Genomic DNA, 104,684 nt, shown 5'->3' on the forward strand with positions numbered 1-104,684 from the left:
GGTTGTTGCTATTATTATTGATAAGGTCGTGATCGTTCGGACTGGACCGATAACTCTTGATAGTGTATTCGTAGATATGATTGCTGCTGAATCGGGATGCACCTCGTCCTCCCGATCCCACCCGACCACTACTGGTAAGAGGGTTTCTAACCGAACGTCGCCCTCCACCACCCACATCAGCATCGACAATCGGGGAAACCCCTGCATTCGCCGTGTAATGAATGGTGCCAAACTGCTGCTGAGTATGGGTAGCTGCCCTGAAACATCTTACCGCCGAGCAAATGATCGAGCACCACCGCCAGGAATGGGTAGCATTGCCACCACTCCCGCCACCGCAACCACCCATCGATACCGAGGACACCTTGGTAACGATATGCTGCCGAGCCTTCGGCAACAGCTTCGTTCGATTCGATTTATCGTTGTTGTTCCCATCACTTGCTGATTTATTAATTCGTTCGTCGCTTTCGTCCAAGCTGGCATCACTTCCTGCACCGCTGCTTCCACATCCGCTATCATGCGAAGTGAACGGTCCATTGTAGCCCCCGTCGTTGTTGTTATCGATGGCCACCGCCGGAGTGATGATCAACAGTTGACTGAACTTTTTGCCCGTCGAAACGCGAACCGCCGTGGCTTTGGCCATCGTCGAACGCGTAGTCGAGCGGATTCTCGTGAAACTCGAAGTGTGCACACTGGCAATTGCACTGTTCCCATTGTTACCATTGTTGCTATTGTTGCTGTTGCTGCTACTATTGCTATTGTTGTTGATGCTGTTGTTAGTGTTGCTGCTGTTGTTGCTACCGCTGCTGGTACTGGCAAAAACGATATTGTTGTTCTGACCGATGTTGCTGACTGCGGAGATTGTCCATCATCTCGCTGGCTCCTGGGGGCTAGCGCTGTCGTCCGGTTTCACGATCTGGTAGGTGATCAGATACTCCGGGTAGGCCTGCGAATGTAATAAAAGATGAAGGTTTTATTTCACGTTTGGATTATAAAATCATGGAATTGATGGAAATGTGCCTACAAAATCGTACACATCTCGGTTTTGAATTATTGGGCCGCAAGCCGAGATGCACAGGTACGAACATGAGGTTATCAAAAAGAGGGAGCAGCACTTCTATAAACACTTGAATGATGCTGAGAGCATGGATATTCGACTTCTACTAACATTCCTCCCCTTCCTCGATGAACGCATTTGGGCGTGACCAAAATTGACTTTTGTACTTGAACTCTCGTACTCCATGTTAGGAGCGGCTCACAACAGCGTCTATTCCCCATGTCAGGGGCGGCTGATCATCGTCCGAGTGGCAGAGAAGGACTCTAAGCTAAACTGCGCTCTATTTCCCTCCGAACATTTAGGGGGAATGGTCCTCCGGAAATCTAGGGGGTTGGTTCCAGGCCCTGCAAGCCAAGCCGTAAAAATACACCAGCACAGGAACGTCAACGAGAGAATACGGACCAGAACAATCGGCAAAGACCACAGCGCCGAAAATGGACTAGCGATTGGAAACTCTGCACGTGGAACTGCAAATCTCTCAACTTCATTGGAAGCACACGCATACTCTCCGATGTACTGAAGATCCGCGGTTTCGACATCGTAGCGCTGCAGGAGGTGTGCTGGACAGGTTTGATGGTGCGAACGTTTAGAGGTAATCATACCATCTACCAGAGCTGCGGCAACACACGTGAGTTGGGAACAGCTTTTATAGTGATGGGTGATATGCAGAGGCGCGTGATCGGGTGGTGGCCGATCAACGAAAGAATGTGCAAGTTGAGGCTCAAAGGCCGGTTCTTCAACTTCAGCATCATAAACGTGCATAGCCCTCACTCCGGAAGCACTGATGATGACAAGGACGCATTTTACGCGCAGCTCGAACGCGAGTACGACCGTTGCCCAAGCCACGACGTCAAGATCATCATAGGAGACTTAAACGCTCAGGTTGGCCAGGAGGAGGAGTTCAGACCGACGATTGGAAAGTTCAGCGCCCACCGGCTGACGAACGAAAACGGCCTACGACTGATAGATTTTGCCGCCTCCAAGAACATGGTCATTTGCAGCACCTACTTCCAGCACAGCCTCCCGTATCGATACACCTGGAGATCGCCACTGCAGACAGAATCACAAATCGACCACGTTTTGATCGATGGACGGCACTTCTCCGATATTACCGACGTCAGAACCTATCGTGGCGCTAACATTGAATCTGATCACTATCTAATGATGGTCAAACTGCGCCAAAAACTATCCGTCATCAACAATGTACGGTATCGACGCCCGCCTCGGTATAACCTAGCGCGATTGGCCCAACCGAACGTCGCTGCCGCATACGCGCAGCATCTCGAGGTAGCGTTGCCGGAAGAGGGAGAGCTTGACGAAGCCCCTCTTGAGGATTGCTGGAGCAACATAAAAGCAGCCATCAACAACGCAGCCGAGAGCATCGTCTGGTACGTGGAAAGGAGGACATGTAACGATTGGTTCGACGAAGAATGCAGGCAGGTTTTGGAGGAGAATGATGCAGCGCGAGCTGCAATGCTGCAGCAAGGAACGCGACAAAACGTGGAGCGATATAAAAGAAAACAAAAGCAGCAAACCCGCCTATTCCGGGACAAAAAGCGCCGCCTGGAAGAAGCGAAATGTGAAGAAATGGAACAGCTACATCGTTCACAAGAAACGCCAAAGTTCTACGAGAAGCTTAACGCATCCCGAAAAGGCTTCGTGCCGCGAGCCGAAATGTGTAGGGATAAGGACGGAAGCATCTTAACGGACGGACGTGAGGCGATTGAAAGGTGGAAACAGCACTACGATGAACACCTGTATGGCACGGAGAACACAGGCGCCGAGGGTCACGACAGCGGAAGAAGTGACTACGTCAGCACGGCGGATGAAGGAAACCAACCTGCCCCCACATTGAGGGAAGTTAAGGATGCCATCAACCAGATCAAGAATAACAAGGCCGCTGGTAAGGATGGTATTGGAGCTGAACTCATCAAAATGGGCCCGGAGAGGTTGGCCGCCTGTCTGCACCGGCTGATTGTCAGAATCTGGGACATGGAACAGCTGGTGGAGGAGTGAAAGCAAGGGGTCATATGCCCCATCTACAAGAAGGGCGACAAACTGGAATGTGAAAACTATCGTGCGATTACTATCCTGAATGCCGCTTACAAAGTGCTATCCCAGATTATCTTCCGTCATCTATCACCAATAACAAATGAGTTTATGGGAAGTTATCAAGCTGGTTTCATCAACGGCCGCTCGACAACGGATCAAATCTTCAATGTACGGCAAATCCTCCAGAAATGTCGTGAATACCAAGTCGCAACGCATCACCTAACTTAACTTAAACATATAACGCATTAATCGTGGCAATAGAAGATTGTAACGATTTTTGCCTGAAATTATTGATTATTTTATTTGACATTTGTTCCAATGTTTCAACATTGGATATTCTATGTAACTCATTGGTACTATACCAGGGAGGAAGTCTCAGAATCATTTTCAAAATTTTATTTTGAATTCTCTGCAGAGCTTTCTTCCTGGTATTACGACAGCTAGTCCATATTGGTACAGCATACAACATGGCTGGCCTGAAAATTTGTTTGAATATCGAAAGCTTGTTCTTAAGACAAAGTTTTGATTTTCTATTAATAAGGGGATAGAGACATTTTACATATTTATTACATTTGGCTTGAATGCCCTCAATGTGATTTTTGAAAGTTAAATTCTTATCTAGCATGAGCCCTAGATACTTACCTTCATCTGACCAATTTATTGGAACCCCTCTCATCGTGACAACATGTCTACTTGAAGGTTTCAAATAAAGAGCTTTTGGTTTATGTGGGAATATTATTAGTTGAGTTTTGGAAGCATTAGGAGAAATCTTCCATTTTTGCAAGTATGAAGAAAAAATATCCAAACTTTTTTGCAATCGACTACAGATGACGCGCAAGCTTCGTCCTTTGGCGGAGAGGCCTGTGTCATCCGCAAACAAAGATTTTTGACATCCCTGAGGTAACTCAGGTAAGTCAGATGTGAAAATATTGTATAATATTGGTCCCAAAATGCTGCCTTGAGGAACACCAGCTCTTACAGGAAGTCTTTCAGATCTGGAATTCTGATAATTAACCTGAAGTGTACGATTTGACAGATAACTTTGAATTATTCTAACAATGTATGTTGGAAAATTAAAGTTTTTTTTAATTTTACAATCAAACCTTCATGCCAAACACTGTCGAATGCTTTTTCTATGTCTAGAAGAGCAAGACCAGTAGAATAGCCTTCAGATTTGTTGGAACGGATCAAATTTGTTACACGTAAAAGTTGATGAGTGGTCGAATGTCCATGGCGGAATCCGAACTGTTCATTGGCAAAAATTGAATTTTCGTTGATGTGGGCCATCATTCTGTTCAAAATAGCCGTTTCAAAAAGTTTACTGATGGAGGAAAGCAAACTGATTGGACGATAGCTAGAAGCTTCTGCAGGATTTTTGTCTGGTTTTAAAATTGGAACAACCTTAGCATTTTTCCATTTGTCAGGAAAATATGGTAATTGAAAACATTTGTTAAATATATCAACTTAAAATGATAAGCTACTTTCTGGAAGTTTCTTGATGAGGATGTAGAAAATTCCATCATCGCCAGGAGCTTTCATATTTTTGAATTTTTTAATAATAGTTCTCACTTCTTCCAAATCAGTTTCCCAGACATTTTCGAAAACGTTCTCTTGATTGAGAATATTTTCGAACTCCTGAGTAACTTCATTTTCAATTGGACTAGTAAGTCCTAAATTAAAATTGTGCGCACTTTCAAACTGCATAGCAAGTTTTTGAGCTTTTTCGCAATTAGTTTGTAATAATTTGTTTTCCTCTTTCAATGCCGGTATTGGCTTCTGAGGTTTTTTCAAGATTTTAGATAATTTCCAAAAGGGCTTAGAGCCAGGGTCCAATTGAGAAATTTTATTTTCAAAATTTTTGTTTCTTAATTGAGCAAAACGTTTCTTGATTTCTTTCTGCAAATCCTGCCATATAATTTTCATAGCAGGATCGCGAGTGCGTTGAAATTGCCTTCTCCTCACGTTTTTAAGACGGATCAAGAGTTTAAGATCATCGTCTATAATCACGGATTCAAATTTAACTTCACATTTTGGAATTGCAATGCTCCGGGCTTCAACAATGGAATTTGTTAAAGTTTCAAGAGCATTGTCAATATCAAGTTTAGTTTCTAAAGAAATGTTAACAGCAAGATTAGAGTCAACATACGTTTTATATATATTACAGTCGGCTCGTAAATAATTGAAAGTGGAGCTGATAGGATTGAGAATCGCTTCTTGGGATATTTGAAATGTAACAGGGACATGATCAGAATCAAAATCAGCATGAGTAATCAGTTGGCTACAAAGATGACTAGAGTCGGTTAAGACTAAATCAATCGTAGATGGATTTCTAGAAGAGGAAAAACATGTAGGGCTATCAGGGTATTGAATTGAGAAATATCCTGAAGAGCAGTCATCAAATAAAATTCTGCCGTTGGAATTACTTTGAGAATTATTCCATGACCGATGTTTGGCATTAAAGTCACCAATGACAAAAAAAATTGACTTATTGCGAGTCAATTTTCGCAAGTCAGTTTGGAGCAAATTCACTTGCTGTCCAGAGCATTGAAAAGGCAAATAGGCAGCTATGAAAGTATATTTACCAAACTGTGTTTCAACAGAAACACCTAAAGTTTCAAAAACTTTAGTTTCAAATGACGAACACAGTTGATGTTTTATACGCCTATGAATGATGATTGCAACTCCCCCACATGCCCCATCAAGTCGATCGTTACGATAAACAAAAAAGTTAGGATCTCTTTTGAGTTTAGATCCAGGTTTTAAATACGTTTCGGTAATAACTGCTATATGCATGTTATTAACCGTAAGAAAATTAAACAGCTCGTCCTCTTTACCATTCAGAGAACGAGCATTCCAATTTAAAATATTTCAATTATTATTTGGATTCAATAGAAAAAAGTAATCCAATAACAATTTGATTTGTAAATTTTACACCAACTTGGACTGCTTCAGTCATAGTGGTGACTTTGAACATTGCATCAAACATTAGATTCAATTGTTCAGTTAGAAAATTAAAATCTGAGGCAGACATATCACTTGAAGTGGGTCCATTTGATGATTTCCCATTAGAATTTTCGGTAGACGAAGAAGCTAAGTAAGAGTTGTGGCGGTAGGGTTTTTTCCATTTGATTTGAAACAAGTAGAATGGGTACTCATAGTACGAACAGGGGAGGAGTTCAAATTTCCTGCTATGATATCGGCAAAGGATTTACCGTGGGTAGATACATTCGAAATTGAAAGATTCGAACGGCTACCCGACGGATTAAAATTAGTTTGTGAATGAGCATGATTATGATCTTCCTAATGGGTATGATTCATGATCAAGCGATCGTTAACTGAAAAATGAGCATTGTTCGATACTCTACCAGGAAAATTCCGGAAACGACCGTTATCGTAACGGATATTATCTTTCATCTGCCTGGCACGAGCCTCAATGACCCTTTTGCGTGAAGGGCAATTCCAAAAATTGGACTTATGGTTAGCCCCGCAATTAGAGCATATGAACTTGGTGGTATCTTCCTTTACTGGACAGACGTCTTTGGCGTGAGAAGAACCTCCGCAAATCATGCATTTAGCATCCATGCGACAATTTTTTGTACGATGACCCCACTTTTGGCACCGACGGCACTGAGTGGGGTTCTGGTAATTTCCTCCAGGTTTCTGGAAATGTTCCCATGTCACACGGACATCAAACAAAAGTTTTGCTTTTTCTAAAGCTTTAATATTATTTAGTTCTTTTTTGTTAAAGTGAACTAAATAAAATTCTTGAGAAAGCCCTTTCCGAACAATGCCAGATTGGGTTCTCTTTTTCATAATGATTACTTGGACTGGGGAAAATCCAAGTAAATCATTTATTTTAGGTGATTTATAGTCACTTGAGAGACCTTTCAAGACAACTTTGAACAAACGTTCAGTTTTGTCGTCATAAGTAAAAAATTTGTGCTTCTTCTCTTCAAGATATTTGAGAAGAAGTTCGCGATCTTTAAGAGTTTCCGGCAAAACGCGACAGTCTCCTTTCTTTGCGATTTGGAAGGAAACCTTGATTCCCCTAATGGAGTTCAAGATCTCCTGCCTAAATCCCCCAAATTCGGAACAACTGACCACGATAGGCGGCACTATTTGCTTCCTCACTTGAATCAAAGAGCCTGGGCTAGAGGCTGCTTCGATTTGGTGTTCGGAAAATTTGTCTAGAGCATCGAACTGATTGCTCATTTCGATACAATTATTCATTTCACCCTTGGAAGAAAGTTCGCATTCCGGGGAAACGTCCTTTCTTCCATTCTTGCCACGTGTAGTGACAGTTTTAAAACCCACTTTTTTGGAAGGAAGTAGTGAATTCAGAGATTCACCCTTCCTTTTGTTTGTTTTTGATACCATGTTTAATTAATAAACGAAAAAAGGCGTGACCTTCGAGAGGTTTTTTCCCGAGACGGTGTCCAAGAAGGATTACCACCGCTAGCTTTCGCCAACGGGTCCAACGAAAAATTGAAGGCACGGGTCCAAACAAGGATCGTAAAGGGATCAATAGTATAAAATAGTACTGAAAAGTACTGTTTTAGTAGCACTGAAAAGTACCGTTTTTAATTTTAGCACTGAAAAGTACTGTTTTATTGCTTTAGGTAGTTTTTAAGAAAACTTCCAAGAGCGGAGAGAATTCGTGTACGCACAGCACGAAGGTACGATGCGCACTGGGCAACGCATCACCTGTTCATCGATTTCAAAGCGGCTTATGATAGCAAGAGCCATGGAAAATCATGGACGATTACAGCTTTTCCGGGAAGCTCACAAGACTAATAAGAGCAACGATGGACGGTATGCAGAATAGTGTGAAGATTTCGGGCGAACATTCCCGTTCGTTCGAATCCCGCCGGGGACTTCGACAGGGTGATGGACTTTCGTACCTGCTGTTCAACATCGCGCTAGAAGGAGTAATGCGGAGAGCCGGGTTCAATAACCGAGGTACGATTTTCACAAGATCCAGCCAATTTGTTTGCTTCGCGGATGATCTGAATATTGTCGGCAGAACATTTAGAACGGTGGCAGACCTGAAACGTGAAGCGACAAAAGTCGGCCTGATGGTGAATGCGTCAAAAACAAAGTACATGCTGATAGGCGGAACCGAGCGCGACAGAGCCCGTCTGGGAAGCAGTGTTACGATAGACGGGGATACTTTTGAGGTGGTTGATGATTTCGTCTACCTCGGATCCTTGTTAACGGCTGATAACAACGTTAGTCGTGAAATACGGAGACGCATCATCAGTGGAAGTCGGAAGAAGCTGCGGTCGAGAATGATCCACCCCCGCACCAAATGTACCATGTACAAAACGCTTATAAGACCGGTGGTCCTTTATGGACATGAAGCATTGACCATGCTGGAAGAGGACCTGCAAGCACTTGAGGTGTTCGAACGAAGGGTGCTTAGGACGATCTTTGGCGGAGTGCAGGAGAACGGTGTGTGGCGACGGAGAATGAACCACGAGCTCGCTAGGCTCTACGACGAACCCAGTATCCAGAAGGTTGCGAAAGCCGGAAGGTGCGCTGAGCAGGGCGGGGAGCACAGCACAGCGAGCGAGGTGGCTTGATCAAGTGCAACAAGATCTTGAGAACGTGGACCAAAATCGAAGTTGGAGAGACACAGCCATGGACCGAGTAAATTGGCGTAACATCGTTAACGAGGTTTTATCAAATTAATTGATGTAACACCAACTAAATAAATAGAATAATAACTTTGAACTTTCGATTTGTGAACTTTGATAATGGTTAGCTAATCCCAAGACCCATTCATTAAATCTCTGTGCAACATTGATTGTTCTGGTCAATGACGGAGTGCAACTACGAAGTGGTCATCCATGCTCATGCTCATAGTGAAGGATGCCATTCATCATCTCAAGAACAATACATCTGCAGTTAGATATTATTGCGCCATTTTCTATATTTTTTTCGGAAATTATCAAGAAAATCCTGGAGTTCATCCAGTGATTCTTCGATCAATTTCGCAAGGATTTCGTCCGTGTCCATTTTCTCCAGAGATATCACCACCGATTTTTTAGGATTCTTGCAGAATGTTCTACAGATATCAACCTAGAATTTCTCTAAGCACAATTTTAGAAGTTACTCCAAAAATTCCTCTTATGATTTATCCTTCAGAAGTCCAGCAGAAAATCTTTGCGAAATTCTCCAATAAAGTTCTTAAAGAAATTACCCAGATTTTTTCCAGGGAATTGTCAAGCACATGTTTTAAGACATTATCCCGGAAAGAATCCTGACAGTATCGCTATAATGCATCCTATAGTAATCTCTGATGAAACTTCTGTAGAAATTATCGATGAACTTTTGCGAGAATCTCTGAAAAACTCCCTAACTTCTGAGAAAGATATTATAAATGAATTTGTAAGATAATGATTGAAACATTTCTGGATAAAATCCTGTAGGATTTTCTTGGGGCATTCCTTGAAAAACATTAAACAGCATCCCTGAATAAAATTTGTATAAAAATGGTCGCAATAATTGCTGCAGTATTTGTCAGTGTAAAACTAAAAATAAAGTATTGAAGAATCTATGGAGATTTTACTTGGTAAACTTCTCGAGAATTTTATGGAAGAATTGCTGCAAAAAGAGTAACTCGTGGATGAATTGTTGGAAGAAATTTCTAGATAAATTTCTGGAGGAACGTAATGATGATCTTATTGGGTTCTTCAATAAAGAAGATTTCTGAATACATTTCCTGGAATAATCGGTGGAAGAATTTTAGAGCAGTTCCTGAATCGGCGTAGGAACTACTTGGTAGGTACTTGAGTGATTCTTGTAGGGGTTTCTAAAAAAAATAATGGGTTCTTTCAAAAACCCTTCCTAGGAAAAACTCATTTAGGAATCTTTGAAACATTTGCTTAAGTTGCTACTGGAAAATATTGGAAAATACTGGTGAAAAACTGGAATTGGTGGAAAAATCTCAAGAGAAATTGGAAATAAGTCATTTGGCATAACAGTTCTTTGCCATTATGGTTCGGGACCGTAAGGTACGTCATAAAATTTCATATGCCTTCTTTTTCAGATGTCATGTCATATCTTAGCATTTTCAATAAAAATTTGGTTGTTAAAAATGTGTCATGGCTCCGGAAGTTATATATGGTGCAATTCATTGGCCAAAAAAGCTTTGCAAATAAAGATTAGAAGTATATACTATTAATAACTAACAATGTAATATGTCCAATTGCGAGTCGTTTTTCGGCACCCTTTTGCTTACTGGAAAGAATCAGATCAAATACAACGTTTTCCAGAATTATGCCAAATGGCTTTACGCCATTTGGAAATATGTCAAACGGAGTAGACCCCAGGAATAGCACATGAGGGATTCCACGGAGGCATGCAAGTCGATTCTGATCGACCATTTCAAAAATATCTGAAACTTTGCACAGTTTTTCAGTTCCATCTAAATCGTCATTTTCCGATATCAAATCTTCAAGTTGAGTCACGACTAACTTTTCAAAAGGGTGTATGTGAAAATGGTTCAAAAATATTCAAAAAGCTGCACAGCAAAAACGGTTCGTTCGATTGTTAGACAACTAAAGAAACAAAGTTAGACAACTAAATAAAGATTCCAAAAAAAATACACACAGTAATTTTTTTTTTTTGCATTAAAAAACATCATTTTTGTCACAAAAAGCTATCTACCATAAAAATTTGGTGATGGTAAGCCAATAAACAAAAAAGTTATGACATTTCAAATATTTCACAAATTTGACACTTAGTGAAAAAAAAAAATTTTTTTTTCATTGTTAATTTTTTTTAGGACCGCAGTTTGTTGCTGAATTTTTTGTTAAGGGTACCACATGAGGTTAACAAGTTGTTTTCATGATATTTTATTTAATTATTCATAACTATTATAGCATCTATAGGAAAGTTAGACGCGATCCAGTGTTGTGATCTAAAGTCTTGATAGTGTCATATTTTTTATTGTACGTAACTGAAGAAAAATTCTCTCAATAGTGTTGAAACCTTTTGATAAAAGAAACCTATAAGAAATCTAATATTGAAGACAAAAGCTACAAAAAAAGTTTTCTATACAGGTATACGACTAGTTTACCTGCAAAAAGTTTACCTCGTAGAGACTAGGCGGGTCTATACCCAGGTGATCTAGTATACGTAAAGCAGGTCGGTTTTCTCGGCGCTGGTTTTCTCCACAAAGTTAAAATCTGATTACACCTGGGTATAGACCCGCCTTGGTAGAGAATAGACTTTGTTAATCATATTTGGGAGAAAGCGAGTAACTTCAATGACCATGAACATACTCACGAAAAAGATAAAAATATACTACCACTATGGTTATAAAAGATTTAATTGTAAAATTTTTCTTCAGTCAAGCAAACGACACCAAACTAGTCAGTAAAAACTTAAAAGTGATTTTGTTTATTAAAATCTAACGAGCAACATGAGTAGTCGCTTTCTCAACTGTTGCAGGCCGTTTGCAGAAAAAAAGTGTTCGAAAGAGCTACGAAATCTCACCGAAAGCACCATAGATAAACTGAAAGCGGCTGGTTATGCTCCAATGTCTACATTGAATACAAATTTACGCATTTGTACGTCCTGCCGTTTAAACGTTGACAAACGGGCAATCTGTACATCATCGGTGGATCAGGTTGCAGGAAGTTCGAAAACAACAACAACTGAGGAATTACTAGATGCACCGACAACAACTGAGGAGTTACCAGAAGTACCAAGTGCAGATAGTCTTGCCACGGTACCATCAGCGACATCTGTTTCAACAAATCAATCAGAAGATGAGTGCATCCAGAAGGTCAACATCGAACGCTTCAACGAAGGCATAGCTGGAATAAAAGTGACTCCGATTAAATGGACGAAGATGGGTTACGTCAATTATCCCGAGAAAAAATACCGTGAAATCAACGAAGCTGTACGAAGAAACCTCTTCAAATTAGGACCTGAGGATGTGGAAAATACAGACTACGATGAGGTAATTATGAATATGAAGGAAAGGTTCTCGAATCTAGCCACGACAAGGAAAGAAAAATTATTGATTTTGTCGATGCTGCCAAGCTCGTGGTCTATTCAAGACGCCATTGATGAGTTCAAAACCAATAGAAATACAGCAAAAGAGGCAAAACAATTCAAAAATAACTGTCTTGCAACCAAAAATGCTAGGTCGAGTACTTCATTAACAGATGAGACAAAAGAAAAAATAATTCAATATTTTGAAGACGATGAAGTAAGTAGAGCTATGCCTGGCCAAAAAGATTATGTATCTGCAAAAAAAGATGGAAAGCGTCAAGCAATCCAAAAACGATTAATGATGACTACTTTGAAAGAAGCGTATACACGCTTCAAGGAAATTAACGAAAATATTAAGGTAGGTTTTTCCTCATTTGCAAGCCTTCGTCCAAGGCAATGCAAGCTTCTATCCAATTCAGGAACACATAATGTTTGTGTGTGCACAACACACGAAAATATTAACCTAATCTTACATAGTTTGAAAAGAATCAATTTATCAAAGGATATTAAAATGTTAACTGGTAGTCTTTTGTGTGAAAATACAACATCAAATTGCTATCTACGATCTTGTTCGGATTGTCCAGATTCTTCATCATTGGAAAATACTTTATTCGCTGAGTTTGAAGAAAATTATATTGATCAGTTATCATTTGAGCAATGGGTGACCACGGATAGGTGTGACCTAGAAACTATTGTAAAACCTGTAGATGAGTTTGTGTCATTTTTTTTTGCTTGAAATTAGAAAGTTTAATTCCTTACGACTTTATTAAAACAGAGCAATCCCGCTTTTTAAAAAATACGAAAAATACATTACAAGATGGTGAATTTTTAGTCATTTGTGATTTTTCTGAAAACTATAGCTTTGTATTGCAAGATGAAGTGCAGTCCCATCACTGGAACGTACAACAAGCTACAATTGATCCATTCGTTATTTATTTCAATGGAAGTACGCAAATTGAACATTTTAGTTTTATTGTAATTTCCGAAGATTTAAGACACGACTCAGTACACCCGATTCTGTTTTTGCACGGATTTTTTTTACACGGCCGTGCAAAAAAAGTTTCCATACATTTTTTTCGGTCAAAACCTTATTTTTGCATGAAACGTTGAGAAATTGTCTTACTTTTTTTACACGGTTTTTGAAATTTTGAACTGAAAACTTTTTTTGCACGGTACGCATCCCCCGTGCAAAAACAGAATCGGGTGTATCTGTAAATTTGTTCATTGCCAAAATGATTAACTTTTTACGCGTTGATAAGGATAAAGAAATCAGAAAGATATATTTCATGTCTGATGGAGCAGCATCGCAGTACAAAAACCGTAAGAATTTTTCGAGCCTATGTCAATTTAAATCAAAGTACGGAATTGATGCAGAATGGCATTTCTTTGCTACGTCACATGGCAAAGGTCCTTGTGATGCTATTGGAGGAACCATAAAGCGCATGGCCACAAGAGCAAGTTTAGCCAAAGAACGTGAGCATCCAATTAAAACTGCAAAAGAACTATTTGATTGGGCGAATCGCAGAAAAGAAGAAGATTTAACAAAATTATCATTTTGTTTTACTACTACTGAAGAGTACGAATTAACGGCATCAGAGCTCAGCGAGCAATATAATAACGCGAAAACGATCCAAAGAACCCAAAAATTTCACTGTTTCATTCCATTGTCAGAAAATAAAATTAAAGCAAAACTATACTCGAACTGTACTGATAATGATGCAAAAGTGTTCGATATTGTAAAAAAATTGAATAACAATAAATAAATAAATAAGTATTAATAAAATGTTTTCATGATCTCATAACGCATACCCAAATCCAAAACTTTTAAAGTTTATATATAACATTTAGAAACTCATCGATCATACTCTAAAAAAAAATATCCTGGTAAAAAAAATTATTTTCGTGTAATCTGTTAATTCATTTTAATTTAACATATATACATATACATATAATATTTATACATATACATAATATTTATACATATAATATACATAATACTAATGAATACATGAAAACGACTTGTTTAATTCACGCAAGGCCCTTAACAATAAAATCAGCAACAAACTGCGGTTCCCGTAATAATTTACACCGAAAAAAAAATTTTTTTTCTACTAAATGTGAAAATTGTGACATGATTGAAATGTCATAACTTTTTTGTTTATTGGTTTACCATCACCAAATTTTTATGGTAGATAGCTAATATAATGGACCGTTTTCCCTCAAAAAATTACGTTGGTATTCAGATAGGGTTTTGAGATATTTGAGTTTTTGTGTCAAAAATTATGTTTTTTAATGCAAAAAAAAAATTTTTTTACTGTGTGTATTTTTTTTGGAATCTTTATTTAGTTGTCTAACTTTGTTTCTTTAGTTGTCTAACAATCGAACGAACCGTTTTTGCTGTGCAGCTTTTTGAATATTTTTGAACCATTTTCACATACACCCTTTTGAAAAGTTAGTCGTGACTCAACTTGAAGATTTGATATCGGAAAATGACGATTTAGATGGAACTGGAAAACTGTGCAAAGTTTCAGCTCAATAGAAAAAAATGAATTAAAAAATTTACCAAATTTTGGTGCTGTTGCTTGGAATTACTCACATTGGAAATTTGTCAAGTGGTTCCTGTGGAAATTCCTGGTTAGGTATTTCAAATCAGATTTTACTGCAAGGAGAATGTAGATTTCAGAGCAGTAACGAACACCGAAGACGTTGGTTCAGGCGGTTTTGCACTCTCCTTGTACTCTGTTCTTGGGTTCAAACCAAAACGCTCGAACCTTAACCTAAACCCCTCCTGTTTGTGGTTCACATCGAATTGAACCAATGTTGGCTGAGCAGTCTTCAGGGAATTAAAAACGCTAATTTTTTTATTTTTTCCGACGTTTCGGTCCGTTTGGGACCTTTTTCAAGGGTTCTAAAATTTTAATGTTATAATCAATTTTAAAGTTTTTCATGTAATTTTAAGTCAAACATAATTACCAATCACTACGGTTTTCTAGTCAAGATGGCTTTGCTAAACGCTAAAATGTCATGCGGAAATATCGGTCTGAATTGGAAGAACTTAAGTTAACATTCATTTGTTATGTTTTTTCCGTCCTACACTGTACTCACATCGATTGAGTCCGACCGGTTCTGAACCATCGTGGGGCGGACAATCTCCTACCTAGCGAGCGGTCTGGAATTCGGTGTCCTATATTTAGATCTTCCACCATTACTTTTCGCATGATATCTGTTTCATCTGTGTGTGTGTCATTTCTCTAGTCTAGTGTGTGTCTTAACTATCTAACCGTAAGTGATTTCTATCGCCTGTCTAGTTTGATTTGATCGTCATCTTCTATTTGTTTTTTCATTTTTCAGTAAGTGTAGTAGTCCTGCGTAAGCTACATGGAGATTGTCTGTGTCGGTACGTTTGTTTACAGTGTCGTTGGTAGTGTATATGTGACAACTTTCAAGGATGTGTAGATTATTTGTTTTTAACGTTCTATCTATGATTTTTGATTCGTCAATCTTAAGGGGAGACCGTGTTATTTTCCCTATCTTTCGTCTCACTCTAACAATAATCATCAAAACTTTGTGGAAGCAAATCGAGTTTTAGTGAACCGATGAAGCTGAAAATTTATCGGGTTGTGCACTAGATATTTAGAATCATAGTGATACATTTTCGCATCGATATATAGAGTGGTTCTTGAGATTTGCTTCTTGAAATGGATAGGGTGATTATGATGACGTCCCGTGCGGCCTTAAAGTTATGGTCCATTGTTGCTGCATGGTTTACAAGCGCCGTTTTTTCCCGTACCCAGCTGACCTCCGTATCTGCATTTGTGTATCCCTTGTCTAGTAGTGTTTTCAATTTTTTCATGTTTGATCTGTGTCCGGATAGTCGTTGTTTCAATTTCATGGTAGTCATTCATATGTAGCATGCCTTACAATTTTCCCAGTCTATTTTATAAACAACATTGCTCTGTTCCATATCGGGTGTTTTGTCCTTTACCGACGGTAGGAGAGAGCCAATAGTTTTGTGTTGTCTGTATGCTATTTTTATCGATGGGTAGTCCCTCTTTAGTGTTTTTGTTATTTGTTGCGATAGTCCGTCGATGTTAGTGAGCGAGTAGAATTTTGTTTCTGGTTGGAGGTTTTCTGTATCTGTTTCTGTTCTACACTCAAAATAATCCAAACGTCATTGTTACGTGAAAACATACGTGATTTTTTTCCATCGCACTTTTCACGTAGCTCTTACGTAAATCATAGGTAGCCCAGAATGAACACATGAACTTTGGAAGTTCGTCCATTCCACCGTCGCTAAACGTAAGAGCTACGTGGATTTTCCGGTAGCCTTTACGAAGCGTTTCAATAGGACCTAAATGGTTTTGCTTTAAATTTAACTGTAATAAAGACCAATCTTATTTCTAATAGGCTTTGGAAGAAAACTAACTCCCAATTGGAATATGTAAACAAACTTAAAAGATTGTGATATATTTATTGTCAATCTGAGCATTTTGAATCCTGTTTCGCCAATTTTGTGAGTTTGGTCTGTCTTGTTGTAGCCTTCGCGTGCTATAATTGATAGAGGTTATAAATCAGGTATAAAATATTAAGTAATGCAGGGATTCTTCGGTATTCAAAGCATATTTACCTTGAAATCAATCTTACACAGTGTTTAAAGCAGCAGCAGCTTCTGAAGTTCTTCAAAAATCAAGCGGGCGCCAGGATTAGGATTTGAGCTCAACACTGAAAGTACGTACACTATGCAGATGTCAAAATGAACTTAGGCACCTACGTGAATTCCACGTAAGTGCGATAGGTAACCTCAGTAAACATTACCGAGTCACTATTTGGTGGTTATGAATGGTTTAGTGATCTTTATCTTAGTCAGGTGAAGTGGCGGTAAAATGAATTTGGAATGATCTACGTGACTTTTCACGTAGCAATGACGTTTGGATTTTTTTGAGTGTACTCACGTCCATAGCTGTGTTGTTGTTGATCGTTTGATGTTTTGTGCGGTTGATTATTCTGTTGATGAGGCATTTCGGATAGTCGTTGGCTTTCAGGTGGCGATGTATGACTGCGCTTTTTCCTTTTAGGTCCAGGTTCGTCGCAAAAACATTACTCTTTTGGCGAAGTTTTGCGCGACGTTCAGTTTTTGGTGAATTGGATGACCAGAATGGTAATTCAGGAAACGACCCGACGCGATGCTTTTGCAGTACCATTCAGTTTTCACCGTATTATTCTCCTGGCGGATGACCAATATATCCAGGAAAGGCAACCGGTTTTCTTCCTCTTCTTCCAAGGTGAACTGAATGTTCGTGTTAACTTGGTTGAAGGTGTTTACTACATCTTGTACTTTGTCGGGTGGCAGTACAAGAAATAGATCATCCACATACTTTTTTATGAATGGGATGACACAGCTTGCATTTGGAATAGCCTCGTCCAAAATATCTTCCATAACGAGGTCTGCGATAATTGGTGAGAGCGGGTTGCCCATTGCGGTGCCAAATTTTTGTATGTAGTAGGTTCCTTCAAACGTGAAGTAGCTACAATCGATACAAAATTCGGTGATTTCCCAGAACAGGTCTAGGCATATCGATGTGTGGTTTTCAATATCGTTCGAGCGACGGAAGATACTTCGCTTCATCAATTCTTTCGGAATAGAGGTGAAAAGCGATACTACATCGAAAGAGACGAGAATGTGTCCCTCTGGAAGGATGGTGTTATTGATGAATTGGCAGAACTCGAACGAATTTTTGATGTTATATTTGCCGGTGAGTGACTTTCGAAGAATTAGCCCAATAAACTTTGAAAGTTCATAAGACGGAGCCGTCATACATGGTACTATAGGGCGGAGGGGTAAGCCTGGTTTGTGCGCTTTGAGCTGACCGTAGATTTTTGGACAAACAGCTTTATAAGTCTTCAGCTTTGCTGCTGTACGTGCGTCAATTAGTTGAAGGTCTTGCAGGCGTTTTACGATGTTATTATTTTTAGTCTGAAAGGATGATGTTGGATCCTTTTCGACTATCACGTAGGTTTGGTCACTTGTTAGCAGCTGTTTCATCTTATTTGCGTATTCGTTCTTGTTCATGAGCACCGTTTTGTTGCCTTTATCCGCTTTGGCGACTACTATGTCGGGATGCGTCTTCAAGAACTGTCTGGTATCCTTTAAATTTTAGAACCCTTGAAAAAGGTCCCAAAACGGACCGAAACGTCGGGAAAAATAAAAAATTAGCGTTTTTAATTCCCTGAAGACTGCTCAGCCAACATTGGTTCAATAACATAACCTCAGTCGAAGCTCATCCAAAAATGTGGTTCACATCGATGATAATGGCTATGCAATAGCATATATAAGAATGAATGGTAGCATATTTCACCAAATTGTGAAATTATCATAATTTGTTGAAGCACATAATTTGTTGAAATCGGGCCTACTATAAGCTATAGAATATGTTTCAATCGTAAGCCCTTAACATTCGAAACACTCTCAATCCCCTTTACACTTCTCGACTTTTCTTTCATTGAATCTCATTACGCTTTCGAACCACTCTCGACTTGCTGTGAATTTACCTTTGATTTAGAATATCAAACTGTGTTTAGTTCAACTTACCTGTTCACCCCGATAGACGACGTATTCCGGAAAATGCAACCCGCCAGCCGAGGGCCTCCCAATGACGGAGTGATGTCCAGGCGGGGCGTGAGCCATCTTCATTGCACTAAATTGCAGGAACGATTTCCCTAGAGCTACTCGACAAAGTAGTAATTGCCTGTCGGTAAACACAAGAACGATTGGATTACTATTTCGATCGAAACTCTACTAGGTACTTTCAACTCACCTATGACACTGATAGCAGGATTTGTCCTTGTGCGCCGGACATCCGATGCCGCCGCCGATCCCGTACACGTACTGGTTCGATTTGGAGCTGTGCTCCGCGAAGTAGATCCCCGCGCCGAACATCCCGCCGATGTAGGCGTGCCGCTCGTCGAACCCCTTCTGCACGATGGCATTGATGAAGGGCGACCCGTGGAAGAGCATCCGTTCGCTCGCCTGGTGTCCATTCTCCTCGGATATTTCCTTCCGCCGGTGAACGTACCGTTCCCACAGTTTGCGGTTCTGGACCTTTTGCACCTGGATTTGGACGAGTTCAAGTTAAAAACATGGTGTTACAGGATTAGGTTCGGTAGAGGTCACTTACCCTGACGATGTTGTATCGAGTGAAGTAACCGCCGGAGTGGCCATTGTCCCGGTGCTCTCTTATCGTGGCTTGCATTTCTTCTTCGACGGCAAGAAACTCTTTGTCGTCGGGAAGCAAATCAACCAGAAGTGTGCCCGGGTTCGGTGTTAGTCCTAGACCTGGAATTTATTCAATGTTAAATACCGTAATCCGGGGGCAAATTGATCACTGTGGTGCATTTGGCCAGCTCGGAACCGAATTACCTGTTTATATGAAAAATGGAAAGCTATTGGGTCAGTGCGAAGTAGCAACCTCCATAGTAAGTGTACCAGGCACAAGACTCTGATAACACCGGTAGTCCTCTACGAGCATAAGACGTGAACAATACTCGAAGAGGATCTGCAAACGATCTTTGCCGGAGTATGTGAAAACGGCGTATGGAGGAGAAGAACGAACCACGAGCTTGCGTAGCTCTAGGGTGAATCCAATATCCAGAAAGTCGCCAAAGCTGATAACGTACGATGGGCTGGGCATGTTGTGAGAATGCCGGACAACAATCCTGCAAAAATAGTGTTTACCTCGAATCTGGCCGGTACAAGGCAAAGAGCGGCGCAACGAGCTAGGTAAGTTGATCGAGGGGAGCAGGATTTTGGAAATGTGTAGGACGATCAAGAAATTGGAGGCAAGCGAGGTAGCGCAGGTCATATCTTGGAGGGCCATCAAAAGTAAGCAAACTAAGGTTCGTTCATAACGTCGGATAACAGCTGCAGCAGAGAAATTCGTGGACGTATCATTGTCGGAAGTCATGTTTGCTACGGATTCCACAAGACCAGTCTTCTAAGATCATCCTTCTGCTCCAAGATTCAAACAAGCATGCTTTGAATTCAGCTCAATGAGCGGGATAGTTTTGAATCCTGATTTTTCAAATCTCAGCGTGCGGGATTTGTGCCAGGATTCGATCTCAGGAATGAATCATTGAAGTGAACTAGAGATCAATTGAATAGATATAAGAATACGGCATGCTCCCCGAATAAAATACATAGTACAAAATATTCCTCGGGTCCAATATGAATATTGGACGTTACAATGGGGATTGGAAAGAACCAAACCTATGGAACGAGAAGCGCAGCAGTAAGGAAAGCACCACGAGCTTGCGTAACTCTACGGTGAACCTAGTATGTAGAAAGTCGTAAAAGCCGGAAAGGGGGGGGGGGTCATGTTGTGAGAATGCCGGTCAACAATCCCGTAAAAATGGTCTTCACCTCGAATCCGGCCTGTAAAAGACGAAGAGGGGTGCAACGAGCTAGGTGGTTTGACCAAGTAAAGCAGGGTCTTGGAAGTGTGGGACGATCGTGAAACAGGAGGCAAGCAACCATGGACCGAGTTTGATGGCGTAACGTTGTAGCTCAGGGACCCAAATTTAGTAGATAAGGAAATTCATAATTCTCAGGCATGTTTTGCTATATAGTGATAAATTTTACCCCAAAAAGTCTGATTTTTAGGTTATAGCGAAGTACTGATTCGGCCGAAATGAGTTTGACAATATTTGAAATCTTAAGGAAAAATAACAGAAAGTTTCAAAATACCGATCAATTTGCCCCAATTTACGGTACTCATACTGACCTGTGGTGGCCCGGAGGGTGGCGATGCCTTTCAGGATTTTGTGCCGGAACCCGTACGCCGAAACGCCGACCTGTTTCAGATCTTCGTGTCCCATCTCGGCCAGGATGTCCATGGTGATCTGTTCGCGCTCGAGCAGCTCGATCAGATGCTCCAGCTGTAGACTAGTGAGGAATGCGGATACCGACGATTCGATAGCTACCACCTGCGACATCTTGTCGTCGTCCAGGACGACGCCGTCGACGTTCGTTTCGGCTCCCTGCGCCGGACTGAGGCAGCTACGTATCGGAAGCTGTCGATTGGGAGTTAGATATTATCGTAATGGTGCTTTCAATGAGTTCAAATCACACTCACCTGTGGAACTGGAACCGATAGGGTCATGGAGGCGCCCGTTGGCAGTGTAACCGTTTCAGTCGTTGGTGAACACGTGGTTGCCATCAGGGAGCTGTTGGCCATGGATGTGCCGCTGCCGCCGTTGGCCGTGGTAGATGCCTGAGATGCGACCATGGCGTCCTGCAGGAGGCACTTCACGTCCTCTGCCGTCGCCAGGTCCAGACTCGTTTGGCCTTCCTGATTCTTCATGAACGGATCGGCTCCGTGTGCGAGCTGGTTACATTGGACAGAAGTGAAATAGTATCGAAAATGCACCTACGAAATGGAGAATACTCACGAGTAGTGAACAGAGTTGGGTGCGTCCCTTCTGCGCCGCTTCGTGCAGTGGAGTGTAGCCCCATTTGTCCGTGGCGTTGACCACGGTGTTGTGCTTGATCAGCAAAGCCGCAATGTCCAGATGCCCATAGGAGGATGCATTATGTAATGGAATCAGTCCACCCTTATCCTGTGCGTTCACGTCGGCACCATGCTCCAGCAGGTATTCCGCGACTTCCAAATTGTTGTAGCCGGCTGGAAAATGAGATGGAAGACACACCTCAGTACTTTACCCAGAAGACTAAAAGACTAAGACTAAGACTAAAATTTCTGACGTATTTAAATTTCCGGATGCATTCCTGAAGGAATCCCCGGAGGTATTTCTGGAGGAATCTGCGGAAGTATTTCTGGAGGAATCTGCGGAAGTATTCTTGGAGGAAACCCCGGAGGTATTGCTGGAAGAAATTCCGGAGATATTTTTGGATAAATTTCTGAAGATATTCCCGGAGAAATCCCCAGAGGTATACCTGGAGGAATCCCCAGGGGAATTCTTGGAGGTATCCCGGGAGGTAAGGTACCGTGGGGTAAGTGGATACAGAAAAATCAATAATTAACTTCATTGTTATGTACAGCTAACGTGAATAATGCAATTCAAACTTTTTTCTGTGGATAACAAATGAGGGACTATTATACTTCAAATCGTCATTTATTTTTATTTTTTTTGATTGTTATGTATTGAGTATGAGAGACTTAAAAATTTGCGCCAAATGATCCACTTGTCCCACCATGGTGGGGTAAGTGGATCACCAATTAAAAAAATCTGTTCTCGAAACAAATGTGGTGTGATTATGTATAATAAAAATGATATTACTCTCGTTCTTGTTATATGTGCTAGTAATGTTACATTATAATACTTTAAAATTAAAAAATGTTCCTTTATTAAATCAAAATATAATAAAAAGTATGTATATATTGGTTCATACTAAATCTAACAAAAAAAAAAAAACATTGACTCTAGAAAAATTTGGAGAAAATTCATCCATTTATACGCATAAGTTATACAGAAGTATTGTTGGGTTATTCCTAACGATATTTTCGAAAAACACTCTTAGTTTAAAAATATTAGTTACTTTTACTTTGGAATAACAAACTGAAATACTTCTATTTTATTTATGAACATATGTGTATCATCTGTCTAGAACAATTTCTATGGTCAAATAAGGTACGATACTAAGCGTTCAATTGGAAAATTAGTATATTTTGCTCTTTTACAACTCAACTTAGATAAAACACGAAACGTTTCGTGTACATTTTGAAATTATTATTCTTTTAATTTTTTTTTATGCCAGAAAGGTTAAAAAAAACTTTTAGGTGAATTAATTCAAATTTTCTATGGTCAATTTGACAAATTCAAGCTGGGAATGGAAGAAAATAAAGGAAAACAACATTTGCGGATATTAAAGCTTAATAAAATTCTCGTAAGCAGTCTGCCAATAAATGATAATAATTCTTGATCCACTTACCCCACCCCATTAAAAAGTAGGGGTAAGTGTACCATGTCCAATTCATTTGTATTTATTTATAAAAATCACATATTTTTCATTGTGATTCATTCAATTAGAACTGAAGTGCTCACCATGTGTCGAAAAAAATAATAGAATTCGATTTAAGACAGAGATACAATGGATTTTTGATTGATGGAAAACAATTTTGAAATTAATTACTTTTTGCAGCTAACAAATTTGCTTGTGTTAGTGTACGTGTAGTACCAGTTTTGCAATAGTATCAGTGTGGGCATAAGAATATAACCTAAAACGAAGCAATGGTGCGAAAACATTCAACATATTCAAGCATTTATGCTTTATATTGACAAATGATCCACTTGCCCCACTGATACACTTCCCCCACTGTACCTTATATCTGGGGGAATCCCCGGAGATATTGCTGAAAGAACCCCCGGAGATATTCCTGGAGGAAACACCGGGGGTATTCATGGAGGAATCCCCGGAGTTATTCCTGAAGGAATCGCTGAAGGTATTTCTGTAGGAAAGTCCGAAATTATTTCTGAAAGCTTCTCCAAAAGTATTCCTGGAGAAATCTCCAAAGGTATCCCGGAAATTATCGCTAAGGGTTTCGAATTTTTGCTGAAGGTGTCGAATTTTCAAAGGTATTCCGGAAGAAATCTCTGAAGGCATTTTCTGGATACTCCTGGAGGAATCTCCGTAAGTATTCCAGAAGGAATCTCTGTAAATATTCCTGAAGGAATCACCGGAGACATTCTTTTAGGAATCACAAAAGGTATTCTTGGAGGAATCCCATAAAGTATTCCATGTGGAGTTCCAGAAGGCATTCCTGAAGGAATCCCCACAGATATTGCTGTAGATGTTCATGGAGGTATCCCTGGAGATATTCCTGAAATAATCGCTGAAGGTATTACTGTAGGAAACTCCGAAATTATTTCTGGAGGATTCTCCGAAAGTATTCCTGGAGGAATCTCCAAAGGTATCCCGGTTATTATCGCCGAAGGTATCGAATTTTCGAAGGTATTCTTGAAGGAATCTTTGAAGATTTTCATGAAGGAATCTCCGAAGATATTCCTGGAGGAATCGCCGAAGGTATTCCTGTAGGAATCTCCGAAATTATTTCTGAAGGAATCTCCTGGATATTCCTGGAGAAATCCTCGTAAGTATTCCTTGAGGAATCTACGGAAGTATTTTTGGAGGAATGGAAACTCTGTAAGTTTTCCTGAAGGAATATCCGGATGTATTCTTTGGGGAATCACAGAAGGTATTCTTGGAGGTATTCCCAGAGGAATCCCAGAAGGCATTCCTGATGGAATGCCAGAAGATATTCCTGAAGGAATTCCCGAAGGTATTCCTGGAGCAATTGCCTAATCCTGAAACGTATTCCTGGAGGAATCGTTGGAGATATTTCTGAAGGAATCCCTGAAGGTAATCCTGAAGGATTCCCTGGAAGTATTAATGATGAAATGTCCAGATGTGTTTCTGGAGGAATCTCCATAGAAATTTTTGAAATAATCCCCGTAAATATTCCTGGAAGAATCTCCGCAAGTAGACCGGAGGGCATTCCCAGATATTTTCTTCGTAACTATTTCTGTAGGAATTTAAGACGGTATTCCTTAATGAATCTCTGGATAATAGGGTCTCAAAGCCCTGTCCCAATTTTAGTGCCAAACGCTTAAGTTTAGGCCAAGAACCCATGTTTACTCAATTTTTTAATGTTTTCCGGTAGTTTAAGTACAAAAAACATTTTCTATGTTTATTTTAGATTTTGTCACACACCTTGTCTTTAACTCAAATTTTGGGTGTATTTTGTTTTCCGTGTCCCTTCCGAAATGTCAGACAGGAACAACCCCAGTGTTAAAACTAAAACCCCTGTGGTGTTTTTGTCGACTAAGCGAACGTCAAACATGACCTTAAGTGTCAAGGTTCATTTATGGACCCAATCTTTAAATTAAAGTTTAAACATGATATAGCCGTTATTTGGACGGGAAAAATTGCTAAAGTAGTTGCAGTAAGGTGCTCTTTTGTGTTATTGAATAAAAACAAGATTTCATTAAAAATTTTAGGACCCAATTGACAACAATAAGGATCAATGACCATATAAATACCAGCAACTTACCAGCTAAATGCAAAGGCGTTGAGTTCCTGCCCTGGGCGTCCCGGCAGTTGATGTTGTCCGGTGTGACCAGTCTCTGCACGCGTGCCAGATTACCCTTCTTGGCGGCATCCAGCAGGGCCGCATTACCCCGAAGCAGATCCGCCACATCCTGATCGCCTTCTCGAACCAGATCCAGCGGCGTTGCACCATCGCGGTTCTTCTTCGTTACGTCTGCTCCGTGCTACAATGAGATATTGTACGTTACTTCTCCATATTTATCAGAAGGAAATCTAGAATCTTACCTTTATAAGCAGCTTTACAATCTCGTACTTTCCCTTGGCGGCAGCTTCGTGCAGCGGCGTAAACTTCCACAAATCTGCAACATTCACATTGGCTCCGTGCTTAACCAGAAGCTCGGTCACTTCATAATGGCCATACGAGCAGGCATTATGCAAGGGAACCAATCCGCCCTTATCGGAAGCATGCACCTCGGCACCGTGTTCCAGTAGAAACTCCACCACCGGAACGCGATTATATCCGGCGGCAAAATGCAACGGCGTCGAGTGACGACCGTCCAGATCACGACAGTTGACGGTCATTGGATTGGACAGGACAATCCGACGTACCGTGTCCAAATCACCAGCCTTAGCCGCCTCCAACAGTTGGCACTCTAGGTCCACCGTGTCCGATGGTGGATCCTGTAGGATTTTCAGTACATTCTCAGTCGCTAGCTGTGCAGCCGTGTATCCTTGAAGCGATACGATACTGGTGTCGATGTTGTAGGACAGCAGAAGCCGACAGGCCTGGATGTTGTCCTCCCGAGCGCACCGGTGAAGCGCAGTCTGGCCCAGTCCATCCAGCGAGTCTACTTTGGCACCGTGACGCAACAGCACATCCATGATCTCGTAGTGGGAGTTGTCCGCAGCGATGTGCAAAGGCGTCAGGAAGTCTTTGTTCTTTTCGTTTAGTAGAGCACCCTTCCGGATTAGGACCTCGAGGACTTGCTTTCGCTTCGGATAGACGGATTGCGCTACGGCGTGCAGAGGCGTGTCTCCGCTGTACGGATGGATAAAGTTCACAGTCTCAGTGGTGAGGTTCTTCTTCAGACGCTGCATGTCAGCCTGGCGGCACGCGTCCAGCACGCAATGACCCTTGTATTCATCTGGAAGCAATAGGCAGAACAAATGGAAGAATTAGTAACTCAGTGCGCATCGTACCTTCGTGCTGTGCGTTCACGATTTCTCTCTGCTCTTGGAAGTTTTCTTAAAAACTACCTTAAGCAATAAATCAGTACTTTTCAGTGCTACATAAACAGTACTTTTCAGTGCTAAAATTAAAACCGGTACTTTTCAGTGCTACTAAAACAGTACTTTTCAGTACTATTTTTTTCTACTATTGATCCCTTTACGATCCTTGTTTGGACCCGTGCCTTCGATTTTTCGTTGGACCCGTTGGCGAAGTTAAGTTTCCTTAACTCAGTTAAATTTCCTTAACCTCAGCCAGTACAGTTGCTGGCTAGTGTTGTGTGCTATTTCATTACCTAAAAAATAATGCGCTCTCGGGCTAGGCACTGGATATAAATAGAAAGCGTTGTGTTTGGATGGGCATCTAATTCTTCCGAAAGAGGTGCACTTTGCGAAAGAGGACCACGTGATTATTGAGCTGAAATCGAATTCAGGTTAACTTCTGCCTTCATGAGTCCTCTCATGGCGTAGGGGTAACGCGCCCTAACTAGAGATCAGGGAGTCGTGAGTTCGATTCTCACTGAGAAGACGAGTAACTTTTTCGCAAATCTTCACATCAATTTGTCCATCTAATCCAATTGCAAATTATATGTAATGTTTAGCTTTTCGGTAGTTGTTAAACTTCCACTCGGCTGGTTTGCCGTAAACCACGATTCATAATTAAAAACAAGTAAATTATTACTAACTAATTGCGAAAAAGCTCAAAAACTTGCTATGCAGTTTGAAAGTGCGCACAATTTTAATTTAGGACTTACTAGTCCAATTGAAAATCAAGTTACTCAGGACTTCGAAAATATTCTCAATCAAGAGAACGTTTTCGAAAATGCCTGGGAGACTGATTTGGAAGAAGTGAGAACTATTATTAAAAAAATCAAAAATATGAAAGCTCCTGGCGATGATGGAATTTTCTACATCCTCATCAAGAAACTTCCAGAAAGTAGCTTATCATTTTTAGTTGATATATTCAACAAATGTTTTCAATTAGCATATTTTCCTGACAAATGAAAAAATGCTAAGGTTGTTCCAATTTTAGAACCAGACAAAAATCCAGCAGAAGCTTCTAGCTATCATCCAATCAGTTTGCTTTCCTCCATCAGTAAACTTTTTGAAAAGGTTGTTTTGAACAGAATGATGGCCCACATCAACGAAAATTCAATTTTTGCCAATGAACAATTCGGATTCCGCCATGGACATTCGATCACTCATCAACTCTTACGTGTAACAAATTTGATCCGTTCCGACAAATCTGAAGGCTATTCTACTGGTCTTGCTCTTCCAGACATAGAAAAAGCATTCGACAGTGTTTGGCATGAAGATTTGATCGTAAAATTGAAAAACTTTAATTTTCCAACATACATTGTTAGAATAATTCAAAGTTATCTGTCAAATCGTACACTTCAGGTTAATTATCAGAACTCCAGATCTGAAAAACTTCCTGTAAGAGCTGGTGTTCCTCAAGGCAGCATTCTGGGACCAATATTATACAATATTTTCACATCTGACTTACCTCAGGGATGTCAAAAATTTAATTCGCTCCTAACCGAGACAAGCAAAACAAATTGGGGCTGTTTGGGCACGTCAGGAGTTAATCATCAATGTGAGCTTCCTTTTCCCGATCAGCCTAGATAGCCGTGTAGTGTCGGTAGCGGTTGTTTCAATTGGCTAAGTATTAACACTACGGACTGCCTGTTCCGGTGGTAAAAATCCACCTAACAGGTGACCCCTAATTCATGCGGCTTTAAGCTTACCGTGCCTAAGAATGAATGGTTAGGGGGGTCTAAATAAAACCTAACCGCAAACGGAGCCTGTGCAGTACCTGGGCGCCCTCTACAGTATTATGCCCTTCCTGTGATACCCGGAGCAATGGTGTAGGTGACCTTGTGTTTCTCCGAGATAATCGGCTGCCCTTCTTCAGTCTCAAGCCTGAGGCTAAATAAGGGTGGGATTATTAATACGTTGTAATTTAGTTTAAATTTTCACCTCAATGGTTTCGCATTATGCGTATTACACAGTGTAGTCTGTGCTTTTCGCCTTTGGCGACTTTTAAGAGATACCGATCTGGTTTTTTCGCTGTTGGTCTTTTTCGTTCTGAGATTGCGACAAGCTTAATCCTGCCTAGTTTGGGTAGTGGCTACGGTTAGGATAGCTTAGTTAGACCAATCTTCAGCATAAAATATCAGCAACGATCAATCTATGTAGACTCATGCAAATGGTACAGTTCAAATGGCGCAAAACCCACACTTTTGTGTACTTTTATCTAGGTAACCTTGTGGACCCAGTTTTTGTTAACAACCAGAGATGTATGTGCTGTCACAATTGATATTTCTGTTGGTGACCTCAATAGGAAATACGTCTTTCGTTGTGTGGTGTATTTACCACATGATGAACCATCCCCAATGGATGATTTCAAACGAGTTGTCGTTCACTGCCCATGAAAAGGCCGTCTGCTGATTTGTGGGTAGTGATGCTGATACTCATCACATCATCTGGATCAGCTCAGATATCAATTTGAGAAGCTCCAGTCTGATGGAATGCTTAAGTAGTTCAAATCTTGGATTACTTACTTCATGGTGTCTGCTAGAGAAGAAGTGTTAGACATAATGCTCTGCTTGAACAGAATCAGTCACGAGTTGACGAATTGGCATGTATCAGATGATGAATCATTATCTGATCATCGCTACATCTCTATATGAACATATACTCCACAAACTGGGAATTGATTGTGACCAAATTCTATGAATTCTCTCCGTCCATTAGAAATCCTAGTGATTTGAATGTTTCCACTTCCGGTGAATTGGGACACAATTGTCCTTGCTTCGAGTGAATTCCACAATTGCTTGTCACTTTGTTCCTCACAACTCCCTTCGCGGGACGAGTTGTCGTCTGGCTATTTGTAAAGGAATATGTCAGATAGTCAGGCTGCTTTTAAAAGTTCTTGCTTAGGCCAACTCAAGGTTTAAGCTTGTTATCGCACGTCGAACTCAATTTGAGGAACTGAATTCAATGAACTCTGTAAAACTTATATGGGTCCTTGCTATTCTTCCATTGCTGGGAATGAATTGGCTTATGAATTAGCTCGCAATGGAGCATCGCATGACTTCATTGGCCCTCAGGCAGCTATTCCAATTTCGAAGTGCTGGGTGAAGCTTCAGAAATTCTTGGGCGGCAACTCAGCACCAGCAATATTGGAATAATTTTGAGTCATGTCGTCAAAAAAATTGTACATTACTGAGCCATCCCAAAGGTGGCTAAGTATGTAACAAATCTGTCAAAGCAGAATTGCAGTCTCTTGGTAACAACCTTGACTGGTCACTGCCGACTCAACTATCACATGGCAAATATTCAGTGTGTTGATACATTTGTGTGTGATAGTTATGATTCCGATTATGGAACTTCTTCTCACCTGATATGTAACTATCCAATCTTCGCGTAATTGCGATTCCAATTACTTGGTTAACACTTATTAAGTGAAACTGATTTCAGAAACCTGAATCTTCAGGACATTCTGTTATTCTTAACCCGCTGTGGTAATGAGCTATAGGCTCTCTTTACGCTCATGCGTTTTGCAGTGTCCTTTTTAGGGCGCTGTTCGAACCCATTGTGGTATGGAGCTACATGCTCTCAATTCGCTTATGCGATTTTCCCTCTTCAAGGGACCCCACTCCTATTTCCTCCCATCTTTCCCTTCCCTTTCCTCTCCCATCGGGTAGATGATGAAATAGGCTCAAATATGGCGATGGCACAAATCTCCCAAATGGCGGGGAACGTGCCTCTGGAGCCGGCCTTCTGATACCTGATACATAATTGCAAAAATGGAAGATTTCTCCTAATGCTTCCAAAACTCAACTAATAATATTCCCACATAAACCAAAAGCTCTTTATTTGAAACCTTCAAGTAGACATGTTGTCACGCTGAGAGGGGTTCCAATAAATTGGTCAGATGAAGTTAAGTATCTAGGGCTCATGCTAGATAAGAATTTAACTTTCAAAAATCACATTGAGGGCATTCAAGCCAAATCTAACAAATATGTAAAATGTCTCTATCCACTTATTAATAGAATATCAAAACTTTGTCTTAAGTACAAGTTTTTGATATTCAAACAAATTTTCAGGCCAGCCATGTTGTATGCTGTACCAATATGGACTAGCTGTTCTAATACCAGGAAGAAAGCTCTGCAGAGAATTCAAAATAATTTTTTTTTGAATGATTCTGAGGCTTCCTCCCTGGTATAGTACCAATGAGTTACATAGAATATCCCATGTTGAAACATTGGAACAAATGTCAAATAAAATAATTAATAATTTAAGGCAAAAATCGTTACAATCTTCTATTGCCACGATTAATGCGTTATATGTTTAGGTTAAGTTAGGTTAAGGTGAAACATCTTAGAGTCCGAAGATGGCCGGCACAATGGCCGACTTGTGCCCCTACTCACGTTTTCAAAGGCACAAAACTGGAGAAATAGTTGGCAAACGTTTCTGATCTTCTTATTTTAAGCTTTCTGCTAGTGCACAAAGCCAAAATAAAAAGGGCACTGTTGTTGGATGCTTTTTTCGCGAGATTTGTGCCTTAAAAGTTTTAGTGCAATCTAAGAAGTTGATTTCAAACTGTTTCACCTTAAGTATATTAAAAACTTTTTTTTCTCTTATAAGCAGGTGAAATCAACTCACCTGTAAAAAAAACTGAACTGCTACGGCAAATGAAATGTAATATGTTGTTAACAAAATGTTAATAAAATCTTAGATTTGTGTTACCAAATTAGGATGATAGTGTTGTCTAATAACACAAAACACCTAGATAATAATGGATGTAATGTTTTAAATGATACTAATAAAAAAAAATTAAAAAAAAAAACTTCCGCTAGATGACACAGGTTTCTCCACCAAAGGAGGAAGCCTACGTGTCATCTGTAGTAGACTGCTAAAGAGTTTGGATATGATTTCGTCAAACTTGCAAAAATGGAAGTTAACTTATAATATTTCCACATAAACCAAAAGCTATTTATTTGAAACCTTCAAGTGGACATGTTGTCACGATGAGAGGGGTTCCAATAAATAGGCTAGGTACAAATTTAACTTTCAAAAATCACATTGAGGGCATTTGGCTTGATGTAACAAATATATAAAATATCTATATCCATTTATTAACATAAAGTCAAAACTTGGTCTTAAGAACAAGCTTTTGATCGTCAAACAAAGTTTTAGGCCAGCTATGTTGTATGCTGTATATGGACTAGCTGTTGTAATTCCAGAAAGAAAGCTATGCACAGGATTCAACATAAATGAAGACGATTCTGAAGCTCCCCCTACCCCTAACCCACACTTACATGTAATCTTCTCCTGGAGCTCCCGCGTCGGTGCCGAATCGATGGCCGACTTGTTATGGCAGTTTAGTAGCGTCGGATCGGCTCCCTCCGCAAGCAGCAGACTGCACACCTCCACCCGGCTCTTGGAAGCGGCCTCGTGCAGCGGCGTAAAGGCCCAGAGATCGTTGGCGTTCACGTTGCCACCGTGCTTGATGAGCAGTTCGGTGACCTCGAAGTGACCGTAGGAACATGCGTTGTGCAGCGGCACCAGTCCGCCCTTGTCCTTGGCGTGCACGTCGGCACCGTGCTGCAGCAGGATTTGCACCACCCGAATCCGATTGTAGCCGGCGGCCAGATGTAGAGGCGTTGACTTGCGGCCATCACTTGCATGGCAGTTCACATTCAGCGGAGTTAACAGTTCCAGCAAACGTTCCTCCGAGCCTGACCGGGCAGCCTCCAACAGTTCATCTTTCCTGTATTCACCCGTCAGAACAGGTCGCGTGCAAGGATCGGCCAGATCCAACGGAATCTTGTTCTCCGAGTTCCGAATGTTCGGATCGGCACCGTGCTGCAGCAAAGCTATGCAGACGTCCACCTTGCCCTTACTGGCGGCCTCGTGCAGAGGGGTGTAGTTCCAGTTGTCCCGGGTGTTCGGATTGGCACCGGCCTCCAGCAGCAAGCGAACGACATCCGCATGGCCAAACGAGCACGCATTGTGCAACGGGTGGAGCCCTCCGTCGTCTCGGGCCTGGATCGATGCACCGTTGGTGAGTAGGAATTCAACCACATCTCGACGACCGTAACCTGTGCGTGAGGGAGAAGAAAAGGTAACATTTTAGTAAGATTTTCGATGTATTTTGGTTTATGTGCTGATTGAGGCAGGCACAAGATTGCTGTTTTTCCTATTAATAGCAATGTACATGCATATTAACAAAATGAGTTATACCAAAATTCTTCTCTACGGTACTTATCTTTACATAGTTCAATCATTCATTATTACCTAAAAATCTTTTCTTCAGAATATAACTGAGCGGTGAACACAGTTTCCATTCAGATACCCAACATCGCAATCGATCACAATCTAGCGAGCGAACATTACTCCAACCGACAAAACAAAGCACGTTCTAATGTAATTACACACCCCTCTTTTGTATCGCAAACCTTGCTCCGTATAATTGTACGCAAGAACTCCAATTTGCCGCTGAGCAATTTGATATTTAATAATAATCGCTGAACGGGGTAATAAACCGTCAGTCAGCTGACTCGATTTCAAACCACACCAACAAATCTACCACCATCCGTCGACGCCACCTCCACCTTTCACTATCATTCCATCGACGTGGAGTCCTCCAGTGGAAAACCCGTTCCAGCCTGCGCCAATCAAAGTCGAAACCGAAGCAAAACCATATCTCATATAACACCCCGTAACGACGGAGCACTTCTTATGGTACATTATACACACATTATTACCAGCACTGCATATTACGGTGATCCATTTTTTTTGTTCAAAAATCAGGTTTCAGTTTCTATTTTTGTTTCTTAACAAAAAAAACTTCCGTTTTTCAGTCTATTATCTATTGATTGGATAATCTTCAAGTCACTAACAAAAGCACTTAATCGACTACAGGGCACCCTATGGTCAAAATGAAGATGAAACAGTTTTTGGGCTACCCTACTGCATAGGTTCGGTGCAGGTCGCTGTTACTCGCTATGGCCAGGTGTGATGAACGCTACCTGAGGTACCTAGTTATTTTGGGCTTACCTTGGACGAGGCGGAACGTGACCTGGTTTTACTACCAGCTGAAAATCTAAAAATTAAAACAACCATCAGACACCCTGATGGCGCAGCGTTGTTTTTCAAGCCCAGTTTCTGTTCGAGTTTACTTACAGCCAAACTACTTACAGGGCTGGTACCGTAATGTGTAACACTGGAAATTCTTCCAGAAATTCTTACAGCATTCCCTAGAAAGATTTTTCAGACAAGTTTGTATTGATTACTTCAGTTTTTTTTTCTCTGAGTTACCTTGAAAACTTTCTTACAGAAATTCTTCCGGGAAATTTGACAAACCTTTGTTCTAGGATTTATATTCATACTTCATCTGACAACTAATGGTCTTCAAGCGTGTGCTATTATAAAAGCGTAAGTCGCATGATCGATTTCTCTTCATCGATCCTCTCTTCTGTTAATAAAGGTGACAAGTTTTCGAGCTTGTTAGCGTTTTTTCTCTTCAGGACGCAAGATTGCATTGCTACCTAGCGTCCTGAAGTGAAAAAATGATAACAAACCCGTATCTTATCACCTTTCTTCACAGAAGAGAGAATCGACGAAGCGATATCGATCATGCGACTTACGCCCTTATTCTAGCACACGCTTGAAGTAATTACTACTGCAATAATCAATGGAATCAAACAGAACAAAAACAGGATAGGAAACATAACTACAGGATTGAAACTCGCATGGCATTTTTTCAGATATACTTCCAGTCGTTTCCAGAAACAATCCTTCAACAATCATCCTACACACACATAGATTTTTTTTCACGAGCTCGGCTGTGCAAATCACGGTTTCTCGATTTTAACCGAGAATCAGCTAACAAATTGTCCGGTTGCTTAGCAACGACGCACGATTTACTGATACTCGGCTTTATTTTCCTCAGATCTCAGGAACGACCACACGGCTGTGCGGATCTCGGTTAAAATTAGCCGAGATTCGGCATTCTAAATTAAGTGTGTACAAATTATCCCAGGACTTGCTCCATAAATTATTTCATGGATTATTCAATAAAAGCTTCCTTCACAAATTCCACAATAGGTTCAACCGAGTTTTCCTCATAATTTTCTTCCTAAATCCTTCCTAAATTCCTTCAAATGCATCTTGAATTATTTTTGAAGGAAATTCACCATGGGTTCTTCAGTTTAGTAATTCATTTAGGGTTTAAAACCACAAAATGCTACAGAAAATATTTTTGTATTGCCTCCAAGAGTTGTTTGAGATTATACATTTATTTATTTGACGTCAAGCATTTGTAGACCATTCTAATTGCATTGTGTTTTTAAAATGCATGTGTTTATACATTTTACATTTGTTAAATTTATTCGATTTATGAAACATACCTTAGTTACTATTGTTTGGTTAATCAAAAAAGTACTTTTTCAGTTTTCTTCGAGACATGTTAACATGCTGATTATATATGGTCATCATCTGATTTAACGGACTAAATTTAGCGTAGTTCGTGCGATGCGATTATAAAGGGATTTCCACTAGAAACTCCTGCGGGAAATTATGCAGGGTTACCTTTGGTAAATTTTCCAATAATTAATTGGAGAAATCCGGAGATCTTTGAAAAACTTCTCTCTTGTAGGAATTTATCATGTATTCCATGAGTGATATCTGTAGGATTTCGTTACGGAATATCTAGCGGATGGTTTTCAGGAATTACCACCAATTATTTCTGAAATATTTCCTTAGCATTGCCTTGGACAAATTTCTAGAGAAATCTTGTAGGTATTCTTTGAGGACATTTCTCAAATTTTCTGAAGGTATCATTGGAAAAACTCTGGTTAAACTCTTCAAGGTATCTCGAACGAAAATATAGAGGGAATCGCCTTGGCATGTTTATGAACAAATCGCTCAAATAACCCCGCTCAATGAAATCTTCGAATTTATAGAATCGGTGACAAGAATTGGTAATCAAATGCCGTTTTTCCATAAAAAAAATCCCAAGTTTGGGGCTTTGTATCTCAGCTTCCGGTAGTCCGAACTGGCTGAAATTTGGATGACGAACTACTTATAACCTTAAATTTCGTCTGCAGCGTATTCATTACATTCATTTTCTAACGAGTTTCAGATAATTGTGCAAAAACAAAAGTAAGTAGGGTCGGTGTTCCCTTAGTGGACAGTCCCCTATAGTCGCACTAGTGACTTTTCACAGCCGTTTTGCTATAAATCTTTTCAAAACATTGTTTGACATGAAGGTCAGGACCTATTTATCTAAGTACCATTGATTTACATCTTGATTTTGCTCAAAAAATGATCGAAAAAAATATTTTTGCTTAAAATTTGAGCTCCCTTGCGCCTATAGTAAACCTATTGTTCCTATAGTAGCACTACTGAGAGAAACTATTTTTTATTATACGAAATAAATGATGAATTAATAACTTTTTTTACATCAAACGAAAGCTTAAGATCCACACTTTGTAGGAAAAATATAAAAGTTTTGTAAAAATACGGTTTTGATAAGTATTTTGCCGACGCCGTGATGCTAGTGCAACTATAGGAACAGAAATTAGAAATAGTGCTACTATAGGCACATGTGTTCCTATAGTGGCACACGAGATAATAAATACAAACATTTGAGTTTTCGTAGATTTCATATTTTTCCCACAAAACCAAGATAAAAAGCTATCAGATGATGTAAAAATAATGACGCTAGCGCTATACGAATTTTTGTTCTTAGCTATGCGGCTATTGGTACATCGACCCTAATCAAGAGATTATTATTTTTATTTAACCCAATAACGGAAAGTTGTGGGTGTTTGGCGTGCTCTAAAAATTTGCGTAACGTCTTTAATTGAATCAATTCTCCAAACAAGCCAACCACTGAAATTAACCATTTTTGAATCAAATAAAAAATCTCTTGGTTACTTACTTATGTCTTTGAACAACTTTCTGAAACTCTTTGGAAAACGACTGCAATGTAATCAATTCGCTGTAGACCAAATTTCAGCCAATTCGGACTACTAGAAGCTGAGATACAGAGCTCCAAACTTGGGCATTTTGTTTATGAAAATTCTATTTGGTTACCGGGTACCCCCGTTCGTTTGACCACATTTAATCTGTACCCCGCTAATTTGCACATCGTTCAGATTAAAAATGGTTCAAACGTCATTTAGCTCATGGAACGGAGTGAAGTGAGATGGAACGCTGTGGAACGAAACGCAGAATCAAAACAAAACAGTGAAATAGGTAACCAAAAACACGTTTCTAGGGTGACTAGATGTTCAAATTAAAAATGAACCCCGATGGTTTGCATGAGGTACCATTCAAATTAGCGGGGGTGCACGGTACTCACTTTTGTCACTGATTGTAGCTGAAGGGAACTTAAAGCAAATACATGAATATCATTCTGATGCAATTTCTTAAGAAAATCATTAAACACTTTTAGCAATTGCTGACGTAACATCATAAGAAAACCCTAAAGAAACTTTTAGAAAAATGCTTTGAGAGATGTCTTGTCGGAATCTCTGAGAAATCCTTGCAGAAACGTAGAACCACGTTTCAGTATCTTTTTGTTTCGCTACACATCTAATTACAACAAGTTATAAGTTGTTGTTCATGCTAATTTGATACAAGTAGGAAATGATTTGAAAATCGTAAAAATGAACATGTGACCGCTTATCATTGTGACGATTGGTTTGTGTGCTTTCTCAGTGATTTGCCAAGAAGAGTCAGAATAGTTTCCAACATATAAATAGTCAAATTCGTCAAACATATAGAAGTCAAGTGAGTATTTGTAATTACGTGATTTTATCACGTTTTATCCAATAATATGATAGTATGAAGCTGAAATATAACGCTGATGATTTAAGAAAAAGAGTTGAAGATTGTACATTGCTTCAAAAATTCCCAAAACCTACGAATGCTTAAGGTATTTTTAAAATCACAGTCAGAGATGCGGTAATAATAGGCAACATGATTGAGATAGGCAAATTTTTTCCTAAACTCAAATGCTTATAACTTTACGAATAATGGATGAAATTGGATGCATTGCTTCTGTCGACGGAAAATTAGGTTTAGAGGTCTATTTTGTAAATCGAGCGGTTGCATGTGACTCATCTGGAGTCATTGTCGATCAAAGTAAGCATGCATATTTCAGATGTCACCCGTCGACTCCCATAGTAATCTAGTCACATAGAGTGACAACTGTCGATAAATTCGAGTGACAGAGCCGAGCCGAGCGAAATTTTTGGTCGACTGTGACTCCAGTCGAGTCGTTTTTGATCGACTCGACTTATAAAATGGGGCCCTTAGTTTTAGGAACTTGCTTGGCCATTCATATTGGCCACCGGACAGTGGAGATGTTCCGGGTTTCCCGAGGTCATGTTCAAATGTTCAAATGGCATTTTTTCTGGCGCTTGTAATTTTGTGCGGTGTAAAATTATATAGCTTTACATTTTTTTCTAGAAACTAGAATCGTAGACCACGGACCACTCTATAGTAGGTTCCAGATGTCCTGGGGGAAGTGGCCAATCAAGAGCATGTCTGAAACTATTTCAATATGGGTGTCAAACTCCCGGGAGCATGTTCAGAACCAGCGGTTGCTAGACCACTCTATAGCAGGTTACAACTGCCCCGGGAGATGTGGTCATGATCCGAATTGACCACTTCTCTAGGGGCCCCTGAAATCTCGTTATTACATTTTGTGATTCTGAAAATGCTCCACATTCTCCTAGGCACATGGAACCTACTGTCCAATTGCCTTTTACAATTAAAAATATTTTTAACAGTGATTTTTATTTGGCTTAGTGCTTAAGTGTACGGATTTCCCACACGGTATCAGGCCTAATTTTTTAGAACTTCTATTTAAATTTAGGAGTATTTTTTGTATCTATTTAGTTTGTTTTTGGCTATTTTTATCTCTTTTTGATATCTTCTTTCAAACATGAGATCTCAAAAGTTCCTATTATTTAGATGTTTACTCGCTACCAGCCCTGCACCGTTACAAGACGGCTTACCCCTAGGACTGCCCATCATACACCACGATAGCAAATCTCCCGAAAAAAAGTTTCAATTATTATCCAAACAACGTTCGAGAAATTTATCTTCTGCCTTGATTGCGATAATGCCAAAACGTGCGTCGCGTCGCCGTCGTGTTTTGCGCTCTCCTCCATCAGAGTAATTGAAGTTGTAGTGCCTCGTCACACTGGATGCGAGGCCTAGCCAACACCAACGGAAACTTTCGATCAGAAAACAAATAAGGTGAAATCTCAGTATATTTTTCGGGAAACGAATTTTTGGCTTTCGACGGTATTGCGGATCGGACGAAGTGCGCGGAGAGTTGCGGTTGCGCTCTCGATATTGTTGCTGCTGATTTATCAATTAAATCAATGTTAAGTTCGAAGCGTGACTGGCAAATCGATTGCCTTTCGAGGCAGGGTCCGGGTCCGAACGAGAGTTGGTGTGGCGTGAAAATTGAGTTTGGATTAGCATACTTTTGCTGCCGGACCGATCATGCGAGGTTGTGGTCATTACATACTGGTGGGCAGATTTTCGAACGATGGCGGCGAAGGTTAAGGTTTCTACATTTGAAATCGATCGAGAAGGTTTGATATGGATCTTTCCAATTTTCTTATGCATGACGAAGATGATTTGCTCGTTTCGTACGTATCAACAAAGTCATTTAGATGAATGAATAGTATCCTACTTTAGTGGAAATTTCGTTACTATTCACATTTTTCGATTTGGGATTTGATATTATTATTATTTCACATAAACATAGCCAAGATATTTCGGTTTAGATGAGAAGACCGCGTATTTGTAACAACCCTGTTAATGTTCTGTTTTAGACATCTATTGCATACCGCCAAATGCGAAAAAGCACAGAGTACACTGCGAAACCACTTAGGAGAAAGTTGAAGTTAACTGACCTTACTAATTATAATTCCACCCCAAGAAGCAGGCTATGTCCTACTTGGAACGTAATGCAAGAAAAAAGAGGAGATACGAGGGAACAATCAAGGTAAAAAAGTTAAAAGGGCATTATTTAAAATTTCATACTAAAGTATCTAAACTCAGTTTATTAACATGAGTGTGTACAATGTTACTTTGTGAAATAAAGAATAAATGGCATGGAAATTATGTTTCCTTCTACAAAGATCACAAGACTCATTTTGCGAAAAAATACTCCATCTTCAAATTCAAAACAACACAAAAGCGTAGCTGCTCAAGATCATGTCCGCCTGCCTGGTGGTAATTTGCAGCCGCCTCCGAGAGAGCAAGCGTTTGCAGTAGTTTACATGTAAATGCTCCATCATTTGGCCGCTGCTGCCCAATGGCAAGCCAATTCGAAACGGACACCGCCAACCATTCATCCGTCTTCAGCAGCAGCACGGTCTCAAGATGCTGCATACGGTTTTGCGCACCGCAATAATCTTTGCCGTATCGACGATGACGACTGTGATGATTAAAAACAAAGAAAGATCGTAGAAACGATGTTCACACACAAGAAACCACCAGGGACAACCGAACATGGAAGTGGTGCTGGTGAATGGTTCCAGCAACAATAGACTGACTTGACTGAGCAAATGGGAGAGGCAATGGATTGGACGGTCGGAGCAACAGGGTTTAATTCGACCGACCGACGACAAAGCTCTATACAGTGACCACCAAATTGCGATTTCACGACACAAGTTTTATGTTTCTTAACGTCTTGTAACATATTGAAATCTTGACCACATTTTCTTCAGTTTTTACGCAAGTTCATGTGAGAATCATGTCATGATGATTCCTTAAATCTGAAAAGAAGATTTTGAAAGCCCATAGGATGCCGGTTTTCAGCAGCTCTGTAGCTTAGTATTCTTATGAGCACTTCCACAGTTATTAACTGAGAGTTTTTTTGTTATGCCAAAGAAAATTAAGGAAATTTCCATTACGAAAAGATCCTGGACCGATCGGGAATTGAATCCGGACACCTTCAACATGGCTTTACTTTGTAGCCGCGAACTCTAACCACTCGGCTAAGGAAGGCCCCCAATTCAAACTTCATGTGTATAATTATTATTATCAAGAAAGTTCATAATAGTTTAGATGCTCAAAAGTTATTATTTGATGGTTTAGAAAAGTACTGTATTTTGCCATTCAGGAGAAACGAAGAATTTTATATGTAAACTACACTGCCGTTATACGCATAAATGTCCCATGTTCCAAAATATGAAACCGAGAAAAACGCGATTAAAGATTTTAGTACATTTATGCTCCGTATTGGTGAAGGTTATGACACATTTGAATAATTTATTCATAATAATATGAGGCTATGGGTCAAGAATTGGTTTTAGCGAAAGAATTTGAATTTTGCTATGAAATTTAAAGTGGGACGGTTATGCCTAGAAATACCGCGTTTTGAAGGAATTTCTACGCATAAGAGTCCCACTAATTGTAGCAGACCGATTTTGAACAATCAAATTGCTCTTGGTGGTAGCTTTGACGAGAGTTTTATACCGAAAATGGAAGATGTGTATTGTAAAGCCTATGTTGAGGGTCCAAACGAAGGCTCGTGTGGCATGTAGCAAAGTGAAGCCATATATGGGTATGTGAATCAATGTGGTTAAACAGGTTGGTAAATGCTGGGCATGGCGTACCATTGGGTACCTTGTGTACCTGAAGGAATAAAATAGACCCCTTTGAGTGGTTCATAGCCTCCAATTATAAATGTTCCTGAGCTGGCTGACCCCTAGATTTATGGAGGACCATTCCCCCTATTGTTTGGAGGGCCATAGTGCACAGTTTGGCATAGAGTTCTTCTCTGGCACTCGGACGATGCTCAGCCGCCCCTGACATGGGGAACAGACGCTCAAGGTTTGTTGAAGCAAACCGTGGGGGGATGGGGAACCTGTCAGCACACGACCAAAGTTCTCATCTGGGTTGATTACCCGATCTTCTCCTAGGTTGTTCGAACCCCAGCCATTACCACGAGAAGCTGGGGATAGGGCAGAAGGTTATGGGCCACAAGAAGGAGTCTATTTTTTTTCCTTCAGGTATGCGAAGTACCAATGGTATGCCATGCCCAGTATTTACCTACCAAACGAACCATAATGTGGCATTCAATTTTCAATTAGTTGTAGTTTCTAAAAAATCGTTAACTTGAATACAACTTCACACCGCACAAAAATACAGGTAACCGAAAAATGTGATTAAGACATGAGCTCAGAAAACCAGAAACATCAAACAAATATACATGGTCAAGCAAGTTGCTGAAACTAGATAAAATTTTGCGTCGAATGCTTCTGGATGCATCCAATTTCATTCATTTTTCAAAAAGTTTCAAGAATTTGAATTTAGCAAAAAATTTCGCCTAGCTCAATTATTTAGTCTATCCCTGTATGACACCTGCCTTAGAACACTATTGTGCGAAACAGGCAGTGATCCACATGGGATGTAGAGCCAAAAAAAGATGATATAAAACGATTTGACACTGCTCAATGAATCCTATTAATTTAGTATTTTATTTGCAACAGTTTTTGGAAAATACATAGTGGGACAGATATGCGTAGAAATTCAGTAGCGAGACAGTTATGCGTAGAAATTCAACAGTGGGACAAATTGACTTGGTATGCTTTTCATAGAGTGTTCGAACAAAATATATTTTTTTAAATTGTTTTCTAATAATGTAGGTTAAAATAGACTTTTTGGCTAAAAAAATTTGAAAATGACAAAAAGTAACATGGGACAATTATGCGTATAAGCAGTACAAGCATTTTGAAAAAAAAAAATCGATTTAATCTAAATTTAATCACGCAATTTCAACTAAATTATATCTATATAAATAAAAATGGAGTGGTGTTTGTATGTCACGAAATGGATGGAGAACGGATGACGTAAGTCTTAGAAAAGGGATGCAACGCGATCGCGCGAGGAAAAGTTTGGAAAACTCTCCGGAATAATTGAAAAAACGTGGGAAGAATAACACTGCGGAACACGTTTTTGTCTCAAGCACCAAAATACCGCTATTCACTCAATTAAGGGTTGTTGAATCATTTGCCGTTTCCAGAAATATCATAGCACGTCTAGTTTTTGAGATATTGGCCGTTGAAAATGCAAAAAAATGACTATTTTAGCCAACTTGCATGCAAGTTTGCCAGCTTGTATGGCAATTTATTTGCTTAATTTGCCATAGAATTCAAACTTTATCTTTATAATAATACTTATCGGCAAACTTCATAATACTTTCGATGCGGAAAAATTATTTTTGATGGTTATAAAAAGTATTGTATTTTCCCATATAAGAGAAACGAAGAATTTTATATGGAGACAGAAAACATGTCGAAAAAATCGGTGTAATTTAAATTTAATCGCGCAATTTCAACCAAATTAATTCCAAAATGAAAGTTTAAGTGCAAAATAGCATGCTCAGTGGATTTGATCACAAAAATTTACAATAAATCATACTTTAAATTTCATACAAACATTAATAAAATCAATGTTTTATACAACTTTGGCGACCTGTAGCTAAAAATTGTGACGTGCTGGAACATTTATGAAAATAGCATCAGATTCAACAACCTCAAATCTACTCCAGACACATATTTTGATCCTTGAGACACGCAAAAATGTCATTTTTGTTACGCAGTGTAATGAGTCATTTTGTGTGGCGTTATCTATGACGTTTTACAACAGCCTGCTTGAAGTTTGCCGGGACTACTAGGTAGTTTGATATAAAAGAAAGTTATATATCTATTGCATGCTTAATGGATTAGATAACAAAAAAGTTTTATAAATCATACTTTAAATTTCATGTAAAGATCAATGAACTTTGGCAACCTATAGCCAAAAATTGTAACGTGCTGGAATATTTCTGAAAACGGTATCAGATACAGCAACATCTACTAGAGATACGTAATTAGATTCTTGAGACACGCAAAAATGAATTTTTTGCTACGCAGTGTAACATTCAGGACATTTATGATTTTTTAATAACATCAGTAGTTTATCTGAAAAGAAATTTTCCGAGTGCGGACATCTTTTGATTCGTGTACGTTGAACTGGTAGACGCTTTTGACGATGTAAAACTCGATTTTTGGTGAATTAGCGTAGATGGATCCATTAATCGCAAAGGTATTGCTACTTTAGTTTTGAGGTTTTTCCATTGAGATAAACTATGGCCAATGGATACCAGTGAAAATCCGGATTTCCGGAAGCATGTCTTATGCCCTAAAATTATGACGGGATTTCAGTAAAAATACAAAATATTACAGCGCATGGGGAAAGAAGAAGGAATTCTGAAGCCAATGGTGCGTCAAGTATTAAAATCGGTGCAGAAACAACCAATATATGGCCAGTTAAAAAGTAGTTACTACCCCAAGGCCACCTCAAACCTACCATAGAATAGTCACAGCAGCCGGTGGTTCTAGAAATGCTTCCGAAACCATCACCTTCAAGAACGTTGAAGTGCGATACCCATATTGGTGTGCTTCAAGCATGTTTCGAATTGTCCACATCCCCCGGAGCAGCTGGAATCTACCATTGAGTGGTCATGGCAGCTTGTGGTCCTGAAAATGCTCCCATTACCTTAACAAATGTTGAAGTTCGATACCCATATTGATATAATTACAGACACATTCGAAACGGGCCACCTCCCCCGGGGCACCTCGAACCTACTATAGAGTGGCCATAGCAGCCGGTGGTTCTGGAAATGCCTCCGGAAGCCCCAGCTTCAAAAATCTCGAAGTTTGTTACCCATGTGGATAAGGTTCTGGACATTGATGGTACCGCACATGTTCCTAATTGACCACTTCCCACAGGGCGCCGGTAACCTACTATAGATTGGTCAAAGCATCGAATAGTTTTGAATAATGTTCCGGAAGCATCATCTTGAAGTTTGATGCCCACTTGGATATAGTTCCGGTTGATATATACATGTTGGGATCCCATTTGTATTGCGCCAGCTAAAAATCTTTTCGGACTATAGCACAGAAAGCACATCTCGACTTGAATTATGCGGAGCAAAATACACTTCTTATCTGCCGCAATGTTCAACGTAAACTGCTTTATTCTGTAGCCTTGTATGATACAATTCATTTGAATAGAGCTCTGTTGGTAAGCGCGTTGAGTTGACAAATCAGAGATTTGTTTGTTCGATTCCAGACGTGTTTTGTTTTTTGGTCTTGTTGAATTTTTTTCAAAAAAAAAAGGCCATAATCTGTCGAAGACACGATCCATATCTGAGTCGGCTCAGAGCTCCCGAATGAAGATTCGACTATAAAGCTAAGTATGCTGTTCAGCTCAAGAAAAGTAAACATTTCTGCGCAAGAAATGCTCAAGAAATTTTCTACAGTGAGCTCCATTTGATTTGACATTTCTTTTCAACTGCTTACTGAGATCAAAGAAAAATGCTTTTCTTGAGCATTTCTTGCAAGGAATTTTTTACGCATCGAGATAGGCGATTACTTTTACCATAACGAAGGAAGCTTATTTGTTCGTCATGACACCGAGCCTATGTGCCGAATCACTGCAACAAATAGTCATCCAACGCTGGTTGAGTGACGATGGCAATTGGCCCAATTGAATTATGGTAACTCGATGTTATACGCCCCACCCGGGCAATACGCCTCTCCTCGATATTTAACGAACAAGATTTAATATAAAATTGAAAATGACGAGAAATCCTTACTGTTCATGAGACTGTCACACTATGAAATTTTGACAGTTGTAACGCGCAGCAAAACAGAGATAATGCAAAAAGTATCAAAAGTTAAATTTCAATTTAATTCTTTACGCAGTTTGTTTAAGTGTTTTCTTGAGTCAAACAGCAGTAATATCAAAGCAACCAATGATGAAACGTCCACGCTGGAATTAATGAACGAATATCATTAGGTAGAATGACCAAAAAGAGTGGAAATTCACTGACATATTGATTTTTCAACAACTTTTCATTTCTGGGCAATATCCCGCACCACGGGCAGGACGATATGCGCCGCTCGACTCTATGACACTACCCCGGACACCACTACCCCGAACGCCATTACCCCGAAAGGGTCATTACCCCGAACGCCACTACCTCGAATGCATAGCATTTTGAGATTAATTCTGATTAGAAGATGAGGAGATAGTTGTACGGAGGAATAAACGATTTGGCTTAACCCGCAAAGTGCCGGGACGAACCTAAAATTTTCAAAATGCTCGTTCTCAGTAATGCTCCAACCGATTTTCGAGATTTTTGGCTTTTAGGGAAGGGGAATAGTTGTACTAACCTTCTGCGTTGGTGCCGCCCCGCCAAAACCCTCCCCGTTTTTTGGAGATGCAAATATGTCTGTGTTTTTTCCCGTTTTTCACGATGAGCTGACCAAATAGCTCTGGTTCTTAATTGGATTCGTCGCCCAGTTACCTAAATCTTATCAGAGAGGTGCCGTTCAGTGAGGGGATGGTTACACACATCTCGGGAATAACTTGGCTCCGATGGTAAGTAACCTGGTTCTCCGGAAAATCCGGAATATTCGTGAAGATGGTCAATTCGTGAAAGTCGTCCTAAACAGCTGCGATTTTTTGCCAATTCATCAGATTTTATTGTCAAAGAACGTAATAGATGATCGGAATTGCTTATCGACATGAGTGGCCACTATAACGGCCTCCGGAAGATCCGGAACATCCGTAAAAATGGTCATTTCGTGGGAACTATCCTAGACCACCGGGATTTTTTCCAATGATATCAGAATTGATAATTATGGAATAAAATGGATGATTTGGACTGTTCATGGACATAGGTGGCCACTATAATGGCCTCCGGAAGATCTGGAACATCCGTAAAAATGACCAATTTCGTGAAAACCATCCTAGACCACCGGGATTTTTCCCAATGATATCTGAATTGATAATTATGGAATATAATGGATGATTTGGACTGTTCATGCACATAGGTGGCCACTATAATGGCCTCCGGAAGATCCGGAACATCCGTAAAAATGGTCATTTCGTGTAAACTATCCTAGACCACCGGGATTTTTTTGAATGTTGTCAGAATTGATAATTATGGAAAACAATGGACGATTTGGACTGTTCATGGACATAGGTGGCCACTATAATGGCTTCCGGAAGATCTGGAACATCCGTGAAAATGGCCATTTCGTGTAAACCATCCTATACCACTGAGATTTTTTCCAATGATATCAGAATTTATAATTATGGAATATAATGGATGATTTGGACCGTTCATGGACATAGGTGGCCACTATAATGACCTCCGGAAGATCCGGAACATTCGTAAACATGGTCATTTCGTCAAAACCATCCTAGACCACCGGGATTTTTTCCAATGATATCAGAATTGATAATTATGGAATATAATGGATGATTTGGACCGTTCATGGACATAGGTGGCCACTATAATGACCTCCGGAAGATCCGGAACATCCGTAAAAATGGTCATTTCGTGAAAACCATCCTAGACCACCGAGATTTTTTCCAATGATATCAGAATTCATAATTATGGAATATAATGGGTGATTTGGACTATTCATGGACATATGTGACCACTATAATGGCCTCCAGATGATCCGGAACATCCGTAAAAATGGTCATTTCGTGGGAAATATTCTAGACCACCGGGATTTTTTCCAATGATATCAGAATTGATAATTATGGAATAAAATGGATGATTTGGACTGTTCATGGACATAGGTGGCCACTATAATGGCCTCCGGAAGATCTGGAACATCCGTAAAAATGGCCATTTCGTGAAAACCATCCTAGACCACCGGGATCTTTTCCAATGATATCTGAATTGATAATTATGGAATATAATGGATGATTTGGACTGTTCATGCACATAGGTGGCCACTATAATGGCCTCCGGAAGATCCGGAACATCCGTAAAAATGGTCATTTCGTGTAAACTATCCTAGACCACCGGGATTTTTTTGAATGTTGTCAGAATTGATAATTATGGAAAACAATGGACGATTTGGACTGTTCATGGACATAGGTGGCCACTATAATGGCCTCCGGAAGATCTGGAACATCCGTAAAAATGGCCATTTCGTGTAAACCATCCTATACCACCGAGATTTTTTTCCAATGATATCAGAATTTATAATTATGGAATATAATGGATGATTTGGACCGTTCATGGACATAGGTGGCCACTATAATGACCTCCGGAAGATCCGGAACATTCGTAAACATGGTCATTTCGTGAAAACCATCCTAGACCACCGGGATTTTTTCCAGTGATATCAGAATTGATAATTATGGAATATAATGGACGATTTGGACTGTTCATGGACATAGGTGGCCACTATAATGACCTCCGGAAGTTTCGGAACATTTGTAAAAATGGTCATTTCTTGAAAACCATCCTAGACCACCGGATTTTTTTCCAATGATATCAGAATTGATAATTATAGAATATAATGGATGATTTGGTCTGATAATAGACATAGGTGGCCACTATAATGGCCTCTAGAAGATCCGGAACATCCGTAAAAATGGCTGTTTCGTGAAAATCATCCTAGAACACCACGATTTTTTCCAATGATATTACACAGTACGAACGTAACCTGCAAAATTATAGCGAGTCGAATGTAACAAAAGGACTCTATTATATATGATAGACATTTATGTGCGATCTTAAAATTACATTGCTGCTGGTTTGAATATGAGCTATAATTAGCTACCAAACTTGATGGATATATATATAAAAAAATTTCTAAACGGGATTCGAATTAGGGACCTCTGGAGCGATAGCTACACGCCCGAGCTCTCTCGGCTGTCTTACCACTTAGTAAGTGACTGACAAAAGTTGAACACGTTCTGCGTAAAATGAGTGTATCACAGAATCACTTCGACGGTTGGCGGTTTCATCGGAAGTGATTGAAAGAGCAGTCAAAAATGCCGAGCGTTCTCTCAGTCGCGTGATTGTTGAGCGTGGCTGGGTTTGTTTTGTGGCAGATTCATGTAAATTTCTAGTGGATTTAACTGAAATATATTTGGAAGGGCCCTGATTGGTTGACAGATGGTCATATTTGCTTCAGCTGTTGGCTAACGCGTGTAATTTTCAAATGCCTGCCACAATTTTCCGTCGATGTCTGAATTGCGTGCTGCTTAATATTCATAAATTAATTATTTTTTAATTATGATTTGGATTATTCATGGACATTAGTGGCTACTATAAAGATATCCGGAAGATCCGGAACATCCGTAAAAAACGGTCAGCTAGAAGATCCGGAACATTCGTGAAAATGGTAATCTCGTGAAAATCATCCTAGACCAACGCGATTTTTTCCAATTATAAAACATAACGAATGATATATATTTGTCATGGAAATAAGTAGTCACCAAAATGGCCTCCGGAAGATCCGGCACATCCGTGAAAATGGTAATTTCGTGAAAATCATTCTAAGCCACCATTATTCTATCCAATGATATCAGAATTCATAATTAAAAGACAAAATGGATTATTTGGAATTCTGATATTGTTGGAAAATACGCGTTGGTCTAAAATGATTTTCACGGGATAACCATTATTTCGAATGTTCCGGATCTTCTGGAGGCCATTATAATGTCCACTAATGTCCAGGAACAATCAAAACCATCCGTTATGTTCTAGAATTATAAATGTTGATATCATTGGAAAAAATCGCGGTAGTTTAGGATGATTTTCAAGAATTGACTATTTTTACGAATGTTCCGAGTCTTCCGGAGCCCATTTTAGTGGCCACTTATTTCCATCAACAACCGAAATCATCCGTTACGTTCTATAATTATAAATTCTGATATCATTGAAAAAAATCGAGGTGATCTAATATTATTTTCAAGAAATTATTATGTTTGCGGATGTTTCGGATCTTCCGGAGGCCGTTATAGTGGTCACATATGTCCATGAACAATCTAAATCATCCATTATATTCTGATATCATTGGAAAAATCTTGATGGTCTAGGATGATTTTCACGCAATGACCATTTTTACGGATGTTCCGGATCATTCGGATGCCCCTACAGTGGTCACTAATATCCATGAACAATATAAATCATCCGTTAAGTTATACAATTATAAATGATGATATCATTGAAAAAAACCGTGGTGGTCTAGGATGGTTTCCACGACATGATCTTTTATTACGGATGTTCCGCATCTTCCAGATATCATTATAATGGCCTCTTTTTTCCATAAATAATCTAAATCATCCATCCATGGCGCTGGTCAAGGATGATTTTCATGAAAAGAACATATCAACGGATGTTTCGGATCTTCCGGAGGCCTCTCTGGTGACCACTATAGGGTAACGGTCGTATTTTGGACCCCCTAAGGATGTGATTTGAGTTTTTTGTCTCAATTAATCAATTGCACATCGTAACCAAATCAAAGCACATGCCAAAATGTAGAGAAAAATTTCCTCTACGAGATAAAAATGCCCATACGGTCATGCAGGATCCAAAAAACATTGAAAATAATTAAATTGTGAAGCACTGCTTTTCATTATTTTGGACACACCAATACATTTTGGACCCTCAAAGTATATATTTTGGACCCCCGGCATTTTTTATCGTTTGGCGACAAAATCCACGACACTGGTTGTATAGTATGCTTGCCTATAGTCTAATCAATCGATTGGCAATGTAAAACCGAAGAAATTCTACGCTTTTTGTTCAAAAATTTGAAAAAAGTTTTTGTTTACATTTGAAACATTTCTGACGGCTTCAATTTCTGTATGTAACGTGTTGTAACGGTTGCATGGATGAACCGATGAAATTAAATTAATTTCAGATAAAATAAACACATTTTCTATGTACAAACGGTTGATGCAAGTGCGGAATAGTCCTATCTGTCCAAATAGCATGCAAATTAATTTGGTCATTCGATTTAAACTGGGAATTTTACAGGAAAATGACCCAGGGGGTCCAAAATATATAGAGGTCCAAAATATATTGGTTACCCTATAGGGAGACTTACGGCTTCGGCACCATTCGACTATTATCGGCAACCAAATTTCAAACGCAAATTCACGGTATTATTCTTTCAAACCACGTCAATGAAAACATTCAGATGATTCTTTGTTCTGTCCACTTCCAACTGACGAGATTTCCGAGACTGAACAAACAATAACGCCAGAGATGTCATCAATTCAAATGAACACACCCCAAAATGCAACTGATTTGGAGCTGCCGAAGAGATTCACCAGCAGATCTTATGGGAAAGTTGCCGAACAGGATGGTCTAGGGTAGTTTACACGGAATGACCATTTTTACGGATGTTCCGGATCTTCCGGAGGCCATTAAAGTGGCCACCTATGTCCATGAACAGTCCAAATCGTCCATTATATTCCATAATTATCAATTCTGATATAATTGGAAAAAATCCCGGTGGTCTAGGATGGTTTTCACGAAATGGCCATTTTCACGGATGTTCCAGATCTTCCGGAGGCCATTATAGTGGCCACCTATGTCCATGAACAGTCCAAATCATCCATTTTATTCCATAATTATCAATTCTGATATCATTGGAAAAAATCCCGGTGGTCTACGATATTTCCCACGAAATGACCATTTTTACGGATGTTCCGGATCATCTGGAGGCCATTATAGTGGTCACCTATGTCCATGAATAGTCCAAATCGCCCATTATATTCCATAACTATGAATTCTGATATTGGAAAAAATCCTGGTGGTCTAGGATGGTTTTCACGAAATGACCATTTTTACGGATGTTCTGGATCTTCCGGAGGTCATTATAGTGGCCACCTATGTCCATGAACGGTCCAAATCATCCATTATATTCCATAATTATCAATTCTGATATCATTGGAAAAAATCCTGGTGGTCTAGGATAGTTCCCACGAAATGACCATTTTTACGGATGTTCCGGATCATCTGGAGGCCATTATAGTGGTCACCTATGTCCATGAATAGTCCAAATCGCCCATTATATTCCATAACTATGAATTCTGATATTGGAAAAAATCCTGGTGGTCTAGGATGGTTTTCACGAAATGACCATTTTTACGGATGTTCCGGATCTTCCGGAGGCCGTTATAGTGGCCACTCATGTCGATAAGCAATTCCGATCATCTATTACGTTCTTTGACAATGAAATCTGATGAATTGGCAAAAAATCGCAGCTGTTTAGGACGACTTTCACGAATTGACCATCTTCAAGAATATTCCGGATTTTCCGGAGAACCAGGTTACTTACCATCGGAGCCAAGTTATTTCCGAGATGAGTGTAACCATCCCCTCACTGAACGGCACCTCTCTGATAAGATTTAGGTAACTGGGCGACGAATCCAATTAAGAACCAGAGCTATTTGATCAGCTCAGCGTGAAAAACGGGAAAAAACACAGACATATTTGCATCTCCAAAAAACGGGGAGGGTTTTGGCGGGGCGGCACCAACGCAGAAGGTTAGTACAACTATTCCCCTTCCCTAAAAGCCAAAAATCTCGAAAATCGGTTGGAGCATTACTGAGAACGAGCATTTTGAAAATTTTAGGTTCGTCCCGGCACTTTGCGGGTTAACAAAGTATTTTTCAAATATTAGGAGATAAAAAAGGAGAAATTATTCAGCAAATAATTTTTACATACTATGTTTCGTTTGGATTGGTCGGTGAGAATCTTCCAAAAGATTTTGAGGCAAAGGAAGATCACCCTGATATTATCGCTGCAAGTGTTGTTCTATGGAAAGATCTCAGTAAATAAAAAAGCTTATTTTATTAAAAGCCCATTCACAAAATTCATAAGGATAAAGGTGGTGGACGATTGTCTAAATGTTACAGTTCATACAAAATTTGCAGAATTTCTATCCAAAAAGTTTTACAAGAGGGTGGCTAGTTGTCGAAAATGGCCATTTTTTGGTGTTATGGGTATTGTGAATGAACCCTTAAATTTGGTAAGTTTTCACTGAGCTGAGAACCAGGCGCTGTACCTGAATAAAAAGAAGAAGATAGTTGCCAACAGGATATTTCGAAAGAATAGCTGACATAGGAAAGAAAGGAAAATATATGATGACAATTTTAACGACACATTTTACCCATCATTAGGTTTAGATTTGAGACGCATGCATAAATGGTCAATTTTTTATAACAGTATGGTCAACATATTTGGCCTGCAAAACAAGATACTGCATTGTATCTCATACTATTCGGGGTAGTGGCGTTCGGGGTAATGACACATTCGGGGTAATGGCTTTCGGGGTGGTGACCTATTCGGGGTAGTGGCGTTCGGGATTATGGGATGAAGCCGCCCCACTCTTGATACAAGCAAGCTCTTTAGCAGTTTTTAGCGTGCATAAGCAGCTGACAGTCCTGGGCACATAACCCCTATTTTGTTGGGCATACTGTCCATTTGTCATGGGGCGTACTATCCGTTTGTTGTAGGGCATATTATACTGATGCATTTTTAAACAACTAGTGAGATAATGATCCTATTGATGTGGTTCCATTAGAGATAGTGCTTTTGACAGAGATATATCCATTTTTTTCTAAGGGTTCATATTATACCGGGTTAACCTATTATTTTAGTTTCGTCGTCGACTTTTTCCATTTGACGGCGACGATTGTCTACCCTGCCGATTTGTTTGAGCACCTTCAGATAAACGCCATGGCCATCAGTATTCTTTCCTATTTTTTGAAGGGCACAGGGCTTCATGACACTTCTTGTGGTTTAACGAAAGTAACATGATCAAACAACGCAACGCTGCCGTGATCAGGCGTAATGATTTGAGCTTGATGTTGAAAAACGTACTGAAAATTGAAATGGCGCTCAGTTCACTGTGCCAGATTACGACAGTAGGGCTCTGCCTGTGGCCATGATTTAGCGGATATGAATCTTCTTAGAAAAAGAATTCCCATAAAAGATTTTAAATGTTCTTCAATGAGCTTTCTTTTGGTCATAAGTTTCATCAATTTAAACTACTAGTTTTTAATTTTAGCGTTAGCGTTAGCGTAGTTACGGTATACTTCGTAGATTGGATACTAGCAATATGCATGTGTGTTTTTTGATAATCTCACTCAGACTGCTTTCAGGAACAAGGCTAGGGAGTGAATCTTGTTCCAGTTTTGAACAAGACCATCAAAACCATGAATATTGCTATTCCCGGCCACGCCCATCTTTACCGTAACTTGGGATTGGGGAAGGAAATGTTGATGTTTCACTTAAGGTACAGTGGGGGAAGTGTATCAGTGGGGTAAGTGGATCATTCGTCAATATTAAGCATAAATACTTGAATATGTTGAATGTTTTCGCTTCATTGCTTTGTTTTAGGTTATATTCTTACGTCCATACTTATACTATTGCAAATCTGGTACTACACGTACACTAACACAAGCAAACTTGTTAGCTGCAAAAATTGATTAATTTCAAAATTGTTTTCCATCAATCAAAAATCCATTGTAACTCTGTCTGAAATCGAATACTATTAGTTTTTTCGACACATGGTGAGCATTTCAGCTCTAATTGAACGAATCACAATGAAAAATATGTGATGTTTATAAATAAATAACGATATATTGTACATGGTACACTTACCCTTACTTTTTAATGGGGTGTGGTAAGTGGATCAAGTATTATTATCATTTATTGGCAGACTGCTTACAAGAATTTTAATAAGTTTTAATATCCGCAAATGTTGTTTTCCTTTATTTTTTTTCATTTCCAGCTTAAATTTGTCAAATTGACCTTAGAGAATTTGAATAAATCCACCTAAAAGTTTTGTTTAACCTTTCTGATATAAAAAATATATATGAAAATATAATAATTTCAAAACTTACACGAAACTTCAAGTGGTTCATCTAAGCTGAGTTGTAAAAGAGCAAAATATACTGATTCTCCAATTTAAAGCATATTAACGTACCTTATTTGACCACATAAATAATTATAGACAGATGATATAAACATATTCATAAATATAATAAAAAGATTTCAGTTTGTTATTCAAAAATAAGTGTAACTAATGTTTTCAAACTACGAGTTTTTTTGAAAACATCGTTTGAAATAATCCTTCAATACTCATGTATAACTTATGTGTATAAATAGATGAATTTACTTCAAATTATTCTAGTTACATTTTTTATGTTCGAATTAAAAATAAAGATAAATAAATAAAGATACTTTTTAAATTTAAAGTATTAAAATGTACCATTACTAACACTAATAACAAGAACAAGAGTAATATCATATTTACTATACATAATTACATCACATTTGTTTTGAGAACAGATTTTTTCTATTGGTGATCCACTTACCCCACCATGGTAAGGCAAGTGGATCATTTGGCGCAAATTTTGAAGTCCCTAATACTCAATACATAACAATCAGAAAAATCGAAATAATCAATGATTTGAAGTATATTAGTCCCTCATTTGTTATCCACAGAAAAAAGTTTGAATTACATTATTCACGTTAGGTGTACATAACAATGAAGTTGACTGTTGATTTTTCTGTATCCACTTACCCCACGGTACCCTACTTAATGAGAGGCCACCGACTCAGCGACACCCTCATAAGTGATACGGAGGTGGAGGTTGGGAAAGGTATGAGTTCAGAGGATTCGCCTGAAAAGCCAGCGATGGACCCATGGTACTAGTTTTTAATTTGAAACCGTTAACCAGGATTTTAACCCTTATGAGCTTAACAATTTTGGAGTTCCATAACGTTGTCATTTTGCTAGCGTAAAGTACATTTCGTAAGGTTCAATTTTAAGGAAATATTACTGGCTCGTAAGAATTCACGGTGTCAAAATTTCGATTATTATCGAACTCTCATCAGGGTGTCCATTCAAAATCAGATTTTCAATTCCCGTATTTTTCCCGGTTGCCAAAAACAGATAAGGGACGGTAAAGGGACCATCGACTCATGAAAATATCGAGTCATGGAACATCAATGCTATGGAAAGCTATTTGAGGGGACCATCATAGTAACCATGAAATTTGATTTTTAGTATGATTCCATGAGTCGATATCGAGTAATGGAACATCGACTCATGGAGGTTTAACTGTATTTGTTGAAATGTCTTCAATGATCTTGGAATTATATGCACAGCTTTTTGCTCTGTGTTTTTAAATATACAATATATTTTCACAAAACGGCAAAATTGAATAGCTAACCCGTTTTACTCCTGAGAATGCCTTTGGAATTAAATGTTAGACATGACCGGGTTCTGAAAAAAATCGTTTTGTGAAACTCATGTAAGATCCAAGGAGAGATCTTTTTTAACAGAAACAATATCTCGCCAAAAAGCATTTTGGGACTGTCCATTAATTACGTAAGGGTTTATGGGGGGAGGGGGGTCTGAGATTCCTTACGCGCCATACAATTTATTTTTAATTTGCATACAAAAAATCTTACCATGGGGAGAGGGGGGTTGAAAAACCCCGAAAATTGTCTTACGTAATTATTGGACCACCCCTTACTTCCCATATGAAGCTATATACAATTTTCGACATTGATAAAGGACCTCGCTATTTGTTTATTCATTGAGAATCTTCCTTATTTGTCGAAATGATTGGAATAATTCACTGCAAATCTGCAGAAATCTATACACAATCTTGTTGGGGGCCTCATAACAACTCTGTCATAGATTAAGGACTTTTCAAACTTGTAATGCAGACAAGGTTTCATCAATAATCAATATCATCGGTAACTGCAGAAACCATAAAACGGAATTCTTTATTATATTAATTTGCCCAAAATTTCAATAGATCTTCCAAGAATTTTGACATTTGTTTTGGCTCAGCTTTTCGACAACCGATACAAAACTACTAAGAATTAAAAAAAATCGGCTAAGGATCTTTACTATAGAATCCACTAAAAGGGGGGGTCTGTAGCCTTGAGGTTACGCTTGCGCTTCATAAGCGGAAGGTCATGGGTTCGATTCCCAGCCCCTCCACAAAAAAACCGTCCAGCCACCAGAAGACGCCTCACGGAGCACATCCATCCTCCGTCAGTATCAGATGGTGACTGAGACAAACTGACCCTCTTCGCAGGCAGCTAGCTAGCCTCACTAGTAGCAGAGCTCTCTCCTACCTGCTCGGTGTGAGAGTAAAAGAGTAGGAGAGAGTGAAACTAGATGTAAATATAGATAAGTTGAAAATAGATCTGTATCGATAAAGCAGCTACAGATCAACTGAGTCCGGCACAGTAGTGGCCACGAGCACAGAGTGCCTTATAATAATAATAATAAAAAAAAAAAAAAAAAAGAATCCACTAAAAACCTTATAAGCAATCTACCATGTGAGTGATCTCTCAAAGAACTTTCAAGAAACTGGCCAATCTTAGCCTTGGTTCCTGTGGAGATTCCTGCAAAGATCTTATTAAAAATGTGCCATGAATTTCATCAATAATCTCACCAAGAGCATTGCAAGGATTCCTTAAGAACCCCTCTAAGCATGTTAATGTTCTATAAAATCTCCTTTAAATCTGCTCTATAGCTTTCTGCAATAAATCTACAAAGCATTTCACAAAACGATCGGTAAGAATTGTTAGAATAATCTACCAAAGAAATCCCTAAGAAACCAACGATTTTTTACAGGATTTTGATAACTAATTACAAATAACTCATGGAACAAACCGGTATTCTTATGTTTGAATTACATATTTTTCCAATATTTTGTTCAAATTCCCGGGTATTTCCCGGCCATTTGCATTTCCCAGGTTTTTCATGCTTTTACCGGATTTCCCGAATGGATGCACACCCTGTTGCATGTACCGTTTTGTCTCAAATTTCGAACATGACTCATATTCCTTGCAGTGGTGATTCGGGCAAATGTTCTTGGCTCCTAAACTGCAAAACCAATGTTTTGGGCCAAACATTTTTCATGATAATGATATTTCATAGGTTTTTCCCTTCGTGTCTTTCAGGGAATCTCTGAAATTACTTTTGATACTTCAAAGACCGGAGTGGCCGAAGCGGTATCCAATACATAAATATGATTTGCTAAAAAAACAAGGTAAAAAGCCTTCAGATGACGTAGGGTAAATGTTCCAATAGTGGAGGTCTTCTTCTTTCTGGCGTTACGTCCCAACTGGGACCTAACCGGGTTTCTCAGATTAGTGTTCTTATGACCACTTCCACAGTTATTAACTGAGAGCTTTCTTTGCCGATTGACCATTTTTGCATGTGTATATCGTATGACAGGTACAATGATACTCTATGCCCTGGGAGTCGAGAAAATTTCCTTTACGAAAAGATCCTCGACCAGTGGGATTCGAACCCACGACCCTCAGCATGGTCATGCTGAAAAGCTGCACGTTTACCGCTACGGCTATCTGGGCCCCTTTAGTGGAGGTACTAAGCCCGATTCAACTTCATTTAACCGATTAAAATTCAAAAAGTGCAATAAATATATATTATTGTTGTAACGGAAAGTTACGCTCTTTTGCTTGATGAGAAAATAATTCCATCGCAGTAACCAACGGCATGTCAGTGAAAAGTAATACCTTCACTATCGGTACACTGTTCCTTTCGTTGCGGTATATTTTTAATTTGTGTTCTTATAGTTCCTATAGTATCCGTTGGTTTGTTATGGGATCCTCGATTATAGGAACACTTAAACGCAACTTTTGGTACAAGCGAGATAAGCTTTATCAGTTTTAGTGGTATTGCATCAACTTTGAAGCAATTTGAATGATGTTTTCAAGTATTTCGTATATCAACAAGCCAATACGTCGATTAGCATTGTCGGTTCTGTAGCTAATTCAATGAAATCACTTATAATGGCACTACCGCAACTATTGGAACACTTACAACCTACTTACCCTAAAAATAATACAACTGGCTTCATGGTACGATTGGTACACCGACCGTATTTGATCTTTTGAGCTCACTGGCTTTAATTCTATGACTTTATTTATTATGCATTTGTTGGAACTTCTTCAAAATATTTATCGACGCCTTGCATGTTCTGAAGGTACCAGAGTGGCCCGCATAGTTAGCCAGGCTGAGGACCACTGCCGTATAGGTATTGTCAGCCACCGAACGGAAGGGCAGATTAGGGGGAGTGTCGTGGGCTCAGAATTACCGCCTAGAGCTGGCAATTTCTGAAAAGTGAAACCACACTGATTCAATCTGCCCCAGCCCAGCTCTTGAACCCCATCGTGACGTGGTTGCGTCCGCCTTCGTCAGTCAGTCAGTCAGTTCGAAACTGTTGTTTGCTGGCTGGAAGCTTGTTTGTAGTCCAACTCCAGCAATCATGAACCTCACGGCGCGGCGGGTCGTGCTCTGAGTGGAAAGTTGAAAAACCCGCGGTCATAGACAGACATCTAATAAGTATGTCAGTTGCGCGATCCAAAACAGCTGAGCTTGGATCCAAGCGAGTGAGGGTAACCATGGGCGTAGCCAGGATTTCTATCAGACGTAACGTTATAAATGATGCAGATCTTTTTCCTTCTTTTACAGTGAGGTACAGGAACCAAAAAGAGACCAAATAAGTACCATTAAAAACTAACAGAAACTAGAAAATAAAATAGTTATTCCTCATAGAATTTTACCAGACATTTCTCTAAGAATATTTTTTATATGACATATTGACAAGTATTACTGCTCGTATTTATTTACGAATTTTCTCATTATTTTTGCCAGATATTCATTCAAGTTTTTGCCTAAAGTTTCCATCAGATATTACTCCAAAGATTCCTTCAGATCTTTGGAGGACTTCCTAAGGGGTCGTCCATTATTTACGTAAGAAGTTATGGAGAAATGGGTAGAAGAGAGGTTTTTAATTCGACTCTAAGAATTCTTCAGAGTTATATCATCACGCATTTTTATATATATGTAAATGCCAGCCAAAGACGGACAACGGCCGAGCCCTGCCTCCCTCTGGCTACGCCCATGATAATCTGGGAAGACCGTGGTGTGGAAGCTTAATAATCGCCAATGGAAGCGTAAAGGTTTATATGGTGGGATAATGGATGAAGAGGTCAAGGTTTTGGTCTGCAACATGAACATTGCAGGAGGGCTGAACAGCTTGTGATCGAAAGGGAAGGGATTTTGATATTGTCCGTGGGAATTAACATCAAACAATTTTGAATTTTGAGTCCAAATTGCCACTTTTGAAATCAATCGCAAGCAGCAAACACCAGCTGGCTGTTAAAAAACGTTTCACCACCAATTGAACACCGTTCAAACAAACATCGCCACCAATCAATCGATCGACCCGTATAGAGCACACCTGGCTGCATCATGGCTTGAAGCTTGCAGCAGCAGTATAGAAACTCCTCGGTGTCGCTGGCATAGGAAAAGAAAACTCCAAAAAAAGAGTCAGCGCTGCCATACAACAGCTGGTACCCCACGGAAATTAGTGCTCTATTACATTGAGGCTGCTGGCTATAACCCATTTTCTTTACGTCTTATTAGTTTCTCTTGGCCATTTGCGTACGTATTAGTAACTCATCATTGCCGACAGTGATGATGATGATGCTGCTGCTGCTCTTGCTGTTGGTAGTTAAAGTAATGGCATTTTCGTATTCATGTCGTCTAAAAACTGAAACATTAATGTAGGTACACACGTGGAGCTTTGTAGATGCCGAGCTTGATTTTATAATTAAGGTCAATGTTATTATACACTCTAGAAGCATCGCAATTCCATCAACGTTTATTCACAAAGTTTAAACCAGACTTTTGTTCGATCGGAACTTGGGTTTTGGTTTCTCATAGTTCACGTTGGATCGAAGTATCATTAATGCGCTTACATGTCGAGAGTTTGCTGATACTTTTTTAACTATGTCAGTGCAAAATCAACTGATTTTCATTAATTCGAAACCGTAGGATTAATCAGCAACAAACATCAATGACTGTCTATTTCTGCTTAACCTTTTTAAGAAAAATCGACAGTTTTTTGTTTACAGTATGGCCCTAAATAATGCGGTAAAATCGACATAGAATTCGTATAATAATGAACGCACTATAACGGTTCGAGTAGACTTAAGTTTGAAACCAGTATATCTCAAAATGCAGAACGTTTGTTCTAAAGGTGGAGCGCTATCAAATGATACCTTATTTGATTCGAAATTTAACTACTAGGTGGCGCTAGTGGGCATAAATCTTTTAGTTTTGATTTGCAGATATCTCAGGATCCTGACCACTTAGAAAGAAGGCGTTTCAGCAAAGTTGTTCAGTAAGTCAAGGACAATCATTGTTCGAGCAGGTTGATTCAAAATTTTGCTACCAGGTGTCGCTAGTGAGCATGGAACTTATTTCGCAGATGTCTTAAGAGCCTGATCATTTAGAAAAAAATGGCTTCTTCGGCAAAGTTGTTCAGTAGCTTCATTATTTTAGCCAAGAGACTCGAGATCACCAAATCACGAAAGTGAGCATGAAACTTTCATTTTGCTTATATTTCAGTATCCAAACTATTTAAGAAAATGGGGTCTCCGGTAAAGTTGTTCAGTAAGCGAAGGGTTTTCAGTATTCGAGCCAGTTGATTCAAAATTTCCCCATCATATGGCGCTAGTAAGCAAGAAATTTTACATGAAAATGCTCACTAGCACCATCTTTCTAAGTGGTCAGAATTCTGAGATATCTACAAAACAAAATGTCACGTTTACTAGCACCACTTGGTGGCAAAATATCGAATCACATGGCTAAAATAAATATATCCTTTCAGCTACTGAACAACTCTGCTGAAGACGCCATCTTTCTAAGTGGTCAGGCTCCCGAGATATACGCAAAACAAATGTTTCATACTCACTGGCGCCAGCTGGTGGCCTAATTTTGAACCAACTAGCTCGATTAATGATAGTCCTTGAGATACTTAACAACTTGTCATGCTTCGTGCATACGTGTTGGTGGAAGAAAATGGAAATATGTATATTGTTTGTTTTATAATTTGCATGATGATCCATCTCCTACATACGATTTCAAACGAGTTGTACACTTCGTAACTAAGGAAAGTAAGGGGTTATGGTTTGAGATTTTTTACGCGTCATGCCAGTTTTTTTTAAAATCTGGATGATTTTAGAAATTTTGTCTGGAAAAGTCAAGATCTCCTATGTCGTATATGTAGAACTTTACAAATTCACTGCAAATTTTTATCTGTATTCCTAGATTTTTTGTAAAATAGAGACTCAACAATCTGGAATATTTCAGACAAATCTGGAACGTTAGCAACGCTGCACGTCACACAAATTATTTTTGATTTTCATACAGCAAATCTTTCTGGCGTTACGTCCCCACTGGGACAGAGCCTGCTTCTCAGCTTAGTGTTCTTATGAGCACTTCCACAGTTATTAACTAAGAGCTTACTATGCCAATGTCCATTTTTGCATGTGTACTATCGTGTGGCAGGTACGAAGATACTCTATGCCCTGGGAGTCGAGAAAATTTCCAACCCGAAAAGATCCTCGACCGGTGGGATTCGAACCCACGACCCTCAGCTTGGTCTTGCTGAATAGCTGCGCGTTTACCGCTACGGCTATCTGGGCCTCTTCAAAATTATCCTACGTAATTAATGGACAGCCCAGAGGTCATCGGCCCAGAGGTGAACTTGATTCTTCACATCAGCTGGAGCAATTCACTATTTATTAATCATTCTGATGAAATGCCTCAACTCAACAGTACAAATCTTTGATTACTTAATATAAGTAGGCAATCGCCTGACCTTAATAGTATATGCTAGAGAAGAAATGTTAGACATACCGCTCTGCTCTAACAGAACCAGTCATGAGTTGTCGAATTGGCATGTATCAGATAAAGAATCTTTTCGCTACATTTTCTTTGAACATTTGATTGTAACATCGCAGACTTTGCGTTTTTGGCAATCCACACTCGGTCAACAAATTGGAAATTCTAAATTGAATTGGTTGCGACCAAATTTCATGGATACTCTTCGTTTACTGAAAGCCCAAGTGATTTGGAAAATGCCATTGTCCTCTACGGTCTGTGAAGACTACACGAGGGATCTCATGTTAGAATTTTGATATGACTAGATTCAGGAAATAATGTACCGTTTTGATTCATATTACGGACAGCTTCAAATTCCGGACACTCTTCTTTGCATGGCAAACATTTCACTCGAAATGTTTCAAATTTTACCGTCCAAGAGTTCTCACTTTCGAGGCTCTTTTTAATGAGCATTTTCCATCCATATCTATGAAAATTTGTAATGGCCAACTCTTAAGTGGTTCTTAAGTCATCTCTTAACTGCCCATAGAAGCATAACTGTCCCATATTGATTTTCGAACCAACCCCACGGTGTTCCCCTGACCGTTATTATCAGAAAAAAATCTCCATCAAATCTGTGCTCACCAGTCGTTTTCTATAGCTAAGCTGCATGTCTGGGCAAAATTTAAAAAAAAAAATCGTAGGGCCCGTTTTGAAGTTACGCCTTTTTGATTGTTTAGGTCCACAATTTCAAAGGAAATCTGAAATATTTAGATGGGGTTTCATTCACCGTGATTATCAGCAAGGTTACTGATACTCGCCTCGAACGACTCGAAATCGCTTGCCGCTTCTGAACGCGTTCGGAAAAACGAGAGCAAAGCATTATTCCCGAATGAGTGAACCGATAGCATCGTCGGGAGGCTTGTGAGAGCCTTCTGCGGGAAGAGTGTTTGCGCGATTTGCGGCTCAGTCTGGCTCGATTCTAACAACTCTTCGGGAAATGTTGCGATCGGGGAAGAGTGCAAGCAGCAATGATGGCTCACTGCGAGTTTTGGCTAACGCTCGCCGCGAGTCGTTGGGGACCGGCTCGTAAGAGCTTGGAAAGGAAAATTGTTGCTGCCGTGGAATGAAGGATGTGTAACAAATTGACCAAACCATATAGCGTTGCTGGTGCGAATGCTGGTTTGTGAATAAACGTGCGGGATTACGCCTAGTCGGATTTGGTGTCTTCACCGCACTTGTTCAACATGAGATGACAATTAAGTACGGTGAGGAAACCAAACCGATCCGATTCTGCAATTTTATCAACTCCGCACGCTTTGTCTGAGCCGTTAAATTATAAAAAAAAAATCGAACGACCATCGGGTTTTTTCTCGCTAGCGCACAGTGTTTAAGTTGTATTTTTATAATCGGAAGGTTTTAAAATATTCCAACGGTGAAATTTTATTATTTTTTACCTTTTAGCGATTTTTCATACTAAAACCCATGGTAATCCCGTTTTTAGACGCATTTCAGCCCATATAAAATTTATCGAAAAAAATACACCGATTGTTGGGAATCAAATGAAGGGTCCATAATAGAAAACGTCAAATTTGTAAACATTCCTATTATGGATCCCGGGAGGGTCCATAACGGGCATTCGGACAACAGTTTTTCAAATGCATATTTCGCTGGAAAAGTATGAAGTAAAAACATTGAACTTGTTGTTAGACTCCACAAAACGTATATGCGTCTGAGATATCATTCCAGAAAAGCGTTAAGAATGAATTTCAGCTACTAAGAGGTTCATTACTAGCATTGAAACTCTATTATATGCGTCAAACATGGTATTTCCTTGATTATTATAATACGTATTAGAATTATTATATTTATTGTAATTATTATAAAACTAGTGGTCCCGGCAACCTTCGTCTTGCCATCAAGTAGGCTGTTGAATACGCTATGGATCCTCCCATACAAAATCACAGTTCCGTCCAATATCATTTTTCCGGCTTTCCTGGTGAATATCCTGGGATTTTTATACACACAAACACGTCGGAACCCTTGACGAACAAAACGGAGATATAATCATTCAAATCCGTTAAACCGTTCGCAAGCCATTTCGTGAAATTTCAAAAACCGTGCAGAAAAAGTAACACCATTTCTCGACGTTTCATGATTCTTGGTTCATATGGTTTTGATGGAAAAAAATGTATATGGAAACTTATTTTGCACGGCCGTGTAAAAAAAAATCCGTGCAAAAACAGAATCGGGTGTATCTAAATGTTTGCATCATTTGCAGTGATAATGGAACATTATTATTTGATGCCACATATTTATCGAAAGAACGTCGTAAAAATCAGAATTGATAAAGTCCTGAACGTATCTTTAGAAGGCCAAAATATCATCTAGTCGGGTTTGTCTGAACACCGACCATTTCTGCTGCAATTTTAATAATTAACACACTTTTTCAATGCGTTTTACCGATATTGCACCCAGTGCTACGCAAACATTTCTGACGAGATTTCAAGCGATGTGTATTTTCGGAGATTTGTCGAGCACAAGTCGGTACCAACAAATGCCGAGCACCTCATAGGTAATGATTTAACTACACCAAATTGAAAATAAAAACACGCTTAAAAAAACAAATGTTTAAGACTGTTCACTTTAAACGCAAATTTTTATGAAATCTTTGACGGTTTCAAATACCGGTCTGGTCGAGGATTTTCCGGGTTGTTTTTTTTTTGCTTTGAATGGAATTTTAGTCTAGCAATATTAAAAAATGAAATTTAACAACAAAACTTACCTAAATATTTTACAACAAAGAATAGTCTGTGTTTGACAGAAGGCAAAGCATATAATTGAACAGTAAAAGACGGACCGCCAACATTATTGCAACATAAAGAAATTTTAAACAGTGAATGTGTTGTTAAAAATCATTGGAGTAGCTGAAGTTATCGGTTTCTTTCATTTAGTTTGTTTTGCTAATATACTGGACAGGTAAATTTGTTAGACTTTTCAGAATTCAGATTCAGGATAATTCAGATTAAAACCTTAACAGCTTCCATAACTTTAATTACGAGGACAGTTTACACGTAAAAAAATAGTTTACCTAAATGTTGAGTCTACTTTACCCAAAATTAAGTATATCGATGATACTTTCAACCCAAAATCTCTCGGTATTCTCTTTCTTCCATACGTATGTTGTAAAATAGAGAGAGCTGCATCTACCCAATGGGAATACGTTGGCCCAATAACCCAAATTTGAGTAAAACAAACTTTTCTCAAGCTTGGATAGTAAAAACTCAATTTTGCAATTTAAACACATTTTTCTAATGGAATTAAAGGCAAACTACCTAGTGGGGATCTTGGAAAGTTACTACACTTTTTTATTAAATTTATGGAAGGGATTATTAGAGTATGTTTAAGAGAAAAAAACTACTAATTTAACTTTAACACACTAGTTTTTTTTTCTATTGGAAAATTAGCCATAACTGAGTAATTGGGCTACGGAATTGCGTTGAAACAACCCAAAATTAAGTTGAATCCCGTCCCCTTGTACTTTGCTATAACAGCGCTGCTTGAAGGAATAGTTGATTTTTGAAAGAAGTTTGATCTATGGTCAAATAATGAAAAACTTATTGTAATATTTTCCTAATATTCGGTAATCGCGATACATACTAAATAATCCATAGCATACCTTAGATAATCCAAGAGAATAGAATTGAGAGATAATGTATATTTTTTGCATCAATTCATTCCAAAACAATCCTGAAATCGTCAGTGAAGTTCAAGAGAAACGTGGATATGAATTTCACCTAAAAAAAAACTTTTTTTAGACTCTTTATGCCAAACGACTGTTACGCCAAATGACCTGTATTCCAATCGGCTTCATGCCATTTGGTCATATGCCAAACGACATCAGGCCAAATGACTCACCACCAATTTTGAGAATGTACTCTATATCTATGGAATAGTCCATTTTACGAGATGTTTTTGAACAGCTGATCGCTTATTTTATGAATGAAATTTTGACAGAAGGCGGTGTCGTAACGTTTGAAAGTAACAGCAATATCATCAGTGTTGTCGTTTTGTAAAATGGACTATACAGTGAACCGATCTGTTTCGAAGAAAAACGGCGGTAACGAATTTCCATTACATTCGACGTTACCGGTTGTTCAAATCAATATAAGGGCCAATTCGTGAATTTCACAACGCTGAAAGGGATGGGATTATCCCAGGTCATTGGCGTGAGAGGTTTGTTTTCTAACCATTACACCAGGTCCGTCCCCTTACCACCCCCAATTGTCACTGTATAAGTGTATAAATAAACCAATTTTTGTGGAACTATTGCTGATTAAAATATTTCAAAACAAAAACGATCTCACCTGGCGCTTTATTTCCCGGTCGTTGCGTGGTTTGATATAACTGTATTGCATAAAGTACAACAGCGCGACTACTGATCCGTCAAATGTCGAAGAAATTGATCGAAAAATCTATCTTCAAGATATAACAAAATTTACCATAAAATGTGTTGTTCTGTTATAAAAATTTCATCCCAATTTTACACTAACAAACTTACAGCATATCATACAGACAACATGGTTGACTTCTTATTTAACGCCTCAAATATATCACCATTCGAACGCCTAGCTCAATGTGCCGCATCGCAGTGAACGCTCGTCGCGAGTGGTAAATTGCACTCCTGACAAACGGAACTCTTCCATAAGGAGTCATCGGATAGATCGGGCATAGTAAAAATCGAGCAATAACGAGCAGCACGCTGAGTGACGCATGTTCGGTTCGCAAACGGCGGTAGCTCAAAGAGCAGCGAGAGAATGTGGAAGATGCAAAAAACAGAATGATGGTTTCCCTTTCGCGAGAGAGAAGCTTTTGCGTACGAAAAGAGAACCGGTATCTTGTGGTACTTCTCCATCTCCGACGATGGAGCAACACAGCGATTTTCGCTTCGTTGTGATGATACGCAACCTTGATTATCAGAATAGATATATTGCTATAATTTGAATCAAAGTTGGTTTTTATAGTTATTTGTAACTTATGGGCGAAGTTTGGAATGAGAAAACCCACAAAATTTGGAGTTACGCCCTTTTGGAGGTGTAATCATTAAAAACACTAATGTGAAATAGAATTATCAGGCATTCTAATATCGTTAATCATGTTCAAATGTTTTCAATGATACATTGTGCTTATATGCCGCCAAAGTGTTTCACAATTAGCTGATTTTACATAGGCTCAAGTGCTATTAGGCATTACGGAGCCAATTTCACAATGTAACCAAATTAGTTTTTGTAGCACAATATTCTGGCTAGTTTGGTGAAACGCATGTATACGTACAGTGGGGGACCGAAATCCGTACAGGCTCCGAATACTTCATACATATAGTAGGCGTTATGGGTAGCAGTAGTAGAACAAAATTTACAACGTAGAAAGCAGCGATACAAAATGAAAAAAAGTATTTTGGATCCGACAGAAATAAGGACAAACATTTTTTTTAAATATATTTTTTTCTGAATCTCCAAGCGTCGCGACTAATATTTGAATAGTGCGCTTTATTCATAAATATTGTAAGAATGCAGCGCCACACATGTCATTATGACAGTTATGTCGGGAACGAGTCACACGTCGCTTCTTCTTCTTTCTGGCGTTACGTCCCCACTGGGATAGAGCCTGCTTCTCAGCTTAGTGTTCTTATGAGCACTTCCACAGTTATTAATTGAGAGCTTACTATGCCAATGACCATTTTTGCATGCGTATATCGTGTGGCAGGTACGATGATACTTTATGCCCTGGGAAGTCGAGAAAATTTCCAACCCGAAAAGATCCTCGACCGGTGGGATTCGAACCCACGACCCTCAGCTTGGTCTTGCTGAATGGCTGCGCGTTTACCGCTACGGCTATCTGGGCCACACGTCGCGTGTTCGACAATAATGCAAAGTTTAGAGCATCCGTTATCATTTTGTTTAATAGAATTTGAAATCGCAGCACTTACAGAGCTTAATTTTAATTGTTTTGTCTTCGTCAGCTTGGGAAAGTTTGGGTCGCCCCCAAAGTAAGATTTTTGTTTGTGCAGGGTTATAGCAGCTGGTGAGTCTTTACATAGAAATCTTCAGTTTGTGTAGGATTCAAACCATGTTATGATTAGTAGACCAGCAAGAAACCAACAGGGCCACAGAACAATTTACAATTTTTCGGTAACCTAAACTGGGATTTACGCAGAATTCATGAAGAATTCTGTTTTTACCATATGTTATAAATCTTTTTTTTAAATATACACCTTAACTCTGAATTCCATTACCCCAAATACTATAAACCTGAAGACCATCCCAAGTAGCCAGATAGCACTTTAATTCGCCCTCCGTGCTAATAAAGGGCTATTATAGAACTGACAAGCCCTATATTAACCGTGTAAGACCAAAAAGGCGAATTAGCGGGCTAGTGGTTACTTGGGATTACATCGAGTTCCAGTTCGTTGAATGGTATTACTTCGAATTCCATTATCACGGGGCATTTCAAAGTATTTATATATTCCGGTCAATAGCATTCAGCGTAATAGTGCGTTCAGTGTGATGACACTTGGAATAATGATATTCGGGGAAATGAAATTCGAGGTTAAGTTATAGAATTATCTCAAGAGAGTTTTGATTGTTAAGGTAGACAAGTAAAATAAGGCTTTAACTATTGTATTATCTAGGACTTTTACGTGTTTGTGTAATCGAAAAGACCTAGGAACATACATGTAAAGTTGTAGATTTGTGAAAAATCTAAATGAATTTGTGAAAAATGCTTTAAATGATAACATAAGTATTGACAGTGGTCTTGAGTGACATAGTTTGGTCAATACTACATTACTCGGCAATTGAAGTTTATGTTCTGGGGTAGTACAAAGTTAGCTGGAAAAGCCGAGGGGATAGCAACTTGAGCTATAGCAGTTCATACATACTCAGATCAACATTCGTAACACTCTATTTTTTTCATAGCACAGCAGAATAGCGCCCAATTCAAATATTTTGTAGTTGGCCGACGTGCCAATCGTGGCGCTCGCATCACTTTTGTTCCAGTTTGACGTTTGTTCACTACCCCGGTTGGCCAAATGAAGTATTTTTAGCATTGGGCGTAAATGTTCACGTGACTATGATTTAAATTGATAATTGTTCTAGTTGTTACGTATGTTTGTATGTGGTACATAATTGGCTCCGTAATGCCTTATAGCACTTGAACCTATGAAAATCAGTTAATGGTGAAACACTTTTGCAACAATGCAATGTGCCATTGAAAAAATTTGAACATACCTAATGGTATTAGAATGCCTAATTATTCTATTTAAAATTAGTGTTTTTAATTATTACACCTCCAAAAGGGCGTAACTCCAAATTTGGTTGATTTTCTCATTCAAAACTCCACCCATAAGTAACAAATAAATAAATAAACCAACTATTTACCAAAATTTGATGGTATATTGCTTCTGGTAGTCACGGCTAATGAAAACCCGTTTAATTATTTCAGATTTCCTTTGAATTTGTGGACTTAAACAATCAAAAAGGCGTAACTTAAAAACGGGCCCTACGATTTTTTTTTAATTTTGACCAGACATGCAGCTTAGCTATAGAAAACGACTGGTGAGCACAGATTTGATGGAGATTTTTTTCTGATAATAACGGTCAGGGGAGCACCGTGAACCCCTTTTTTCATTGCTACATTCATGTTTTGATATATAGTTTACCATGCATATTTAAATTGTCACACTTTGTTTGAAAATATTGTAAAAATATATGAACTTTGTGCAGTCTCATATTGAAGAATAAAGACATAACAGTCTCTATATGAACTTCCAATCTAAATAACTACAACTGCAGAACGTGAATTGTGTTCAAGGTTATATTTTTTCCTGATTAATAGAAGCAATATGAGTAATCTGTGCGGTAGTGTTAAATGAATATGACATGCAGTAAGGTACTAGAAATTTTTGAACATTTGTATGAGCTTGAGCTTGAGCTTGATTGGCCGCCCGTGGTTGCTACTCCAGTATCGCCAGATCAGCTGCACTTACACAAGGAACCAACCAGATGACTGCTTGGGATTAACAGGCACCCTCAGTGTATAAGTGCTGGTGATCTTCTATTTTTTTCTATGCTATGAACTGTCATAGATAATACATCAACTGTGATATATTGAGAGTGGTAGATAGAAAAGCAAGTGAAAGATACAACTACAAAGTATGAGGAAAGGGACGGGCCTGGGATTGAACCCATGACCTTCTGCTTATGAAGCAGAAGCGGTAGCCATTAGACCACCAAGCCCGTCTAGAAATTTTTGAACATTTGTATGAGAAGACAAACTTAAAACTTTGAGCGCTGTTTTCACAATGCCTACTTTTTCCATATGGGACAGTTATGCTTTGATGGGCAAGGGTTCGACGATTTCAATTGATGATTTGGCTTTTCTATATATGATTTGCTTGAGCTGTCCAGAAATGGAATCAAAGTTTCTGGAATATAAGGAAAAAGTAAGAAAGCGTCCGGAATAAGAATCATGAAAAGTACAGACATTTCTATTCATTTAAAATTATTCATGTTGCAAAATTGAAATCTTTACTCACCATTCGAAAGTTTTGTGTGTTGAAGGCTCGTCAAGGCGAAGGAATCATACAGAATGATTTGCTTTATATGATGTTGGATGAATGATACTTCACTGAGGCCTTAATTGTTCGTTATATGAATCAAAACGGTAGAAGGAATTCCAAGACGGGGCGCGAGGAATCTCAGAAATCTCGAGTTGGAGTTTTTGACTAAAAATTTCAATATAATCTATATTAAAATTTTGCAAAAGCACCGAAAAAAAATCTACAAAAAAATTGCCAAATTGTTTTCAACTAGTGTAGATTGTCACTCTTGTTATAATTAGAAATATTTACAACTGATTCATCTTACCAGAATGGCTTAAACCAATAAGCACAGTTTAATGCAATAGAATCTAAAAAATAAATTGCAATATAGTATGGATGTTCAAAAGTGAAACATTCAATGCTGAATATTATTCATTTACAGCTTATTTCTCGGCACTAAGTGACCAGCCCACTGAAGTCCACCGTATGTATTTTTTCAATAAAACTAGCTTCTTTGTAAATAGGAAGTATACCTACTTATTCACCATGTATTGTCCTCATCTCTTTACGTTAGAATTGTCGTATTCTGCCATAACAGGATATTAACTACACGGGAAACATAATTATCAAATATCCCAAATGATCCAAGACCAGCAAAGTCTTCAACAAGTTCAAACAAATCCACAATAAGTACTAAGGACTGTTCGTTTTATAAAGTGGACATCTTGTGCATGCTATGTCTTTCTAATTTATCAATGAAATCGCAATCGGTTTTCTGCACATCGTTCGATTAATATTGTACAATGTTGTAATGATAAAAAGCCTCCAAAATAATTAAACTTCACACGAATAGGAAACAACGTTTAGAACTGTCGATTTTTTGAGGTTATCAAAATCAATTATTGTTAGAAATTGGCTGGAAAATTCGACAATCTATATTTTTGATTTTCAAAAAAGGCTTGTTCTTCGATAGCGTCACTAATCAGAAGCCTGTTGAAAAACATCAAGTTATTTTTAGAGCTATAATTTTCCAGATATTTTGGGTTGAAAATTGGCAGTTCAGTCTACTGAATTAATCAAAAACAACTATATGTTTTCGTTATCCGACGTTTCGGTCCTTATTGGACCTTTTTCAAGGATTCGAAAGTTTTGTTGTTGAAAAAGGACCGAAACGTCGGATAACGAAAACATATAGTTGTTTTTGATTAATTCAGTAGACTGAACTGCCAATTTTCAACCCAAAACATCCAATATACAGTCGACCAACCAGTTAGATTTTCCAGATATCATAAAATCATTTTTACCGATTTTTTAGAGAAAAATATTTTAAATTTAAATGGAACTGATATGAGTAGAATTTTTAGGTTTAAAGTACGTCCTGACGGAAGGTCTTATATAGTATTAATATGGAAAATAACGTACGCCTTCATAGAGTTGCTTATTTGTTCCTTACGTCACATTTAAAGCACAACAGAAACACAAATTCTTTATTTCCAGAAGACTTTCTGAGGCACAATGACAATCATTAAAGTTGGGAACACTGCTGTAATCAAAACGAATGTATTTTCCATGTATTGTTTTCATAATGTGTTACTCTGAGATTACCCATCAAAATATTTGGAGAAAAACGCTTACAATTTGCTGTACATCGATAAATATGCGTTCAATATTTAAAAAGTATGAGATTTTTAAATAAAACGGTCATAAAGAGAATAATTCTTACGCAAGATTGTAATCAGGGCTCGCGATTTAGCTCTCTTTTATACAAATATAGTTTCTTTAGTAATTTAAACTACTTTTTATCACGATTTTTCCTTTACTTTTTTGCTGGAAGTAAATGGATGTTGTTTAAGCAAATTTGGCCATAAGTTATAAATCACTAGAATTACCTAGTGTCAGAAAACGGTGGAACAATATTGATTTTTTTTCAAACCGCTACCTTTTGTAGAATGATAAAGGATACCAACATACAATTTGTTCATAAAAATGAGTTTTTTTTATGCGAAAAATAATGCTTAAGTTTGAGGAACGGTTTTTCTTAGGAGTTTTTGGAAAAACTATCTAGCTCTTCAACCAAAAGCATAACATTGTAGAATAATAGTTGAACGATGCACAGAAAACCGATTACGATTTTATCAATGAATAAAAGAGATATAGCAAAAACAAAGTGTCCACTTTATAAAATGAACAGTCCATATGTACCCAAGTTTTAACATCACTAGGACTCCCAATCGTTTTTACACAATTCATCGTCATCCTTTTATTGGTTCCTAGGTTGCGTTCGAGTGATTAGGCTAATAAATACAAGTGAAAGAATTGTATGCGAAACGTGAAATTCGTTTATGAAATTACATGGATTAGAAAAAAATGCGTTTCCAAATTTACTGTTGAACATGGCACAGTAAGTATTACTACCTAATACTTCTTGGCTTTGCAGGCGATGGCGTTTTTGGAATCGATCGCAGCGCAGTGGAGCAGACTTTCCCTATATTGAAAACGGGACAACTAGAATATGCTTGTAATGTCATTTACTCTAACCAAACGTATATGGTTGCATGTAGAGCAGTTCCGATTGTGTTGGTGCTGATCAAGTGCTTGAAAGGAATGTAGTTGAAGTTTTTGAAGAGCCTTAGAACACTTGTAACGTGTGATAATGGTGTTTCCCGTGTTCTGGCTGCGAATATCGTTTTTACGGATAACGTAAACAGCTCAGCAATTAGTAACTTACAAAGGGAAACGACATTGTTGCTTAATAAAAGCTTGTCTGACTTCATCGATCCTTGCTTTTGTTAATAACTGCGCCAAACTAACACTATCTGACGATATCGCAATGCTTTATCGTATAACACTGAAAAGTATTTCGAAAAGTAAATCAGTTTTCATTGATAATGCGAAGAGAGTAACGATGAAGAGAAACGATGATTGCAAGCAAGCCGAAATGAAACATCATTGTCGATGTGCTCTGTATAAGACGCTGATCAACAACATTAAATTAAACTTAAACTAGTAAACTATGCAACATACAAGTAAAACCAGTAAGAACATACTTAGGCCACTCTGATAAATTAAGTCAGTAGTAAATATTTCTAATTATTACAATGATACTAATTATATACTAATTAGGAACAGATTGGCTAAATTTTTGAAGACTTTCGAATTTTTTTGGATGCTATTGCGTAATTTTAATATGAATTATATTGATAATTTAAGTGAAAAACTTCAAATCAAGATATCACGACATTCTTACTAGGCTTTTTTTTTAAATTGGCCCAGAGGTGCAGAAATTCCTCAGGAATCGAGCCTTGTACTCAGTTTTGATGGACAATTTTTTTTATACTAACGGTCTGTCGGGGACCATAGGTTGAAGGATTCTGACTGGGTCAGAATCATTTAAGTCGGTTCGCAAAGTTTTTCGATCTGCTGAAAGTTTCGGCTTCAAAAAACTTTGTACAAATGTTTGCAGCAATCAGTAAAAACAAATCTTTGATAAACAATAATAAATAAATTCAATAATTACAAATCAAAGGATTTCAAATCGAACGGAATATTTGTTTAAAACACACTTCCCCGGATGTGTGGACAAGACATCTGCGGATGTACTAAATGTCTTTCCCATTAGTTACGTGTCTCTGCCAACAGTTCGAAGAATCGTAACAGCAGAATAGATTCAATGGGCACTATGGTAAAGAACTACTTGGGCACTTTCTTGATTCACTTTGACATAAGGTTTTCCTCTGATGAATTGTCTGAAACTTAGCAAGCACTAAAAACATATACTGAAAATATCAAATGTTTGTAGTTTTGCTAAAGAAAATATTCTTAGACCCTAGCATGATATTATTGTTAACCTGTTCAGTTTGGTACACGATATCATGTAACCATTCTAGTTGCATTTTTCAAAGGAGATTTCATATACGCAAATATTATTGGATAGCATGAACAATTCCACAGTTACTAACGGAGAGCTTCCTTTGCCAAATCACTATAGCTTTGCATATGTATTTTCGCGTGCGAAACACGAAGGTTGGATGGGAAAACAGATGTAATTATGGGTAAATTGCTTGAAAAACTCTGAAATGTGAGAAATTATTTTGTGTTCAATTTGAGGGAAATCATCAAACAATATTTAGAAAGGCAATTTCATTGAAGGGCATGATTGTTGTTTCTCCCTTCATCGGTCCTCTTTCTCGCCAATAACTTGGCCCAATTAAATAATGTCTCAATGTTTAAGTTTCTGAAGCAAGATGACATGCACTTTTGTGTACACCGAAATAAAAAGGCTAACGAAAAAAAATAAGCACTAATAATGTTGAAATAATTGTATTGATTAGGTTGAATTAGTTCGTCACATTGACATGTTCTGTTGTGAAAGGACAATTTATAACATAAACAAATACGTAAAGTTATCAAATAAAACTGACAGAATAGTCTCTGTTAAAAACAACGAAAAAAAAAATGATGAAAGAAACCAGAAAAAAATGTTGTCCAGAAACTAGCAGATTTAGGCAAAATGCCAAGTGGTGAGTGTTAATAGCTAAAGGCACGACCCAAACCAACATTGAAGTGTCGTGTTTCAAGGTTTTTGCATGGTAGCAACGGTGAACAGACCAGACAGACAGACATCCGCAATGGTCAAAGTTTGGCGAACTCTTTATAATCAGCGAGTGACGCATAGACAATGATGCATTTATTAGCAGCCTCCATTCCACTCACCGTCTGATTGTGATTGTTTCTCAAAGCTTAATCATCATTTCCACCTGAGAGGTTTGAAGGCTTTGGTGAGTAGGCACTTGGCGAGTTTTGCTCGTTGTAATAATTACGGTATTAACCACCAGTCTTAAAACCAATGGTAGGATTAGTCACCATGACTGCCACTGACCAAAACATTTGCTGGTCGTCGATGCTGTGTCGACAGCACAAACGATAAAACCTACAAATCATCCATTCCGAAAGGGTGGATCCGATCCGTGTTTGTGATTTATTTGCAGCACACCACACTCATCATCCGCGACTTCGGCTGCATATGGATGAGACACACGGTCGTAAAGTCTATAGAGCCGGCTAAACAAAAGTGAAAGCTTCTTTACTCGGGGTGCTTTATCTTTAGGTCTACTGATGTGACTTAACTTTCCAAGTCGAAATGCACAATGAATGCTTACTACTGCTGGTAATTGACTCACAGATTTGTAACAGAGTGATTGACAAATACACAGCGTAACAAAAATAACATTTTTGCAATTTCTTATCGTAATAGGCTGTTTTTCCTCACGCCAATCTGTCATGAAACGGCCTACTTTCCTGCACTGAAGTATGCAGAGCGGGAATAGTCATTACGCAACTGAAATCAGTGCTGTAATGATTCATTACGCAACGCTTTCTCATTACGCAACTGTTTTGAGTTGCGTAATGAATCATTACACAACAATTTTTCAGAAATTGTAAAATAATGGTGAGTGCTTTCCGTTATAATTTCTGATGCTCTCAAGTGGGCTTCGACGAAATTGCAAAAAATGTTGTACGTAACTCGTTGCAGAACTCGTTTTTTACAGCACTCGTTGCAATTATCCTACTCGGCAAGCCTCGTAGGATAAATTTACCACTCGTGCTGTAAAAATCATCATTCTGCAACTTGTTCCGTAAACTACTATTTTGCGTGTTGCCAAAGTTGTATAAAACACTGGTTTTTATGATTATTGACATGAAATTAAAACTATGATTTATGAAACTTTTTGGTGATCTTATCCGAACATCAGGCATTGCAGAATTCGCTCTCATATGACTTCGAAGTACGATCAAAACAAGCAAAGAAAAACATCGCATCCGTAACGGTATATGATCGGCAATGTTTCGCAAGTTGTAACAAGCTCGATACAAAGTAGCAGCGAAGGAGTGTCCCAAAGAGTGAGCAATGATGATACCCATTTTTCTCGCTTATTAATCATCGGGGATCGATGTTTTACTCTAATGGTATGATAAACAATCCCCGAACATCTGATTGCAATACTGTAAAGATTATTTAGATGGGTTTTATCATGCACTGTTATCCGATATAATCAGAGCTGTAGCAGATACTTAAGCAGACTCTCATGATGTGTAGCGGATCATGATTGTTACAGAGAGCGAAAAAACCGAGATACTCTCAATTTTCTCAAAAACGAACCCCTGCCGAGCATGCAGAATAGGACTTTAACTTTTATGTAGGATATAGTTTGGTTTAATGTGAAAAAGTTGGAATCCAAACTACATAGGATCGATATACCAATAGCTGCATAGCTAAGAACAAATATTCGTGTGAAATCGAAAAATAACGCTAGCGTCATTATTTTTATATCACCTGAAAGCTTTTTATCTTGGTTATGTGGGAAAAATATGAAAACTACGAAAACTCATATGTTTGTATTTATTATCGCTTGTGCCACTATAGGAATACATGTGCCTATAGTAGCACTTTTTCTAATTTCTGTTCCTATAGTAGCACTAGCATCACGGCGTTGGCAAAATACTACTCAAAACATATTTTTACAAAGCTTTTATAATTTTGCTTCAAAGTGTGGATCAAAAGCTTTCGTTTGATGTAAAAAATCATCATCATTTTTCTTAGCTTTTCATTTTGGATTACTCTCAAAGTCTCTTTTCTAATTTATAGGGTGACTTATTGTAAATTCAGCAGTTTTTTCTTCATCAAGGATGGTTTTCTATGACCTAGTGGGCTCAACATTTTCAACAATACTTTGAGTATATTATAGGCGCATCTTCTCCTTCTTGGCATTACGTACTCACTAGGGCATAGCATGCTTCTCAGCTTAGTGTTATATGAGCTCTTCCACAGTTATTAACTGAGAGCTTTGTTTGCCAAAGTTTCCATTTTCGCATTCGTATGTCGTGTGGCAGATACAATGATGCTCTATGTCCAGGAAAGTCAAGAAAATTTCCGTTAAGAAAAAATAAGGGATCGACTGGAATCGAACCCAGCCATCTTCGGCATGGCTTTGCTTTGCAGCCGTGGACTCAAACCACGCAGCTAAGGAAGGCCTATCTTACTACCGAAAATAATGCAAATACATACAGAAATAACATTAGTAGAACAAAAATAAATCGGGGAGACGAAGTCAACGGTGACTGACCAATGTGGCTTCCGTCATGAATTTATTAAATGTTATCCGAAACATAAAGGACGGCAAAACCTTCCAATTATATGCAATGAAGATAAGCGTGCGAAAAAGTTGAAGCACCCACCGAAGAACACAAATCACGGAAAAACAAAAGAGAATTTTCTAGCACCACAAAGACTATACCATACTCCGTATACGACATCCTTCGACGGGGAAATTTCCGCGAAGAAATCAATAATTTGATACACTCCACGATATAAATAACTTTGATGCTGCTGAATTGAGTGGTAAGAATTTTCTTCAGAAGTGAGATAATATTTCTCCGCAAAGAAAACTGATTGCTCAACAGTATTGAAGAACTTATTTTTCAATAGTTAGTAAAAAAGGAAATAGCAATAAATCGCCTAATTATGTAAAAAAAAAGCTTTAACTTACCTGCAGCGAAGTGCAACGGGGTGGACTTCCTCCCGGCGGTGTCCCTGGCGTTGACCGTCTGCGATGTGATGAGCTTCTTCACCTTGACCAGATCGCCCGTTTTGCACGCCTCGAACAGATCCCGCAGCGGATCGTTGGCCATCGCGGCCGCTTCCAGATTGACGGACAGCATCGAGCGGGTGGGATTGTTGCTGGCGCTACTCAGGCTTGCGCTTCCGCTGGATGACTGCTGTTGTTGCTGGTGCTGCTGCTGGATTGTCGACGCCAGATGATGCCCAGCCGAGGAGGACATTTCCCACAGACCTATATCAGACGGTTCCAGCTTTGCTGCTATTGTTCCGGAGTCCGGCCACGTACATCTGGGGAATTTCTGGGTTGGATGTGATTTGATGGGACGGGGAAGGGCACACTTCTTTCTCGAGGTTCTTCACCACCTTAGACGGTGGGCTTACGGGCAGATACCCTTTACTATTTATCGTTGTTTTTAATCACTTCACTTTTGCAGAGGCGTCGCGTGGCCTAATTATCAACCTGTGCACTTCTAATTTATGTCGAATTCGTTTTTGAACCTAGATTGGAACTGACGCAACCTGTTCTGAACCACAGTTTCAACCCCAACCCGATTCAAGTTCGACCAAAGTAAAATTTGCTTGACGTTGGTTTATTTATGTGCTGATAACCGACCCAGTTCCGAAAAACGGAAACAACATTAGTGTCATTTTATATATGCCATTTTTAGGTACACCTTGGATTCAAACCTTTTTTTTCTAAGGTAATAAAATGTATAATCAATCTTTACTAACCTTCGTTTTCAAATATAATTTTTTTCTAGTCTTTCAGTTGATTAAATACATTTATGATTGCAGATGCTAATCGGGTTGTTAAGTTTTATTGTTTCACTTTTTCAATTTTAACGATTAGTCATCATTATGGGGAAATTGTAAAATTGCATATGAAAATAATTCAAATTATGCGGGTCATCAGTTTCGATTTATAAAGCACTGGATTATAACTAATATTGCAATATAGAGTTAGTGATCATAACCCACATATTTTTACATAGAGTTAATACAAGATCGTTCGCTTCGTGTACTTGGTGCACGCAAATTGCTCGCTTTTAAACCACACCACAAGCGTTATATTGACGATGACGGTACGGAGGGCACGACCGCTTTTGAATTCATTTTCTGATTGTCTTCTGATTGACCATCACAAGTACCACCGCGCTAATATTGTATGGTGGAAGCGAGGTTCTTAACCAGTATTGTACAAAAAAAAAGCGCGGGCCCTGAGTCTCAAACTCACAGAAACTTCTTACCGTCAGCCGTCTAAAAAATCACGCCAGTACTCCACACCACAAGCGTGGTGATGTTGAAAGCGCGAAGGAAAAAAGAGAGCAAGTAAAATGGATCTCTCTCTTGGATTGATTTGTCTCTTGTTTCCCCACCGCACGCTCGCACAGATTGATGTGGCAAGACTGTGCACCGGCCAGAGTTCACGCTTTGGCTACTTACACACTGGCATTTGTAGTGCAAAAAACATTCTACCACATATACAGAATTGTGTGTACGACGAAAGGCAACGCGTCTCCCGATGAGAGTGCACACGTTGGGTTTCATCGTCACAGCAGCAACGTGTAGCGTGGAACAAAGTGTTGCGTAGCATGCATCGCACTGAGCGCGTAGGGAAAATTAGGGCACAGATCTCGCGCCGCACCAAACAGCTTTTGCATTGATTTTGAATAGCAAAAATATAACAACAAATATTTTGAAAGGTGAAAATTGCGATGATCAATGATAAAGATAATTGAAATAGGCTAAATTGTATAGAGAGAATTAAAGAATCGTACTTCAATAATAGTAGAAATCGTAGGTTGTTATGATGAACGATTACCACCTGTGCAGTGCACATGTTGCACATGTGGACGCGACGCCTCTGCACTTTTGTAATCTTCAGGGATAGACACTTTATATCAGTTTTCGATCGTTGGATTCCTTATGTTTTCAGAAATAGGCGATTACAGGTGCTTTGTATCGAAAAGGCTGGATAAAATCTCAAAGATGTGAACGAAATCTTTCATGAATTATTGGAATACCGTGAGCAATTTTGCTGAAGGTATCATTCTTCCAGATCATCAGTATCTTGAGATATAGAACGTAATAACAAATATATCAGCTCTATATAGTAACATTTTCTCAGCTAGTGTCATCTTGGTGTGTAATTCCAAACTAACCATTGAGTACAATGTTGGTCCTTTCCTGAAGTCTTCAGCGATATAGATATAGAACTCCTTTCTGAGATAAAAGCGACCAAAGTTTTAAAAATCGCTGTATTTGGACCTTTTTCACAATAACCCTATCCCAGACTCCTCAGAAGGTAACTTTGCATGTAAAATGACCTTTAACTGGTCAAAAACGTGCAAAATAAATTCACGTGCCGTGAATGCACAACTCACTATCGTTTTGTAATGTAAAAATCTTTCTTTTACGGTAAAAAGATCGATTTTATCCCAACGGAATCCAGAGATATTGATTCATAAATATATTATTTTAATTTAAATAAGGAAAAATAACTTTTAATTGGCAAGAACGATTATATCCCAGCAAAATCCAAAGATATTGATTTATGAATATATCATTTCTATTAAAACTTGGATAAAATTACCTTCAGTATGTCAAACCGTACAAAAAAACACGTGCCGTGAAATGAATACTCACTTCACTATCGTTTTGCCCATGAAAAAAAAATTCTTCAACGGTATGAGATAAATCCTATTTTAGCGGCATCCAGAGATATTGAATTTCAAGAAATTGGATAACTTGGAAATTTGTCGTCAAAACTTATCTCCAAGTGGAAAACCTTTGAACCAAATAGGAAAACGGATGAAACATTGGAAGCGGTTGACCCTGTGAAGGATCTGAAGACGAAAGGGAAGATGGTCCTGTTATTGAAACCTGAGAACCATTACCATGCTCGAGAAGCCAAGACAGCTTGGGAAGCTTGGAAGAAGCTCAACTTCGCGTTCGAGGAAACTGGCCTGACGTGGGAAATTCGTCTGCTTTACAAGCTCATTTGGACCGATCTGGAATCTTGCGGAACTTTGAAAGCCTACGCCAACAAGATGATTTCAACGTGCCATCAATTGAACGAGATTGGATTTCCGATCTCGGCAGGTTTCGTAGGGGTTCTTCAACTGGCTGGCTTCCCGAGAGGTATCAACCAATGGTGATGGCTCTGAAGAACTCGGAAGCGGCTATAACTTGAGATTCCGTCAAGACAATTTTGCTGCAAGAGGAATTGTTGCCAAGTGAAAAAATGGCGTTTGTAGCGAAGGGAAAATTTAAATCGAAACCGGAAGTTTTCCATGGTAACGTGATAAGCAATTCTTCGCAGTCTGAGGGTTCGCAGTTCTGGAAGTGCAACAAGTTCGGCCACATAGCGAAGTTTTGCCCGGATAATCAAGCCAACAAGAAAGCAGATGCCTTCTGCACGGTGTTGTCGACGATTCATGCTCAGGACAAGAACCAGTGGTGCAACCAGACACATTACTCGACATCTGACAGACTGACCGGACTAGATGATATTTTGGCGCTTTAAAGATACATTAAAAACTCCATCAGTTCAATATATTTCGATGTTATTTTGACACAGATGCATTATCAAACAGATAAGTTCCATTATTACAGAAAATAATGCAAAAAATTTGATATTTCAATTGACTGGCGTACGTTTTTCTGAACTCATGAAAAAGCACTTGGTTCAGTTTGTCTGAACATCGATCTATGGAATCTAACACCGACCTATGGATTCCTTCAAAGATTCTTGCAAACATCAATGCAAGAATGTTAAGAATTGTCTTCAGGAATGATCCAATAAAAATCTCAAGAAAATCGTTTGGAAATTTCGTCTGTTTGGTACCAAATTTTCTAGACCGGTTTCAATTGGGCTATATAAATACCTCCAGCTGCTCGTTCAGGAATTTCGCCAGGGGTTCCTCTTGGGATTCCTCCAAGGATTATGACAGGAACTTTTGCAAGCATATTTCTACATGGATTCCTACAGCGATTTTACTAGGAGTTTCGGTCAAAATGCCTCTTCATCCAATGAAATCTTTATCAAACCAAAGGATTCATCAGAAAAGTTTCTAAGGAATTATTACTTCTTTAGAGATTTTTCAACCCATTTCTCCTTATATTCCTCCAAAAATTCTTCCAGAAACACCTAAAAATTCCTCTAGGAAAATCTCTTTAAGGATTTTTGCAGAGATACAACAATTTCTAAAAGGATTTCTTCAGATATTTCTCCAGGAATTCTTTAAGTAGTCCTTTCGATATTTTTCTAGGAGTTTTGACTTATCCTCGCATGAATTTCTGAAGAAATATCTGGAATAATCCTAAAAAAAAGTTGTCCTAGTGTAACCCATGGAGGAATCTTTGGAAACATCTCTGCAAGAATCTCAGTAGATATTTTTCTGGAGGAATGCTTGAAGAAGTCTCTGGAAGAAATCTCTGAAGAAACATCATAAAGAATCACTTGAAAAAAGCTGAAAGAATCTCTGGAGGAGCCCTTGATCAATCCTTGAAAAAGTTCATGGAGGCATTCTTGAAGATAATCCTGGAGGAATTATATTTGAAATATTACCGAAGGGTTCTATAAAAAAAAATCACTGGAGGTATGCCTTTTACAACTCTTTAAGAAACTCGTAGCAAAATCTCTAGAGAAATCCCTGGAGGAATTCCAGGCAGAATTTCTGGAGGAGCTGCTGAATGTGCTCCTGGAGTCTTATCTGATCCTGTCCTAAAAATCTGGTTGCGATCAAAACTTCTTCGTGAAGGAGTCTTTGTTGAAATTGTTGTAATTTTCTGCCAACACCAATGTTTTCATTATCATTATCATATTTTCTTCGAAGAGTAGAGTTCTTCCATAACTTAGATTGGAAAAGTAGTTTAAGATGAACGGACTGGCTATTACCGTCTAGGAGTAGTGTTGTAGCAGAAACGGAAATGGTCAGCGTAGGCTGCTTATGTTATGTCACTTTAACTCGAGTTGTTTCCTCAGAAACAAATACAGGACGTGGTACAGATACAAAACTTTGAAATAAACGGATGGTAATTAGAAAATATTCTCTTTTTAATGTATTCGAATACTCTGAGCAGAATCTCAGTAGGGAAACTAACCTTTTAATTGCGCACTAAATGCTTATATTTGAAAGATACGCATATTTCGACTACCACTTGCAGTCTTATTCAGTGTCAGTTACAACAGGGTGTCTACTACCTGCAAAAACCTGGAATTCTCAGGGAATTTTGGCCACACTCAGGGAAATAATTTTGAAACAGTAATCCATGGTTGTCCACGACTAATTATTTCGAAACTATTTTTGCACACCTAATTAAATATAAAAAAAAAAATCGACTGCGCTGCTTAAAAATGCTACTTGAACGATTCAGTTCATTAATAAACTTGGGCGATTTGTTAAATGCTTTCAAATATTTCCCCAATTATTTATCATAAAGTACTAAAATCAAGGATTATTCGTAGTTCCGGAAAAAATGTCTATTGCAGCTTATGAATCTGCATGATTAAAATTTTCAAAGGTAGCAGTAATATTACACAGCTTAACATTTGTGCGTGTCTCAAAGATCAAATCATATGCCTAGTAAATTTGGGATTGGTGAATTAGAAGCTGATTTCGAAAATGTTCCAGCAGATTACTAGTTTGAGCTACAGGTCCTCAAAGTAATTCACTCTCCATATCTCGATATCTCCATATCTCGATGTGTTTCTGATGATTTTTCGTTCTCAATTTTCTCTCCGTATGTCGATATGACCAATATCGAAGGTTACTAGACCAAAGTTTTGGGATTCAAAACAAATTAGGAGCGCAAAATGACGTCTGTTTGTGTATTATTTTCTTGGCAACGAAGTGTTTTTCAATCTAGTATTCGTCAACAGTTTGTCTTTGTCTCGATCTCTCCTTATCTCGATGGTCCCTTCGATATCGAGATGTAGAGAGGCGACTGTATCATGAAATATGTTGAAAGTATTCTCTAACACATTAACTTTGAATTCTGCAGTAAACTAAGCAAATAAATCTTCATATAAGCTGGTTGTTGCATGTACTTAAGTTGACTGTCGTCGTTCAACAATGCATTTCAACATCCAATATCTCAAAATCTAGAAAATATTTTTGAAAACTACCCTGGTTTCAGCAATCTTCAATTAAGTAAATAGCAGTATTTTGAAGCTTGAAACAAAGGAAATGTTCCGCAGTGTAATAGATTGACGCATTCACTAGTAAAGTGAATACTTTTTAATGGAACTTCTGAATAGATTATTTTCTTCAGACCAGACTAGCTGTTTAGAGCCCGCTCTCAGAATATTTTTTAAGCATTCCTGTTTTTTGTGAAAATTCTAATAAAATACAAAGAAAAACATATTATGTCCTTTGCAGAGATGGTAGCAGGTTTCTTTTAAGATGTTTGGAGTCTATTTCAATGCAAGTCTTGCAAGATCTCTAAAGTCTCTGTTTTGAACAAAATGGTCTCTAAAGTCACTATATTCATTATATTGCTTGCAGTTAATCCTGATGCAAAATCATAAACAGTAACATTCAGAGACTATAGTGCGACTATTCCACAGGCTCATCTAGATTTTTTTCTCAGATCCCTCGAGGAAAAGCTTCAAGAAATATCCCAGTTATTCCAAGAGATTTGATCTGGAATACTTTCAAAGATGTTCTCTAGATTTTTTTATAGAATTATCTCTACCAACTATCCCAGAAATTCATCCACCGACTTTTCAAAGGATGCTTAGAGGAATTTCTCCAGATTGTGCTCCCGTAATTTCCTCATTTATTTCTTTGATTTGTTTTTTTTTTTCGAAAACTATACCAAACTATGCACTAATTTTTCAATCGATTCCTCCAGTTGTTGCTCTAAAGAATTTCCTAAAGATCCATATACAGAAATTCTTTCAAGAAAACCCTCAAAGATTTATACCATAGTTTTGAAGAAATTCACTTAGAAATTTTACCAAGGAATCCCATAACTATACCTACGCTTTTTTCATGTGAATTCCTTTAGAGTTCATCCATGGTTACTCCCAGGAATTGCCCCAACACTTTCTCGAGGAGTTATTCAAAGGATTTTTATCAAGAAGGTAGGATTTCCCAGTGAACTCGATCGTCGATTCATCATAATGCTCCTATAGATTTTTTTCTGGGAGTTTCTTTAGCATTTCATCCAAACGTTTTCCAATGCATTTCTAGAATAAAATACCCTTGGAATCGTCTAAAGTTTATTTAAGGTTCCACACCAGTTAACACCACTGCAAATTTTCCAGTAATTACTCCGATCATTCTTACACATACTTCTTTGGGAATTTTTTCCGATGTTATTTAAGGAATTATAATTCAGAAATTCCTACGGGATGAGCTTTTCGATTGATTTTTGTTTTCAATATATTAACAATTGATCTAGGAAATCTTGTTAAACTTCCTCAAGTGTCCAGGAGATATTTCAGGTATCCTTGTTCACCAAGAGTTACGTACTTTAAACTTTACACAAGCTTCATCGAAGTTTACTCTAGGTTTTCTTCTCAAATATTACTCACCCAGATTTTAATCAAAGATTTATTTAACAATTTCTAAAAAAATATATGAGAAATTTAAGGATAAATCTCTGAAAAGAATCTACAGAAAATGCGTGGAGCAATCGCTGAGAAAACTCCGGAATAGTTTGAAGTTGGTCTTCGTTTTGCTGGCACGATTTTTGTCGGAAATCTGGGTAAATTTACAACGAATCGACAGAATTTATGATTTGAAAGATACGTTAACAAAATGATTGGCAGGAGTCCGGTTTATTCGGTGGACTACAATAATTCTCCAAGAAACTTATCTTGACGCAATTATTTTATGATGATGAAGGATAGAAATAATTTTTATAAATATAATGATATTATTCTTTGTAATAAACTGTGGAATGCGATTTTTTCCATCTACTAGAAGTTTGAAACATTTTATTAAACCTTAATTTAATCCACCAAAGGTAGAAATTGTTTGCATGTTGTAAAAAAAAACACTTTTTGCTCATCATTAATGGAAACCCAGTTTTACATTGCCCGTGTTTGTTTTTGTTTGTAACAAAATGGAAAATATTCTAAAACATTTTGCTTCAAATAAGTAAACACTAGAAAAGAAAATAAAGCTCATTGAAATGTTTCTCCAGCCTTTAGTAGTGGTTTTCGATTGAAGAGGGTGAAAAATAGAAACTTCAATAAATTGCTTCACTTCGTCCACAATTTCGACACCCGTTTTGTGTGGTAAAGTTCCCCAACGACAACAACAACTGCAACGCCATTACAGACCAATATATCGTGGTGGCTGATAAGCTCTGCCCCTCTCGAAAACCCCCTCAGGGGGCACAATTCAGCCACCGTCGTGACCATGAAGTTTACCAATTTTCCACCGACGAAACTAAAAACCCTCAATAATCCCGAAATTCACATTTTTGCACAATTTAGCTATAAACACTACAAGCACAGCCCCCAGGGCACTTCTCTGCAAGCAGGTTTGGCCGTCCAGCACCAAAAGCCAAACGCAGAAAAGAGGGTCAAACCCGATTCTTCGTCGACACCTTTTTTCTTCCACCAATCTTTTGTGCCTTTGAACAACACTTATTTTTTCAATTCACTTTTTCCACCCAAAATCGAGCCCCGAATTACCGGAAATGAGATGCACTGGGCGCGACACGACCGTAGCAAACCGAATCGCGATTCCACGGCCGGAACTGACCGCAATGGACGCACTTTTCGAGCCCGTAAACTTTCCGCCCGTCGCACGAAAAGAAGACAAAACTCTTGAGACGACGACGACGACTTCGAGTTCGATGATGGCCTCCTGCTCCTCCTCTCCACGCAGTGCTGATGTTGTGTGGTAACTGTCTGTCTGTCAGTGGTTTATTTTTCTTCCCACACAAAAGTGGTTCGACCCGTTTGCACCAACACTAATGCACGATGCATTGCGTGTGCTAAGGGTGGTCCGCTTGATCTTGATCGATCGATTCAATTCACTAATCGACATTAATACCATAGCTACATTGTTCCGAACTCAACCGATTGATTTAATCAAAATTGTAGCAAATCATCAAATTCCGCCCACGCGATATATGTGCACAGACATGAAACACTACTGACCAGAATGTAAACAAAATGATGATTGAATTCTGATCGAATATACTTGCACGCTTGCCCAATGGAACATCCCTATGCAGTTGGTAGCTGTTTGTTTTTAAATTTGATACGAAATCTTCACACACACAAGCGCACAATCTAACACAAAACTGACGTGCAGCTGACGCGCAAACGTTTGCGCAAAGCTGTCAATTAAACGTTTCCCAGAAAAATCACACCCTGAAATTTTTCTGCTGAGAGCCTGCACGAGGAAAATCGGGTAAATTGCTCGCACAATTTAGAATAACGCCCTAAGAGCCATTGATACTCAACAAGCAGAGATAAATAATTATTTTAAACCTAAATACATTTTAGTTCAAATCCGAGGCTCGCGATGGTTATCATCACGCGAAAACAAGACTCAAACACCTCGAACGAATCTTCGTTCGATTCGATTAGAAAGCTGTCTGGTTGATTTCGGAGTCAACCTCTCCAGTAAATGACCAAAAATAACAAAAAAACGACACGAAACGTGAAAATCCCTTTACGATTGAAATTGCGGTGTACTAATTCTGGACAAACATTTGAAAAGGGCCCAAGAGGTCTTGAGCCTTTTTTCAGAAACGTTGCTGTTGAGCCCTTTATAGCCCGCCCACGCAAACTAACACCACTATCAGCAAGATTGGTGTTAGCTCTTCCTGATAGTGGTATTGGTGAGCATGATCGAGTTGAATTGGGCTCAGCAGCGGCTTGCAAAGCCAATGTTTACCAATGTCGATGTGCCCTTTTGAAATGTTTGTCCAGAATTTATTCAAAACGCATGTAGGGTAAATGATGGCTTCGGCACCCTGAGGGTATTTTCGGCAGCACTAACTTATCGCCCTTGTTTGAATTTATCTACGGAGCAAGAGTAAACTTCAATGTACTCAACATATTCCTTGAACTATAATCTTCCATGTAAATTATATCTTTCACAAAAATATTATATAACATGGGTTTTATCATTAACTGAAATAAATGCTTATGAAATTATCGTCATTCGTGAGCTGCCGAATAAGACAACACAAGAACAGCTTACAAAAACTCATTACTTTAAAAGGTCCAATTCTCCGCTCCAATGCCAATTTTTTCACAAAAGCTACACACTGATCACTTAATGCACTATTGAACTTTTGATTTGTATATAAAGCACTCGAAAATACTTAATTTTTATGCTTTAAATCACAAATTAAAATTAATGCACTTTGATTTCCTCGGCAATCACTTCTTATTACGGGACCAGGTTGCCAGAAAACCATATTCAATTGCGGTGTATTTATTGCTCACGATTTAAATTGACAGAAAAAAAAAAACAACATGACTAATTAATTTATTGCAATTAGGCAACAAAGCATGCATTGGTAACAATTGAGCCTTTTAATACTTTCTTATTTGAAGCTTGTAGTGCATAATCTTCAATACACTGAGAAACATATAAAATAAACGTCTTTCAATAGGTTAACTATTTTGGCAACACTCCTGTTGTTCTACAGGCAATCAGAGGATGATGTTTTTGTGTCAAGTCATAAGTGCATTGATTTGCAAAGGGCCTATTCTGATTTTCTCATACACTGAGAATAATATGAACGTAAAAAATGTAAAAATAGCCTGTAGAATTTTCAATTTCACGTTAACTTCTAGCGATTTTTTGCGCATAGACACTAGGGTGCAGCTTATTTTCCAAAAGTTCTCAATACCAAAAATTCGTGTGCTCTTATGAATTCAAATCATATCATAATCCTCAAAGGTTGAGCCAAAAAAATTTAGATTTATATATTTATTTATCCACCGTCTTTGACTACAGGTCACACAGACTAAAAACTTAATTATATGTACTTTACTTAAATTCTATCTCTTATCCTATTAATAATTTAGGGGTGGCGCATGCGTCTTGACGGTGAATTTTCAAGTTATGAAAAATGGCCTTCAGTGAAGTCACCATAACTTCGGTTGTTTCTTACCAATTTTAAAACTTTTAGCATCCATTTTTTTTTTAAATTAAATTTATGAAAACTTTGTAGATCATCAAATTTGTCTTAAATCGAAACAAGTCTTTGTTAAAAGTAGTTTTCTCGAAATGTTTCTTCATTTTACTGGAAAGTTCATATTTGTTTGACCATGACTTCATAAATACTCAACCTATTTCAAATATTAGTACAGTCAAAGCTTGTTATAACGAAATGGCAAGGGACCGTCGTAATAGTGAAATGTCGTTATAGAGAATAGTGATAAAATTAAAATCTTTTTCAAGGGACCGAAAAATGTCGCTATAGAGAGCTTTTGTCGCTATAAAAGTGGTCGTTATAACGAGCTTCGACTGTACATGTTTTTGAAGTAAAAACTAGTTGTTACCATCCTGTTCATACAACACATTTTTCTAAAAAATGGATTATTTATGGATTATTTATGTTTTTCGCCAAAAATTACATTTTTCCTCAAAAACTTGTGCTTATAAAGCATTTTGTTTTAATTACGAGTTGAATAGTGAATATATTTTTTAACATGAGCAAAAAAAAATATTGTTTCAAAATTATTTAAAAATTGTTGACAAGTCCTTTCAAAGGTTTAACAAATGAGGAAAACTAATTTCAGCTTTAAAAATATTGTTTAACTGTTGTAACTGTTGTTTAAAATCGTGGTTTTGTGCAGTTTTTGTTGAATAACTTGGTCAAATCATTTTTTTAGAGAAATGTGGCGTATGAAAAGTATGAAAACAATTAACTAAGCTTCTAAACCATGCAAAAAGATTTGGAATCGGTTGAGTATTCATGACGTTATGGTCAAACAAAGATATTATTTTAGTAAAATGAAGAAAAATTTTGAATAAACTACTTTTTATTGAAACTAGTTTTGATTTTACACAAATTTGATATACTACAAAGTTCTCATTAATTTAGTTTTTAAGTTAATGGTGCTGAAAGTTTCAAAATTGGTTCGAAATTAAGGAAGTTATGGGGACTTCACTGAAGGCCATATTTTATAACTTGAAAATTTACCTTCAAGACGCTTGCCCCCTCTAAATCTTAATATTTTTGGCTCAAACTTTGAGGTTTCTCTTCTTATATGATTCGAATTCATAAGAGTACAAGAATTTTTGATTTGAGAGCTTTTGAAAAATAATCCGCACCCTAATAAACAGTAGTGTGAGTAGCGAATAGGGGCATGCATGTAACCCATTCAAACGTAACTCTGAAATTCAAGTAATCCGATAATCGTGTTCCGTGGATTTTTCTTGTAGAGCACAATATTATGAATCAATTAACTATGACGTCACGCTGCAACTTCTAGGCTGGATTCGCACTTGCTGCAAGACCATAACATGGCAATTTTTACAGCCGAATGCTGCCATAGTGAGATTGAATAAAAAAAATCGATATAAAAAATGAAAACGAAATTAGGCAGCGTCCATTTATGACATAACGTTAAAATGTACAATTTTGGACCATTTCCCCCTCCACAACGGTCTTTGCTAGAAAAAAATAAATTTTGTGTTTGAGCTGCAACGTTTGAGCCTACTCCCCCTCTCCCTAGAGCGTTAGGGTAAGTGTTCCCTTAGTTGTGGGTGTTCCTATAGTTGCGGTAGTGCCGTTTTCACTGATTTTATTACATTAGCCACAGAACCAACACTGCCAATCGACGTATTGGCTTGCTGATACACGGAATAATTGAAAAGAGCGTTCAAATTGCTTTAAAACTGATGAAATATCACGAACATTGCTTCTGTTCTTGCTGTTGTACCAATAGTTGCGCTAAAGTGCTCCTATAGTGGAGGATCCCATAAGAAAACTACGGATACCACAACTAAAATTATACCGCAACTAAAGGAACAGTGTACCAATAGTGGAGGTATTAATTTTCTCTGACATGCCGTGGATTACTGCGATGAAATATTTTTTCTCATGGTCGTTACTTCCCGTTACAACATTAACATGTATATTAATTGCGCTTCTTGAATTTAGGCGGTTAAATGAAGTTCAATAGTGCTTAGTCTTCCACTATTGGTACACCTACCTGTCGTATTCACAAGGGAGCACAACATTTTCATGATAAAATCACTGAGCAATGTTTTTTCATATTTCGTTGTTAAACCGTTCGAATTCACAAAATAAATAAAAATCCACTTTTCAACTACTGTTATAGGTAAACACTCGGACATTTATTATAAATATTGATTTATTCGCACAACAAATCGCGTCAAACTATTTTTTCAGAATCACACCGCAAAGTACGCACAACAATTCGCACCGAAAATCGCCAATAAACTGATTGGTTTCAACGCAGTTCTCTTCGTCGAACTCCCCAAGCCCGTCCATCCTGTCTTGAAAACCGCTTCCCATCTCTTTTTCGTCTTCATGCTTCGTCTCTCTCTCTCTCCCATTCGTAGCCACGTCCTTCATCCCGGCTCAGTGCGAGCCGGCTTCTCGAAACGCGACGAACATCTTCGTGTTTCGCCTGTTTCTACGAACTCGAGATCCCTCACGATCGGCTCTCGATAGATCTGTGCGAAGATAGAACACACTGAAAAATAAGCTAAATAGTTTTGTTCATATACATTAAATTTTAATCAACTCATCTGATATGCTTCATCCATTATACTACATTCGCCTCCTCCTCTACTCGTTGAACCCAAAATTATTTATTGATTGAAAAATATATTGTTACTCAAACATTACTGGTTTGAAAACATATTGAAAGCTACAGTTATTTGTTTTTTTTTTTAAATACAATTTTACTTTATTCTGCTACAATAAACTTTGTATACTTTATTTACTACCTTCTTTTTCTTTTTCTTGGCATTAATGTCCTCACTGGGACAGAGCCTGCTTATTTACTACCTATTATTAATAAATATCGAGCTTTACATGCCCCATTTAAATTTTGATTGAAGTCCTGCACACAATATATGAGTGCTATCTTTGTATTGTCGTACCGCCTCCTCCCTTTACAGCGCACAACTCACTCGTGACGTTACTCAACTCGCCGCATTTTGAAACCGGATTTTTAGCATGGCACTGCATTCTTACGGTTTATGTAATTATAGCGCACTATTCAGATATTAGTCGTGACATTCGTGGACCGAAAAACAAGTTATTTAAAAAAATGTTTGTCTTGATTTCTACCGGACTCATAATGTTATGCATAGCTTGACTACCCGTTATTCTAAATATCTATGATTACTGTGCTGTTTCTTCACTAAATGAAATTATGTTAGATGCATATGAAAAATAGGCTTCATGGCTGTGCAAATACTTAGCGTCGTTAATTGTACGACATCAACAAGCAGAGAAGGTTTTATATAAGTTAAATCCCCCAGAATATTTTATCCTGATCTCCAATGCACATTTATTTTTATTTATTATTTTCATTTAAGCCAGCCACATTTATTCTATAAACATGTAATCTTCTTCGAAGTAGATTTCAAATACTTGCTTTTAAAACTTAATCTCTTTAATACTAGGTAATTCAAATTACTCAATCAAATACATTTTAGCCAACACAATTTTTCAATCCCATACTTAATTTTATTTTTGTCTGCCAAATTGTCAAAGGTATCCTGAAATTGCCTAACAGTTTTTTTGAAGATTCTATATTAACATCTAGTATGTCTGTCACAAGGCAAAATTCGTGATGCCTACCATGTTTTTTTTTTTCTCAAAACCAAAATATATGGAACACCGCGGATACCACTATTCCCCAAAATTTATCATGTTTATACCCTCATAAACCTTCTTTATATGAAAACAAACCGTACGAAATAGATCCAGTACAAAACGAATGAGCTGCTCTAGAGCTATGCGTGAACAAACGTTTTTCGTCCAGATATATCCATTTATATATGAATTTAGATTTCATTTTGAATTGTACCAATAAACTAAAGCAAACAGTAAAATGTTAATCACCGTCATCTCTTTTAAAAATCAATAAAAAAATAAGTGCGCAAAAGAACATTCGTGAGTTTATCAATCATTTTCCTGAACCAACAAAGTTTGTATATTCTCAAATACAAAAAAAAAGTTTGTTGTTTTTGTTTCACACTAAAAATTAAGCAATGCGTAGAAATAAATTGAGAAACAAAACCTGAAAATCTTCCACAATCTCACTAAAAACGAATTATTTACGAATTAATAAGCAACAATGATCGATTTTTGGATATTTTAAAGACCTTACTGATAATCTTCCTTAAATTGAGCTTAACAGTTTCCAGAATGATCCATTATACAACAAAGACGAAATATATTTTTTTCTTGTTTTTGAACTTGCAAAATTTAGAACATATAATAATCTCATATCTATATAAATAAAAACGGAATGGTGTTTGTATGTCACGAAATGGCTTACGAACGGGTCAACGGATTTGAATGATTTTTTTTCCGTTTTGTTCGTCAAGGGTTCCGACGTGTTTGTGTGTATTAAAATCCCAAGATATTCACCGGGAAAGTTGAAAAACGAGAGTGCACGGAACTGTCATTTTGTATGGGACGATCCATAGCGTTTTTCAGCAGCCTACTTTATGGCAAGACGAAGTTTGCCGGGACCACTAGTACACTGATAAAAACAACATAGTAACGGCAACCAGAACGAGGGTGCATTTAAAAATATTGTACCACTTGATTTCAACAGAAAATGGAACGTTATTGGCAAAACAATACCGTTGTGAATTTTACTATGTTTTGACAACAAATTGAAGCATAGTAAGATTTACCATGCCTATATTGATAATCAACATGGGGATATAGTAAAATTGACCACAGTTGTTGTTCTGTTTGTTTATATACTGTCAGCGACATGAAGAAAAAACAGTAATTTAGTTGTTTTAATTTATTTCACTAAACTCACTATTTATCACTTTTTTACATGCAGTTGCATCGCTAATTTGAACACGCAATGTTGCCATCGGAAGGTATCCATAGAAAATAAATGGTTCCATGGTGAAGATTCACAGTCAAGCTAGTTGGAATCGAACTCCAATACCAGATCGGCTACGGCTTGGTCTACGGCAGTATCCTGCTGGCAAGCACACTGGTAGTGCTCTCGGTTATATAGATGGTACTGCCTCTGTCCTCGATTGGCGAAGACGTTCCGGACGGGGTCAACTGGCTTTGGTTGTTTTCCCAGTCCAAAGGGAGTTCATTCCGATCAGATGTATTCATTGGCGTATGCTTCGATGTCCTTGTGGATCATGTTGGCCGCTATCTCCTGTTGGATGATACGACGGAGACCCATTTAATTATACGAACATATATTTTGTTGAACTCAAAAGTTTTTACCTGCTGTTCCATTGGAATGTCACTACGACGATCATGGCGTGAATCCCCTCGTCGATACATTCGACCCATCCTTAGTTGTAGATCGTTTCATGGGTCATAGGCGGCATTACGGGGTCATCTTCCGAGTTGAAAGTCTCTAGTCCGCCTATTCACTCCGACATGTTCGTTCTGAATCGTCAAAGTTCAGTTGGTGTTTGCGACAACCTGTGAAACCAAGCCAAAAATTGATTAGCGCAGTTCCTATATCGTGAAGCAACTATTCATAATAACATTGGTTTCAATCTACCGCGAAAAGAGTTGAACCATTTGCCTCGTGTAGGTGTTTTACCGAAAAATGGAGTCTTCCAAACAAACTGGTCAACTATGTTCAATAGTTACTATCACTATTTGAATTGTTACCGAGTCGTGGTTGTCGTCACAATTTTTTAATGCACATAACTATTTCAATGGTTATGGTTACTATTTTACGGCATAGTAAAAATAAGAACGTTGTGTATTTGGACATACTACATTTTTTCTATCAGTGTATAACATATAATAAAACAGTTTATTTCTCAAACTAAAGAAATTGTCATGTTCTGACACACAAAACATTCGCTTATTTTAATCATTTCTCAAATTTACATATTATTGATCTCAAAACAATTATTGGTTTTGATTATTTTTTATGATTGGAGCTTGCCAGGCTCCGAAAGATTCATCAAGATTTATTTATTTTGTTCTCCTTTACATAATATTCATTGATCTCATATAATTTCATAATATAACGAATTTACACATTATTGGGCAACAATTATAGTTTTTTTTGCATATGCGAATGAACCTTATTTATTATTGCATTTAAATCGATCTTTCTCCAGAAAAATCAATTGCACATTGCATTTGTTCTTCTTTCTAGTTTATATACTTACAAAATTTATGTACTTTCTTTTGAAAACTAATAGGTGACAACAACAACAACTTCTCATAAATGGAGCTTGTCAGACTATTAAAAATAGGTCGAGTAACAAAACCGAGTGAAACAGTAAATTTCTCAAACTAAAGAAATTGTCAAGTTCAATCACACAAAACATTCGCAGATTTTAATCACTTCCAAAATTAACATATTGTCTATCTCAAAACAATCACTGATTGTTCTCAATCAGTTTCCAAATGTTAGTTATAGATTAGCGCCGAACCGATATGCTCTAGTACAGCAAGACGATGGCGATGGAAATAGTTAGTGTTATATACAATATAATTTATCAGATGTAGTAGCTAGCTAAGTAACATAAAATTAATATTCAAGAAATAAATTCATTCCAAATTATGCTCTAGTAGTAAACGCTCCAATAGTTGTAATATTCAAAGTTATCTGCCTAGTAAATTAAAGATCCAAGTGTTAAAGTTTTTATGAGTAAAGAGAAAGAAGACTCCTAGTAGCTGTTAGCGGCACCTCCGTGAGTGTAGTGCAAGTGCTGCAAGACTTGCCAGGAATTAAGAGGTCCATCGAGTAACAAAATAAAACAAAAAATCGGTAGCCTTCCTAAACTCACGAAATTGACACTTGAAAAACACTCACTGATTTTGTTCACTTTTCAAATTTACTTGTTTTTCTTCTCATAATATTCGATGTTTTGATCACTTCTCATGGGTGAAGCTAATCAGGCTTCAAAATATCTGTCGGATAACGAAACCTGAAAATTTCAATTCAATTTCTACCTAAATTCCTAAACCGTTTTACCTAGCGAGAACTTTGTTGATTTTTCTGTTATTTCCACGCGTTTCGACACCGCATCCTGTCAAAACTTTATTCAAAAAATGCGAGTTTTTCTTAAACATATCGTAAAATGGAGTTTTGTCGAGTTCCTACTCTAAAATTATTAACTGATTTTGACAGTGAATCAAATTGTCATCAAAGGAGACGAAAAACAAACAACAAAGCAAGTCACTCACAACCCGTTTATCCATACTGTTACGGATAGGGATACAATCAGAAGCAAAATTGTCATGACAATCACAGGACGCAACATTGTTGCAACCTTTTCGACTCGAGATTAATCAGTATTTTAAACACAAAACCAAATTTGTTTTATGCATCCTGTTCAATAATGTGCCAATGGCTACCAACACAGAGAAAATTCTCGAAAATTGCAATGCGAAGCCAAGAAAATCGCTGCGCACGTGGTGATCGATCTTTGTCATTTTCTGTTCAAGTGATGATAAACTCATGTTACGGAATAAAATTGTTGCAACAAGAATAGAAGATGATAATGTCTTTATTGTTGGGTGTTGGGTGAAAATTTATTCACTGGACTTTGATAATTTTTCAAATATGTTCTTCCCATAATATCTGCTGATTTTTGGCCCTCTTTTTTGGAACTTACCAGGCTTCAAAAAGGTCCGTCAAATAACAATACAAGAACAAAAGAAAATTGTATGATTTTCGTCTAAACTATTACTGATTTTGATTAAAAATTATATATACGTTCTTATGAAACCCCAATTGTTGGTTTGATCACTTTTCATGAATAAAACTTATCCAGCTTTAAACGATCTGTCTAACAACCAAACTAGAAACACAATCACTAAAAGCTTTCGGTAATAATGAACATTTATCATTATCCGATTTTGATCACTTCCTACGATGTTTCCCATCTTGAATTAATCTTTAGCTTCTCAAGCGTCAAAAAGATCCGTTGAGTAAATCAGAAGAATTCAGTAAGCTAAGCAAACCACTGGAATTGGCATGTACTTCCTCGTAAAACACTCGCTGATTTTGTTCACTTCTTGACTTAACTTGTTCTTCCTCTCACGATGTTTGCTGATCTCATTCAAAAGATCCAACGTTTAATAAACCTCAAAATATCAGTTAACTTCCAGGCTCCACACAAAATTATTGAGTAACAAATTCAGAAAATTTCTGATGATTTTCCGAACCCAGCGAAGCTGACCTGTTCTTTTATTCTTTAAATTTGATCAATTCGCAAATTTTCATTTTCAGCCTTACATAAAATTCTTTGATTTTTATTGTTTATTATTTACGGAGTTTATAAAGCTCCAAAAGTATCGTGTTTAGTAACAAAACCAGAAAATTATCTTTCGATGTCTTACATGAAAAACATTGTACACTGAGAACAGCGTTGCGGTTGAAAATACTATATCAGAGGGTTAAATTAAATACACAACGCCACTTGATTTGTGCAGACTAAATTCGCATTTATTTAGAATATTTTGTGCATTTAATTTTACCATGACACCAATTGTATAGTAAAAATTTCTATATCATAGTTAAAAACATGCAGCAGACCAGAATCGAACCGAGGATCTGGCGATTGCCAAGCGCGTACGCTAGCCGCTCGGCTATCGACGCGGTTGGATTGAGAGGGAACAAAACGCAAATAAAAAGCGTTCATGATAGCTCAATCGTGGTTGGAATAGTAAATTTAAAAACACGTTCATGGTTCTCATTACTGCAACGCTTGTTTCAGTGTATGTTCTGCTTCTAACAATCACTGTTTTTAACTCCTTCTTATGGGTGGAGTTTGACAGACTCCAAAACATAGTATGGCAACTGATTAATCAAGAAAAAACTCAGCTTCCTATATAACCAACATTTTCATGTTCTTCCTTCCAGTGATCAACAATCATTTTAATCACTTCCCTAGAAAATAGAATGTTCAAACAAATAATCAACTGACATGTTCTCTCTTCAAAATAATCACTGATTTCAATCACGCTCATGGATGGAGCTTGTTACATGTTAAAACGATCTGTTATGCAAAAGAGTATCAAATGTGTCTACATTTTGGTTCTTTCGGCTAGTTCATGTTTTTTTTCTCAACAAATCATAATCAACATTAATCATTTTGCAATATATCTGTAACCTTATCATATGAAACCTAGCATAAAACTCATTTACGTGCTGTGTTTTTAATTATTGACTCAAAATTCCAATACGCCACAGATTGAACCATACCTTTTGCTAAAATTCACTTCAATCGACAAGATTTAGGAATCAGTTATTATGCAAGCAATCATTAACTCTAAATAAACCAGTGCAGCATTTCAATTGAAAGATATATACAATCTTTAATCAAGCTCTTCAATATTGGTTGTAATTGACTGTACCGTAAAAAAAGGATGCCTGTTTATCTGTTAACTCGAAAAAATATCGAATCCAAATGTTTTCTTGATTGTTTTTTTATTATATTTTATTTATTAATTTTTTTTTTCATTCCATGCCAAAGCTTTAAGTAGAAGCCCACTCGTTCTACTTTATATATTTTTTTTTCAATATGATCATATATTTTCTATTAACATAGGATCCCACTCGTCCTATGTATATCATAGCGTAGTAGCCCATCCGCTATACTCTTCATTTAAATACAGGTACCCACTCGTCCTGTTTTGATCGTAGAATAGTAGCCCACTCGCTCTACTCTCATATTAGTTTCATTGTCTTTTTATTCTTTTACATACAGGTACCCACTCGTCCTGCACATGGAGTAGTAGCCCACTCGCTCTACTCTGTTTTTTTTTCTTGTCTTCATTTTGCTTGCAGGTACCCACCCGTCCTGCAAATCTCTACAAGCTTTGGCATGAACATAATCTCAATTTTCGCTTTAAGTTTTTCTTTCAACACATTGCAACACATGCATTTTGTACTTACATTCCAACCGAGATGAGCCAGCCTCGGGCTGCGTAATAATAATAATACTTACAGTCCATCGGTAAAGAACAATAAACTCAATCAAAATATATGTTCTTAACATCAACTCAGAATAACCTACCAACTGCGTCATGTCGTATTCACAAGGGAGCACAACATTTTCATGATAAAATCACTGAGCAATGTTTTTTCATATTTCGTTGTTAAACCGTTCGAATTCACAAAATAAATAAAAATCCACTTTTCAACTACTGTTATAGGTAAACACTCGGACATTTATTATAAATATTGATTTATTCGCACAACAAATCGCGTCAAACTATTTTTTCAGAATCACACCGCAAAGTACGCACAACAATTCGCACCGAAAATCGCCAATAAACTGATTGGTTTCAACGCAGTTCTCTTCGTCGAACTCCCCAAGCCCGTCCATCCTGTCTTGAAAACCGCTTCCCATCTCTTTTTCGTCTTCATGCTTCGTCTCTCTCTCTCTCCCATTCGTAGCCACGTCCTTCATCCCGGCTCAGTGCGAGCCGGCTTCTCGAAACGCGACGAACATCTTCGTGTTTCGCCTGTTTCTACGAACTCGAGATCCCTCACGATCGGCTCTCGATAGATCTGTGCGAAGATAGAACACACTGAAAAATAAGCTAAATAGTTTTGTTCATATACATTAAATTTTAATCAACTCATCTGATATGCTTCATCCATTATACTACACTACCCTACGCAATTTGTGGACGGTCCTTAGTCTGCATAAATTTAGTGGCGTTGTGTATTCAATTCGACTCTCTGCTATTCTATTTATAACTGCAATTCTGTTCTCAGTGTAGTCTGTATTTTTCTGCATTGGCCCTTTCAACGAGTAGAACATAATGTGTGACGTTTAATTTCAGGATTTGTCAACAAATACGAAATTTTACCAACACATAAACTGGTTTTAGAGCAGTTTTGGATGGCCGAAGTGAACATTTTTGTTGCCGACAATAGTAATTGCATAGCCGATAAAAGAACAAGTGCCTCGTGACTTTGGTGAGGAAAAATAGAAGATTAAGAGAATAAAATAGTGTTTTGTGTATTATAATTAACAAATGAAGAGTGCTCAAGTGTAGTTAAGATGTCTGTTGCTAATTGTTGTGCTCTATTGTTGCGTAAAATTGCCCTCTTAAGAGATCAGCTGCTTAGGCTGCCGACAATACGTAAGTTCCCCTACTTCAAATTCAAACTTCTTTCTCTCTATTTCACGCTATAGGGTTCATTCAAATATTACGTAACGCAAAATTTGACAATTGGCTTGTTTAGGGGTATCCTGTTTTTTTACAAATTCTGATTCTACGTTAAAAGCTGAGCCAGAATCCAAAGTTCCATAATTTTCCGAGCCCGGGAACTATTTTTAAAACACGTCTGAACTTAGTATGGAAATTGCGTTTGAATATTTTACTTCGGGACGAGCTGTCATTATGTAAATTTGAATGTCATTGAGTCGACGGATTGAAATCTTTTTCAATCATTTAGTATATCAAAATTAAGGTAGTAAAGCGCAATTAAATCGTGTTACACTTACAAAAATGTGCTCTTTCGATCAAGCTACAAAAAACCGTGTATTTTTCATCACTAAACAACCCAATTTTAAACACCCTCCCCCCCCACGTAACAATTTTTGTATGGAAAATTTTAAATTTTTGTATGGATCGTAACACTATGCATGACCCCCTCCCTCCCCCTGTTGCGTTACGTAATATTTGAACGATCCCATAATAAATCCATTTCTTAACTTCTACTTTATCGACAATTCTATTTACAATAATTACTCTCTAGGCCTAGTTCTACTACTGCATTCCCTCTTTTCTCTGGCTACTTTCTTTCTCTCTTCTGTGCGGTGAGTTCATTTGTGTGCGGTGCGACGGGTGGTGTTCATAGGCCAGGGGAAGTAGTTCACCTGGAGTGAATTTCTGTCAGAGAAAAAGTAGATTTTGTATGAGAATTGACAGAAAAATGAATGACAAGTTCATCCACTTCTCCTGGCCTATGGACCGATGCACGAGTTCACTATTTTGACATTTGAGCGGTGCCGAATTCACTCGTTTCCATGGTAACATAAATAACACGGCACCGCTAAAACGTCAAATGGTGAACTCGTGCATTGGTCCATGCACGAGTTCATTATTTGACGTTTTAGTGGTGCCGTGTTATTTATGTGACCATGGAAACCAGTGAATTTAGTAAAGCTCAAACACAGACAAACAGACGTCACACTCTCATCATTGTCCATCAACCACCTTTTTAACTGTCGATTCAAAAATATGTTAGGTGGCCAATCCGCCACCCGCAGCGCTCGCTTCGTTTTTGTTCGTGTTTGACGTTTACACACTACCGCCATCCGTTGGCCCGTCGGCCAAACATGCTGATTTTAGCATTGGGCGTACATGTCCTCGTGACTATGATTTTGATCGAGATTTGTTCTAAGTGTTACGTCTGTCTGTCTGTGTCTCAAACGTCAAATTAGTGAACTCGTGCATTGGTCCATTGGAGATTCAATTTATGTTGCCGACTAACGGGACGAACGGTAGGGCCGAAATGAACGGTGTGGCCACGATAGTGGTTTTACTCTGGCTAGGGGCGAAATTCACCATGCGCATAGGATACAAAATGAGAACACACGGTTCGAATTTACTTGCGTGGAGGCATCGGCGGTTGCTGCTGTTGCTGTGCACCTCACGTGGCCGACACGCGAATCTCCTCCGGACTTCGCTTCTACTGCTCGCTTATCGGGATGCCGTTCTCAACGGCGCCTCACACCGACGGGGTACAGCCGTCACATCGGTGGTCGTCGCAATGCTGCAGCATGATACGCGGCAAAACGTGGAACGATACAGACTGAAGCGGAAACAGCAAACCCGCCTATTCCGGGACAAAAAGCGCCGCCTGGAAGAGGTGAAATGCCAAGAGATGGAGTTGCTGTACCGTTCTCAAGAAACGCGGAAGTTCTCAGAAGCTCAACACATCCCGCAAAGGCTTCGTTCCGCGAGCCGAGATGTGCTGGGATAAGAATGGGAGCATCTTGACGGACGGACGCGAGGTGATCGAAAGGTGGAGCAGCACTACAATGAACACCTGAATGGCGCAGAGAACACAGGCACAGAAGGTCAGGGCAACGAAGGCGATGGCTACGTCAGCACAGCAAACAGCGGAAACCAACCAGCTCCCACGATGGGGGAAGTTAAGGATGCCATTCAACAGCTCTAGAACAACAAGGCCGCTGGCAAGGATGGTATCGGAGCCGAACTCATCAAGATGGGCCCGGACAGGTTGGCCGCTTGTCTGCATCGGCTGATAGTCAGAATCTGGGAAACGGAACAACTACCGGAGGAAGGGAAGCAAGGCGTTATATGCCCTATCTACAAAAAGGGCGCCAAACTGGAGTGTGAAAATTATCGTGCAATCACCATCCTAAACGCCGCCTACAAAGTGCTATCCCAGATTCTCTTCCGTCGTCTATCACCTATAGCAAACGAGTTCGTGGGAAGTTATCAAGCAGATTTCATCGACGGCCGCTCGACAACGGACCAGATCTTTTCCGTGCGGCAAATCCTCCAGAAATGCCGCGAGTACCAGGTCCCTACGCACCATTTGTTCATCGATTTCAAGACGGCATACGATAGTATCGACCGCGTAGAGCTATGGAAAATCATGGACGAGAACAGCTTTCCCGGGAAGCTCACAAGATTGATCAGAACAACGATGGACGGTGTGCAAAACTACGTGAAGATCTCGGGCGAACACTCCAGTTCGTTCGAGTCTCGGCGGGGACTACGACAGGGCGATGGACTTTCGTGCCTGTTGTTCAATATTGCGCTTGAAGGTGTTATGCGGAGAGCTGGACTTAACAGTCGAGGCACGATTTTCACGAGATCCGGACAATTTATTTGCTTCGCGGACGACATGGATATTATTGGGAGAAAATTTGAAACGGTGGCAGATTTGTTCACCCGCCTAAAACGCGAAGCAACAAGAGTCGGGCTAATGGTGAATGCATCGAAAACAAAGTACATACTGATTGGCGGAACTGAGCGCGACAGGACTCGCCTAGGAAGCAGTGTTACGATAGACGGAGATACCTTCGAGGTGGTGTCAAAGGAATACGCTGGGCAGGGCATGTTGCAAGAATGCCGGACAACAACCCTGTAAAGATGGTGTTTGCTACGAATCCGGTCGGAACAAGAAGGCGTGGAGCGCAGCGAGCTAGATGGATTGACCAGGTGCACCAGGACCTGGAGAGCGTGGGTCACAGTCGAGGATGGAGAGAAGCGGCCATGAACCGAGTGAATTGGCGAATTATTGTTGGCGAGGCTTTATCAAGATAATTGATGTAAAGCCAAATAAGTAAGTAAGTATACACTATTAGTTGCAGCTAGGAAAATTCCTTGGGATCTAGCGTGGGATCTACTATAAACTTGAAAATGAATGTGTCATGGGGCGTAAAAACCAGTGTTGATAGACTCATACTCAAAATCTCAACCAATACGCTCTCCCGTGAGAGCAAACTCATTAGAGATCTGCTTCGCAAATCTCACGCTTGAGATTTTGATGCAAAATCAACTCAATCAACTCAAACCGTAAAAAATGATTCAGTCGCAAAACCCGGCAAAAACTCATGAAATCCGAATGTTGTTGTTTACGTTAGAAAGGATTAACATAATTTTACCAGACTAACAAGAAATTATTGCCGTTTGTGAGTAAACTGTGGAAATACGAGACAATGAGTTAAAAAGGTGAGCCAACTCATCCATGATTTTTTGTCTGCTGAGTTGCATGATTGACAACTCACGCATGAAAAAATCTCAAGCGTGAGTTGTGAGAAATTGAGTTTTTCACAACACTGGTAAAAAAATAGTAAGCCAGTCCCGCGTAATGGGATGGGACTGGTATGCGGGTATATTTGTGTTTGGCAAGAAAAATACTCAGATAACGAGTCCCATTGGATTGATTCTTCGATTAAGATATGAAAAACAACAATTTTAACTGTGTTTTAATTCCTGAAGGTTTGATAATACTGCAATGATAATGTGTTGAGTAATGTCACCACGATTTATTACTGTCAGCAACGGAAAAACGAAAACATGTTGTATATTATGTTTAGAAGCGTTTTCCTCGACATGATGATTTTCCTAATGGGACTGTATTGCGAGTATGGGCAGTTTGGGCCACCTTTAAATCAAAGCTGAAAATTTCACAGAATACTATTTTCATGGTAGGGATGTTATAGAACAAATGAAAGATTGGATTTTCAAACATTTTTAAATTTAGAACCGTCCTTGTGCAGAGCTACTTGGTCACTTCCATGATTCACTTTGGCGTGGGGGGTTTTTCTCGGCCGAATCGTCTGCAACTTTGCACTAAGAAG

At 38.5% G+C, this 104,684-nt stretch overlaps 1 protein-coding gene and 1 long non-coding RNA gene across 3 annotated transcripts; both read right to left on the reverse strand.

Moving 5' to 3' along the window:
* Window positions 1–458: 458 nt before the first annotated feature.
* LOC5578003 (tankyrase) lies at window positions 459–86,965 on the reverse strand. Of its 2 annotated transcripts, none has more exons than XM_021852804.1 (12): window positions 86,876–86,965; window positions 78,152–78,731; window positions 31,727–32,509; window positions 25,458–26,317; window positions 25,177–25,396; window positions 21,557–21,789; window positions 21,241–21,492; window positions 20,890–21,178; window positions 19,288–19,445; window positions 18,928–19,220; window positions 18,702–18,858; window positions 459–943 (listed from the first exon to the last, which is right to left on the reverse strand). In XM_021852804.1, the coding sequence occupies exons 2-12, from the start codon at window positions 78,441–78,443 to the stop codon at window positions 866–868; spliced, it is 3,615 nt and encodes a 1,204-aa protein (XP_021708496.1). In that variant the 5' UTR covers window positions 78,444–78,731; window positions 86,876–86,965; the 3' UTR covers window positions 459–865. The 2 variants fall into 2 exon arrangements, with proteins under 2 accessions (XP_021708496.1, XP_001656741.1); XM_001656691.2 differs by having other exon boundaries at window positions 750–943; window positions 78,152–78,692; window positions 86,876–86,956.
* A 7,200-nt stretch (window positions 86,966–94,165) lies between these two features.
* LOC110678995 lies at window positions 94,166–95,152 on the reverse strand. Its single transcript, XR_002502118.1, has 2 exons — window positions 94,630–95,152; window positions 94,166–94,558 (listed from the first exon to the last, which is right to left on the reverse strand). It is a non-coding gene; the product is annotated as an uncharacterized LOC110678995 (long non-coding RNA).
* Window positions 95,153–104,684: the final 9,532 nt, after the last annotated feature.

The sequence above is a fragment of the Aedes aegypti genome, chromosome 3 (assembly GCF_002204515.2).
Source record: "Aedes aegypti strain LVP_AGWG chromosome 3, AaegL5.0 Primary Assembly, whole genome shotgun sequence".
Taxonomy (NCBI): Eukaryota; Metazoa; Arthropoda; class Insecta; order Diptera; family Culicidae; genus Aedes; species Aedes aegypti.

Coding starts and splice junctions, on each gene's coding strand:
- LOC5578003 (XM_021852804.1), bottom strand. CDS start 78,443: ATGTCCTCCTCGGCTGGGCATCATCTGGCGTCGACAATCCAGCAGCAG. Junction 26,318..31,726: donor GCTCCAGGAGAAGATTACAT/GTAAGTGTGGGT, acceptor TATTGCTTCCAG/ATGAATACAAGGGTCATTGC. Junction 19,446..20,889: donor CACCCTCCGGGCCACCACAG/GTCAGTATGAGT, acceptor AATAAATTCCAG/GTCTAGGACTAACACCGAAC.